Source organism: Filicampus tigris, chromosome 1 (genome assembly GCF_054856515.1).
Source record: "Filicampus tigris isolate MCC_2025a chromosome 1, RoL_Ftig_1.0, whole genome shotgun sequence".
Taxonomy (NCBI): Eukaryota; Metazoa; Chordata; class Actinopteri; order Syngnathiformes; family Syngnathidae; genus Filicampus; species Filicampus tigris.
In genome coordinates this window covers 41,541,515-41,650,838 of record NC_141217.1, presented here as the reverse complement: position 1 = coordinate 41,650,838, position 109,324 = coordinate 41,541,515, and the positions used below count along the sequence as shown (strand labels likewise).

Genomic DNA, 109,324 nt, shown 5'->3' with positions numbered 1-109,324 from the left:
TCAGCTTTGAGCAGCACACTTGCACACTGCTCCAATATCAACAATAATGCCATTAAAATAGCTTGTGCGGTTCAGGACTGTGTCAATCACGATGAAAAGCGTTTCATTTTGAATCAAATCCTTTTCTTTCATTTGATTGTTCCAGTCTACCTACTATTTGGAAGAGTGATTGTGTTTACCTAAGCTAAGTGACATACGTGGGAGGGATGAGTCTTTCAACGGAGTATCCTCACTTACTATTTCATTTTCTGTGCTTCATTATGAGAACCTTTAAGGGAATGAATGGGATTTTTTTTGGACCGGTTTTCTGATGTGGTGTTCACTGCGCATCACAACATGAAAAAGTAGAGAAACGTCCTTCAAGAGAAGTGTGAGACACTGTGCTGTCAGTTGTTTTCATTGTTGGTGCGTGCGTGCGTGTGTGCTGATGGCCTCCATCACAAATGTCAGTCCTCCTCACGCTCTTGCGGTGGCATGAAACACAAATCCTGCACAACTTGCGGCTTTTACCAATTGCTCAGACACAAAGGCCAACTTTCTCAAGTGGTTTTTGGACACATTGGTCACAGAAATAACTTGGAGAAATACTCGTACTCGAAAAAAGGATGAAAATGGCCCAATGGAAAGCAGACGTTGCTTTTGAATTGCGGTTCGGCGGAATTATTTTAAAACACAAACCTATGGACAAAAATGAGGCTACCCCTAGGAAGGGCCGACAATAATTGTGTTCCGGGCCAGATCCGTCTTCTAATTAACGTGAAGCCCGGTTCACGCGGCGGCATTTTCAAATTGTGGTCCCGCTTCCAAACTCTGAGCGACCCCACGCGCGACTAGAACAAAATCAGGCGTTTCTCTACAGTTTTGGACGTAGCGTGTGTGGTGTGGAGCCGCACGGCAAGATCAACACATCGCACGGCAACCACGTTGCTTCACAGATATTCTCACGTCAGACGGAAAATCTCGCAAAACCCCTGGAGATGAAACGAGACTTCGGAGTGAACAAACAAAGTCAGAAGGGCTCTCGGGTCGTGTCTTGACGGTGGCGCTGGTTAGCCCATTGTTTTGAGTGGAAAAAAGGGACACCAAAACAAAAGACGCGGGGCTTCGTTGCGGCATTGGTTTTGGATTCCCACCGTGCTTCGTCGCCACCCCGTCACCTGGCTTTCTTTTTTTAAATGTTTTAATTGAACTTATATTTGATGAAGGGTTTTTCTTACCAACAACAGATCATTCATACCATTTTACGCATTTCAGCAAATAAAAACAATCCTTCCCAAATACGTCCTTGCTATGCGGCAATAATCCAAATATGCCTTCAATGGGTGGCACCGCCAAACACAAACCATTATGCAACCAGAGCAGAAAAAAAACAGAAACAAGAACAACAACATATTGCCTATTCCTACATTCGTATTAAGTCCTCCGCAACATTTTCAAAATCTGGAGTTGAAGTCTCAATGAGTAAGTTATTCTTTCCATTCTCTCAGCTTTAGAATCCATGAGTCGAAGGGGGATGCTATTGTTTAAATTGTGATGAGCGGCTGCAAAAAAGATATTCACAAGGCAGTTTGCCGCTCTTCCCTGCAACCCCCGGTGGTGTGATACCAAGTACGGCCACCATGAACTCCCTGGGAATTCCCATTTTGAGAACGCGATTGATTTATTGCTTCATACGCATCGTCGCCCGGCTTTGTGATTGGCCGTACGTCACAGTTAACCGGCCGCGTGCTGGTTTGTCCTCGGGCCACAGCAAACACGGTGCCAAGTCGGGCCCCAAAAAAGTTGAATATCCCCGATTTGACACGGGACGTCCTTGCGAGCGGCCGAGATCAGGCCGAGCACGCGGCAGGATTACCTGCTCAGATGGTCTTTGGAGCCGCTGAGCCAGTCGGTCCCGACCCGCGATTGTCGGAAGGGGAGATCCGGGGCGAACGTCGGCCGATTATCCTGCCGTGTGAACCGGGCTTTTCACGCGCCTTCAAACTTGGTCAGTCGGCCCATTCGCAGGGGGACAACTAGTCAATGTGCCGTTTGGTGACACGGTGTGCACCGCACTAACCGTGGGCCGGAGGAAGCCAAGGAGAGAGTTGCCTCAGGAGATAAGAAAGAAGATCGCAGGCGAGCATGTTCAAAGGAAAGAGCCGCTCCAAGCAGCTTGGTTTTGTCAAAGTCAGGCTTTATTTCTTCTTCCGAGCAAGCAACTTATTGTCACTTTCCCCGGCCGGACGGTGTGCTCGAGGGGATGTTGTTTATCTCTGTCAGCTTGGTTCTTGTGTCGCCTTTTGTGATTGCGGGCATTGATGTGACTTAATGGAGCGCATTGAGCTTTTGGCCGGTCGTGCTGCCGCTTCTCCTCCCCGCAGTGATACCTCGATGTTTGGCCACCATCTGTTGGTGTGATGCTGAGTGGACTTCAGCAAAAGTACGTTGAAGTGATTTGGGCCATCGTCCATTCGTCAACTTTCACCTTATTTCACCTGCTTGAGTCAAGTTGCTTTTCGTGCCCGCTGGCTAGCTCCTTTGCAGCTCCAGCTCCGCATGCGCGCACATGACAGCGATCGCGTTGGCCACTATTGATTCGTGCCATTGTGAGATGACAACTTGTGTCCCACTTGGCCGCGCTCGCGCGCGAGTCGGTGGCGGCCGGCCGCCGCTTTGGGCCGCAGGGAGCGAGCGAGACAACATTGAGAAAGCGAGACGGAAGGCGATGGCTATCTGTAACGCGCGCGCATTTTCCTCTCTTTCCGAACGGTGCCATTGTATGGCTTTGTGAAAGCGCCACGAGGCAGCCGCTCCGTTTTGGAGCACTGCTGGGCCGGATTGCCGCGAATACGGCGAAGACGGAGGTGCGCGGAGGGGAGGAGGCGTCTACCGACACCATCGATCACGCCTGCGGATGTGGCCTGAAGCCGGATCGAGACGGGCCCCCGCGCGGGAATCGGCAAGGGGCAGCTCGACGCCATAACAAAACAAACACAATTGCTTTGAAGAATTGGACTTGACATTTTCTTTCTCGTGTCCTTGTTTTGGCAGACACGCCCAGGAGCCCCTTTCACTTAGCTTGCATGTGCTTATTCTTGAAGGCAGCTGACGCAAACACAACATCACACAGCGTTACGACCTGCATCAACTTTGTCTTGTTTGAGCTACGTCAGAGCCCGGTTGGCATCCATTCGCGATGCCCCCGTCACATGAGTTCCGAAATTGGTTTCTCAACACATTAGACATGATTGAAGGTCATTGCTGAAAACATGCGCAAAGACTTGAGTTCTCCTGCGCAGTGGCAGTGTGCATTTAGTGCCTAGCCCTACGCCTGCGTCTTCCCTTGGGACAGTCCGTTAGCGGGGCCGCTGTAGCCGTGAGTACGTCCGTCACGGAGCTTTGCGCTGGCGTGGCCTCCTCGGAGTGCCTCGTTGTCCAGACGCGGAAAAGCCCTGCAACCACTCGGTGGGATACATTCCACCCATCGGAGGCTTTAGGCCGATATATTTCTGCGGACAAAAGAAAAAATGCCAGATGAGTTAGCGTCCCTTTCTCCTGGACGTAGCAGTGGAATTTGATGGACAATTGACAGTTGAGCGGGGCGTGCTTTCAGCGCCTTGAGCGGACGTGCCCGCATCATTTGAGAGCTGAGACAAGGGCTTGATTTTTCACGATTTGGAAGCCTCGTTTTAGATACTTGACAAGTGTTGTCTCTTTTTTTTTTTTTGTCACCATTCAAATTTGGTGCGGTTCTTAATACCATTTCCCCAATGGTGAGTCATACGGATGGATTCTGCTCTTTTCTTCAAATACTGGATGAAGCGGTTCTGGTGTCAACCCAAGTCCATTGTAAAGTCTGCCAAGTAGGGCTACACAACCTATGGAAAAGATAGCGATGTTGCGATAATGGCCTTTGCAATATGCATAGCTCATGCAAGACATGCAATCATTTTCTTCTGGAATTGTTTGCTTCTATCTGAAATTGACCAGTAAGATGCAAACTTAAACGGTCATCGCCACCCAATGGTTGGACATTATCGAGGGCGATTACACTGAATTAGCCAAGGAAGGACACATTGCGCTTGCTTATTAATAATGTACTTCTTTCACGAGATCATAAAAATGTCATTTCCTTTAGGTCCATGTTAAACGTGGCAATCATTTGGACATGGCTAGACCCAACAATCCATCTGGCGTGTTTTTCCGATACGGTGCGGCCCTAGACTGCCGAGCCTGGCAAAAGCAAACCACGCGGCAGATGTTTGAAAAGCAGAGCGGGCGTGACATCATCTCATGACAAAAAACCAAACAAACGTCCATCCTTGCCTGCAGCTGTTTACCCACCTTTCAGTGCATGTCACTTTTCATTGTTTTCAGCTGTCTTCCTGTCTGACCCATGACGTCCTGTCTTGATGAGCTGCATGTGGATCCCTGCCACTCGGGTCCTTCTTTTTCTCAACAACACGCCATGATTCCGTGCGCACCAGTGGGAAAAGTCACGAAGCCAAATCACGTTGCCGACATCTGCGATTCCGGTTCAACGGGTCTTTCTGTCACTCCGCCGAGTCACACTTGCATTATAAAGATATCTTGAATGAAAAAAATGTCAAGGATTCCAGATGTAAACTCTATCCCCAAGTTTCCGGATAGCGAAACCGCTTTTGAGCGAGTGCCCGGATAGCAAAAGATGTTAAATCGATGTTGAATTAGGGTTAAGAAGGTTGATTTTTGGTTTTAGTGGGAGACTGGTGTTGAATCAATGTTGGTTTCAACAATATTTTGTCAGCATTGAAGTTTGTGATTCAAAGACGCTGTATTGTATTTTGCTTGAATTAAAACATTTGAAAGGTCAATTCATGTTGAATCTCTGTTATCAACGTTTGCCCTTCTCTATTTTTCTACTTCAGCGGAGGGAGGTGGGAAGGGGGCATATTCTGAGGGGGACAGGCCTTTTTCAACCGCAAAAAGTGTGTGTACTGTATCTCTCTCACGCTCTCACTCGCTCTGTATAAGTGCCAGCCCAATTACAGTATTTGAATCCCCGTTTAGATGATGGTTGGTTGAATCAACATTGATGTTGTGTGATTAGTGGTTGAAAAGCAAACGTTGACCCAACATTTCATCAACCTTGCGCTTTCTGTATAAGTTCTACTTTAGGTTTCAACGCAGATTCAACACTTAAGCCAACACTTAAACCATATTTCAACATTGAGTCACCCATATTTTGCGATCTGGTTGGTGCATGCGCTTGCCATAGAACTGCGCCTCTTTGCTTTTGTTTACGTGTCTATTGTTGCCGCTGCCCAATATTGACACATGCAGTTGCTGTCGAGAATTTTCAGCGTGTTTGAAATCAGATTTGGATCACTTGAAAATCCATCCAGACTAATGATAAGAAAATAAGCTAAAAAGCAGATCTAAGCACTAAAGTAGCATTGAGTAGAGTGTACCTCCAGCATTAGGGCCTTCTCCCGATCTCCTCCGCTCTGGAGGTCAAATTTGGGAAGAGGGAGAAGAAAGTGAAGAGCGGAAGTGGTGGCCGCTTGTCCCCCCTGTTTTGTGTCCATCAAGTGTCATGGCCGCTCTCAGCTTTCACGACGTGTTTGGCTGAGTGTCCTGCTCCCTCCAGCATCTCCGTTTCCTCACTGGAGATCGGCGTCCCTCAGAGGCAGGAGACGCTCTCTCCTCGCTATCTGCATTTCACGTCAGCTCGGCTCGGCCGGGCCCGGCTCTCGCCTCGGTGTCACGCGCTCCTCGGCGGACGCCTGCCGCCCCTGCGCGGACGGCCGCAGCTGCTTGACAGGCAGCTGTCGGTGCGCATGAAGCAGGAGAGGACGCACACTGTACTCTGAGTTAGCATCAATGCCCACGTTTTCTCACACCTTTGAAAGGGCAACTTTGGTGGTCAGCCACTTTCTCTGGAGGAACGGGGCTAACTTCAAAGGGGGAAAGCAACGTGATTTGATCAAACTTTTTGACATCTCGTCAATAGCAATCGGAACATGATCCAGTAGTTTGATTGCAAAATCAATGTTGTTGTTTTTTTTAATCACCATCTATCGAAAATATGGTGAATAATAATGAGGGATATTTCACATCTTCCTATGTATGCTGGACTCTACATTTCAGCGCAATCCACAGATTTCACATGAGCGCGCCCCCAGCAGAGCAATGACGCCACCAATTTGATTGCATGCATATGAATGACTTTGTGGCCTTTCTATCTCGTCATTGACATTTTGGCTGAAAAAAGTCCCCTATCTAGGCCAAAGGAAGCCAAAATTCCAACAAGTCAAAGGTCCCAAAAAAGTGGACACGTCTGAAGAAAAGTCAGTGTGTGGTCGTCATGCGGTTAGAATGCATCGCAAGGGGTGAAATATTCCCCAAATGTTAGTAGGAATGCTTTATATTATCGCAATGGCAACAACAACAACAACAACAAAATTGGCACACGTGCTAAAAGTTTCCGCAATTGGCAATATGGGGTGAAAAACTGCTCTCTCTAATAATGGACTTTATCAAAATACACAATAGTGCCAATTGAATAGAATGGAAACAATATCCATCCATTATCTAAAGCGCTTTATCCTGACGAGGGTCGCGGGGGTGCCGGAGTCTATCCCGGCTGTCATCGGGCAGTAGGCGGGGCACACCCTGAATCGGTTGCCAGCCAATCGCAGGGCACACAGAGACAAACAAACACACACGCTCACAATCACACCATGTAAACAATAGTTTTGCAAAATGTTTTGCATTACTTCGATGGACATTGTGCTGCTCCTTCTTATGTGCATGCCTTGGCCACCGGGGGCAGGGTAATACAGATATGCGACGATACATGGAGACAGTCACAATTAAGCTCAGTAAGCTGCAATAATACGGATCGCTCTTTGCAGATGAGAAATAATATGCCTGTGAGTTTCACATGTACACGTACTGCAGATGGAAGGGTGACAGGAAGAGCAGGAAAAATGAAAATGGGTGACTTTTTTTTCCTCGCAAACAGCTCAGAGTAGGTTCCGCAGAAAAAAAAGACACAGTTCATTTTTTTTTTTGGACATGTTATTGCTCCCAACGCTGTTGATTTCATGGGGCATCACATTAGCTTGATGTTGGCAAACCTTTGAGGCGAATGTGTAAACAGTTTGAAAACGGCGCCAAGTGAAACCTGTTTGGTTACCACGGGAAGGAAAATGTCAGTCACGGGGGCTCAAAAGAGGCCGGAGGCTGATGAAGACAAATGCGCAAACGCACGTTGGCAGAATTGCTTTTTGGCCGAGTGCGATCGGCTGCGCTCGGCAGGGCCAAAGCGCGACTTGTGTGATTTATCCCGTGCCCGCGGACCGACCGCCGCTGTCCGCCGCCGCCTCCCATGACCGCCATTACCGACCGAGGGTGTCTATTAGAATCGCTCCTCCTGCTGTCTGCCCTCCGCAGGACGAATGCGATGAGACAGGATGAGAGTGTCCGAGGGATAGTCTTGATATTCAAACGGCGTCTTCTCCACAGGCATGATATGAAGGCGGAAAGGGGCTGAAAAAGACACTGCAGATGATATGATAAAGGTCAAAAGGAACCATTGTGAAAGGTTGAGGCCTGTGAAGAGTAAGGACACAAAAGGGCTTTCTTCCCATAGGTCAAGCGTGACTTCAGCAGAATGTATGCAAGTAAAGGCAAAGTTGGATTAGCAAGAGAGTAAGACATTTTGCATTTTGAACAAGGAATTTTGCATTTCCAAAAAAAAACAAACAAACAAAAAAAAAGGCACTTGTTTAAAGCGGAAGACAAGTCCCAACTTTGAGCTTTGATGGACTCCCACTAGCCTAAACACGGTATTCCAATTAATAGGGCATTGGTGGAATATACGAATTAAGCGGAAAAATGGCCGGCCATTTCGCCACTTGCCGTCGACTGAAAATCACGTCATCGCATCACGGCGGCCGAGGGCTGAGCGTGCGGACGCCACATGACCGAACCCTGAAAACGGGTGAGCCGTCACACTCGCCACCTGAGGCCGCCCGGCACTGGCATGTCATTTACGGATGCATTCTAGCGCCTTCACACTCTGAATTGCCCCTAGGTGCGATTGTGAGCGCGGATGTTTCTTTGTCTCTGCGTGCCCTGCCATTGGCTGGCAACCAATTCGGGGTGTCCCCCGCCTACTGCCCCAAGACTGCCTGCCGGGATAGGCTCCGGCGCGCCCGCGACCCCTCGTGAGGACGAGCGGTATAGATGATGGAGTGATGGATTATAGCACCGTCCATACACAAGGCAACTCAATGTGCTTCAAAAGCAAAACCCCTAAAAGCATTTACAAACAAACAGCTCAAGAAAAGACAACACAAGTATCTTACAAAGAATGACAAAAAGAACGGACAAAACGTTGACAAACAAAACATTGAAAGGCATTTCAAAGTGAAGTAGAGAAATACAAAGTAGCTTTCTAAAATTATTATCATTTATTTGAAATGCTTGAAAGGCCTTAATGAAGTGTGTGTGTGTGTGTGTGTGAGGGGGCATTTTTAAGCTTTATTTAAAAGCATCTACACTTGGGGTAGACTTCACTTCTGTTGGCAGCATAACAGCTAAATGTCGTCGCTACATTTTCAAAGTTGCAGTTCACGGCAAAATGGCCATCAGAACAGGTGGATTTTTTTCGGCTGAATTCATATTGCATAAACACATCTTCATCTGAACAATGTGTTTAAACTAGTGGGGCCGCAGGGGACGTATTCTTGTAAAGAACATTTTGGACTTGACTTCCCCTTTCAAGCAGTCATTGTGACAGAAATATCAAGTGTGAAAACATTCAGTTGTCAAATTGTTTTGACATATTATTGCCGTATTGCAATTTGGCAAGTCCTAGTCCACCCAAACATTGTCCACCAAGATGCTGTAGTTCGCTTTGCCAGGAGTCTTCCTTGTGCTGTAGCATCTCCTAGCGGCAGACTGCCAACATGAACATTTATTTCTGGATTCAGTCAGTAGTTCCACGTAATAGCAGGCCGGCGGTTTGTACTTAAAAAAATAACCTGCGGTCGTTTGGGTGGTGCATTGCTTTGCAGTGAATCGATTATGGACCATTTTAATTGGCTTGTTACTGCCTGACAGCCCGCTGCTCTTCAACTTGCGCTGCTCTGCATTAATCTTGTTTTCTCAACAGGATGATTCAATCATTTCAGTCCTTTTTTCTTTTTTTCTTTTTTATTAGAGCTCTGAACTGGAAAATGGAAAATAAGATGCATTTAGACGATTCTTAGCAAAGGCTGATTAACAAGTGTTTTTCATTTCATCCCTATAGTAAAAAAAATATTTTTCCACTGCATTTCTCACAGTGTGAAAATGCATCCATCCATCCATCCATTATCAATACCGCTTATCCTCACCTTGGGTCGCGGGGCGTGCTGGAGCCTATCCCAGCTGTCTTCGGGCAGTAGGCGGGGGACACCCTGAACTGGTTGCCAGCCACTACAGTGAAATGCAATGCAATGTGAGAAATCTCAAAGTGTGAGATGTTTCTGACTTAACTGAAGGCATAAAGCGTGTTGCCAAAACGTAAAACATTTCATTAAGCAGTGGTTAAAGTAACGACGAAATAGTCACACATTGACCGGCATCATGTAGAAAAGATTGCACATTACACGCCACATCACGTGCTCTAAGCATATTTGGAGACGAGACAAGTTTTTGGCCAGTGTGGATGAGGACTGCTGATGACGCGGCGCGCCGATGATTGAGGTCAGCAGACAGAGGATGGCTTGTGCCATTCAACACTAATATCGCGGCTGATTAAAGAAATCATTGATCTATGTGCCCGAAAGCTCAAGTGGTGCAGGTTGAAATTGTCGATTTCTTTGGCTTATTAAGCGTATCTGACAAGGCAAAAAAAAAATGAAAAGAGGATTACTAGGAAATGGAGGTATTGATTTGGTCAAGGATTCGGGGCTTAAATTTCACATCAAGCAGGATTTCATTTGTATGCAGTGCTGGCTTGAATTGATGGGAAAATACTTGATGAGATTCACAAGTCCCCAGTCATGCTTTTTGACGACTGGAAATAATCATGAAATAGCGTCCAGTAGAAGTGACCGAGAATGAGAAGAAAACGCATTTACTGGACGAATGATGAACATATTAGTAAAAAAAACCTTCTATGGAAAATATTCTTCCTCAAGTCGTACTTGGCATCTACATAAAACCCCAAACGTGGATTCGGTCGATTCAAGTTTAATATTCAACCCATTGATTGTTATATTGTCATTTTGTTCATGAATTTGCAATAATGTGAATGAACCTCCATGTCTTCATTTTGTTAAACAGCAGGGTTTCTGTTTTGTTTTGTTTTTTTCCCCCACAAAACTTTGAACAGCAGGTGGCAGCGTCGCCTCGCGTCTGTGACGATAACCGGAAACAGGAAGTGGAGGAAATCAGCAGCTGTCAAGCTAGCTTAGCTTGGTGAGTGTTCCGCAAGCGTTCTGCTACGGTGTCGCAAATTGCATCGGCAGCATACTGCATTGTGTCGAGGGCCGATGAGAGAATGCCGTTTTGCGGGGGGACCTCGTGGACTTTTGCCGTAACAGCAGCACTGAGCGCGCTGCTGCTGCTGCTGGATGCCGCTGCTCTTGCAAATGCCAAGGTAAGACGGACGGAGAGAGGGGGCGGGGGGCGGCAGCAGTCGGGCGAATCAACCATCATACATGATCTGAACAACATTAGGTACCCCTGCACAATCCATTTGCATCACTATATCGGCAACAGAAGTGATATAACAAAATTAATATGCTTTATTTCATGCGCAGTTGGGTTTTTTTTTTTTTTTGCCAGGCAGAGCAAATAGCTGTTGATTTAACGAACTCGCGCTCTGTTGCGTTGCTTCTACTGCACTGACAGAGCTTTGAAGACGTTCGCTGCAAGTGCATCTGCCCGCCTTACAGAAACATCACTGGCCACATCTACAACAGAAATGTTTCCCAAAAGGATTGGTAAATGCAGCGCGTTTCTCCCCTTGTTCTGTCCCAACCAATTGGAGATTCGTACATCTGTTCAGTTCTGATATATGTTTGTTTGTTTGTTTGTTTGTTTGTTTGTTTGTTTGTTTGTTTGTTTTTCCCTTCCCCTAGCAACTGCCTCCATGTGGTGGATCCCATGCCGGTGCCAGGCCATGATGTGGAGGCTTACTGCCTGCTGTGTGAGTGCAAGTACGAGGAGCGGAGCAGCAACACCATCAAGGTTAGAACAAGGCTTCCGCACTCGACCTTACATCTCGTCAGTAGTGATTTGTCACCTCTGTTTGTTTGTTTTTTTGATTGTCGTTTATCAGGCCTTTGAACCTTTTTTCACCTCTGGCCCAAGTGGTCAAATTTGACACTTGATTTCCTTAAATGATGTGACATTCGTTTGATAGTCTGTAATCCACATACAGTTTCAAGTTACAGTTCAAGGTTTAAAAAAAAAAATCCAGAAAAATGGTGTGATACAATGTTATCATCACAATAACATTTATCATATTTAATCTACAGTATAGAAACCAGTGCACATATAACAGTATGGTGAGCTGGCTAACAATTTACGGAACAAAGGAGCTGCGACGACAACAAATTGAAAGTCTCAACTCGAGCCAGGTCTACTAACACAAAAATAATAAATGGTTCTATTTTGTCACAGCCAAAGTATGAGGCCTTCTAAAATAACTGCTGAAGAAAAACAAACAAATAAATAAATAATATGATCGAAAAGCAAAAGTTTCATTCCGAATTTTCTCTTCTGGGAAGGTTTTGACCTGTGTATGTATATGTATGTATATATATATATGCGTACATGTATATATATGTATGTGTATATATATGTATGTGTATATATATGTATGTATATATATATGTATGTGTATATATATATGTATGTATATATATATATGTATATATATATGTATGTATATATATATGTATGTATATATATGTATGTATATATGTATGTATGTATGTATATATATGTATATGTATGTATGTGTATAAGTATATATATGTGTATATGTATATATATATATGTGTGTGTGTGTATATATATGTATGTATATCTGTGTATATATATATGTATGTATATCTGTGTATATATATATGTGTGTATATATGTATGTATATCTGTGTATATATATATGTATGTATATCTGTGTATATGTATATGTGTATATGTATATGTGTATATATATGTGTGTATATGTATATGTGTGTATATATATATGTATATATGTATGTATGTATGTATGTGTATGTATATATGTATCTATATATATATGTATGTATATATGTATCTATGTATATATGTATGTATGTGTATGTATATATGTATGTATGTGTATGTATATATGTATCTATATATATGTATATATGTATGTATGTATGTATATATGTATGTATATATATATGTATGTATATATATATATATGTATGTATATATATATATATGTATGTATATATATATAGTTATGTATGTATATATATATAGTTATGTATGTATATATATATATATATGTATGTATATATATATACATACATATATATATATATATGTATATATATATAGTTATGTGTATGTATATAGTTATGTATATATATAGTTATGTATATATATAGTTATGTATGTATGTATGTATATATATATATATATATATATATATATATATATATACATATATATATATTTATGTATGTATATATGTATGTATGTATCTATATTTATGTATGCGCCAGTGCCAGTGCCGTGCCAGTTTCACCATCCCAGGACTCAAAGGTTGCACAAGCTAGGTTAAGAATGCCGGCCGGCTTGTGCCGCAGGTGACGATCATCATCTACCTGTCTGTCGTGGGGGCCCTGCTGCTGTACATGCTCTTCCTCCTCTTGGTGGATCCTCTCATCCGCAAGCACGACGCCTACACCCAGCCCCTGCACAACGAGGACGACTCGGAGGTACAGTATAGCGAACACTCGCCACCTGCGTCGAACTGCTCTCCAAGTCGCCGTTCCTCTTGCTCGCCTCCAATTCCAGCTTCTCCGCGCGCGCTCTTCTTTTGTGTCTGCGTGTAGGAGATGCGGCCACGGGTGGGCAGCAGCCAGGCCAGAGGAAACACAGTGCTGGAGCGGGTGGAGGGGGCGCAGCAACGCTGGAAAAAGCAGGTGCAGGAACAGCGCAAGACCGTGTTTGACCGCCACAAGATGCTTAGTTAAAGCCGGCCTCTGCGGTCCTCAGCCCGGACGGCTTTTGAGCGGGTACCTTCTCGCTCTCCAGCTGCGCTTTCTTCATTGCCCGTCCCGTCAATTTCACCGCATGGCATTCCATGACTTGACCCAAGAAATTAGCAATAGTCCTGATGATCTTGATGCTTCTCCTTGCTTATCTTTGAGGACCATGGCAGCAACCACCCTTTGGCTAACCAACTACTGCATGGAAGCCCCCACAATTTGGGGGGGATAAGAAGTAAGCCCTGCCACCGCTAATGCAAAATAATGCAAGTATTTGAGCCCCCCCCCCCCCGTCCCCAAAATGGTTTATTATTTTCCTATATTAATAGTTTAAACCAGGCGTCACCAACGTGGGCCTGTTCTAAAAATCGCTCGATTGTGATTTCCCAGGAATGTTGTTTCGTGATCGTTTGGAAATGTGAACACGGGGAGATATTTATTTATCTTGCTAATTATAACATATAATCATGACTATAGCCGAATCGATATGGATTTATTTTTTGGGTGAAATAAAATTCCGATAAACGATTATTCAACAAAACAACAAAAGACACAGAATAAATAGCTTCTTTTACGATATTAAGTACAGGCAGAACAACTGACACTCATACTATGTCCTATGGTAATTGTTCAACTTTACAACAGAGAAGAAAATCGGTCAAAATTGGCAGATTTTTCACCTACTTTGGGGGGATGTTTGTACATCGATACTGTATCGTTGTCTTTAATGCCTAAAAAAAATCCAGATTTAAAAAGAGCTACTATCAGCCGATGAAATAGGCCGGGTCCGAATAATTCCATGATAAAAGCTCGCTTGAACACGTTTCGGAAGTGCGTATCGGACTGGTCGCGTTCATCAGTTCCCAAGAAGTAGCATGCTGACCCCTGGTTCCAACCACAAATAGATGATATATTCAAAATGGCTGGTGAATGTGAAAAATGGTGTTTAAATTGATCTCCCATGGCGTCAGATCCTGCTTGCCAGCGCCAAGCTGTACCAATACACTAATAGAGCGGATTCCGTGTTTTACAATAATACTTGCGTATCATTTCATCACGTCCAGGCCTCTAGTTTCTGTCGAGACCACTTCTAACATTGCTTCCTTCACACCAGTTACTCGTAAGTACCCGTAATATTACGTTCTGCGAGCAAGAGCTTTGGCACCGTCTTGTGGCATTTTAGGGTGTTACAGAAAGCGTGCTCAAATCTGAAATAGTTGTTAGCGAGGAGTGGAGGAAAGGTTTGGCAGAAAACAACTCCGATAAGCGATCTGGCGAGGTGCTGTTGGCGGCCGTTCACTCCACACTGACGCGCTTTGCTCATTTGCAACTGGACCAGTCGCAACAGTTCTGCACACCTTTGCTACTAAATATCTTCTCAACAGTTTTACCATTTGGCTGTGCAACACATCCAAAACTTTTCTTGATGTCATAGTTTAAATCGCCTTGTGAGTTGTGAGAAATATGTGCCACTTTTTGTTAGCCATGAAGCTTGTTTTTTTTTTTTTTTTGGGAAGGTGTGAGAGAATCTTGTCAAGAACCTCAACTGTTTATTCAGAATTGATTGCTATTCATAGAAAGTGGCGTACATCGTTTGAAAGGTGCACCGTTTCACTTCCTTTGGTTCGGTGATACACGGAAGTCCAAATGTAAGTTCTTCGCTCAGTGTACGCCATTCACATCTTACAAAATATAGCTCGTAGACGATTAAGCCTGCTAGCATATGAATTCGCTTCCTTGGATTTGAAATCCCCACTGCTCCTAATGTGATGCCCCCTGACTTAGTTTTCATCAACTTCATTTGTCATGATTGTTTTATCAAGTATTTATGACTCATTTGAATGTTCTTGTTGCTATTTCTGTATTTATATTGATTTGTCTGTATATTTGCCTTGGTGCGAAATAAGAAATCACTGGTTAAGCAGTTTTGGGTGTGTTGGTGTTCCTAATTTGCACATACTGAAAACCCACGGACCACGATTTGCACAGCACATGCTGCTCGCTTCTCAAATAATCGGTTCAGTTCTGCTATTCTTGAGCATGGATGTTCACTTAAAGCTTCGCGATGCGTTATGTGTTAGCAATTTAATTTGGGTCACATTTTGATGCAATGCGGTCGATTTTTGCATCCAAACAAAGTAGAAGAAATGGAGTTGACGCTAATTTGTATGTTTTGTTGTTATTGTTTTCATTCCTGCAAAGCGATTTTGTAGTTGTCATACACCGGGCTCGATTAAAAAAAAAAAAAAAAAAAGAAAACATGGGGACCAGATGAAGACAAAAATTGCCCTCTCCTGCCCCGCCCCTCACTCGCCCCTTGATATTATCTCCTCCCTTCTTGCCGGTTGTACCCCCGAAAACCTTCTGCCCATCCCCAAGCATGGCTCGCCGCTGGTTCAGAGTCTAAAATTAAACTCCAGCAGGCAGGGCCAACTGCGCGTCCAGCCACTTGGCCGGCGACTCTTCCCGTCAGCGGTCGTCAGCCAGCCGGGAGAGGCCGGAGGGGCAAACGGGATTCTGGGCTCTGTCGGCATTAAGCGGCCATCTTTCACGGCCGTTAAGGCGCCCGCCTCGGAGTCTCCAGCATGGCGGCCAACTCGGAGGCGTCCAAGCCGGTCATCATGAACGAAGAGGAGCTGAAGAGGAAGCAGCGGGAGAAGCTGAAGAAGTTGCAGGCCACGGGCGGCAACCCGAGACCTGCCAGATCCCTTTTCTTCTTCACTCTGAAGAACCCCTTCCGCAAGGCCTGCATCAACATTGTGGAGTGGAAGTATCCTTTCCGTTGTCTCTCTCTCTCTCTCTCTCTCTCTCTCTCTCTCTCCACATTGCGACCGCTGCTTGTTGATTGTATAGGCGTGAAGATGCCTGACACAAGCCGCCTATGCTGAATAGGCTGACTATGCTGTCAAGGCCTCGGCCGGCCGGGTCTCCGTAATCTCCGTTTGTTTTGCTCGGCCGCGTGCGAAGCCGTTTGTTATCCCCTGGCAGCCCGCGTCACACGCAGCCAATGCGAGGAAGCCGTCGTGGCTTTCATGAGGAACGGCGCTCCAACGCTTCCCGTGGGCCAGCAGGTGGCCGGCCGCCCGCCCAGTGATGCCGTGCGGCCCCCGCGGGGACTTTCCTGCTTTTATTTTAGCCCCATGCCCATTCCTGGTCCACACACCTGCGAGAGCCAGAACAGAATTAGCTGACACGCGCCGCTCGCCGTATTTGCAGCCGGCAGCTGTACGACCGAGTTGAGAAGTACGGACAGACTTGTACGGGAGACGGAGAGAGGATAGCCACATGCGGCTTTTGCTACTTTCTTTGTCATTTCCACCCAAAAGATCCCTAGCTATTTTTTGCGGAAACTCTTATTTTTGACCTTAGTGAGCATTTGGGAAAGCTAAGACGGAAAGAAAAGGCCGTACATAGATTGTAAACATTGAGCCCATGATGGAAATTGCCTCCACGTTGCGGTGCCATCTGTCGCCACATGCTCACCCAAGTCACGGACACTTTTTATTGCACCAGTAGAATCACATTGGTATGGCAGCAAGTACAGCAGCGACATTGCAAAAAAAAACACACCACACACTTTATCTTTAACCCAGACGTAAGAACGCAAACTAGTGACGTGTGACAAGAAGGGGAAAAGAGCCCGGCTCATTTTCACGCGTGCCTGCGTGCGTGCGTGCGTGTGTTTCGCTGCTCGGGACATATTCTTGGGCCCTGCAGCTGTCCTGCTGCATCACGGGGGTGACACGATGCTGACCTGGCAGGCAAATTCTCTCCCTGAGCCCCCTACGGGCGGGAATGAGAAAGCCCGCAGGCCAAAAACGCCGCGTACGGCGGGGCAGGACCGCCGATGCGTGACGCCGCACAGGCTGACGCGCCAGTTCCCGCTCGTGTGTTGGAAATGCGGCTCACCTGTTGTCTCCTCGTCCGGCCGAGCGGCAAGTCGCCCGAGCTAGGTTCGGTCACAAATTGGCACCAAAAACAATCGAGGCCCACGGCGGCGGGTCTCACACTTTCCGTGCCAAATCCCACCTAAAAAAAGATTGATTCCGTTCAGTAACACCCTCATGAGAGCTTTGATGACTTCACAATACCATACAGTAAGTAATACAATGGAGGAATGACGCATTTCCTAGTGGAGGAATAGCTAGCGATTGCCACAGATAATCTCCAAGCTAACGGAGGTGCTCCCGTTCGTATGTAGCGGGGCGCTGGAAACTCTTGGCGCATTCCAAACGGTGTGACGGCGCGAAAAAAAAAAACGCTTAACACAGTAGCGCTGTGAATGAACCGGACAGGGTCTCATTGAAGTGTCGCTTTTTTTTCCTGCAGGCTTAACGGAAATGCCTTTGAGCAACTGTTTCGTTTGTCCTTCCATCAAGACAACCGAAATGCAACAGTGACCGCCACTCACATGTGCAGCCATCCATTTACCTCAAGGGGAAAGAAAAAAAAATTCGCTCTGCTGCACCGCCTGCCCTGTGGGACACCGCAATACTCATTCTTTTTTTTCACGTCTGATATACAAACGTGGGCAAGGCGGGCGGGGCGCTGAGGGCTGTCTACCCGTAGCAAATATCATCTCTTTTTATTTCCTTTGAGAGAAAGCGGAATTCCCATCGTCCACGTGTAATAATCCTGAGCATCTTCATCCAGAACCTTTGAGATCATCATCTTATTGACCATCTTTGCAAACTGCGTGGCCCTGGCCGTGTTCCTGCCCATGCCCGAAGAAGATAGCAATAACACCAATTCCAGCTTGGTAAGTAAGACCGATAGGTCGCTCGGGACTCTTTGGTGGGCTCGGCACGGGAGCCTCCAATGGAATTCAAGGTCTGCGGCGTGAATGCACGTCATTGGACTCTCATGGACATCTGTTCGCAATAGCTCCTATAATAATACGACCATACATACGTACTGTATGTATGTGGGGGGCGGGGTGGGGGGGTGTGTATGCAGTGGCTATACGGAAAGAGTTCAGACCCCTTGACATTTTTCACTTGCTGTGTCATTGCAGCCATTTGCCAAAATCAAAAGGGTTTATTTTATTTCTCATGAATGTACACTCAGCACCCCATCTTGACAGGGGAAAAAACTGAAATGCAGACATTTTGGCAAATGTATGAAAAAAGAACAACTGAAACTATATGGTCCTAGGTTTTCAGACCCTTTGCAGCGGCCTTCGTATTTAGCTCGCATGCTGTCCATTTCTTCTGAGATGGTTCTGCTCCAGCTGTGTTTAATTCAACCTGTCCAACTAAGGTCTTCCAGCTCACGGTGCATGTCAGAGCAAACGAGAATCGTGAGGTGGAAGGAACTGCCCAAGGAGATGAGAGACAGAATTGCGGCAAGGCGCGGATCTGGCCGAGGTTACAAAAGAATTTGTGCGGCACTGGCGCGGTGGCCTCCGGAATCCTCAAACGGAAGAGGTTTGGGAAGAGCACAACTCTTCCTCGACCTGGCCGTCCAGCCAAACCGAGCAATCGTGGGAGGGGGGAGAGTCTTGCTGAGAGAGCTCAAGAAGAACCCAAATGGGACCGTGGCTGAGCTCCGGACGACCGGTGGCGACGGAAGGAAAGATGAATGCGGCCAACTACAGAGAGAGATCCTCCTGGACGAAAAGCTCTTCCAGAGTGCTCAGGACCTCAGACTGGGCTAGCCCAAGGTTCGCCTTTCAACAGGACAAAGACCCCAAGCATAAAGCCAAAATAACAATGGACTTTCTTCGCGACAACTCTGAGACCCTTCTTGACTGATTGAGCATCGCTGGAGGGATCTGAAAATGGCTGCCCGCCACCGTTCACCGTCCGACCTGAGACAACTGGAGAGGATCTGCAAGGAAGAATGGCAGAGGATCCCCAGCAAGACTCGAGGCTGTACGAGCTCCAAAGGGGCCTCTACTCTATAAGATGTGGCAATACGTATCGCCGGATGACATTTGACTTTGTCTTTTTTCATCGATTCGCAAACATTGTCTACATTTCTGGGGCGGGGAGGGGGCTTCTGTCAAGATGGGGTGCTTAGTGGACATTAATGAGAAGTAAAATGAACTTTTTTCATTTTGGCAAACGGCTGCAATGGCACAGAAAGTGAACAATTTCAAGGGGCCTGAATACTTTGCCTATGTATATATATATATATATATATATATATATATATATACACGTGTGTGTGTGCGCCAAACTGCTGATTGCTGTGAAGAGAGTTGAGTTCACTGTCCATACAGAGCTCCAATACACTCCATGCACTCGTGTCACACATTTTTGCTTGCAAGTCGAAGCAAAAAAAGATGAGGCCATCAATGGCTCGTATCTCAAAAAGCCATATGTCGGGCGACTCGTATCTCAAGGCACCCTTACTTGACACCGCGGATTCTCTGGCCACTTCATGCTGCAGCCGTGTTAAGAACAGTGCTGCGCGTCCCTCTTCAAAGTCGACAGCAGCGTCCGCCGCCGTTGATGAGGCTCGGCTGGAGAGGCCGCGGCGTCCCGTGCAAAGCAGACATCCGAGCCAGCGCGGGCGAGCGAATGGATCAGAAACCACTTGAGTGTCATCTGGGCTTTTGTGACGGATTGAGCCATTTGGCCAAAGTCACGCCAGTCCTTGTTGCCCGCCGGCGTGCCGATTCCTGCCAGGTGAGGCATGCAACGAGAGCCGCTCCACCTCATGACGTGACGGCTTCTGCGTGCGCAAACCGAGATGACTCGGGAGAGCATAAAAATAGCTTCCCAGTTCCCACATACGGTCGATGTGTGCCAACCCCATTCCAAAACGCACAATAGCATTTTTTTCTTCTCCGTCTTTAGCAGACATGCCATCGGAGGATTGTAACCAAAGCTTTCTAGCTTTGGCAAAAAGGGACATCTTATCATCGTCACATTGTACACATTCAACGACCTCACGCTTCAGCGGTTCGACAACCGGGAGCCAATCAATGCGGCCGCGGTAGTAAATGAATGCAATTATTATTCATCTTACGTTAGAAGTGATGTTTTGAAGTGGAAGCTAGGCCAAACATCTTTTTGTTCAAGAATGTCTTCCCAGCAGGCCCACTAGTTGAAACACGGCCGTCGGATTCATTCTGAGCCGTTCGTTTTTAGCCATTTCTGGGGACGGCCATTTTGTCGTCTTTTGACTGAAAATGACATCGCAACGGCTCACGGCGACCAATCGCGGTTGGCCTGTTTTCCGAATCTGAGCCGCGATCGGTGGTCGCGAGCGGTTGTGATGTCATTTTCAGTCGACAGAGGTGACAAAATGGCCGTCCCCGGAGATGGCTAAAAACGAGTGCATTTTGCCTCTCAACTTATGAATCAGAATGCAAACGCGGCCGTGTTTCAACTAGCGGGCCCGCTGGCAACATATTTGTGAAAAAAAGACGTTTGGCCCGACTTCCGCTTTAAGGTCAAATACCGAAACGTATCCCTCCATTTAAAAGTCAATTCCGCCCATTCCGAATGTGAGGTTCTTTGCGGTGCCTCCGTATTTCAAGTGCGGAAGAGGAGCGGCGCACGGTTGGCTGCTCCAGGTGTGCTCCGAGGCAGCCTTCGCTCAGGGCCCGTCTCCATGGAAACCAAGGCCGGATTTGAAGGATGGAGTCGACGGGGCTCATGAATTAGGACAAGCGCGTGTCGGATCGTGGAAGTCGTTAGTTGTCCGGTCAAGCGGTACAAGAGCGCCGCGTGTTTGCTGGGGCGGAGCTAGAGTCACTCGATGGCCACGCCCCAGCCCTTGATGAGCCATCGATCCGGTCGCAGCCGCCTATGACGATTGATCACTCGGATTGGCTTTAGCGAGCCGATCCGCGCGTGAGATCGAAGTGGACTGGGCCGAGGGGCTGGCACCGAAAGACCACGCGGGTCCTCCGTGCTCGTGCCTGAACAATAATATCCGCCGAGGCTTTTCCTTCTCGACAAGTCAGAGATCCTCCGATGATGCTCCTTTGCGCAGGAGAGTCTGGAGTACATCTTCTTGATCATCTTCACCTTGGAGTGCTTTCTGAAGATCGTGGCGTATGGCTTTGTGTTCCACGAGGGTGCATATTTACGCAACTGCTGGAACATCTTGGATTTTGTCATCGTCTTCATGGGGTAAGAGGCCGGAGCGGACAGACTGCGGTCAGCGTTGTACGGGAGCGCTCAGCGCATACGGCCGATGTCCTCCTCCAGCCTGGTCACCTTCGCCTTGGACACCATCAACACGATCGCCGGTGTCCCCACGGAGAAAGGAGGCGGCTTTGACATGAAGGCGCTGAGGGCCTTCAGGGTTCTGCGTCCCTTGCGCCTCGTCTCCGGAGTCCCCAGTAGGAGCCTGCTCTCTCCTCAAAGTCCGTTACGTTCGGTTGGAAAGGAGGAGCGGCGTCTCTTTTCCTTTGTTTTGCTTTTGTTTGCATGCAGGCCTTCAGGTGGTGATGAACTCCATCCTCAAAGCCATGCTGCCTCTGCTGCACATCGCCCTGCTGGTCTTCTTGTTGGTCACCATTTATGCCATCATGGGACTGGAGCTCTTCAAGTGCAAAATGCACAAAACCTGCTACTACACGGGCACAAGTAGGAACGCGGATACGCGCGCGCGCGCAGCCGGCTAGGCAGCCGGTCTGGCGGCCGCCTAGCCGGCCGGCTAGGCTGAGCATGTCCCGTGTCGCTTCTTGCGCCCGCAGACATCTATTCAACGGCGGAGGGGGAGATGCCGGCACCCTGCGCTCAGGCCGGGAACGGACGGCGCTGCTTGATTAACGGCTCCGAGTGTCGGCCCGGCTGGGAAGGTCCCAACAACGGCATCAGCCACTTTGACAACATCGGCTTTGCCATGCTTACGGTCTACCAGTGTATCACCATGGAGGGATGGACTAAAGTGCTCTACTGGGTAGGCCATCGCTCCTATGACGTGTTGAGCCGCTACGGCGCTGTTTCCCAACATTTATTCAGCAAAGGCACATATTTTACATTTGAAAAGTACTGTGGAGCATCACCAAACAAAAATGTCACAAAATGTTAGGGACAGACCGATTATTGGCCGGGCCGATTATCGGCGCCGATAATCAGTATTTTGACAAATATTGTATCTGCCTTTTTTTTTTAAATAAGATGATTGATAATAAATTCATTTCAAACCGTGTTAACTTCAAGGAAGTATTTATTTAAATATTCGGTGAACTTTATAAGAGATTCTACTGACCCTGGGAACACTATGCACCTTTTGTTTTTATTTGAAGTCAATACAATACAATATCTCTTTTTGTTAGAATTTTACAAGATGGCCACATTGGTAAACATTTATAATAATGACTTTTTTTTTTCTTTTTGTTTTTAACGATCAACGTTTTGCAAATCTGAAAAATTGTTCAATATACATATGGTCAAAGACGATGAGACAAAGTTGAGAATTTTTAAAAATTTTGTTTTGACACCCATATTTTCCTTTTTAATGAAAATGAATAGGGCCCCCTAATATCGGTTATCGGCTTCCTTGACTACGCATGGTATCGGTATCGGCCTTGAAAACAACCTATCGGTCTATCTCTACAAAATGATGACCGAAAAATGTAGCTCTAAATATCAAAATAGTAACAAATAATTGAGAAGCACGGGCTTAAAGCCTCCGGCGGATGAAATGTATGTTCGCGAGAATTTTCCACACCGTGACGACGAGGCACTCTATCGCGCCCGAGCCGGCACGAAGCTCTGGTCACACGCTGACCGTCACATCAGACTGACTGCATTCTGTCTTCTGCCTGTCTCTCTGCGACGTGCGCGCGCAATCACAGCCGACAATGAGGCACTCTAAAGTGGAGGCCCGAGTGCGTGGCTGGGCCTGCTTTTAGCCGCGCCCTAAAAATCGGGAAAACTCAATGACAATCTGTGAAATGCTATAGCTGGAAACGTTCTCACTCTTTGCATATGTTATCAGCAACTATCTTCAGGCATGAGCAATACGTTGAGAAAACGATCTCTGGATCGATTCTTCAAAGGAATCGGCTCAGAGTCTCTCACCGCACGATAGCGTTGTCGGAAGTACTGAGCCTGTGATGTCTTTCAGATAAACGATGCCATAGGAAACGAATGGCCTTGGGTCTACTTTGTTCCTCTCATCCTTGTGGGCTCCTTCTTTGTGCTCAATTTGGTTCTGGGCGTGCTGAGCGGGTATGCTGACTCAGCACTCGGAACTGGATTGATTCCATCGTTCCGTCGGCGCGATCGCCATTGAAAAGGTTGTGCCTCTGCTCAGAGAGTTCACAAAAGAGCGGGAGAAAGCCAGGTCCCGAGGGGAGTTCCAAAAGTTGCGGGAGCGTCAGCAGCTGGATGAGGACCTGCACGGCTACATGGAGTGGATCACCCACGCCGAGGTCCTGGATGCTGACAGAGAGGGCAAAGGTCAGTGTCAAAAGACAGAAGTGCAAAGCGGGTCGAAGCACCCCTACATTCGTGCCTCACGGTTTTGTACGCGCATTGGCTTGTTCAACTTTATTCATGTATTGCCGCACTTTTCCTAATGAAAGAAAGGCACGAGGTGCCTCGCAGAACTGGCAACATTCAATTCAACTTGGAAATGATTCCAGAGGTGCCGCAAGTTCTTTCCCCGAACAACATATGACGTGCATGACTTTGTCAACTCAACGCCGGCACTGCCAGCGGAAAGCCCGTACCTCAAATCACTTCCCGTCTTGGCCGCATGCGGGCAGTCTGTTGGAGTTAGAGAAGAGTGACAGAAAGCCCGCTCATTTGCAATTTCTTTTTTCGCTGATGCCTCCGGTATTCCCATTTCTTGGGGGGGGGGGAACAATAACAATTTGCATGGCAATTATATGCATGGCCTATTTGATTGTTTTTGCAATTTGCTGGCAAGCCCAGCCTCCGTCTCCCTGCGAAGAACATGCGACCTTCTCCACAGAGGATAAAGAATATATGCTTCTGAATATTGTTCGATCCATCCCTCCATCTAATCTATGTGAACAAGGGGTAAGACTAGATCAATGTTGTACTTCTTCCTAAGCGAGTTGATCAATGATATCCACGGATGATTTTCTTTCTTCAATTTTGGGGGTTTTGTCTGATAACGCGCTTATACGTCTGTCTTTTCCTTGCCTCGGCAGGTCTCCTGCCGTTGACCGGCGGCGATTCAGACACTGACAGCCTGTACGAGCTGGAGGGCAAGAGTCGAGCGGTCTACTACTAGTGAGTGCGCCACCGACGCCCCCCGCGCCTCCCCCCCGACTGCGCGCGCAGTAACAAGCGGCGTTTCCGTCTCAAGCCACTTGGCTCGTCGTTGGAACCGCTTCTTCAGGATGAAGTGCCTGGTTTACGTGAAGAGCAGAAGCTTTTACTGGCTGGTGATGCTCCTGGTGCTGCTCAACACGCTGACCATCGCCACGGAGCACCACCACCAGCCGGCTACGCTCACCGCCATTCAAGGTTGGATCCCGTCCCCGTCTCCCGCCAATGCCGCCTCGCAGCCGGATCCATTTTGATTCGATTCTCCTTCCCCCTCGTGTCCGTCGGCAGACGTGGCAAGCCGCGTGCTCCTGCTGCTCTTTGTCATGGAGATGTTTGTGAAAATGTACGCGCTGGGCCCCAGGGCCTATTTCATGTCGCTGTTCAACCGTTTTGACTTCTTCGTGGTGCTCTGCGGCATCCTGGAGATGATCATGCTGTCGGCCGGAGAGGTGACCCCCCTGGGGTTCTCCGTCCTCAGGTGTATTCGGCTTCTGAGGATCCTCAAAGTCACAAAGTGAGTCAGGCAAAGCGCACGGTTGGACTGCCTCCGACGTATTATGCTGCTCTTTGTTTTCCAGCCATCCGTTTTCTGTGCCGCTTTTCCTCACTAGGGTTGCGGCAAGGCTGTATTTCCACACTTTTACTTTCTTGAAGTGTTTTTCTCCAAATTGTATTGCTGACAATCTTCATTTCACTTTCAAAGATGATACCGTAGGCCTTTTAGCCACATAATAGCCATTTCCAAGAGTCCATTTTTGGGCCTAAAAAGACCCAAATGATTGAAAATAGGGAAATAAACAACGATGAAGATTATCATTTCAACTCACGTTTGATCAGTATGACTTGGATATGTCAGTTTGCCAGCACTGAGTTATACGCGTGTGGTCTCTCACTCCACTTCTCCAATGTGAAGTGAAAACAAAGAAAGGAGGAAGTGGTGCTGCCAGCGTTCGGAGGAAGACTGACAATTTCGCCTTCTCCAATGTTTGAGCAATTTCATGCGACATTCTTTAAACGGTGTGTAATTGCTTACTGCACTCGAAAATGAAGAAAGGAAATGTCTATTTGAGGAAGTGGCGAAAAGACAATATTTTTGTCCCAACATTGTTCAACGATCAAGTTTCAGTGAGTCGGATCAAATGGAACGTGTTGAGGCATCGCCATAACCTTTTCAGCTTGCCCTCATTGCGGAAAAAGCACCAAAAAAAAGACAAATGAAATAGCACGACTCATCGACCGCCGCTGGTTTCGCCGATAGCTCGTGGGTGGAATTCTGCTCTGTAGTGACGAAAGTAGGTTCCAGGTTTTTTTTTTTTCAGTGGCTACCCGAGCCCCGTCGATGGTGGCGTCGCATTGTTGCGCTGTTGAGATCGGCGCAGCTTTTGAGTAGGAGAGAAAGATTCGGGTCGAATCCCGGCTCGTCGTGTCAATTGGGAGGGCAAGAAAGGTCAACGGGTCGGACCGTTGACGACTCTGGGCGCCTCCCGCTCCAAAAGAGGACGCACCCGTTCGATCTGTGCTACGAGCAATGGGCTCTTCTTGCAGGTATTGGACCTCTCTGAGTAACCTGGTAGCCTCCTTGCTCAACTCCGTCCGCTCCATCGCCTCGCTGCTCCTCCTCCTCTTCCTCTTCATCGTCATCTTCTCACTGCTCGGCATGCAAGTGTTTGGGGGGAAATTCAACTTTCCTGACCACAGGCCCAGACGAAGCAACTTTGACAACTTCCCTCAAGCGCTCATCAGCGTGTTCCAGGTGAGACCTTTGCTCGGACCCAAATGCTTCCCATGCGACCGACTGCCTCCTATAAACCGTGACCGGTCTCCCAGATCTTAACAGGAGAGGAATGGACAGCCATCATGAACAATGGCATCATGGCCTACGGCGGGCCCGTTTTCCCGGGCATCCTGGTCGCCATCTACTTCATCGTCCTCTTTGTCTGTGGAAACTGTATCCTGTCCAAAACGCCCTGCGGGCTGTTTGAGCGGCGCGGCCTCACCTTGTTTTTCCTGAGCTCGGTCGAACCAGACATCCTTCTCAACGTCTTCTTGGCCATCGCGGTCGACAACCTCGCCGAGGCCGAGAGTCTGACCTCGGCGCAGAAAGAAAAGGCAGAGGAGAAGTCGAGGAGGAAACTGCTACGGTGAATCCACCTTTGGCGCGGCCAAACGGTCCAAACGATCGGCGGCGCTCAACCTCGACCGTCACGTCCGAACTCCCCGCCCGCAGGTCCCAAATGCCCGACAAGACAGACGAGGAGAGGGAGAGGATCTCCAAGAAGCTGGCCGAGCAGAGAGCCAAGATGGAGGGCATGCCGACCACAGCCAAGGTACACCGACATACCAACGGCCACCGCTCGTTTTAACCGCGCACGTCGTACTCGTGTGTCAACATGTTCTTTCGTTTCGTCAGCTCAAGATCGATGAGTTTGAGTCCAACGTCAATGAAGTGAAGGATCCTTTCCCCCCTGCGGACTTCCCAGGTAAACTCACTCGTACTTCCATCTGATTCTTCCAAGAACACTTTGGAAGGGTGCAGCCCGTCTGAGCGGGTGGAATAAAAACAAAACAAAAAACGGACCGGAAAAGCGATTTTGGACTGAAAAAGTGCGAGCGCGCAAACTTGGAAGTGTATCGAGATGCGTATCGAAGCCTCTTCTAACGGAGAGATCTGTCTTTGGCACATTGACAGTGCGGACAAATTCATTCATTCAAAAAATCCGATACAGCCAAAGTTTCGAAGAGCATACGGAATCACCGTCTTTTGTGTGCAAGGAAACATTGTCTGGCTCTTGGCTCTGCGCGCATTCCTTTCTTCTGCGTTCAAGGTGACGATGAGGAGGAGGAGCCCCAGATCCCCATCAGCCCTCGGCCGCGGCCCATGGCCGACCTGCAGTTGAAGGAGGAAGCCGTACCGTTGCCCGAAGCCAGCTCCTTTTTCATCTTTGGCCCGCAAAACAAGTCGGTGACGGAAACGCTTGCCGGAGTCCCCCTTTGCCGTCTTGCGGCGCTCTGATTCCGTTCGCTGTCGGCCAGGTTCCGGAAACTGTGCTACAAGATCATCAACGCTTCCTCTTTCACTAACCTGATCCTGCTCTTCATCCTGCTGTCCTCCATCTCCCTGGCGGCCGAGGACCCCATCGATCCCAACTCGTATCGAAACCAGGTGCCGAGCGCTTCTCGTGTTGAACGGCTGCCTGGCCAACAAAAGCCAAGCAACGTCCCTGCTTTCTGCATCTTGGCCCACAGATCTTGGCCTATGCTGACATCGTCTTCACAACCGTGTTCACCATTGAGATTGTGCTCAAGGTAAATGGCAGAGCAAACGCAAGTAGCAAGCATGGAAGGAGGCATTCGGTCATTCAAGGGGACGGAGCGGTGGAATAAAGGAGCGGCTTCTTTGCGGACGGACGGACGGATGAATGGAAGGATAGAAAGACGGACGGATGGACGGACGGACGGACGGATGGAATGATGAAAGTTGATCGAATGGCTGCATAGATGGATGGATGAATGCAGGAATGGACTCACGGTTGAGTAAAGAACGATAAGATGCAATCATGGCCGGATGGTGGTTGGCTGGAATCCCGGATCGCAGGACGGATCCCGCATCGCGTTTTCTCATCCAACGCAAGTTTTGCGCGCTTTCATCGCCGTTTGTCTCGGCGACAGATGACCGTCTACGGAGCGTTCATGCACGAGGGCTCCTTCTGTCGCAACTCCTTCAACATCCTGGATCTGATTGTGGTCGGGGTCTCGCTGCTCTCTATGGGCATGGAGTGAGTAACCTTTTGGAATTGACACGAGACAAGTCTCGAGCGCTCTCGTTGTGGGTTTTTTTCCCCCCCAATTTGTCTTTGAGCGTCCGCTACCTTGAGCTGCGTGTGTCATTTGTGGAACTCAGATCCAGCGCTATCTCGGTGGTGAAGATTCTCAGGGTGCTCAGGGTGCTGAGGCCCCTCCGGGCCATCAATCGGGCCAAAGGCTTGAAGGTTAGCGCGAGCCCCGGCTACGAGTGGGTCGGCGTTCGGAGCTCTCGAGCCCACGCGTCTCCTTTGTCTCCGTGCGCAGCATGTGGTCCAGTGTGTGTTTGTGGCCATCAAGACCATCGGAAACATCGTCCTGGTCACCATGCTGCTCAACTTCATGTTCGCCTGCATCGGAGTGCAACTTTTCAAGGTCGGTGACGCCGCGCACTGTCGCTAACGCTAACGCTCACTTCGGCTCATCGTCCTCCCGTTCTCTTTACGATAGGGCAAGTTCTACAGCTGCACGGACCCGTCCAAAATCACAGCGGAGGAATGCCAGTAAGGCCAATAAGCTGCCGGCAATCGCTGGTCTCCGGCCAACGCTGACCGCTTGTCTGATCCCAGGGGATTCTTCATCAAGCACATGGAGAATTCTCTGCAGGACGCCGTCGTGGCCAAACGCCAATGGCTGAACAACGACTTCAACTTTGACAATGTGCTCTACGGCATGCTGGCTCTCTTTACTGTTTCCACCTTTGAGGGCTGGCCCAAGTGAGTTTTCACATGTGGTTATTGTACACCGTGAAAGCGTTTGTTTTCTTTTCCAAATTGCCGACAGCATAACTCCATATTTGACAAACGATATTGTCATTTATTTGGCGGGAACATGATCAGAATACCTCCAAAGTTCCTGTGTTACTTTGGGCTCTCATTCCCACCCAGAGCCGTACATACGCACTGCGCGTACTTTTCCAAAGTCTCTACGTTTCCTAAAGAGAGATACTGAAACGCTAACTGGGCCGTTCCGGTCCGCCAGTGCACTTTACTTGTTGTAACTCTCTCAAAAGGAACTTTCATTTCTATCTTTTTTCCCCAACTCTCAATCAGATAATGCACATATTCACATGTTTCTTGGCCCATCGCAGGCGACTTTGTTTCCGGTTATCTTTGTATTCTGCTGCGACTGCTCACTTGAGTACCGGGACAACAGGCATGTGTTTTGGGCATAAGATTAGCAAAGGCCTGCTTCCATGCTAATAGCGTGTAAAGAAATCAAATCCCAAAAGAGGTCAAAGGGCTAGTTGAGTTTGGCGGAATGGCCCAACTCCAACCGACACTTGCGCACACTTGTTCCCAGACTCTTGTATCGAGCCATAGACTCGGAGGAAGAAGACGTGGGGCCCGTCTTCAACAACCGGGTGGACGTCTCCATCTTCTTCATCGTCTACATCATCCTCATCGCCTTCTTCATGATGAACATCTTTGTGGGCTTTGTCATCGTCACCTTCCAGGAGCAAGGCGAGCAGGAGTACAAGGACTGCGAGCTGGACAAGAACCAGGTGCACCGAGACTCTTCTGGCCCACACTTGTGTGTTGAAAGCGGGGTTTTTGGTTGTTCTCGTGCAACCCCCCACCCCACCCTACCCCAGCCCACCCCAGCCCCGCCCGTGGACGGCCGCTCACTCACACCTTTCTTTCAACCCATCTGTTCCCCTCAGCGGCAGTGTGTGCAGTACGCCTTGAAGGCTCGACCGCTGAGGTGCTACATCCCCAAAAACCCGTACCAATACCGGGTTTGGTACATCGTCACCTCCTGCTACTTTGAGTACCTCATGTTCTTCCTCATTATGCTCAACACTTTGTGTCTGGGGATGCAGGTAGGTCAATTCAGTTCCTCGCGCGCCCTACAAAAACACGCATGGCAACTTGACAATCGTCGGTGTCGCTCGTTAGTAGAGGACGTGTTCTCCAGAGTGGGGCGTAGACGTCCATCTCACAGCCCGGGGACCAGATCCGGCCGGCCACATCATTTCTTGTGGCCCGCTAAAGCTAATCAAATGCATCCAGCTCACGTTTCTTGCAAACGTCCGTAGCGACGTTGCAAATGAAGGGCCTTCATCGTCGAGATTAAAATGAGCTTGTTTTCCCCTTTGAAAGCGACCGGTCCCCCTCCACATCCGATTGCAAAACAAATCATCCATACGTGCATGCGGAATAAGATGATCGGTTACATTTGTCGATATGCTTTTGCGTTCATGTTTGTGGCGCTGTCTTGCGTCAGTGGCCGCGGTGCCCGTTTCCTGTGACAACGTGCTCGTTGAGTAGTTTTGGATCTGCTCCGTGCCCTTTGCGCGACAGCACTGCGACCAGTCGGACCACGTGACCAAGCTGTCGGACATTCTCAACTTGATTTTCACCGTGCTCTTCACCGTGGAGATGATTCTCAAGCTCATGGCCTTCAAAGCAAAGGTCAGCTCGGTCGGGGGGGGGGGGGGGGGCGCCCAAGCCGGGCCGATGCGATCCGAGCCGAGCCGAGCCGGCTCGTACCGACGCTTCCTCGTGCGTCTGCGCAGGGTTACTTCGGAGACCCCTGGAATGTCTTTGACTTCATCATTGTCATCGGCAGCGTTGTTGACGTCATCCTGAGCGAAGTGGACGTGAGTACGCTAATGATTTGGGCGTCATGGCACGTGTAGTATGTTTCAGGTGTTGACCAAGCGCTCCGCAGGCAAATGTTGTCGATTGTGAAAGTGACCTCTGACCTGTATGATTTGAATGCTCCGACCCAGACACGTATAAGCGCGGCCCCGATCGGCGCCGGCACAAGTAGCTCGCAGAATATGGTCAGTGATGTCGCAACCGCCACCGCCATCCTCCAGAGAAGCTTTTCTCTCAGCGCGCCGCCAAACAATCCCATTATGCCCACGGTTCTCCTCCGTTTGGAATGCTCGTGTGTGCCTAGTCAGATGAGCACAGCGCTGATTGGGTTTTTTTGTTTTGTTTGTTTGTTTGTTTGTTTTCTGTGTCACTGTCTGTAATGTGATGTTGCACAAGGGCAATTTGTGCAGGTTGCAGATTTTCACCGCCTCCCCCCCTCACGCACCGACACGCTTTTGGCAGATTCCGACACGCCGCGCCGCCTTTTCTGCCTTTTCCTTCCTCATGTGCTCCTTTTCCGTTTGGCGGTCTTCCGTTTGGTGGCCCTGCGGCCGCCGCAAACGCGCTCCACGCCGCGCCTGACTTGTCACGTGTCTGTCGTTCACAGAGCGCCCTCGCTGCCAGTGGAGGACTGTACTGTCTCCAAGGCTGCGCCGTAAATATCCGACCGTTGCATGCGCAGCGTGCTGTGTCGCGCACGAGGTGTGGTCCTCTTCCAGCGCATGTCGGCTACTAACTCAGCGCGGTTGTGCTTCTGGATGTGGAGATTTGAAAACAAATAGCCCAAACTTACACCGAGCTCTGAGTTGAAAAGAGCTGGACTTGCAATTTACTGCGGAGTCACCGTCCCATTTGGTGGAGTATTGAGACGCGGCCACAAATGTGCTCGGGTGTTGCACGGCACGGCACAGCACGGCACGGCACGGCACGGCGCGGCACGGCGCGGCACGGCACGGGCCTTCCTGCGCTTCATTTCATTCCTTCCGTTGCAATCCGCTCTCCTCCTCCGTTTGACAGGACACGAATCCCATGCAAGAAATCGCGGTAAGCAGCCATTCTGCCGCGGTCCTCTCCTCGCCTCGCGTGTTTGTCTGCCATTTCCGCGACTGTTCACGCAAAGTCTTCTTGCTCCCAGGCATCGGAAAACGCTTCGGTTTCCATCACATTTTTCCGCCTCTTCCGTGTCATGCGCCTGGTCAAGCTGCTGAACCGCTCGGAGGGCATCCGCAACCTCCTGTGGACCTTCATCAAGTCCTTCCAGGTGCCTGTCCATGAACTTGTTTTCCAAAAAAGGCCGCGGCCTGGCCGGCGCTCGGGCTCCCGCGCTGAGCCTCGTCTTGTGTCCGCGTCTCCAGGCTCTTCCCCACGTGGCTCTGCTCATCGTCATGCTCTTCTTCATCTACGCCGTGATCGGCATGCAGGTTTGCTCCGACATCCGCCGCTAGCTTTTGCGCGCGGACACCCTGGATTTAGCGGCGTTGTAAGCAAAGCAAAAAAAACCCTTCAGATTTTCGGGAAGATCGCCTTGGTGGATGGCACCGAAATCAACCGCAACAACAACTTCCAGACGTTCCCTCAGGCGGTTCTCATGTTATTCCGGTGAGTTGCGGCTCAGCGCTTGCGCGAGGGCGGCCAGAGCGAGTCAAGGAGATCTGCCCGCGCTTGATCTGCAGATGTGCCACCGGAGAAGGTTGGGAGGAGGTGATGATGGCATCAATGTACGGGCAGAAGTGCGACCCCAAGTCTGACTTTCAGCCTGGGGAAGAGCACACCTGCGGCTCAAACTTTGCCGTCTTCTACTTTCTGAGTTTCTACTGTCTCTGCGCCTTCCTGGTCAGCCGCCCGCGATCCGTCGGCCCGCATTTGCCGCGGCCCCGTTGTTTGGCCCGACGGCCCCCGGTCAACAAACCTCGTCGCTTCGTTCCGCAGATCCTCAACCTGTTTGTCGCCGTCATCATGGACAACTTTGACTACCTGACGCGTGACTGGTCACTGCTGGGCCCGCACCACCTGGACGAGTTTAAGAAGATTTGGGCCGAATATGACCCCGAGGCCACGTAAGCCGCGTTGACCTTCCCGACTCGCTGAAAGTTACAGCTGACCTTTGCGGGGAAGCAACATGTGCAACTTGTTCATTGGGGCTTTGCTTTGGTGCCTTTGCGTTGACGGCGTCCGTGTCCTCTGACAGAGGCAGAATTAAGCATCTGGATGTGGTGACGCTGCTGAGACGCATCCAACCCCCTCTGGGCTTTGGCAAGTTCTGCCCTCATCGTGCAGCCTGCAAGGTACGCAAATGGACAACAGCCATGACGGCCAAATGAAGACCGACGGAAGGTCTTTCAAGCTGAATTCAATCCAGGATTTGCTCCAATTACGGATCGGTGCAACTGTGTTTACAATGAGTCCAACGGGTTGTCAAAGCAAGCAAAACTCGGTGACACCGTTTCAAATGGATCTCCGTGACGTAAAACTCCGATGAACTAAATCAATAGGGATAGTTGCGGATTTTGACTTGAATTAGAATCCTTAAATCTTTGCGCAATTAAGGCCGGACCTGCGCAAGTGTACCGATTGGGCGGGCGGGCGGGCGGGCGAGCGATTTGCCGCGTCCCGAGCCAGACGCCGTCTGTGGGTTTGATCCCCAGCCGTTGTGGCCACGTTGAAGTGTCCTGGAGCCAGACGCTCAACCCTCAGCAAAGCAATTCGTCGATGCAGTTGCGTTTGGCTTTGATTATAGAATTGAATGAAGTCGCTCACTTTTGAATCATGACTACAATTCAAATGGACAAGATCAAAATCGGAATGTGTTACCGAGGTATTGGACTCAAAAAATGTGATTGGGCACATGTCTGCGATCAACAATTTCCTTTTTGATGATTCGTAATGATCATTTCCGTCCGCAGCGCTTGGTTGGCATGAACATGCCACTCAACAGCGACGGCACGGTCACCTTCAACGCCACCCTCTTTTCCTTGGTCAGGACAGCCCTGAAGATCAAAACAGAAGGTGGAGCCCATCGTCACTTCACGTCGCAGTCGCAGTCGCGTGTGTTTGTGTCGACGCCGAGAACTTGTTTTCGTTTTTGTTTTTGTCTGTTTGAGCAGGAAACTTTGAGCAGGCCAACGAGGAGCTTCGAGCCATCATCAAGGCCATCTGGAAGCGCACGAGCATGAAGCTGTTGGACCAGGTCATCCCGCCCATAGGCGGTGAGTGCGCCGGGCCCGTCCCGAGGCTTTCCGGAGACTGAGGGCGCCCCGTCTTTCTTTGCAGATGACGAGGTCACCGTGGGGAAATTCTACGCCACTTTCCTACTCCAGGATCATTTACGGAAGTTCCTGAAGCGCCAGGAAGAGTACTACGGGTACCGGCCGAGCAAGAAGAGCGCCTCGGGCCCCGAGATCCAGGCAAAGAAGCCCTTGGCCTTGGAAGGGGTTGAATGGATCTGGAATCGTCATTCCCATGTCGTCTTGACTCCGCTTCTTGATCCCGCAGGCGGGTCTCAGGAGCATCGAGGATGAAGCCGCTGCAGAAATGCACAGGGCCATTTCTGGAGACCTGCAGAATGACGAGGACATGGACAGAGCCTTGCGGGAGGCGGCAGAGGAGCACATTTACCAGGTGGGAGAAAATCTGAACTTTGAAAAGTCCAATTTCAGCTAAAACGGATTCCCAGCATGACCAAAACTTCACTTGAGACCACAGTCAAGATGGAGGGCGCGCACAACATGATCATTTGTGGCCAGGAAATAGGTGTAACTTGCAGATCTGGGCATTCCGTCCCAGGGACGGATCAGTCATTTTGTGGGCGGTCGGACAGAGGATGAGAACTCTTTTAAAAAGTACGGACCGAGCAAGGACGGAGGTAGGTTTTCGTCCGTCCCTCCAATCGCCCCTAAGCGGCTCAAGTCCCGGCTGACGTGTTGTGGCTTCTTTTAAAAAGCAAGACTGCCTTGCTAAGCCTGCACAAAGCCGGACGCTGGACTGGATGTGCCTTCCCCGCATGCAGTATTGTTCTCACAGACGTAGTCTGCCCTCTAGTGGACGCCCATTTCATTGAGGAGGGAAAAAAAACAAAAAACACCGAAAGATGTGACCCGAAGTGCAAGACGTTTGTTCTCCTCTTAAAAGGACATTACCTTATTTTGCAATCATTATTTTTATTCCGAAATAACACAATACACAACAAGTGAAAACGTGCAACAAAACCCAACAGTATTGTGTTATTACGCAATCTTAAATATTCTCTTCCCTGGCTTGCTCCGGTCCGCACCTTTATCATCTTCATCATCTTCATCATCACATCATCACATCACGACGGTGGTTGCTGGCAGCTAAAAAGCTGTCTTAGTTCAACAGTTGTAAACAATTCAATTTGCTCACGATGCTCCCAGCCGATAATTGTTCGGATTTCAAAGTAGGGTTTCAATCTAGGTTCAGGATTTCAAAGTAAGCTTTTCTATTAGGGTTAGGGTTTCAAATGGGGCTAGGGTTTCAAAGTAGTGTTCTCAATTAGGGTTAGGGTTTGAAAGTAGGGTTTCGAGCTAGGGTTAGAGTTTGAAAGTAGGGTTTCCGTGGAGGGTTCGGGTTTGAACGGAGGGTTTCAAACTTTTTGCTTTCCCTTCTCATCTCCAGCGTACGCACGGCTTGTTTGGGAATCGGGTGGAGCCGTTCTGCGCTGAGAACGCCAACGCTGCGCCCCCACATATGACCAACCAGAGGCCCCTCAAATTCTTGGAGAATCAGCCCGAGTCGGCACTGCTCCCCTCCGCCGACTTCCTCCCGACGCCGGCCCCCAAAAGCAACACCAACAACAACGCCTTTGCAGAGTGAGCCGCAGCCCGTCCTCGCCCGAGACCAGTCCGGTCCAGCTGACGACAAGCTTCTCGCTGTCTCGCTGTCTCGCTGTCTCGCTGTCTCGCTGTCTCGCTGTCTCGCTGTCTTTCAGCTTGGCTTTGCCACGGCCGGCCAGCACTGAAGACTTGGACGGTCCCGGCGAGGATCCGCAGGCAGGTACGGAACTCCGACTCTGCGCTTGCTGACACTCGGTGAGCTTCTTTGACGGGACATTTCCAAGAAGTGACTTGGTCACCATATGACATGATCACGACACCTTTCAATAATTACGATGGGCAATAACTCAGACCATGGAAGAAGGATCCGTCGTCACTTACATTACACGCTATTTCATTTTGCATCACTGGATAAATAAACCACGTGCCTGAGGGTGAAAATGATTTTTTTTCATACGGGCAGTCCTCGAATTACCACGCACGCGAGCTACGTCGTTTGAACTTCACGACGCCCGCGCCTCCTCCTCCATTTTGTCCCCGGCACCAGAGCGACGACGTTTACGTGGAGTCAAAATTCTGAAACATTCTGGATCTCCCGTTTCCACGATTGAGCGCACAGAGTTGCGCCGGCATTTGAATAGGCCGCTGTGTACGGCGACGTGACTCAAATGGACGTCATTTGCGCGTGTCACTTTCAACTTTCAATAAAACACTTGATATTCACGTCACTCACCACAGGAATGAAGCAGCCGCTTTGCTCCTGGCTCCCTCCAAAAGATGCTTTTGTGCTGCGTCTCGGAGCTCGTTTACCTCTGCTTGCGTATCGGCGACGGGTTCGGCGCCAAACGGCGCACTTCCGCACTCAAGCGCTTCCTGTACTACAAAGACCAGCATTCCTTGCGGTTGAGCAATGAGCATGCGCAGAGTGTCTCGATCGTGTCTGCACGCCGGCAGTATCTTTGCGTTTTCGCCCTCCTCCATCCACCTCTCAGCAGTAATGCTAAGTGCAGCATCTTATGCTTTTTATTTGAACGTATTTTCGTTTTTTCATACAAAGTATTTCGACGTAAATCTCGACTTTAACGGTGAAATCCGACAGACGCAGAAATTCGTGTTGCCTACCAGTGTAGGAACGCAACTTGTTCATAAAAAACAGAGCTAAAATCAGTGGACGTGATTTTTTGGTTTCAAAACTGAATTCATGGAATAATCACAAGTACAGATACTGCGGGAGAAAAAAAAAAGAAAAAAAGTCGGCCTATTATTAGCCGATTGGTTGGGTTGCATTCATCATGCATGATACAAGATGGTGTGTCGATCATGTAGAGCACACGTGTCAAGCTTAAGGCCCGGGGACCAGGTACGGCCCGCCACATCATTTTATGTGGCCACGAAATCATGATCCTTGCTAAAATGTGGGCCAAAATTCCAAAAGATCCTCTGCGATATATAAGAACTGAGATTTTGCATGAAATGTTTTGTGAACCTTTTCACGTTACCTTGAACAATTACCTCAATACGAGCAAACTATCCTGGACTTTTGGTGTCAGAACTAAGAGTCATAACGGCCCTCTGGGGGAAGCCGTGACAAAAAAAGAGTTTGACAGCTCGCATGCGGACTGACAGATAACCTCACCTCCTAGCAAGCAACTGTTCGATGTTGTTGTCAAAGACAGCGTGAGACATCGCCTCACAATCGATCAATAGTCCGAAGCTTCGAGTGGAACACAGCGCCACCATCAGGTTTGAAATTGCAATCGCAAGCCACCGAAAGGCATACGAGTGCACCCGTTATGAATTTCGACATTCATCTCCTTGTTAAAAAAAAAAAAAAAAAAAAGCGAGTTGTGCATAAAAAATACTGAGGCATGTCGACTGGTTAGCACGTCCGCCTCACTAAATTGCCCCTAGGTGTGATTGTGAGTGCGGCTGTTTGTTTGTCTCTGGGTGCCCTGCGATTGGCTGGCAACCAATTCAGGGTGTCCCCCGCCTACTGCCCGAAGACAGCCGGGATAGGCTCCGGCACGCCCGCGACTCTTGTGAGGAGAAGCGGTATAGATAATGGACGGATGGATGGATGAACCGTTGGACACACATCGCAAAGTTGACGGAAGCTCCCACGTCAAGCTTGGAGCGCATTTTCCATTCATCCCGAAATGGGACTTTTGATGAGTCGCGGGAATAGACATGAAAGTTGTATTTTGACGTATTTGCCTTTTAGACAACATCCACGCGTGGGACTTCACAGTGAGGACGGACAGAACACAGGTAACGAGGGCGGCCCGTTTAGGCGACATAAAGCACATGAGCATCTGATAACCCTCTTCCTCTTTGCAGTTCCCCTACGAACCGAGGCTCAGCGACAGTCGGAATTCCGCAGAGGACGACGTAAGTGGCGAGAGGCTCATCTGCTCAATCTGTCAATCGGCCGCTTTCAGAGCTTCCGTTTTGTGCGGCAGGCCAAGAACGAGACGGCCGACGACGCGCACGCCACAATCGAGGACCTCGAGGGCGCGGCTCGCGCCATCCTCAAGAAGAAGCGGCGCGTGCCCGTGCCTCCTCGCAGCCCCGCCGAGCCGCCGCGGCAGCAATCGGAGCGGCCCGACCCGGCCGTGAGGAGGAAGAGACGTCCCGCGCCCGCCGCTCACGCTCAGCTCGGGGGCGAGCCGCCAGAGGCCCACTCCGACGTTTAGAGGCGTGACCGCAAACCAGCTCGTCGCGTGCCGTTTGCGCCATTGACGGCGGCCAGCCCGAGTGGCGGGATGAGGGAATCCGCTCGCGCTCACGTGCACGTCGATCACGTTACTTTGAGAAAATCCCACGGCCAATGGAGCGACACTGAACTGATTTCGCAAAGTTTCCACTTGCCGCTGTCGTTTGCAGCATCACCCTGCACTCGCCTCCCTGCCACCAATTAGCAACATTGGAAAGCTTCTCGTTTCAAAACATTTTCAGCATTCCTCAACTTTCTCTCTTTGGTGTGCCACCTGGCCCATCTTTTTTGGAACGTGTTGCAGCCATAATGACTGGCTCGAAACAATAAAGTTGATCAGTTTGAACACTAAATATCTTGTCATTGTCGTATATTCAATTCATTATAGCTTGAACGTGGTTTGCAAATCATTGCTTTTTGTTTTCATGTTGAACAACGCAACGTCCCAACTTCATTGGAATTGGCTTTGTACATGCACATTTCCCGAGATGGGCGTTCCGTCTGACCGACGGATCGGACCGCCTGTCCGTCACTGACGGACGCCCGTTTTGCCAGACTAAGCGGAGACGGGAGGGGATTTTTGTCCGTCTGTGTAAAGGCTTAGATAGAGCGACCCGACGTTGGCCAACTAGGAACGACGCTTCCCTTTCCTTGCTTGCCCTTTTCCTTTCTACCTTGTAGTCTTGCTTTCTTCCTTCCTGTGTTTCCCTCCTTCCTTGTTTCGCTTCTTTTTTTTTTCCCGACTTCCTTCTTTCATTGTTTCCTTGCTTCCCTTCAGCAATTTTTTACATCATTCAAGGTCATTCAACTTCATTCTATTTCATTCAGGAGCATTCCAACACATTCTGCAGGGTTCCCCCCCCCCCCCCCCCCCGCTTTCTCCGGAAATTGCATTCTCTAGTTCAGGGGTCACCAACTCCGGTCCTCGAGGGCACCTGTCCTGCAGGTTTTCCATCCCTCCCTGCTGTAACGCACCTGTTAAAATGATCAGGATCGTTATCAGGCTTCTCGAGAGCTTGCTGATGAGCCGATCATTATAACAGGTGTGTTACAGCAGGGAGGGATTGAAAACCTGCAGGACATGTGCCCTCGAGGAGCGGAGTTGGTGACCCCTGCTCTAGTTTATTGGAATGGCTCCTTTATTTCTATTTGCACAAGGACTCTGACGTATTTCTAATCCACCACGATGATTGTACCTTTGGCTTTCAAGTCAAACTTTGAAGAGTTCAAGCGGCAGCGGCAGCGGGCTCCCACTGAGCAGTTCGACAGATTAGCAAATAAATGTAGGCTGCGTGAACTGTCAAATGTATGCGAGCGTAAAGCTGTTCGAGCAGGAAGCCCACACGTACTGTACAGTTGTACTGTAGTGTATTTGAGCTAATGGGGCACCCGTAGTGTGGGGGTTTCGGGATGGCACGTCATGGGGGCGGGGTCAGGTTCCGACAGTAAAAGATTGACTCGTAGTTACTCCGAATCTGGTTCTCCTGTCGTCAAGTTATTTCACAACATGAGGCATACATTACAGTGCCTGTACAGGGTTAGTGCACTCCCTTGACCTTTTCCATCCAATTGGTCGAGGCTGCTGACGAACGACAGACCGGCAAATTTAACAATGTCAAATGCGCACCTCTGTACGTTTCAGCCTACGTTCGTTCACCTTATGACACTCACATTACGCCCTATACATGTTTTGCGCAGAAATGCAAAGTCTTTTGGTACTATTTCAAATCAGCCATTTGTGAAGGTACTGGGAAACTCCCATTTTTCGACTTTGTTTTGATTTATAGGGCTGCTATATTATTCTGGTTTTAACAATAGCACAGGGGCAGGAATCATATCCCCAACTTTATGATTCATTTTGCGCGCTGATCTTTTTTTTTTCCTGCAAGCGGAGCAAAAGTGACACATAGCAACGGGGACGAGTGGCTATTGCGAATAAAAAGGAGCACAAGTGTACGCTCCATTTGTGGCAGGGTATACCTCATTATTTGTGTCGCTAATAAATTGGCATGGCTGTGAGCTTGCTTGGACGCTGCTGCCCCCTGCAGAAGTTTCTCCTTGCAAAGTGAGCCTCTCTTGAAATAGTCTTGACTAGCGGCGCCAACTCTGCTTATGGAAAGGAATGACTGTCGTGCAGTGTGCAGCGCAAGCATTCGGGACTGTCGCGAAGCTGCTGTGCGCTTCGAGGAAGGAAAGACAATGCCAGTAAATGCTCCATTCGGAAAGTAAATGTGAGAGCATTTTAAGTCATTCCGTTTTTATTTGTAGAAAGCAAGGCGGTCGAGGAAAGACACCGGAGGGGAAACTGCCTCACTTGCAGGAAGCTTTCCATTTGCCTAACGGACGTTGAGAATTATGCTCGGGGGAATAGAAACACATCGCAGATATTAAAAAAAAAAAAAATTTAAATCCTGCGTTCTTGGTGATGACTGTTGGGCTCCACAATCCAGCACAAAGCCATAATCATATTGTAACGCCACCGTGCATATTAAGCAGCACAAACCTAAATGTAAAAGGCAAAGCTTGACATCGCACTTCCGATGACAAAAAAGTTCTGAAAACAATTGTCACTTTTACTTTGTATTCATTTCCAGGAGATTCTCAAGAGTACTAACTGAAAACAAATGTTGGAGTCATTTGTGTACATATAATCTGCTTGTAACTGTCTGAGGCACAACCAATAACTACTACTATTACAAAAAACTAACAGAAAAAGCATTTCCTAGAATAGCATATCCAAACATACATTATAAAACAGTGATGGCAAATATGATGCTACAGAGTACAGAACAAAATGAAGGAATGAACGTTTCTGGAGAGTTTCTAGTGACGGGAGAGTTCGTCCTACTCGTTGGGGTTCGGGTTGGCGTCGGGATACTGGACGAGGTCAAAGGTGAGCACTTTGCTGATGACACAGTCTCCTTGCTGTGGGCGAGAAGGGAGAAGACAAGCCGCGCAACTTTAGCTTTGGGCTAGAAAATCAGTTACGAACGGTGTTTGTTGTGTGGAATTGATTGTTATTAATGGGCGCACACCGCAGTCTACGCTCTACTTGCGGGTTCAAGGAGCAGCTGTTGGAAGGCTTACAATTACCGGAACTTTGTGTATTTTGACTGAAAAATCTGAGGGGAGGGAAGCATTTTAAAATGTAGGAGAAAAAAATTCTAAACGAGAAATACTGCCGGATTGACATCACTACAGGACGTCGAAGGAGACGTGGCTGGAAGAAAAGCTCCGCACCTCCGGATAAACCCCGATGAGCGAGTCGGCTTTGGTGTAAAACTCCTCCTTCAGGGAGATGACGATGGCCTGGAAGTTGAGCACGGACTGGTCTTTGATGTAGTTGGCCACCTTGGGAGGGGAACGGAGGATTCATTTGCAATGACGACGACAACAGCAGCAGCAGCAGCAGCAGCAATCAATGGCTACATTTACACGGACACATTTATTCGGATTCAAACGCCTGATCGCAATACAAATGCTTCATGAGCACACCCCGTTCGGAATATTCCCACCCGATCGAGCCCATTGCCGTCAAGATTTTATTCCGAACCAGAGGGGCGTTTTATGTCGATGGACAATCCCATTGGCGCGCATGAAAACATTCCTTCCGAAATTTCGGAACAAAGCCTGTTTACCGTGCATGTCTGTGAGGTCAGTGGAAATGGGGAAAAATGCGCAAAATAACGCTAATGTTTAAAGTGCAAATGGACGGAGCCATGCCGTGTTGACACGTTACGACGTCTTCCGTTTCCGCTACATTCGGTGAATCTGCACGGCAAAATGATTTGTTCCCAACAAACGTGTGATGCGCGAGCCGGCAAATCCGAATCGGATCAATTTTAGTGTCCATGGAAAGAGTGCTTCCGATCACAATTTGAATCCAAACTCCGATCGGCGTAGAGACATTCGGTCCACGTAAAGGTAGGCGGTGACTTGGGGACAGACCTTGCCAATGTTGGTGTTGTCGAGCGCGGCGTCAATCTCATCCAGCACAAAGAAGGGGGCGGGTTTGTAGCTGAGGCCAGCGGGAGAAAAGGTCAGCAGCCCATGTGGCCTCCGGGGGATATTTGGCCCGCGTTTGTCTCACCTGTGAATGGCGAAGAGCAGCGCCAGGGCCGCCACAGTCTTCTCTCCCCCAGACAGGTTATCCATGGGCCGGAAGCGCTTGCCGGGAGCCACGCAGTTGTAGTTGATGCCGTCCAAGTACGGCTCCTCGGGATTTTCCGGACCGAGGAAAGCCTGCGGAAGGAAGGCGCGCGTGCTGGTGACGGACGGGAACCGCGTCGCCTTTCGCAAAGCGCTGTAGTGAAATTGTCGCGCCTCAAGTCCGACTTGTTACGCGACGTCGGCGCGCCAACGTTTCCCACCCTTTCCTTGACGAAACAACGTTTGGTGCCAATTGGCGCTCAAATGTATATGAACAAAGCGACTACATATGCCAAAGCAATTTCTTAAGCAAACAACCTAAATCGACCTTCATACTGAGTGAGATCTTTTTTTCTCAGCTGCTCGATCCATCTTGAAGACCTTTGCATATCCTATTTGAGGATTCAGAAGAACCCGTACGGCCTTATGTGTCATCGCAGCAGTTATTGCGGGCGTTAGGCTAGTGTACTTTTGGAGCCAACCGCAAAGGCATTTCGACAACAGCAAATATCGGCGACAGACTAGGATGAGCACATATCCTCATTGGATCTCGATTTTTCGATGGGTTTACTTTGGAAGTGTGACCTCGGACGCTTCACGCGTGACGTCTGCAAGCGGCGGCGAAGGCCGAGCGAGAGCGCACACTACCTGAGCGCTGCTGTTGCGCGAGAGGGCCTTGTAGATCTCGTCGATGTTGTTGGACACCAATTCGAAGCAGGTATTGAAGCGATCAAAGCGTTCCTTCTTGATCTGCTCGAAGGCCTGCTTGGCCTTCTTGGCCCTCTTGCGAGCGGCCTCAAACTCTGCGTGCAAAAAGGCGGCGGTCGTCACACGTGGCCTCGTGGGCGGCGCTAGAAGCGGGCCTCGTGGGCGGCGCTAGAAATGGGCCTCGTGGCCGGCGCTAGAAATGGGCCTCGTGGGCGGCTCACCGTCGCTGGTCTCTTGGAACTTGTCCCTGACGCTCTCCAGCTTCTCCATGGCCTTCATGTTGGGGGCGCTGATCCTCTGCAGGATGCTCTGCTGCTCGTTCAGACGCTGCTGCAGCGTGTTGGTCTCCGCCTTGATCTCCTCTTCTGACAAGGTGTCCTGCGGGGAAACGGGGACTTCTTGCGTCGCGGGCAAAACTCTTTCAAAGGCAAGCACGCGCGACCACAGAACCGGAAGAGCTGGCAGCCATACTACCGGGGGAGCGCTAAGCTAACTGGGCAAGTTGCAGCCGCCTATTTCGCGTGTCTTTCCACGGTGCAAAGAGCTCATGGAGCTCATGGAGCTCATGGTGACCCCTCCCCTCCTCGCTTTCCAATAAGCCCCATCCCTGTCAAGTATCGCAATCTCCAAAAAGAGGAGGACGAGGAGTGAATCGCGCAAGGGGAGTCGCAGTACCCGGAAAATACCCGCGAGCACAAGCGCGGGAGGAGCGTGTCAACTCCACACGGGAAGATTTCAAGGCGAGACCTCTGAGAAGCGCAAGCGCGCACCACGAGCCCGCCGGACTGCCCCGTTATTGTTATGTAAGTGCTTTGTTGAAATGCGCCATAGAAACGAAGTCCTATTGGATGCTACTTCAAATACGTGCTCATTCCGAAGCCAAGAATGTCATCGAAGGAAGGACGGCCGAGGAGCGCGCACGCGTGTCGAGCCAGAACAAGGTCACGTGAGCCTGCTGTGCGGCGGTGGGTCTCGCCTTCAGATCTTCAGACAGGTTGCTGTAGTCGATCTCAATGAGCGCCTCTTTAGCCAGAACGCTGCTGGACGTCCTCTGGCTGCTCGACTCGTCCGTCTGCGAGCTCCCCTAAGTCAACACGGGAGGGGATGGGGGGCGGGGTGTGTTGAGGACAGGAGAGGAGCGGAGCGGAGAGGATTAGAGAGGATCGGAGAGGGGGCCGCGGCAGTCCCGCTCGACGGCGCTGCTCCGTACCTCCCCCTGGCTGATGTCGTCCATGGTGCCCGAGCGAAGGGGCAGCCTGATGTCCTGCATTTTGCAGGCCTGCAGCAGGTTGTGGCGGTCGCTGCGCTTCTGCTCCAGTTTGGTCTCGATGGCCGTCACTTCCTTCTGGAGTTGCGTCAGCTCCCTGGGAAGCACCGACAGGAGCCCTTGTAGCGGACGCCTCTCGCTCAAAGGACGAGCTGCTTGCGGCAGGCGGCTTACTTGTTGGCGCCGCCCAGTTTCTTGCGGATCTCCTCCATGTCGTGGTTCTTGTCGTTGACCTCCGACTTCTTGGTGAGGTGCTGGTTCTTCAGGTCTTGCAGCTGCGCCATCGTCTCGTCAATGATCTTCATGTGCCTGTGCTCCTCCTGACGCAAAAACAAGAGCGCGTAGGCAGAGCGGGCAGAGCGGAACGGAGAGACGAAGGAGCGTCGTCGCGCCCGTACCTTCTTCAGTCGTTCGATTTCGGCCTCGTCCTTCTTGACCGTCTGCTCCCACATCATGACCTTCTCCTGGTCCTCCTTCAGCTGGTTTTTCTCGTAGTCCACTTGTATTCCCAGGCGGGTCTTCTGGGTCTCGAACTCAAGACTGAGAAAATACTCCATCCTCACTGCATGTCACTCATACTTCCAAAGAAAACAAACGGCGGCGCCTTGCGAGATGAGCGTTTGGATTGAAGAATTGTCCGAGATGCGAGCGCTCGTCAAGGTGAATTTGAGACCGAGTATGAGACGCCGTACGGTGGCAGCCAACTCGAGTTTGGCAGGTAGTGAGCAATTCTTTATCCTCTGCAAAGAATGACACCGCAGCTCACTGAGCAGATACTGAGAGTCTCCCTGTCTGTCTGCATTATACTGCCCCCAGGTGGCCAAGGTGCGCACACCAGCAAGAGCGGCACAATGTCCAATGAAATGAAGCAGGGAATGTGGAGAAAACGGTTGGCATTGGATTCAAGGATGACATTACCGTACGTTTGAGAATATTTGACAATATTAGAAAGTGCCATTTTTCTTATTGCGACAAGAAAAGTAGGAGGCCGGAAGAGATGAATGGCATCTCCATTCATTTCCACGGGGAAAGATGAGGTGAGAAAGGAGCGCGGTGACCTTGCAAGCTTGGGCAGGAACTGATTGAAGGGGCAACATTGAAGGCAGCGCCGGCTGAACTAACTCACCGCTTCTTGGCGATCTCATTCTGCCGCTTCACCTTCTCCTCCTCAAACTCTCGGATGTTCCGCACGCCGATCTCCTTGCAGAACTCAACAAAGACCTCATCCTCCACCTGAAAAGCATTTGAGGAATCGTACGGGCCCGCTCGGCACATGACCAATTTGAAGGAAGAGCAGAGCGCATCTTTTGTGCTTCAGGCTGACCAGGTTCATGCGGTCGCGGAGGTCGGTGATCTCCCGCTCGCGCGACTGGATGATCCGCTTGATGTCGTTGATGCGAGGGCCAAAGTTTGCCAGTTCGCTCTCCAACTTGGATTTCTCCTGCAGGCCACAAAACGTGTCGAAAAGGGGCGGGACGGGGCGAGACGGGGCGGCGTAGGGCGGGGCCGGCTCAAACAAGCGGTACCTGCATGTTGAGAGAGAGGTGGCGGGTTTTGGTCTGCTCCAGGTCGCTCTGGGAATACTTGAGCCTCATCTGCAGGCCGTGTGCCTGCGACTGCACCTGACGCAGCTCCGCCTCTTTCCTCTTGGCCTTCATTTGCTCCTGTCAAACAAGAGACGTGTCTTGCTTTGCTTGATTGTTGATGATACTTTTATGGAGAACACTGCGCAGGATTTTTTTTCCTGGCTCAAATTGATCACGTTACGATTATGATCACGTGCATATGCTGAACCCCCACAAACCTTTTCGGAGTGATACCGCTCCCGTATTTTCTGAACTATAAGCCGCACCTTTATATAAGCCGCACGCACTCCATTTTTTTTCAAAAGAATGAAAAAGCAATAAGCCGCACCTATCTATGTTGAAAAATGAGATATTTACTGCATTTACAGAACGATGCTGAACTGCAAATGTACATGCACGTACCTGAAGAGATTCTTTCCTAACAGTGCCTTTGTACACGGCAGCAACTTTGCTGACTGAAGCGAGAGAAAATAACCTCCGGTATTTATTTATTACCATTTGACTTCCCGCTGCCGCCTCCAACGTCCCGCCATAGATTCACCCATGCTAAGTTTGCGTGCTTTCCTTCCTGGATAGCAACATCGATGGCCTTCGACTTCAAACTTGCATCACACCAACTCCTTCGTGTGGGTTCCATGATGGAGGGGGTGAGGATTTGAAAAGAATTAACTGTCAATTTGCTCAAGAAAAAAGTAGCGTATTCTTCTATGCATTGATTGTTTCCCCTTGGTTTTTATTCTAATTCCCGTTAGAGCGCCCCTAGTGGTGGAAGAACAATCCACACAATAGCCGCACCTTTTTATATAAGCCGCATGGTTCAAAACCATAGCCGCACCTTTTTATATAAGCCGCACGGTTCAAAACCTAGGAAAAAAGTAGCAGCTTCTGGCCCGGAAGATACGGTAAACAGAAAGCCCAAACGATGAGAACCTTGTTGGGCATGAATAAAATTTGGCTGAAATGAGATGTTAGTAGAACATTGTTGTGAGCCATTTCATGACGACCGTTCACAGCCAGAGGCAGAACACGTCGGCCTCCTGGTTTTCACCTGGCAGAATGTCTTCATGCACCCCCTTGTGGTCAGAGTAGTGCAAATGAAGGAAACCCTGAAAGTAGAGACAAGCCGACTGACCTTGAGCTCATCGGTAAGTTTCTCCTTCTTCTCTTTGAGCTTGTCCACCGCTTTCTCATCCCAGCGTCTGGCCTTAGCCTTCAGGTCGCTGGCTCCTCCCGAGATGACGCCAGATTTCTGGAAAAGGGTTCCATCCAGGGCCACGGTCTGCATGTGGGCGCACCAAGAGAGGTTGGGAGGAAAGGGCCATTAGCCCCTCACTTCTCCTCCAAAGCGGCGTGAGCACAAAGTTTGGTGACAACCACCACCACAAGCATACACGAGCGCGTCCTTTGGCGGAACGTCCCAAAGGTTGCACATTGGCCAAGGAAGAATTTTTTTGTCCCGGATCCCCTCTGATCATGTGCAAGTGTACTACCTAAGTGTTCCGCGGAGAAGCGTTTGTCAACGCGGCGAGTACCTTGTGCCTGTACGGGCCTCCGAAAGCAATCCTCCTGGCGTCCTCCACATTATCGCACACCAGCGCATTGCCGCATGCGTACTGCAGCGCTTTCTTGATGTGAGGAGGCTCGTAGCGGATCACGTCAATCACCAGCTTGGCCCCTCGCAGCTCTCGAAGCTTCTCATCCGTTGGCTTCACCTGTGATGAGACAAGACGGCGCGCGGTCAAAATAAAGTCAAGCAAAAATGATCTTTGGATATCTTGCATGAAGGGAAGTGGGTTTGGAATGAGCAAATGATCAACAACACCACAGTAACACGGTCATATTTAAACCAGGCTCATACTGTACTTGCAAACCTGTTCTGTGCCCTGCACCCCAAGAAGGCTTTTGAGCTACTTTATCCTCGGCGCCGTTGGGCGCAATCTTCCTGCCAATTCGATATGCATTGAGGGGAAATTAAAAAACAAAGCCAATCAATTCATCTCTTGACTAATGGTTAAGATCGCAGTTGAACAGGCAGCCACGAATTTGGATGGACTGAGGCGCTTCCTTCTTCAGCAAAGCATTACAGTTATCCATTTTGAACAAGACTTTTGCACTTTGGCAAATGTATCTCTCTTAGCTAATTTCACTCATTATTGTTTACAAAACATGCATACGGTACTTCCAATCTTGAGGTGACATAATGCCGCATGGCTTCCGTGGAGTGAGAAAGAGGCGGAGTGCAACCACACTTCCCCGATAGTGGAAGTGTTCAAAAGACTTGGTGGATTTGTTGTCTTGCTATTTGGAAGACTTTAAATTGGTTAATAATGTGTCAAAAAAAAAAAAAACAGACCAGTAGTATCAATTTGTGGAAAAAATGTGAAAGTGAGCATATTTGGACAAACAGTGTCCAACAGCGACGACGTGATCTTCCATCTCCCTACATTTGGAGATTTTTTTTCTCGTAGTGGCAAACCTCAAATGTCTTCGATTGCATCCCGGTGAATAAGTGAGGTCAAGTAAATCAAGAGGTGTTTTGCTCCAATTATGGGGTGCCTGGTATGTCTGCACTTGCATTTTTGGGGGGGCGATTATTGGGCCATGAGAGGGCCAATCCAATCCCATCGCCGCATTATTGGTGAGAAACACAACAATTGCTGCGCCTTTCACCTCCAGGTAGTCGAGAGGCAGGAAGGTCTCGGGCTCTCCTCTCTGCTCCTTGATGTACTGGATACAATCTCTGCCCGTCTTCTCGGAATCAACAATGATGGCGTCCATGTTCTTCCCCAAAACTTTGGTCACAGCAATCTGGTACTTCTTCTGCGTGGGCTGGCACAAGTCAATCAAGCGGCCGTACTGCAGAAAGAGTAAGCGGGCAGGCCGTGTGTGGCGTGAGAGGAATTTGCGCGGAAGACAGGAGAGGAGCGAAAGGGGAGCGCTCACCACTGAGCCGGGGTACAGCCGTTTGATGCTCTCCATGATTTCAGCCTTGCGTTGCTGTCGACTGTTCTCCTGCCTGTCGATCCTGGCGTCGCCGAGCTGCTCCATGACCTTGGAGCAAAACACGGCGACACGCTAACGATGACGTCGGAACCAGGGAAAGAGCGGTTATCGGCCGGGCCGATCTTGACGGATATCGGCATCCGCCTTTTTTTTTTAAAAAAACTCTTGGCCGATAATAAACCAATTTAAAAGTGTGTTGAAATCAAAACAAAGACATGTGAAAGTTAAAACTTTTGTCATTTTGAAATTTTGGAGGACTTCATTTACTGTAAATATACTTTGACTTTTAAAGACATGCTGACGACCTTGGGTGCTCCCTGAACTTTTTGTTAGAATTTGATAAAGATGTCGATTGTCCAAAATGTAGAGTCATAATAATCATAATAAAAGCCAACATTATGCAAATGTGAAAAATTGTTCAACAAACGTATTCTTGAAGACGTTTCAACAGAGTTAAGAATGCATTTTTTGGGGGCCAATATTTTCTTTTTTGACAGAAATGAAAATCGGCCCCAAATATGGGTTCGCGGCCTAATAACCGGTACGGGCCCTGAAAAAAACATATGGGTCTATCTGTAGTCGGGGCACGCAAGGACTGCGCCGACCTGGTTGAGCTCCATGTTGATCTCGTCAATCCTCCTCTTGGCCATTTCCACTTCCTCAGTCAGCTCCTCCTCCATGCGTTTCTGCTCGTCCAGGGACTGCCTGCGTAAGCGAGGGTGGAGGTGTGAGCTCAGCCTACTCCACCAGCTTTTCACAGGGCAGTGTAGCAGACCTGCTGGTGGTGATGTAATCCTCCAACTTCTCAATGCGCTTCTGGTTCTCCTCAATCTCGCGAATCTTCTGTTTGATTTTGGCCTGAAAAAGCGGGGGATTTAGGCCATTGCATGTGGCAATGTGGCACGGGCTCCAGCGGTGCCTCGATTACCTCCGTCTCCACTTTCTTCCTCTCCTCCAAGTCAAGGCGGTCCTGGTCAGCTTTCTGGTCACGGTTGAACTTCTCCAACTCCTGAGCCAGGGTGGCCGCACGCTTGCTGGCCTCCTCCTTCAGCCGGTGGTACTGCTTGACCTGCAAGCGAAACACACACGGACGGTGGTTGCAAGTCTTTCACGCTGGGGCTGTCCAATTTCGAGGGATGCCCCTATCACATTTCTTAGGCGCTCCCATCTGTCGATGCGATGCCATCGTTCCGTGGGTACAGACCTTTCGTGCCGTATATTTCCAATGTAAAAGACGCGCCTTGGCTCAATAATGCCAAACCCGAGGCGATGGTACCTGGTTCTCCTCCAGCGTGAGGTCCTGGCCCTGGCTCTGCGCTTCCTCCTCCATGCGCTCCTCAAAATCTTGCTTGGCAAGCTCCACCGCTTTCATCTCCTTGTCGAGCTCGTCCATGTCCGCCTTGCGTTTCTTGTACATCTTTTGGGCATTCTGCAACGATTTGCGGGCCGCCTCCAGCTTCTTGATCTTGTGCGAAGTGTTCTCTTTTGCCTTGATGTACTGCGGCCTTTTCTGGTTGAGCTCAGAGTCCTTCTCTCTGCGGACAGAAGCCGAGCCATCGGCAAGAGGAAAGCCAAGCGCCAAACCTCCATCGAGACAGCGGTAACTCACTTGATCTCTTTCTCAATGGTCTGCTGCTCCCTCATCAGCCTCCCGAGCTCCTTCTTCTTGTCTTTCAGCTCCTCCTCCACGTGGTCCATCCTCTTGCGGTCCTTGTCGATCTCCTTGTTGCGCTGAGCCAGCTCTTTGTTCAGCTTCTCGATCTCCGTCTCGTTGTGGTAGAGCTTGAAGAGCTGCAACTGAACGCTGGCCCTCGCCACTTCGTCCTTCAGTCGCTGGTAGCGCTCGGCCTGGATCAAAGATGGAGGGCAGACACAAAGGTGGCAGGTTCGTTTGATGTGCTTTAACCCTTGTGTGTGGTGCTCCTAGTTTCCTTTCAATGCTATCCTTTTCTGTGAATACTCAACAGATATTTACTACATCCCAATTGCAAGTCATACGAACATTGTTAGTGTTTGCCCTTTACCTTTGTTAGGTCACATTTATGAATTCATGGGCTACTACTTTTTCCCTAATAAAAAGGAATTAAAAAATATATATATAAATAAATAAATAAAAAGAATAACAATGTGTTATCACCATGAAGAGAAGATATGCCTCAGGTCTTTTTTTTTTTTTTTTTTTTAATAAAAACCCACTAACACCATAGAAGGGTTAAAGGAGAAGAAAAAAAAGACATATGTGAGGTACATCGGGATTTTCCCCCACTACCATTAAAGTTAATACAATGTTTAGAGAGTATTAAATTGTTTCGAAATCATATTTTAATGGTTTCTAACCGCTGGTGAAGTTAGATCTTTATGCTTGTGTGACAAATACATTAAATGTATGTTACTCAAAACCATGCCTTTTATGAACGTATTGTTCCAGATTTATTTGGTCTCAATGGGAAATTTAGTCGTGCAACTGTAAATATTGGCGTCAAACCCTTTCTTCAACCAGACCGGGACTTCTAAAAGCCCAAAGTCCAAATACAAGCAGGGTACGCAGCACATGAATGTACTGCACAAATATGGATTGAGTTCAACGGATTCACCTCCTCTTTCTCCTGCTTGGCCTCTTTGCGCTCGGCTGCAATGTTCTTCTTGCGATGGTAGTTGAACTGTGTGTCCTCCTCTGCTTTCACCATCTCCTTCTTCCTCCGGTCATACTCCTGGGCCAGCTCCCCTGAGCGCGAGATCTCCTCGAACAGCGCCGTGCGCTCCTTTGGGTTCTTCATTGCAATAGATTCCACGGCTCCCTAGAGAAACAATAACAAAACCACCACACCATGTGTAAAAAGCACATTCATTTATTTGAATGACCACTCTCTTTACAAATAAATCTCTTCTTTCCCACACGGCAGTTATGCAATTCTCTGACAGCCCAATACTGTGATGGTATTCCGAGCCATTTGGAAGGACACAAAAATGATTCTCGTAAGTATTCTGGCTCACCTGGAAAACCAAGAAGTTTCGAGCCTTGATGAGGATGCCAAGTTTTTCCAGCTGCTCGCTGTAATCGGGCAAGCCCACCACTTTGTTGTTGATGCGGTATTCAGAGGAGGAACCTGCCCACATAATTAGTCAATAGATCAAACGTTCGGAGAACGCAAGATTATGTCGGATGGCTGCAAGTTTGTGTCAACCTGCTCAAGAAAATTCAAAAACTAGTCTCAGACAAAACTGAAGACCATCAAGTGTGACCATCAAAGTAGGTTCCTACCGATGATCATCCTGGTGAAGGAGCGTTCCTCTCCATTATCCTCCTGATAGACCATACTGACAAGAGCTCTGTTGGCAGCTGGCTTCCCAACAGGTGCCCCGTGGATCAGATCCTTCAGAGTCTTCACACGCAAGTTACTGGTCTTCTCCGCCAATACAAAGCTGATGGCATCCATAAGATTTGACTTTCCTGCAGACACGGTAGATTGTCAAGTTGTGAGGTGTTGGCAAGTAGCATTTTTTTTTTTACACACATAGACAACTGTAGATGAAAAAAAAAAACAGGATCGTATTATCATTAAGTTGAGCAATTGTTTCTAATTGAATATGTAAGAAGTGTACAGCAGAGACGCGGCCACGACATGCCAACTATTGATGCAGAATATATATTATCATATGAATAAACGAAACGAAACTATATACGACCTCAATTCGATGCATTTGCTGTGCTGTAGTTGCAGCGATTGCGAGCACTTTGCATTAGCAAACATACCAGATCCGTTGGGGCCGATGATCGCCGTGAATTTATGAAAGGGTCCGATGATTTGCCGACCTTTGTATGACTTGAAGTTTTCGATCTCTATGAGTTTTAGGTAACCCATTGTAGGGGTAGTTCAGTCGCCGCAAATGATGCGGCTCACCTGAAGAAAAAAAAAACAATAAAATCAGGCTAGTTTTAGCTAATGCTAGCTAGCGATGTCAGCTGCCTGGAAGAGCTCTCACAACAAAAGCATGCACGCAAGCAAACAAGCGTCTCTGCTCAGTCTGATGCCAGACGATACGACCAACTCATCGTGGCGTGCATCTAGTCGTAAAGCTTTGCAATTCAGTCATAATCTTGACTACTCGGACACGATGCAGCGGTGACAACAATGCGCCATTTTACGATCCAACAGGAAAAGCTTTGAGCGCGAGAGTTGTAAACTCGCAGTTTCTCGCGAGATCCAAGATGCTGCGTTTTCTCTTGACTTTTTTTTCTTCTCGGAAATATAATGCAGTCGAAGTGATAATGATAAGTAAGTAAATACTGGTATTGTTTTGTATATAATCAAGTTGACCACATAACCAAAACATTGGATTTTTTTTAATTTAACGAACCTTTTAGGCGTTACCATGGATACAGACGGCCACAAACACAGCGGAGTGGTGTTACGCAAGCGACTGCCTTGATTTTGAAACAAATTTCATCTTACAGGGTGAGTGCCGTTCTCAATACAACGGCATTGCTGATTCAGTGTAGCTTTACTGGGAAATTTGAACAGGTGCACAATAATGGATAAACTGACTACGCATCGTCATTTGGTAAATGTTGGGCGATTAAACCACTTTCATGTGCAGGACACGCAACAAACTATAGCGTCCTTTCCCTTGCATTTCTGTACATGTGTCCCAGTAATGATCTCTTTTTCTTCGTCTTTTTTGTGTTATGCTCCTACTGGATCAACAAAAGTCTAATGTGCTGCTTGACTATGAACACGATCTTGCACAATCAAATAAGATTGTAGTTTAAAGAGAGAGCTCTTTATAATATATATATTAATTAACTAGTTATAGCTACATGATAAATATTTTAAATGCAGTTCACTTCTACACAACAAATATTGTCATATTGTAAAGGCATTATTTAAAGGTATACACTATCCATCCATCCATTATCGATAGCGCCTCTCCTCACAAGGGTCGCGGGGCGGGCGTGCCGGAGCCTATCCCAGCCGTCTTCGGGCAGTAGGCGGGGGACACCCTGAATTGGTCGCCAGCCAATCGCAGGGCACACAGAGACAAACATCCGCACTCACAATCACACCTAGGGGCAATTTAGAGAGTCCAATCATTCTTACCATGCATGATTTTGGAATGTGGGAGGAAACCGGAGTACCCGGAGAAAAGCCACGCAGGCAGGCACGAGGTATACACTTGAATTGTGAATACTTTTTTATCCATCCATTATCCAATCCACTTATTTAAAAAAATGTTGTTTTCTTTTTACTTTTAAACGCTATACTACTACTACTATACTATACTTTGCTATACATCAATTAGATTGTGCAGATGCACCAAAATACGGCCTGTGGCTTCATGAATGATTTTCCCAAATGCATACGCTATAAACAATTGCAATGCTGTGACCCCTCCTTGCAGATTTAAAAAAAAAAAAGAAAAAATGTACAAAGTCAAATTCCCTCTTGATCAATCGATTGAGATGGCTGCGGAGCGGAGACGGGCTGCCGAGGCTGGACGCAAGGCTCGAATTTTCAATACAAGGCTGCGTGTGATGGGCCTTGACCTGGATGCACTCAACAAACAGACCCAGGAGAAAACGCGCTCTTGCCAGGCGAAAACGCGCTCTTGCTCTTGCAGGGAGACAGCGAGGAAAGGAAAGCGCGAGAAGCTGTGCACGCTGGCCTGGCTCAGCATCGGAACATCGGGCAGCATGCGCAAGACTCCCGTGATGTCGGTCTCAAGTGCGGCCCGAGGGGGGGGATTCGGGATCACTGTCCCAGAGGCCGAACTGGGGCCTTCCAGCATGCGGCTCTTTCGGGTAGGCTGTGCCTGATGGCCGGAAACAACGACTATGACTCATAAAGCCTCGAACGTATTTGTGCGTTCCGTAGGGCGAAGATACTGTGGAGGCGAAACGGAAGAGGGAACAAATGAAACAAAGTGAAAGAGATCTGCTGGCACAAAGACTCCAACAGGAGAGACGCTGCTTAGAGGACAAGCGCAGAGGCGAGTAGAAAGTTCAACCCAAGGTGCAATTATTATTATTCTGACAGCAAGACACATTCATTTCACAGCATCCGCACCATACAGTGAGAAAACAGGCGTTGTATTCCCCTCTAAGGTCACCTGGGCGCTGGGCGCTGGGCGCCGGCCGCACACACCCACGTTAATGGCAAATGAGCGTCATTCTTTCTTGGACATACGACCGCTCGGTCTCACAGCCAGCCCTGGTTGCCCGGTCAAGGGAGCCAGCCGCTATGTACGTGCGAGCGAGTGAACAGGTGTTGATTTGCAACACGCGCATGTGTCGCAGAGATGCTGGCGGAGGAACAAGTGTTGCAGCTGGACCTCAAATGGAGACGGCGGCACCATGCTGAGGAGAAAGGCGGAAAAGCTGCCCGGGTTGCTTTGGACCGCTACAATCAAGCTCTGGTACAATACGCACACACGCGTGTTGAGCATTTGTTTCAACTCCTTCCAAGTGCGTCTGACACCTTTTTAAGCAGCCGTTTGCCTGAATGCGCTCAGCTGAATCCTCCAGCGCCGTTGTTACATCTCCCTCTCTCGTTTTTGTTGTATTTTTCATGGCCGCCGGCATGGAACCAGCCGGTGGTTCCTCTAACGACCACTGCTGCGCACGGTGCAAAAGTAAGCAAACGTAACGAATTGAGGGAGTTTTTCAGGAGAACGTGCTAACGAACTGTGCATCATATACTGTCACTAGGGTGTCAACAAACTAGGGATGCTTAGATGCCAAGCTCCTGGCGTCATGGGGATGCCAATCCCAATGTTACATTGAACACAACAAAGAAATTGAATGACGACTTCCAGACAACTCGCTAATTCCTAACTAGTTGGACCTGCACGATGGAGCATTTGGCTGCCATCAAACGTCCCGATTGACGTGCGGAAGGACGCTGCTGCTGAGTCATCAAATAAGCGCAAAAATGCATTCGTACGAGCTACATGAGCGTCAGAGTGATTCGAGTGCCGGCAGAGGAGTGGCCGGCCGCACGCCGGCCTCAGCTACCACGCCAGCGATTGCGGTGCAAGATCTGTTGCGTGTTTACTCAATCATCGGTCTCGATGACCGATATCTCACGCGTTCAAACAAAGAAAAGAAAAGAAGAGAATGCGTGCTCATTCCCACTCTTAGCAACGGTGCCTAAAAGGCTCTCGAGATGTCAACGCCAATGTGGCAATTGAAATTCATCAGGGAAGTCCACGAGCGGTCAGGGCCGACAGCCTGATTCGGCTGCTCCGTGCAGGCGACGGAGCAGGCCGAGCGACTGAAGGAGGCACGTCGGCGAGAGGAGAGGGAGAATCTTGCCGAAAAGTGGCACACGTTGACAGAGGGTTGGCACGCGGCCGTCAACCAGCTGCAGGGAGGAAAGCCCGCCGGTTGGAAGGGCGTGTGCCCCGAGCAGCTGAGCGCCATCTACAGGCAAAGGGAGGCGCAGTGCGTTGAAAGACAGGTAGGCCACGCTAGCGGAACTTCCACTGAGCCACGACATTTGCAAACACGCTTATGCGGACATTTGAACGTCCTTTGAACCGCGCAAGGTGTTTTTGGGGGGCCGAGACAATGCCATGATGCGGTCTGCTTGTCCGTGTTCAGCGATGGCTGGTGGAGTCTTGTAGCCAGGCCGTGGACAGGACATGGCTGAGAAAGTTTCTTACTTCTTGCTGGCCGCCAGCCAATCAAAGAGCACGGACAAAGAACGACTCAATTACGAATTGAGCGTGTGTTGAGATTTGGGAGGATGCAAGCTTGAGACGTTCCAACGCACATCTCCCGATCGATTGCGAGGCAGATCTGGTAACCACTAAATGCCGCGCTGCCGCTTGCAGTCCACAAAGATGAGTCGATGCAATGGCCAGTAGAATTGCCATTGAGGGGCCACTCAAATGTCTCACCCAACTGCTGACTGATTGATGGACAAAGCCGTGCCTCAAGGCAGCGGTGCTCTAACAGCCATTTCTTTGTCATCACTGATAAGAGACGGCGTGATCTTGAGAAGAAGCGGGATGCCGCCTGGGACTCCCAGCTCCTCAAAGCGTCCAGCGAAGGCCGGCAAGAGGAAAGGAGAACGTCACAAGTCAGGAGAGCAAAGCGGATCCAGGCCGACCAGTTCAACGAGCAGCTGGCCAAAGAGCAGCGAGCGCAGTGAGCGGCCGGCGAGCGCAAACGGCCGGAGAATCCTTTCCAGGCTGCCTGTGCAAAATGATACTTAGCGCTTCTTCCTTTTGTGTCTTTCTCTCTCTTCTCTCGCATTCAGTCAGCAGTATTTGCGCGAGCAGCTGTACACCAACAAACCCACTCGGGAATACTTCGGCCAATTTAACAGCAGCTCTCGCTGATGCCGACGTGGGACGCACGTGTGACACGCTCATACGTACAAAGTCATCCACTGATCATTTTTTCTCAGGCACGTCAAAACTCTCTGCTGACAAATAAAGCACGGCGTCGATTCTTCCACATACTTTATTGTCCGCTCATATATCCCGGCCGGCCGTTACGTCGCGGCGATGAGGCAATTACACTTAAATTGGCCCCATGGAGAATTGGATGTGGGGCAGCCACTCCGCGTAACTCTCTCCAAAAAGGCTCTTCTGCAAACTAATATTTTATTGGTTCTTGTTGTGGAACTATAAAAAGGAGGGAAGGGCGCTCAACATAAGAACAACGGCCCTCCCCATTGACACATGAAAAGCACACGAATTGGCAGTCAAGTCAACGAGTGCGTGCGTGCGTACAGAAACTAACCAAGAAGAAGATGCGTGAACGGCATCCCTTGACATGTCAGGTGTCCACTGCTGCCGCGCTGCCAGTTGACAGGAAACCGAGCATTCATTGCAATGTAAATCTTAACAGACAAACAGTTTACGATTTTCCATCAAATTTGCAAACATCTACAGCCAATGCTTTTCCCATTTTTATTTTTTATTTGACTTTTTTTTCAGTTTGCTGAACAGCCACATTATACTGCAGTAATATGCCAAGAAGAAAAGCAGCGGTACCAACAAGAAAAGTGACAGTTTGCTTTCAGATGACACTCAGAAGTGTTCAACCTTCAGATTTTTAAAGCGCTCGTGGTCAGGCTCATCATAACATTATTTCCTTCCAGGGATGTACGTATTTACACTTTTCAAGGGAGAAAAAAGGTTCTGCTCAATTCATTAGCTCCAACAAACTCCTGTACCCAGTGTAGCTTAGCTGGCATAGGTCCAGCCTTGGCCTTCACAACATCTCAGGTGAGGAACCAGCTGAAGAAGATGAAGGCGAGGAAGGCAGCGGGTCCAGATGGCATCAGCCCCCAGCTCCTCAAATCCTGCGCAGACCAGCTGTGTGGAATTGTCCAGCACATGTTCAACCTGAGCCTGAAGCTGGGCAGGGTCCCCCAGCTATGGAAAACATCCTGCCTGGTCCCGGTGCCAAAGACCCCCCACCCGAAGGAGCTCAACAGCTTCAGACCGGTGGCGCTGACGTCTCACCTGATGAAGACCCTGGAGAGACTGGTCCTTGTCCACCTGCGCCCCCTGGTGAGCTCCTCAATGGACCCACTCCAGTTCGCATACCAGCCTGGCATCAGTGTGGATGATGCCATCATCTACCTCCTCCACACTTCACTCTCCCACCTGGAGAAGGCGGGGAGCACTGTGAGGATCATGTTCTTTGATTTCTCCAGTGCTTTCAACACCATCCAGCCCACCCTACTGGGAGACAAGCTGGAGCGGGCGGGGGTGGCGCACCACCTCACCACATGGATCCAGGACTACCTCACAAACCGGCCACAGTATGTGAGGACACAGGACTGTGTGTCTGACGTGCTCCTCTGCAGCACGGGGGCCCCACAGGGAACTGTCTTGGCTCCCTTCCTGTTCACCCTCTACACCTCGGACTTCAACTACAACACCCCTACCTGTCACCTGCAGAAGTTCTCTGACGACTCTGCGATTGTCGGCCTCATCACAGGCGGAGATGATCGGGAGTACAGAGAACTTACTCAGGGTTTTGTGGATTGGTGCCAGCAGAACCGCCTCCTGATCAATGCGGGGAAATCCAAAGAAATGGTGGTGGATTTCGGTAGGCGCCAGCACTCTTCACCTGCACCAGTGAATATCCGGGGAACAGATGTTGAGAGAGTCTCAACTTACAAGTACCTGGGTGTTCATCTGAACAATAAACTGGACTGGTGCGACAACACAGACGCCCTCTATAGGAAGAGTCAGAGCAGACTCTTCCTACTCAGGAGACTGAGGTCTTTTGGGGTTCAGGGGACACTCCTCAGGAACTTTTATGACTCGGTGGTTGCATCGGTCATCTTCCAGGGAGCGGTCACCTGGGCAGGCGGCGTCTCGGCCCGGGACAAGAAGCGGCTGGACAAACTGGTCAAGAGGGCCGGCTCTGTCCTGGGCTGCTCCCTGGACTCTGTGGACTCGGTGGGGGACAGGAGGATGTTGGCCAAGCTGTCATCAATGCTGGGCAACCCGGACCACCCCCTCCAGGGCACCCTAACAGCACTCCACAGCACCTTCAGTGACAGACTGTTACACCCTCGCTGTGCAAAGGAGAGATTCCGCCGTTCCTTCTTGCCTGCTGCTGTCAGACTCTTTAACAAGAACATTGTGTAGTCTCTACAAACTGGCGGTCATTAGTGCAATTGTGCAGTCCTGCACCTGAGCTCGTATCGTGCAATACCCAATATTCCCCACTACTGTAATACCGTGCAATACTCAACATTCCCCACTACTGTTAGTCTAGTTTTATTTTTATCCAATGCTGTTCCTTACATTTCACTACAGCACTGCAGCACTGTCACTTAGAGTATTTTTTCCTCTGTACTATGTACAGGCCGAAATGAGTGTTCCTCATATTTTTTATGTAGATGTAGGTTGGTGTGTATACACATGTGTATATACACATGTTACTGCGTATATCTACATAGGTTTGATTCTAAATGTTTGCCGTCAATGTTATACATTAATGGCCACATTATGCCGCCGCCCCTGTGTGACCTATATCTTTGCTACTGTAACAATGAAAATTTCCCCACTGTGGGATCAATAAAGGCATTCTTATTCTTATTCTTATTCTTAAAACCCAAGCTTATTCATACCCTGGCCAAATTTTGAATTGAAGTACACTTTTGTTTCTTGAATGGCTGCGGATTATTATTTTTATTGACTATTTTAAACATACATATGACAGACGGATTCGGACTAGTTCTGAATTTAGAACAATAGATGTGCCTGTATTGAGAAAAAAAACTACACCATATTAATTATTGGGGATTTTTGTAAAAATTTAGAAAGACCATTTAAAAAAAAAAATTCCAACTCTGCTTTTTTTTTTTTTTTACAGTTTTTTGACACTTAACGTGTCGTTCCATTTAAAATTCTCACCAAATTCTAAATAACGTTTACTGAAAATGTTGTTGTTGTTGTAATGTAAGGACTGAAATGAAATCATAATGTCAGCACTAAAAAAAATACATTCTCTGAATGCGGTGTAAATGCCAACTATTTGCCTTTATTATATTCAGATTGCCAGTCATTTCACCTTTGTGCAATCTTGAACTGCATTAATGAGTGCATGGCGTTTACCCGCAAGGCTCCACCCCTTTTATCTGCCAGCGCAGCACCCCCAAACAAAAGAAGGAGCTTGTGACTGTGTCGAGAAAGAGACAATTAGATACAGAAAGCAACACATAGCTCTTGACACAAAATGTACAATATCATCTCCAATCTTTACATTGCACGCAATGACGGAGTTATGACATCAATCTGGTGCTCGATGCAAACCCAGCAGGCACAGGAACTTGTAAGGACCGGGAGCTAGATAATACTGCAATATGGCTAAATAGATACATGGAGATGCAAATATATATAGCGTGTACACCAGATGCTACTCACAGCAAGCTCCCCTTGACGCAGTGTTAGTGTGTTAGTTATGCCATGAAATGCTATGAAGCCTCACTTTGATGCTCTGTGCCAAAACATCTCAAATCCGTCAAATATGTCAACAAAGAGAAGATGCAACAGACACTACCAGTCAAAGGTTTGGACATACACTACTGTTCAAAAGTTTGGGGTCACCAAGAAATGTCCTTATTTTTGAAACACCGTTTGTAGGATCATCATCAGTTTCTTGGCAATTTCTAAGAACAAGAACCAACTGTTGAGTATCACATGTAAATTCTTTTTTTTTTCCGGCCATTTTGAGCTTTTAATCGACCCCACAAATGTGATGCTGCAGATAGTCTACCGACTCAAAGGAAGGTCCGTTTTATAGCTTCTCTAGTGCTAATGATGATTGCACAAGGGTTTTCTAATATTCTTCTGACGCAATGGCCAAACACCTTGTACCTTTAGAACACTGGCGTCATAGTTGCTGGAAATGGGCCTCTATGCACCTATGTAGATATTGCACCAAAAACCAGACATTTGCAGCTAAAATTGTCATTTACCACGTTGATAATGTATAGAGTGTATTCCTGATTAGTTTAAAGTTATCTTCATTGAAAAACAACTTCTTTTCTTTCAAGAATAAAGCCATTTCTTGGTGACCCCAAACTTTTGAACACTAGTGTAGTTGCTCATTCAATAGCACTAGAAAGTTTCTCGAAACTTTTGACCCATAGTGTACATTTCGATATATTAGGGGTGTCCCAAACGGGGTTTCATGCCGCCAATTCCGATCATCCGTGAGAGGGATCGGACGATTCCGATCAGATGACTTAGCTGCACATTTTTCAAGTTCAGAGTTACTAACTAACGATCATTTTCATGTATATATATATATATATATATATATATATATATATATATATATATATATATATATATATGTATCTTTTTTAATCATTGTATCCAAATTTCCATCCCTCTTTCATACAAACACAGGACATTATTTCAAATTGACAGGTCAGAAAATGCACAAACATATATTAGGATTCCGTTGCAGGTTTGGTCTGTAATGTACAGTGTAAAGGAAAGGACGCTACACTGCACACAGGCTGGTCCCCAGTTGAAAGGCGTGAAAGCAATGAAAGGCATTGATCGACTTACGCCGATCACGTACTTTTCCGGCGGATCCATCGGAGCACTGCTAATATGGGAATATACATATTATATGGAAACGTGATTAGCTCATAGAAATGGTATGCAACATTAAGATTACACAGTTCTAAAAAAAATCAGTGGCACTTAAATTGTGTGAAATCATTAAAAAAAAAAACAACAAAAAAAAGAAACCCAACAACGCATGATTTAAATTCCAAAGATGCGGCAGAGCAGCTGTGTCCCATCACGTTTGCCTTTCAGTCTGCAGCTGCTCTGCATGCAGGCCCTTTGATCATTTCTTCTTCACAACATTCATTTTTTTTTTTTGAGGCAAGAAATAAAGACGATAGATGAAAGTTAATCATTTACGTTCTACACTACACAGATGAAGAGAGATCAGGCAGAGTTAAAGGATTTCTCCATGTCTGGGTTAGTCAGATTTACTGTATGTCACATTGCCCAATACTTTGGACATGCCTTTGGTCAAAACAAACAGTCCCGTCCATCCGATGACACCCACCAGCATCTGAATTGGCCATACAATGATTGTGTCTTGGTCATCAAACTACTCAGCAGGGAACAGGGGCGTACGGGCACGTATGCGTTGACATGTTTTGGTCAGACGGTCCTCCGCGGATGCGCGGAGGTTAATCGAGGATGGCGACTTGGTTGGGCGGGGCGCTGGCGGCCGGGTTAAGCGGGGAGTTACCCGGCACCTCCGGGCCCTCGCTGGGCCGACTGAGCTGGCTGGCCAGCGACTCGTCCAGGTTGATCTCGGTGGTCAGCAAGCTGCTGCCGTTGAAGTTCAGGTTGTCCTCGCTGCACAGCTTGCTCTCCTCGCACAAGGATGGCTGGCTGGCGGTGCGCTTCTCCTCCAGGTCGCTGCGAGTGGGACGAGAGCAATGACTGGGGGACTTTTCTCAAAGAAAATAGCACGAGCGACACGCGAGCCGAAGCGGTCAAAGAAAAGGTTGCAGATAGGCCAATAGGGTATTTGGGGTTGGGATTAGAAACCACAGCATACCTTTCAAGAGATCTGCAAAGCAGGAGCAGGCATCAGGAAGAAAAGAGGGCGACAAGCCGGAAGTTGAACAGTGCGGAGGGAATCGGGATGGAATGCCAAATCCACAACACGACGATCAACAGACGCACGCGTAACATGACCAACCTGTACTCTCCAAAGGTCTCGTCCTTCATTGGCCGGGCTTCCGAGTCCATCGGCCCTTCCTCTTTGTCTTTCACTAAGGGGAAGAGAAATGGTTGGACTTGAGTATCGGCTTGACGCTCTCTCCTCAGGATTGATTCAATCAATCAATCACATTTTATTTATATAGCACTTTTCATACATAAAAATGCAACTCAAAGTGCTTTAAAACATTCAAAGCAAAACATAGAATTATCTTCAATCAAAAGAAAAGATAAATTATTTAAAAGTTGTTGAAAGCCAAACTAAAAAGGTGTGTCTTGAGCTTCCTCTTAAAAATATCAACAGTCTCTGCAGACCTGACGTCCTCTGGCAGGCTATTCCAAAGGTGAGGACCAAAACGGCTGAATGCAGCCTCGCCATGCATTTTGGTCCTCACCCTTGGAATAAATAAAAGGCCGGCGCCAGAGGACCTCAGGATCCGCGAGGGCTGGTATGATAAAAGCAAATCAGATAAATAAATTTATAAACTAATAAAACTAATAAAAGTACTTTAAAATCGATCCTGAAACACACAGGGAGCCAATGCAGCAATTTCAAAACTGGCGTAATGTGCTCCCGCCCTCTGGTTCTCGTCAGCACCCGAGCGGCTGAATTCTGCAGTAGTTGCAGTGGTGAAATGCTCTTTTTCGGGAGGCCAGAGAGCAGGGCATTACAGTAATCTAAACGACAGGAAATAAAGGCATGCATCAGCACTTCCGTGTTAGCCTGAGAGAGAAACGGGCGGACTCTGGCGATATTCTTAAGGTGATAAAAACCAATCTTGGTTACATTTTCAATATGAGGAATAAAACTGAGCTCAGAGTCAAAAATGACGGCAAGGTTCTTCACACAATGTGAGGGATTAAAAATGTGTAGTTTTGGTAAAAGCTTCTCTCTCTGACCTTCGGGACCGATAATTAAAACCTCAGTCTTGTCCTGATTGAGCTGTAGGAAATTATCTGCCATCCATGACTTGATATCTAAAATGCAATTTAAAAGGGTATCAATGGGTCCTGTGTCATCAGGAGACACGGCAATATTCAGATTCAGGGCCCATTCGCAACAAGAGTGGTCTGGAGGCACGGGAGTTTCAGTCAAGGCTGTTTTTTTCCGCCCACTGCCACTCCCTGCGCGCTGCTGCCGTCAGACAGCGTTGCAATACAGTGCAGATCCGGAACCACGCATCGCACACGTTGCAGGTAAACGGAGGGAGTTCCACGTAATCCAAGCACTTTGCCGACAGAGGGAAAGGTAAAACTTCCCCTGATATAGGACGAATCCTCAAACAAAGCAAAGGCACGGAGCGCGGCGGCAATCTGCCTGGGCTAGTTGGCTTGAGATGGAGATGGAGAGAGACAGACAGAGGAGAGAGCATGGAGAGAAAAGGGATAGGTTGTGCTTGGTGGGCTGAGGAAACAGCAGCTGTATCGAATACAGTAAGAATGCTACGGTGATGAGCGATAAGATGGCGGATCTCATTTTCACTGCTAAGAGGGGGGCCGGATAGGGCGTCGGTGATCAGGTTGGCGTACAAACTTGCTTAAAAGTCCAAAGCCTTTACTTGTTATGGACCAGAGGCGGCACGGGCATTTGGCACCTTCTGTGGGGGATTCACCCGACTGAATCCACCTCTTAATGCCGCCGCCATCGAAACCGTCAGTATAAACGCAAACGGCAACTTAACGACATGCAACGGTACATCATTTGGAGCACTTCATCTCAATTCAGTACGTATGTAATAGTATGAAAAAAAATGAAAACATTCAAAGAAACAAATCCATGGACTCGATGCTCTGAGAATGTAAATGTCGAGGGTACAAAAAAAGGAGCTTTGAGGTCACCAGCACAATAGCTATCGCAATATTCCAAGAATAGGATAAGATTGCCAACACTCGCCTGAATACTTGCCCCCTTTGTTCCTCCGGACAAAGCAGAGGATGAGCAGTATGAGCAGGAGCAGCACGATGGCGCTTACCAGGCCAATGAACCAGCCCTGCGTGGCGATGCTGGGCTGCACCTCAGTCACTCCTTGAAAGCAGATGGATGTTTGTTAGAACACGGACGGCAAACACAGGGAGAGGGAACGCCACGTCCAAACCAGACAGCGTATCTATCCTCCTTTCTGACACCTCTCTGGCATCTCACCGGGGAAGTGAAAATTGCACCAAACAAATGGTAAATGGGCTGTCACTTATACAGCCCTTTTCTACCTTGGGTGGTACTCAAAGCGCTTCGCACTGGACCTCATCTACCTACTGATGACGCAGCATCAGGAGCGACAAGGGCTTCGGTATCTTGCTCAAGGATACTTGGACATGGTCCCAATGGCCGGGGATCGATCCCGCAACCTCCGGCTTGGGAAACGACCACTCCGCCACTGAGCCGTGCCGCCCCAAACAAAAGAAGGCGAACACTTGAAATGAAAGCGCTTCGAAAGCGACGCGGGCAACTACGAGGACGAGGAGTTCTCGGAGGCATCAATTTGACCTTTCGACACAGGCGAGCCAGAGGAGCGGCAGATGAGACGAAAGAAGGGACTCTAATGCCGTACCTGTTCCGTCTGTGTCAATCTCTGTCTGAAAGAAGGTAACGTTGCTGTGGACGAAGTGCAGATGGTAATGAGAAGCAGGTCTTAGACCCTGCAGCTGGTAGAAGGACTGGGAGGAGTCCACCTTCTCCGTCCTCTTCCATTTATCAGCATCTGTGCGGACATGACAAACCACGGTCAGATATGGCCGCAGAAGGTCGTTGTTTTGAAACCACAATGAGGTGAGGTGGACTGGCTGATGAGATGCTCTACCATTCTTCTTGAAGTACTGGATCTGGAATGGAACATTCCTGTGCCTCTTCTTGGCCAGCCAGCTTATGTTAACAAAGTTCTCTCCAGGAGACACGCTGATGTTGACGGGGGGCACTGAGAAACATTCAGGCAAATAGATTGAATTTGGGCTGCCGAGCCACTGACGCGGGGATGCGCCGTCATCCGCGCGAGGGCAAAGAAGCTGCCTACCTCCATCCAGAGTGGTGGCACCTTCCCTGACGATGGCTTCTCCATCTCCGGCGGCGGTGCGCCCCCTCAGGTAGAAGCGGTAGTGGCTCTGGCGATCCAGGCCCCTGAGGGTGAGGTGGCTGATTGAGGGATCATCTATTTTCTCCACCTGCATGGGGCTGTCGTCACTGTCCACGACTGAGTGCGGATGAGAAGACACGTCATCAGTGTCAGGGTGACTTGAGATTGACTGGCGATGCCTTGAAACGATTGTTATTTTACTACAAATTGAGAAGATTGGGGTTAGGTATAGGCGCGCGTTTCACCAAGGCCGTCGACCTGGCTGGCCGGGCCATTGGTGGCTTTTTCTGTTCGGGCTCAAGAGTAAGCCGGCGCCTGTGCCAGCTGGCGCCGGAAGAAAAAATTCAAAAACATATTACAGCGAATAGGAATGACGCTCACTTTGTTGGTACTGCAAGTGGTACCCAATAAGAATCCCATTGGGCTGACTTGGCGGTGTCCATCGCAGCGTCATTTCCGTCTCAGATGGACTGTCCAACGCCAGAGACGTTGGCGGATGTGGAACTAGTCAAAGACACACACACACGTGATCAAACGGGCTGTGAAGAGGCACTCAAGAGTCACACATTTTCCCCGGAGACTTTTTTCAGTTATATATTGTACACCGTTTCCATTGCGTTGGGTTCACCCTTGTCGTCTACCCCCACCCCCACCCCTCTCCCGCCCCCACATCTACCTCCAGCGAGTGTTCCGGCCCAACTGATTCCCCCAGCATTCCAGCCAATGTGGCTCCTCCTTTTCTCACCTCCCTCATCGGTCATGAAGGGCACCATCTCGGATGGCGGCCCGTCTCCTTTGCTGTTGAACACACTGACAGACAAGGAGTAGTGGGAGTAGGGTCGGAGCTGGCCAATCGCCTTCCTCTCCTCGTTGGCTCCGGTCTCCACGACAACGGTGGTCGTTGGCTCCCTTGTCCTTCGAGCTCTGTGGTGACCGCGAGGCCCGAACCTCGTCAGGTGAATCTGGAGCCAGAAAACCTTTTTTTAAACATGCATTTCCAAAGACTTTTCAATCCATCCATTTCTTGCAACCAGTGTGACCAAAACTTCTCTGCCGCAGGCCACCTTTTCCAGTTGCGCCAAGCGGACACCGATACGTTCCGAGGTCAGTTGAGGGAGTGACCGAGACCTGTCTTGGGGCCACGGCTCACGAGGGCTCGACTCGTGCTCGACTCGCGCTCGTGATCTTGCCCGCTCACTCATTAGCCAAAGCTTGTAAGCAACTGTAAGTGATTCTCAGAACGTGGATGAAACCAAAGTCTTGCAGCAATAAAATTGCTACCCCGATCCATCTGTCGATCTCTTGATCAATCCTCGTTTGTGAACAAGACCCCAAGTTATTTCACCTCCTTCCTCAACATCTGAAGCGACGCATTGGTCCCATACCATGACACCTGATTTGACTGTCCAAGTGAGAGGCAAAGAGCGATAGATTTCTTCCGCTAATGTTCATTTCTAACCCGCAAAGATTCGATGGGTACCTTGTAGCCGAGCAGATGTCCTCTGACGGTCTCTCTGTCTATTGCGGCCCAGGTCACCCTGATGGCGGTGCTGTTGAGTATGACGATGCCCACGTTCATGGGGGCCTCCAGTGGAACTAAGGCGCAAAGGCAAAATGGTTGGGCACAAGGCAAGGTACAAAGGTTGCGGCTTGGACAAATGACTTACAATTCTCGCCCGAGTAGCCAATGACAGGATCGGGCTCAGGTCCCTCCCCCTTTTCGTTGACAGCCTGCACTTTGATCTCGAACGCGGAGAAGTTGCCGATCTTCCTGACGACAAACGGCGGCGCGGTTGTGTAGTTGCGGTGCCAGTCGGGCCCGCTCCCCACCACCCGCCTCCACAGGACGCGGTACTTGAAGTCGGGGCCATTAAAGTCCCGTTTGTCCATTTCCTGTCACAAGAGGAACGCTAACCTTGGCGACATCCAAACCTTTGAAAAACAGTCGATGCGGCTTCACGCGATTGCACGTGCGGTACCTCCCAGGCGATGACGAGCGCATCCGGGTCAGCGGACTCGCTTCGGACGTCTTCGGGGTTATGGTCCGGCGCTGCGGTCAAAAAGTTGTCGGCTGAACCGCGGCAATACAAAGGTGTGCCCATCAACGCGACAAACAGCTCTTACCCTCGGCAGCCGTATTGTGGATTTCCGACGGCTTGCTGGGCGCACTCTTGCCCACCTCGTTGATGGCAATGACGCGGAAACGGTACGACATGTAGGGCCGCAGAGAGAGACTGGCACTGGTGTCGCCTGACACTCTGCTCAACTCTTCCCAAGCTGGCTGGTTCGAGACCTGATCCTCGAACTCAATCACGTAGTCTGCAGAGACGCACGTTACGGAGAAAGAGTCGGGCTTTGGCGGAACACCCAGGAAGTGGATGAGGTCTTCGCAAAAGGTCAATCATCTCAACAGGCGCGCGTCAAGACCGACCTGTCACGGGGCTGTTGTGGTCATCTCCCGGCCTCCAACTGAGGGCGACTGTGCGCCTTTGAGCTTGTGTCAGCGGCAGAAGAGCAGGAGGGTCCGGACGATCTGAAGATTAGAGAATGCGTCGGCACGGCGCGACTGGAGTGCTTTGCTCTTGTCCGGTTTTCCAACAGCATTGCCTGTTCATGGGGTGGAGCGGCGCGGCGCTGAGCTCACCATGTAGCGCCAGTGTGCCAGTTGCCTCGGCCATGTCCAGATTGGTGATAACCTGGCACGTGTAGTTTCCTTCGTCTTCGGCTTCGCTATTAGAGATAATCAAGTCCGGTCCTTCCAATGCGTATCTGCCGGAAGGAAAGCGAGGAATTCACATGAAGCCGTCACCCGCACTTGTATGTGCAGTCGACAGACAGGTCAATATCTTAGCCTAGACTATCCCGGGTGTTTGTCTTCCGCGCTCGCGTCCGCATGTACGGTATTGAGTAGTCCGGTACGGTTGCCTCATATGCTCTCGCCGATGCTTTTGACTTGCACGGGTGAAACAATGAATTTTAGTTGAGCCATGTCTAACTTGAGATCGTTGCCAGATGCAAACAGCTTGTGCTCATTCTTTCTCCACTGAATCAACGGAGAAGCCAGTTTGGGGTCCACAAGAGAGCGACAGGTGAAGACGGCAGTCTGTCCGGGCTGCACCTTCAGAGCCTGCGGCGGTGACAGGATCACTGTTCTGTCTGCGGGAGGAAAAAAAGGAGATGTGCGGGCGTGCTACTTGCGCGCATGCGAGCGTTTGTGTGTGTGTGTGTGTGGGGGGGGGGGTGCGTGCGTGCGCGCGCCACTCACTGAGCACCTCCAGCTGCGCACTGATGGACAGGTTGGTGTTCTGCACAGAGCACGTGTAGAAGCCCTCATCGTCATGCGTGACATTGAAGATTTCCAGACCTCCGGTGGTAAGAGGGTTCATTCTGGAATCAGCCAGAAGGGAGGAGGCACTGCCGCTGTGCCTGGAAAACAACAAAAAAACACACGGCCACACACAAGTTTTGACAATATGATATACTTCTACAACGTTTGTTGCGGTTCGCCCTGTCGCAAGATGTAAAGGTTGGGACGAAGGTTAGCAAACTGACCAGCCCTGAGCATGGCATGTGTGGGTAACTGCTTGCAGAGGCACCTAAAATCCATTGCTCTTGGTGGACAAACAATTGCCACTTCCTTGAAAAAGTACCAACGGCATAGAGGGACGAAGAGAAAGAGAAATCATGGGAACATTGACGGCGACACGTCCATTTAGAGGTGAGCGCATCCGTCTCGCGCTCGTGCTCTTGGACTCTCCGATGGACTTTGCATGTTCTCCCCACGCTTGCATGGGGTGTCTTCAGGAACTGGTTGAGCGGAGACTCTTCAATTGCCTGCAGGTGTCAATGTCACTGGTGATTTGTAGATGCGTCCTGTGATTGGCTGGGAGCCGGCCCAGGGCGCGCCACGTCTCTCGGCCAAAGTCCGCCGGCTTAGGCTCCAGCTCACCCGGATGAGCACAAGGGGTACAGAAAATGGACGGACGGACGGATGAATTGGAACGAGGCTTAGCGATCTGGGAAGAGCGCCGGCATGAATCACACTCCAGATGCAACAGTGTTTGGCTGCTAATGAAATGCATCTTCCGCTGCCAAATGGCCAAATGAGAAATGTGAGATGGGGGGGGGGCGGTGGGGGGGGGGGCAAAAAAAAAAAAAAAAAAAAAGAAGAAGCCAACAAGTCCAACAGCGCAATTGGTGGCTTGGTTGTCTCACCATGTGACTTTTGGTTTTGGAGATCCGAAGCTGTCACACTCCAGCAAAACTTTTTGGCCTTCAGTCACTGTGTAAGTGTTGCCATCCTCAGTCAGCATCTGCGGCGGCAGCTCTGAAACAACAACGCCAGAGTCAAACGTGGACAAAAGATCGGAAGTGCACCGCTTGCTCCGGTCATCAATCAGGCCGCGCTTTCGCCGGACTGGTGAGTCGCCACACAAGGCTGCCTTCATCTCAAGCCAGTTTAGACGAGGCTAAAAGTCGGGGAAAGCCCTTTTTTCGGGTCCCGGTGGGGCAAGAGAGACTTTGATCACGTGCAAGAACTGGATGAGAGCCTCCGGGCCAAGCTCGGCCAACAGGTGTGGAAGGCACACGGGTCGGGGTCCCGGTGGGATCCCATCGGGACTTGCGACCTCACAGATGCGGCTGTCCCGAATACGTTTGCCAATGCCGTGCGGCGCATTGTCGTGTGGAGGTGGGTGTAATCGGATGCGTCGGGGAGGGCAAGTCCCCACAAACACTTCCTACCTAGTTGTACTTTTGCCACCTGCGCTATTAGTAGGAGTGTAAAATGGGAAAGCTTTACCGATGACATAAACGTTGGTGTTTGAGAGGATGGCGCCGTGCTTGTTGGAGGCCTTGCACTGGTAGATGGCCGTGTCTCCAAAGTTGACGTCCTTTAGGATAAGGGAGCCGCTCGTTGTCAGCGTGCGTCTGGACTCTTTGTCGGTCGCTGTTTGGAACAAAACACACGCACACCGGCGCTCAGCACGCAACCATGTGCGAGGCGCTGAACGCGTACCTGCGCGCATTTGTTGGCGTACTGACATGAGAGAGGGATCCCGTTGATGGCCCAAGTGATGATCGGAGTAGGGATGCCCTCGGCCTGGCAGTCGAGGCGGACATTCTCGCCGGGAGCGTATAACATACTGAGCGGCTCTTTGGTCCAGTAGGGGGCCGCTAGCCAAACAAACAATCATCACCTAGTTGCTTTTTCTCTCCACAACATATCGTGGAAAAGAATAAACGTGATTGAAAGTAGCAAAGCTCAATAAACCGGGGCTTGCCTTCAAAATGCTCCGATGGTGCGTTCGACACGCGCCAAACACGACAACACTAAATGATCTACACAGTGCACTACACGTTTGCATCACTGGCTTCCTCGACAAAAACACATTGTCCTATTTGTCAAAACTGTCAGCGTGACCTGACGGAAGTACATTAGCAAAGCGATGTGTGAAAAAGTAGTCATCCGTCTCTGTCCCGTCGACTTTGGTTCACAAACCATCGCAGCGCCCGACGAAAGCGATCGGTGACAGAAGGTGTCAAACATTTACCGCGCCGCTGCGGCCTTGCGCTAACCTTGCGCGTCAGGCGCGTTGCTGAAACTATGGTGGAATATCCACATTGGACGAGTAAAATCCATTAGGGAAGAGCCAAGTGAGGCTCCATTGAAATCAGTTGTAAACTCCACCTTTACCTGTTCAAAGTGTCAATTCAACGGTTCCATTTTGTTTGCTCTTGCACTGATCGGCTTTTCGTGATGAAATCGTCATTCATCGTGACTATTTGTAGAGTGTGCGGGACGAGCGAGGTGTGTCATCTCTGTCCGGATGTTAAGGGGGGTGCATATTGATGTACTGCTGGCTGCGCGGGTGTGTGCGTGCGTGTGTGTGTGTGTGTGTGTGTGTGCGTGACATACCTTCCACTGCCAGAGTGTAAGTGTGTATGGTCTTCCCTTGGGAATTCTCAGCAAGACACTGATACTCGCCGGCATCGCTTTGCGAGATGTTGGTGAAGCGCAGGCGGCGGTCAAACATTTCTTTGGCCGTCCGCGTTTCCGACAGCTCGCCGTCCTTCCTCACCCACAGCACCTTGGGAGTTGGACTGCGGGCAAAGGGCGCACGGGTGATTCGAAACGAGAGGACGTGGAAGGAGACGCGCGGAGGAGTGCAAAAGCAAAGGCAAAGGAAAAGTGGACGTGAAGAAGGTGGATTAGATTGAAAGCCGCGTCTGCGGGCTTCATCTGACTTGTCACTTAAGACACTCACTAGCCTTGGACGATGCACTCCAGCTCGATGGTCTGGCCCCTGAGCGCGTGGTAAGAGCTGTGGCTTCCAGCAGGTCTCATCATGTGGGGCCTTCGGTTCCGCAGCACCGAGTTGGCTGAAGCACAAACAGGCGCGCGCAACGCAGCCAAAGCGTCATTGGCAAAGCGGGAAGCGCGGCAAGGACGTCGAGTCCGTGTGCGCCGCCGCCGCGCGCGCACACGCACACACCCACACACACACGCACACACACCCCCACCCACCCCCACACACACACACCCACACACACACACCGGGAATCGTCACCTGTGAGACTCAGACTGAGGAGGCGTTGTGTCTTCTAGGTTGCGTTCGCTCATTTGGGCCACTAAAATGGGCTCAATGACAACGCTTTGGGATTGAGTGCGTCGTGCACACAGTGGAAAGGGCGCGAGCGTTGTGCGCAAGAGTTGTTGAACGACAACACGTTTTGCCGCGCGACGCTAAATTTCAACTGTGAGTCAAAGTTGATTCGTCCATGACGTCACAGATATTTCAACGGACAAAAAGACATGGCAATGGAACGGCAGACAAGCAAAGACAAATGATTGATTAACTCTCACCCTAAAGTTGAATGTGGTTGTTGGAATTATAGCGGAGCGTGTTGTAACGCATGTTATCTTATGTTATCTTATGCTAGCTTATGCTATGTTAACAATCACAACACTGCACACATCCCTTGAAAATTGTAAACGCAATTCAGAGTACAGTGGACAATATAAACCAGTCTACAGTGTCCCCTTGCTAATTTGCGGTTTGATGATCGCGCATTCGCGATCACAGATCTTCCTTTGTGACCATAACTTCCTCTAATGCAGTTTTACAAGTCGGACCGGTCGAAAATCGAAAAGTCTTTTTTTTTTTTTTCAGGGTGAATTTTGTTTTACAAAAACCAGACTGTGAAAATGAGACAGCTGGTGTCCTATAATCAGCAACTCAGTATTTTACATTCTGCATTTTAAGAATTACATTTAGTAAATGTAACAAGTGGTTAGAAAGGTGGAAACTGTGTGGGGGTGTGTGTGTGTGTGTGTGATGGCGGTCATAATGGCTTAATAGAGGCATAAAATCCCCCGAATGAAAAAGTCAGGCTCTACGTTGCGGAAATTGACTCCTTGCGGGGTGCTGGGAAGGTCTCGCTCTCGAAAAGTGAGGCAACGACGTACGACATCGTCGCGGGTCCTTGCGCTCGGCGGCCGCTTGGGTTTTATTTGGCCGTGATTGGAGAAAGCGCGTTTGTCAACTTGAGTGAAACTTACAGGGGTTGACGGTCAGCGTGACAGGTTCCTTTGCCAGAATGGTGCGAGTTGCCAGATACTGGACATTGCAGGTGTAGTCATCCCTGCTGTCGGTGGTCTTCAGGTGGGCGAAGTACAGGTTGCCATCTTTGCCCACCACTACCCGCTCACTCAGTTGGATGTGATGGAGCTCTGCAAGGAGACGCGAGAGCATGCACCATAGGATTGAGTGGAGACCAATGTTTGCTTTTGCCTCGCTTTGCCATTTGTTGCACGACAGCACATGAGTGACTTGAGCTCGACTGTTCTATCGCTCGCTTTGCCATTTGTTGCCACCCGTCGACCAGTTGAAAGCCGTTAAGACCGCGCTCATTTACGGGACGGTTGCTGTTGTCGGGGGCCATGGCACACACTCCACCAGCGCAACATCCTTGCCGAATAGCCCCGCGAGCGTCGAGAGAAGAAGAAAATGGAGCTAATGAAGGGGCGGCATACTCACTCCAGTCCATCCAGTGAATGATGGGCTCCATGGAGCTCTGCGGGGGGTTGCACTTCAGAACAATACTGCTTCCCTCTTCAGACTTCACGTGGACTTTTTTCTCTTTCTGCTGGGACGGCGGGGCTGAATAGAAGAAGTTGACAACCACATTTGCTGCGTGTATAAGCCGGTGCCTTGACACGAGAGTTGAATTTGTTCTGTGACCTTGTTTGTAGCTCAAAGCATTTGCATCTCTAATCATCTTGCTCCACCCAAAAGAACGGAAATGCCATTCATCCGTTCCAGCCTCCCGGATAGAAAAAACGAGTTTTTGTATGAAGCTAAAGTGACTTGACTAAGGTAATGCGATGTGGACACGAAGTGGAACTGAATTTGTTTGATGTTGACTTTGGCAGCAAACTGGCCAAACAGCCAAAGAGCTTGACGCCCCCCCTCGCCTTCCTTAGCCGTCAAATTGTCGGTTGCGCTGACGTGAGCCGAGTTCAGCGCCGCCATCCAGCACTTCTATTTCACATTTTTGCTCACGTCAAGGCAACAAAATTGCCCCAAAGACAAAGCCGCTTCTTGAGAAACCCGTCAGCTGACCAGTACCTGTAGGCACAAGTGTCACCTCGGCAACGAGACTCGACGCTCGTCATTTACAAGGAGGGTGGGCGGAGTAGGCCGAAGCAGCCCTTTTGTCTGGGGGAAGTGGAGCAATGTGATTTGGGAGTTGTCTATTTGCTTGGCGCCTCCCCTCTGCCGGTGGCGCACGCAGAACCCCGCGGGAGCCGCCGAGGAGGGCTTCGCGTGACATCATCAGCTCACCAGTGTTTCTGGGGAAACGGTTGTCAGGGAAACTGTGAGCGTGAAGGAGGTCGCCCCGGAGACAGCCAGCCGCGTACGTGCGCGGATGGATGCACAAAGGTGTGCTCTCGGCATCGCACTTGTCTGGGGCCTTGCGTAGGCGTAGGCGTAGGCGTAGGCGTAGGCGTAGGCGTGTGCGTGTGCGCGGGCGCGTTTGCCGCTGCTGATGATCGCGTTCTGGCATGGGATCAGGTTCTAGGTGGCGGTGTCCCGGTCCGAGTCTTCATTTCCCGACAAATGAGCTCTTGAGACGGCAGGACAAGTCTACATCTGCCCGCTCTGCTATCGCCTCCAAACAGACGATTAGCTTGCGTGAGCTCATTCACGCCAGCGCTCGGGCATCTCTGATGCATTTCAAATAGATCAGCCTCTGATGTGTTGGACTCATTGAAAATATTCGTTGAAAAATAACAACAACGAAAAAACACTTTGGCCTTTATGCTGCTCATGTGTGTCCACTTCACTTTTTGGTGCTTGGTGAATGCCAATGGAATGAAACTCCCAACCTCAGATCTTGACATATACTATCATATCTATAATCGACGATATCGTATCGACAACAACACATTTTGGCATTATCGTGGCCGATTACATTTTTGAACACTGCCCAACGGTCTCATTTAGACTCCAAGTCTGAAGAGGTTTTGTTTTCTGACGGAAGACATCATCCAATTTTGGACAAGGGTGCATTTAAAAAGTTGACCTTGTTGCCCCCAATCTGGACGTGGAGCAAACAAATTAGAATTTGAAGGGAAAACATACAAATGAATGTATAGGCCTACTTTCTATTAATGACAATGAATGAATGTTAAAAAAAAACCCAAAAACTTTACACAGTAAAAGAAGCTCATTTCAAATGTTAAATAATATGTCTGGACATGACAAGAATGGCCATGAACAAGCTGAAAGTTGTCATGAAAATCCAACAAGTCCTGATGGTTATTTGCATTCGCACGAGTTAAGCCATCCACGGCGCTACTTTTCACTTGCGGCTTTAACATGATGGCCTGTTAATACAGAGCCGCTCGTAGCATGAAATGAAAAGTGCGAGGTTGCGTTGTGTTGTCCGCTTCTAAATAAAGCGCTACTCGACATGTTCGCGCCTGTGATGGATCCAAGCAATATCATAGATGCCTCCCCTCCCGTCCATCATTCAACAGTCCTGATGTTACCTTTACTGGCTTTACAGCGGCTCACCATTAGCTGGACAGTCGATTTGAAAATGTGACCGCTGCTCTCTAAATCGCTGAACGGTTTGGGTCCCGAACACGTTGGCAAAATGCCGACTGAAAATACTGTAGGGCTCTGGGTCAATTAGCGGAGCCCAGAGTCCAAAGTAAACGTGGTGAAGCTGCATTTAGCACTTATGCCGCACGCAAATGGAATAAGCTGCCAACAAAAGTAAGTTCAGCCCCAAGTGTAAATGCTTTTAGGTCCGGGTTCAAAACTTGTGCTTTTTTCTCATGCCTCTGATTAAGGTCTTCTAAACAAGTCTTTGCGCGTGCGCGTGCGCATTTTGCGATGGCCGGACGTCGGGCGTCTCCTCACCATCGGTGTTGAGCGTGGCCTCGTTGGAGACGGCCGTGCCGAGCTGGTTGGACGCGTAGCACGCGTACTTGCCCTGGTACTGCTTCAGGGAGTCCACCGTGTTGCTGAGGGTGTAGAAGGCGAATGAACCCGAGCGCTCGGTCACCTTCAGCTCGGGGTCGGTGCCCGGGTCGAACTCCTCCCCGTCCTTGGTCCATCGGAAGCTGCGACGGAATCAAAAGACGCCCCCCGCCCCAAAAATGCACTTCAATCACAGCGTGTCCTAACGCGACTGCCTTTGAGGACGCAAATCAATCGGCGCTCCGAGGGGACCGCACAGCTTCTCAAGTCTCAACGGGATTTTCAGCCTTGACTTGGCAACCGCTTCGGTCTTCCACTTGGAAAGATTGTTTCCGCACATTCGTCCTTTGTTGATGACAGAATTGCGACAGAGAGCTGCGTTCCTCTCATGGTGGACTAATCAAAACGGGGACTCAAAGTCACCCTGAAAGTTGAAATCGCTGTGTGTGTGTGTGTGTGTGTGTGTGTGTGTGGGTGTGTGTGTGTGTGTGTGTGTGTGTGTGGGTGTGTGTGCGTGTGTGTGTCTGCAAGAAAGAGAGAAAGCCAGTGAGAGACAGAGCAGAGCGTGAGAGTGGGTGGGAGACAATCAGCAAATGAGAGAGTGTCACACTGGCAGTGTGAGCGAGAGACAGTGGGAATCAGAGTGAGACAGAGAGTACGAGAGGGAGCCTGAGAATGAGTTAGTGTGAGAGCATGAGTGTCAACGAGAAGGAGTAAGCAAGTGAACGAGAGAGAGAGAGTTAGTGTGAGAATCAGAGTGAGATAGAAAGTGAGAGAGTGCCCGCCTTAGTGAATGAGAGACTGAGCAGGTGAGATTGTAATAGTGAGTGAGATAATTAGTTCGTGTGAGAGTTACAGTGAGATAGAGAGTAAGAGATTGAGTCAGTGAGATGGTGAGTCAGTGAGATGGTGAGTCAGTGAGATGGTGAGTGAGTGAGTGAGTGAGTGAGTGGGTGAGTGAGTGAGTGAGCGAGCGAGCGAGCGAGCGAGCGAGCGAGCGAGTGCGTGAGTGCGTGCGTGCGCAGGCATACGAACATGGGCGGCGGGTTTCCCGAGGCTTCGCAGGTCATGACGAGATCTTCCACACTGAAGACGGTGACGGACTCCGGCTGCGTGACGATAACAGGAGGCCTCTTGACTGAAAAAAAAACCCCACACATCGTCGTAACGTTGGGGAAGGACGCAGCGGAACATTTAAAGGTGCCGAACAGTAGTGCCTCGAAATACAAGTTGAACCCTTAGGTGACCATGCTCGTAACTCCAAACACGTCTCTCTGAAATCGTCTTTCCTCATCCAAATGAATTGAAATGCCATTCATCTGTTCCAGTCCCTCCAAAAACGCATTTTTTGCAAAGTGTTTTTTTTTCAATTAAAAAAATCGCACTCTATAATATTGTATTTCAAAAAAAATTGTCATAAAAGTTGGTGAATCACATTGAATTCGGGTGTTTGTGACTCAGCCACCAGAGGGCAGTATGACAGTCGTGCAGACAGAAAGAAGAAGTTGACCACTGCTGAAGGTGATTCTGCAGTGAAACAGAAGACACAGTAAGCTCTGAGTATTTGTTACACATTATGTTTTGAACTTTAGGTTAATCTTCTTACGTGAAGTATGGAGGTAACTTAACTTATTCCAGTTAACGGGATTTAAAAAGGAACCATTGTTATTATGACCCGTTTCTCAACCCTTTATCAAGGTGCCATTTTTGTGTGGCAGCGCTGCAGTATTTGCATTAACTAGTGCTTTGACGCATATCACCCCAGAGTAATGTAGACATCCATATGACCGGAATCCTTTTTAGGCCAGCAGCTGCTAAGAACAATGTTAGATTCCATTCGCTCAATGGGATGAGGAAAGAGTCCCAAGAGAAGAAGTTGTCACGTAGGCGGAGGAGCAAATGAAATTGGTTGATGAAGAATCATTCAAGGGGCCAATTTAGAGGCGCGTCATCTTTGCCTGTTACCATCTTTGCCTTGACTAAGAACGTTCAAAGAAAAAAAAGTCTACACACCCTTGTTCAAATGCTATCTGAGAGGAAGAGCAAACATTTCAAAACCTTTTCAGCTCTGTGACTTAAAACCGGTACGGTTGAAAATCTTTTTTTTTTTTTTTTTTTGGGATGAATTGAACTCATGTTAAATGGGAGTCAGCACATACCGGCCACCATTTAAAGTGTTCTAGTTGTAGTATTTAAAGCGTTCCAGCTGCTCTAGTAGGCTTTTTCTGTCATGTTTTCTTTCTAGAATTAGCCTGAAGTTTTTGTGCCAACACTGAGTACTATCGGAAGTGTTCTTTATTCCCTCCACCTTGACTAATGTCCAAATTCAGATGAAGAGCCCCAAAGTCGATGCTGCCGCCACCACGCGTCACTCAAGTGATGCTTTCTTTTTTGGCTGATGAGCAGTTAAGCTTTCGTGGCCAGCATTTGTAAATATGACCCCCCCCCCATTTCTGTTATCTGATGATTGTCCTTGCAAATGCTTGGATGCTGATTGGATTGTGCAGGTGTAGCTATTGAAGAGGCCAGTGGCTGAATAATTGAGTCCTTGACTGGAACGGGCTTCGAAGAAGTGACTCGCCATGCGGCGAGAGCGATTTTAAGTCAGGTAAAGGAGAGCGGGATATCGGGGGAAAAGGGGCAGCCGTTGCGGCGGCAGCCGAGGAGGAGGCCGCGCGGCGGAGATGCGGCGGACACAGAAAATGGACAAAAGGTTCGGCAGAGAGTGAGGGAATGCGACGAAAGCTAATAAGCCCCTTCCGGATCGCATTCAAGTTCAGGCTTGGGGCTGGCGCTTCCATTAGCCCGCGCTGCCCATGTGAGTACGGAGAGGCTCGCACACACACAAACGGGGAAAAAGACACGACATGCACACATGCAAGGACACCGAAACAGATGCACACGCGGCAAATGCCGCGTTGATGAAAGTGCAGCACAGTGTCAACCCTCCCCGCCCTCTTAGCTTTCCTTTGACTGTGCGCCGGATGGAAAATAACCGCAGCGGCGTAACAAAAGTGTTTACATTGCCAAAGCTTGGTCAGTAACATGAAAAGCACTTACGGTCACTGATGTGGTCTTTTGTGGTCCACAGTGGAGGCGAGGGAGCAGGCGTGAGGGAAAAATTGGACTTTAGTTACAGTACTCAAGAAAGACTTCAAGATTAGAAAGACGGCGGTCATTCCACATGCTGTATTGGCAGTCAGTAAAAAGAAGAAGAAACAAAGATAGGAAAAGATGCAAACGCAAAGGCGGCTTACTGGCCAATCACAGCATAGCACAGGTCTGGACAGGACAGGACAGGACAATTTTGCACCACTGAATTCAAGGTTATTGCATTTGAAGCAACTTAAGAGTTAGCGAGTGTTTGTTTCACTCTGAACATGACTTGCGTTCAAATTGATCCAAATTGCAAAATTGAGTGGCGCCTTGAGATGCATCAACAACGCCAATGCTATTTGGTAGCCCATTTGTTAGCGTGACGCTAAAGTGACTTGGTTGTTTGAAATACACATACGTACTCCTCATTTAGCGTCTACTTTGGCAAGAGACTTGACCTGGGAGTGGCAATAACCGGCTTGAAGCTGCTTTTGGGCAGAATTGTCCGAACGATGACGCCGCCGCCACATATGGCGAAAAACGGCATTGCGATGCGGGTCGCTCGGATCTCAAAGCAGCGCCGGAGTTCGCTTTGTCACGGCTGCAAATGAAATGCGACCCGGTGTCACTCGACAGACTTTGACGTTCAGTGTACGCCGGCTAAAAGAGGCTTAGTAAAAAATGAATGTCGATCGCGTGACAGCACTCGTTGTCACGCGATGGACATTTTTCAACTCACTCATCACGCAACATTCCACAATTATTTGCGATAAATGCCGGCTTCTATTTTTCCTTGTACTGTATTTTCTGTGTAGCTTGAAAAAAAAGATTTGGGCTCGAGTCAAATTTTGGCTTTCGTGACTTCAAAGGTTTGCCAAAGGCTTGGCATAGAGGAAGAGAATGAGCGTGGTGGGCTGAGAGGGGGCAAAACTGCTGCCGTTGTTTTTTTCCTCAAATAATCGCATCGCTGATTAAATGAGTCCTCAATCCGATTCCGGTTTGCTCAGAGGAACCGGATCAATAGTGGGAGTAATCAATGCTCCGCGACAGGATCAATTAGCAAGTCATTAGACGCACAATTGGATGAGGAAGAGAGAGGAGCTCCAATTTTGAGCGGGATAATCCAGCCCGGAAGACGAACGCGCTCAAGCTGCTCGTCGCTGTAGCCAATCGCGGTCAAAAGGAATCGTCGGCACGCTTTGACGCAACGGAACGGGCACGGCAATTTGGTGAACGCCGAAGCCTCCGTCTTGCAAGATGGCATGGAGGTGTACTCACAGCTGGAGGGAATGTGGATGGTTGCTTGGCCGGGCTGGACCGCGAGGGAGAGGAGGGAGAGGAAGAAGGGGGGGGCGAGGAGGAGGGGGCCCGAGCGCCGCCCCCTACTGCCAACCTGCTGTCGCTGCACGTGAGCCATTGCTCACTGTCCCATCCGAGTGCTCGCGCGCACACGCAAGCGGAGGCCTCGTCGTCCGGCTGCTCTTTGCGGCCCTCCCGCTGCTCTTCTTTCTGCCACATAAAAGAGAATGGAGGTCAGGTGGGGGGGGTGGGGGCGGGGAATGGGGGGGGGGGGTTCCGGTCAAGCAAGGGCCATGTGTCACAATGGGACAAACATGAGCGCGCACCATGTGGACCAGCGGACTGAGACACGGAGTTAATACACCAATGAGAGTGAAGTGGGAAAATAGAGCAACAACGAGTGGCTCGCCATTTGCTTACGCTAATTAGCACTACCGTCCCATCTGGACGTGCCGGACAGATGGACAAAACAAATAGCACAACGACAAGAGGCCAAGAGACGGACAGATGTGTGATGAAGTGAACGATTCACAATCATTAAAGAAACATGAGCCCTTTCGGAGGGGGTTGGGGGGCGTCCGCGGGGGCTGTGTGGGCTGTTGCAAAGTCGCAAGGACGCATTGTTGCTGGTGAGTGTCCGGCAAAATGAAACCTCATGATTCGATTAGTATTTGATTGAATTTTTTTCATGTTGGATCGCATTTGTGCACCTGATGAAGTGCCCACCCGGTGAGTGTATGCCGCGGGCGAATTCATCGAAAGGTTCAAGAGTGGTCACGTCTCCAACGTGAGCGGAATATTCAGTCAACATCACCAAATTTAAATCAAGTTTCAACTCGGACCTGAAGGACGAGTACAAACAAACTTTGCATTCACACTTTTGCTGTTTAAATGTTTTGGAGCAGGATCGTCCCATGAGTGAAAAATAATGAGAGTCCTAATAAAGTGAATTCTGGAATTTGCTTCAGCAAAGTATCCATGTTTGAAGATAATTCCGAAAGAAAAAAAGTGCAAAGACTGAGAACTTCCACCGTGAGAAGATGGGGTTGACCGCCACTTTTCGCCACTTTAGTCAAACTTGACGTGATTGTGTGAACAACACTCGCCTCTCAAATGGACATGACGAGTGTATTTTTTCTTGAAAAGGACTTTAAGGAAGCATGAAGAAAAAGGCTGCAATGTGATCACTTTTGAGTTCATTCTTTGTTAGGCAGCTAGTTTACTTTGTTTTGTTTTTTTGAAGGGGGGATACTCAACAACATTTGTCGGTAATCCGCGTTTCTGTTGAATTTCGTTTTTGGTTTTTTCTCCATGTCGTCTTTTTTCTCGATGTCCCTCGTTCGTGTCTTGTCCGCTCGCTAGGTTTCGGTCTCCGGTTGCTCTCGTCGGCCCCGTTTCCCATGACGACCAATTCCCTCCCTCCCTCCAGCCACTCGCGTCACGTCCAGGCGTGCCTCGTCGTCTCGTCAATTTGTTTGTATTTCGCACCCCGGTTTTGTGGTTTCTTTCAATGTAGCCTTTGTCACATTCACACATTTGCTAACACGAGGCCTACCGGGACTTTGAAACTATGAGAAGTGCAGCAGTCGTTTTGACGGATTGCGCTGTGTTGCGCTCTGGCCATGACGTCCATCCATCCATCCATTATCTGTACCGCTTCTCCTCACAAGGGTCGCGGGGCGTGCTGGAGCCTATCCCAGCCGTCTTTGGGCAGTAGGCGGGGGACACCCTGAACTGGTTGCCAGCCAATCGCAGGGCACACAGAGACAAACAACCGCATTCACAATCACAGCTAGGGGCAATTTAGAGTATCCAATCAACTTACCGTGCATGTTTTTGGAATGTGGGAGGAAACCGGAGTGCCCGGAGAAAACCCACGCAGGCAGGCACGGGGAGAACATGCAAACTCCACACAGGGAGGCCGGAGCCGGGATCGAACCCACCACCTCCGAACTGTGAGGCGGACGTGCTAACCAGTCGACCGCCGTGCCGCACCGGCCATGACGTCATCCACTAAAATCATGATTACTTGCTGTCTAAGAAAGGTCTATAGTTGATGCGCATTCGGTCGTGGGTATGTTTTAACGTAACTTATGTCACAATGGAGTGAGAAACAGTTGGCGGAGCGCCTACGTTGTCCCGCGCAGCTCTGGCGTTGCGCGCGGGTCAGCTGCTCTGAAATGTATTGGTTTGCTGGCGAAAGAAAGGAGACTGTGGTGTCAGATAGCCGTCAAAATGGCAAAAGCCTCATTAACGATTCGTATCCGTAATAGCAATCATTTGTGTTTGAACTATTTCCCCGTGAGTACAAATCAAAATCGTGAGGCTTTGAATTATTTAGTCACAAGAAAACAATTGGAAGGCTCACTTATGCCTTTTTGACAGCCGTCTTACTCCATGGGAGACGCATGTGGCAAAAGCCTCGACTGCGTCCCGATCGCAGCCCGCAGCTCTTTTTTTCCATGAGGTAATGATGTCCACAAGCACCATAAAGGGCTCATTGTTTGATGGATTTCGGCTGTCCGGCACCTACTACCCACAACGTCCGGACTATCACATCTAAGGGCCGATTTTACCACGCGCGACACGGCTCCTCTTGGCTGCGAAAGGGGACTTTTTTACTGCGCGTCGGCCGAGGGATTCATCGTCAGGCTCGACAATATTTTGAAGCAGATGTAACGCCTCCTCGACTCCAGAAGATTTTTTAAAAAACATTTGTAGATGACGGTGACCTGCGGCGTTGCCCGATGCAGTCGCTGGTTGCTATAGAAACCCGGCGGCGCAGGCCCAGCGCAACGGGCCCAAGATGAAGTAGAGCCATCGAGTCGACTGGCACGCCGCCGAGTAATGCTCGTAACTATTTCTATATAGTTTAATACCATAGAATTGCACCATGGTCATGAAATATAGACAGAGGGAGGACGTGTCAGGAGCATCGTATATCTATATACGCAGACTAATAGCACATGCGTCTTTGGAAACAGTCAAAACGCCTGCTCTCGTAGTCCTAGTGTTAATTGAGTATTTTCGTGCTGCCATGTGGCTTGTTTACATTTTGCGAGTAAAGACTTTTTGGGGGATTCTCCCTGTGCCCCTGCATTTGGGTGTCACAATTTGGGGCATGACAAAAGGCCCCAAATTGTGACGGGCCACGAGCACGACGACAACCAGCAACATGATCCGTTTGTGATAAAAGTGCTGCCATGTCAGCCTACTGCTTGATAGCTCTCACACACACACACACACACACACCTGCGACCTCCACTCCCAAAGACGCTGCAAATAAACCACGGGATGTGACTTGTGTCGACCATAAAAGCTAATCAGCTTCTGCACCGCTCCCCGAAAATCATCTAGTCTTCCATTTGAGGAAAGGGTCTGGGTCCGGATCCAGTCCGGGGTCCGGAATCTCCTGAATTTGATGGCTTCCTGTGTGGCAAAGCACCCCCGCTATATCCATCTACTCTCCATCTGTGCCCTCGGAGCCGGTCCTGGCCCTATCCCCCCCCTGCCGCCATCGTGGCACTGGCACCGCGAGGGGCAGCCCGCTGATTGTTTGCACCGCTCCGTATCACGCACAGAGAGCTGTTAGCACGCGCCATCATTAGCACCTTCAAAAGGAAGAGACAAAAGAAAGCCGCAATGAGAGCGCAAGGGCGCTAATTTGGCAGTCGCGCAGTCGTCGCCGTTGGAGTTCCTGGCGCCGCCGCTGGTTGGCAAGAGAGCGCTCCGTGACCTTGGCGAGTGGGGGAGGGTCGCTTAGGAGAGGCGTGGAAAAGGATGGGGAGGACTGCGGGATGTTTCCCAAGCGATGGGCCGATTACAGTTCTTCAATGGGAAGATTTCAGCGTCAGGCAGCGGAGGTGGGCCGGGGCGGGCCGGGTCGGACCGGATCGTCAACATCGGCGGAGCTGAATGAGGTGAAATGGACGACCGGACAAGAGCCGAGGCCTTCGCGGGCCCGTTTGAACTCGCAGCATCGGGAGTCAATGAGCCATCGAAGTGGCTGGCCTGCCTTGTCCGAGGATGCGGCATTTTCATTGTTACAGCAGCAAAGATCACAGAGGTCACACAGGGACACAGGCGGCATAATGTAGCCGTTAATGTATAACGTTGACGGTAAACATTCGGGATCAAACCTATGTAAATATACGCAGTAACATGTGTACATACGCATGTATATACACACCAACATACATCTACATAAAGAGTATGAGGAACACTCATTTTAGCCTGTACATAGTACAGAGGAAAAATACTCTTAAGTAAGTGACAGTGCTGCAGTGCTGCCGTGAAATGTAAGGAACAGCATTGGATACAAATAAAACGAGACTAACAGTAGCGGGGAATGTTGAGTATTGCACGCTATTACGGCCGTGGGGAATATTGGGTGTTGCACGATATGAGCTCAGGTGCAGGACTGCACAATTGCACTAATGTCCGCCAGTTTGTAGAGACTACACAATGTTCTTATTTATTGAACGCCAAGTGAAAACAAGGGGCGCTTAGCCCGGTTTTAAAAACGGACGGTGAAGGGGCGTGTCTGCTGCGCACCGCGTGATGAATATTTTTTTTCTTAGTAGTAGTAGATTGTTTATTCTGTCTTCAGTCATCATTACGATCCATAACGTATGCACAACATAACAGTTAGAATCTGTTACATCCAAAGTGTCCCATGACAGAATGGCACAGGCAGGAGCTAAAGCCTATTTAAGCCTGGCCTTTTCCCCCCCGTACAACTGCATTTACCTATTTACATTTTATGCAAACACAAGACAAAACAAAATAGCAATAAATAAATCATCATCGAAATCGTTCTCTGCAACTTTCCAAACTAGCTTTGCGAACACGTTTTTAAAAAAACAAAAGGGATGTATATTTGGATCATTCCAATATTGATTATATTCATCATTTTCAATAGAAACACATCTTCTTTTAATTCCCTTAAGTGCTGTTCGCACAATGAACTTACAACTCCCGGATTTCAAAGAGCTTTTGTATGGAGTGAGGAAGAGATTGAGTTTTTGCTTTGAACATTATTTGCATGATTTTATAACAATACACGTCTTTTAACTTCAGAATGTTTGATTTGAAAAAGAGTGGGTCTGTATGTGCATAATAGCGAGTCTTATTAATCATTCGTATCGCTCTCTTTTGCACAACTACAATTGCGTTTACTGTAGTTTTGTGTGTAGATCCCCACAATTCTACGCCGCAAGTCCAATAGGGAAGTATCAAAGAATAATAAATTAGATGTAAGGCTTTATGATTTAGAAGACTCTTGTCTTGACTTATATAATATTGCTCTTGTTTTACAAATGTTTCCTTTTATATAGTTAATATGTTGTTTCCATGTTCATTTATCGTCTATCATAACTCCAAGGAATTTTGTTTCGAAAACCCGTTCAATGTTAACATGACACATTTTTAACATAATATTCCCTTTTATTTTTTTCTGATTTCCGAAAAGCATGAATTTGGTTTTCTTGATATTCAGAGATAATTCATTCACATCAAACCATGACTTTGATGATATTGTCAAACTCTCTTCCAACTTTGCACAAAAGCTCTTTTAGATTTGTCCCCGAACATAGTGTCATCAGCAAAAATGACATATTTGAAAAAAAATCTCTCACTCTACTCATTTCATTGATATATTCCTATATTTCCTTCATATATTTATTAGATTGCGCTTGTGGAAGATGATTTGAGCAGCGAAATCCCCCAAGCCTTTTTAGCCTTCTCGCCATTTTGCCACTTTCCGTCCACTGAAAACGACGTCACGGTCGGTTGCTCGGGTAACGACCAAGCACAGCTCACCTGTTTTCGGAAGCTGAGCCGCGATTGGCGGTCACCTGAGCAACGGTGACGTCATTTTCAGTCGACAGAAGTGACAAAAAAAAAAGGGATGCACTTTACTGCTTAACTCATATTGTATATACTCGAAACAGAAAGGTCAAACGGGGAGATTCGATTTGGATTTGAGTTGAGCCAAGAAGACACCGTGAAAAGCTCGACTTGCAACGCAAAGGAGCTCATGTCGGGAACTCGACAGGCACATGCCCGACTTTGACTGCTTGGCCGGCCGTCTTGTGCGCAGGTGACGTGACGAGCGAGCGACGCGGTGAGTCATCAAAATCCATTCCGAAAAGCATTGTGATCCACTGCGCACGCGCGCGTCAGCCCACACGTGTGCTGCCATGCCTCCCGCTCAATTTTAATCAGCTCAAACTGCAAAGGTGTGTGCAAGGAGACGATGCGCAAGGGAAGAGCGATGAATGCAAGTCTCATCTTCTCGCGTCCGTCGAGAGCAACGTCGCGGACACCAGCTGGCAGGTGCACATTTGCACGTAAACAAAGACGTTCCTCACCCCCTAAATGGAGCGTTGCGTCACGGGGCCCTGAGATTAGAAGGGTCAGTGCATAGTAAAAGCGAGCGTGAGGAACAAGGTGATGCCGGCGGGTGGGGCGGGGCGGGGCGGGGCGGCGTGATGGACAGCCCCCGCTCGAGCGAATCGTTCATCTAAATGCGCTTCCTGGAACACAATTTGCCCCAAATTCATAATTCATCCGCACCCCTGGCTGGCCATGCGCGTTCGCTTTGGTCCCAGACCGATACCTGGCATTTTCTCCCCTTGACCCCGGCCGGCCGGCCCCTCCCCCTCCCCCTCCCTCCCTTTTCCTCTCCCTGGCAGGGTCATACTTAATGCATGAGCCTGTTGCAGTGAGACGAGCGTGAGTGCAGGCGACGGCAGGAAAATACCACAGATGACTTTGAATAAGACCGGCTTCCTGCTTCCGTTGTTTTACTCCTCCTTTGCGTCTGCGGTCATTTGCCGTGTTGAAGACGATGCCCCGCGGGACTCTTTTGAACGTTTCGTCAAAGCGTTTCCAGCAGGCAGCCACGCGAGCCGTCGCGAGCGACGAGGATCCGTTTTCCTGTCGGACTTTGATCCATTTTTCTTCTACTCGCCTCTCGCGTGGCGACACTAAAAGCTTTCTTCTCTTCCCTTCCCTTCCCTTCTCTCTGCCAATTGCGTAACTTGCTGGAGAAGCACTCTGGTGAGGCCAATGGGCAATCCGGAGCATGAATTTGATATCTGCAACTTGAGTGGGAAACAGCGGGAATGCAATCACTCCCTCGCGCTTACTCGATTGTGTTTCAAGGCTAATGATCCACGCTCGACGCCTAAGGGGATTTTAGCGGCCGCAAATAAAAAATCATGCTCATCGGGCGTCTACAGTAGATGGAAACATTCGTCAATACTGCTGCTATTAGCATATTAGCGCAGGAGCTGGCAAGGCCTCAATGCGCACATCATATTGGCGACAGTCCCAGTCCCCGTAACGTGAAAAGAAACGTCTTTGAAATTTCACACACACACCGCAGAGAGGAGTGTTGGTCGTAAAAAAAAAAAAAGACAAATGAAATCACCATGTCGATAGAATTCAAAGTCATACATCAAGCCTCTGCCTCCACTCCCAAATGCTTTGGGCACCTTCGCAACGCACGGAAACCACGCCCTGATCAGCAGTCGTCCACCATCAATCTAAGAGCAGGAAAATGGATGCTACTCTCTCTTATGCTATCATCAAAGATTTTCTACTGCAAAAAATAGATCATCTTAGAGCTGGCAGGCAATACATCCCAGTGGTTAGTCTCAGGGGCTTTTTCACACTGCGACAACGAGGCGCTCTAAAGCGCACTTCCGAAGGGAAGACGCATTTTCGGGGTGGAGGCATAGCTAGCTAGCTGAGTGCATGTTGCAACCGCACAGAATAATCGCCGGCGCGAATGAGTTCGTACGCGGAAAAGGGAACTGGCGGAAAAGAGTTTGACGCTGTACATCGCCGACTGTATAGTCTTAGCACATGTTGTGTGCAATCATGGATCGGTAAACATGTCTGAGAAAGTCATTTTTGAATTGACTTGACAGGGTTTGTCAAGGCCCCGCCCCGACGCACGCAATTCACTGAGGCCTAGCGGTAAAGAAAGAAAACAAGGTTGTCGGAGGAGCCGCAAGGGCAAACGCCTACTCTGGCTGTATGGCGGTTTCCATGACAACACCCGTCTCCGTGCAACATCCCTCCAACGCCGCCTCTCCGTCCTCCCGATCGGCAATTCAAACAGGGACGCCGGCAGGGTTGCGCTATCGCTTACATATGCGCACGCGCGCACCTTCACCTGCTCAGTCGTTTGTTGCGGACGCGGACAGGCTGTCGCGCGCGCGCGCGCACGAGACAAATGCAGGAGGCCTGCATACGAACGGCACAGCGGGAAGAGCAAACCAAAAGACGCGGCAGCAGGTATTGAAGCTAATCCAAAATGTATCAACTCTTTTTTGGACTCATCCAAGCAAACACGAGCAAATGTGATCTCCAACTGTCAAAAGAAGACTGCCAGATGTGATTTATTTACAGACGGTTTGTCCCCTAACGGGAGAGTGGTGGAATAAAAGAGGAGGTGAATAATTGAAGGAGAGCGGAGTGGGCTCATAAACACATGCACCAAGATGGAGATCCAGAGGCTGAAATGGAGAGACTGAGCGATGGGGGGGGGAAACAGCCCAGACAAAAGGAAGGCGGCACCAGCAGCAATGGGAAACTGATAAACAACAAAACATCTGAAAAATTCATAGGTGGAGAAAAACCAGATACGAAGAAAGAAGCGGTCCGCTAATCGCTGCCCAGTACAAGCTGCGGGGCGTCATTGCGTGAGCGTGCGTGTGCGTTTGTGGGCTGGATCAACAAAGATCGGCACCTTGATGCGTCAGCAGCCGCCTCCCCCCGGGGGCCGGTGGGCCGAGCTCCCCGTCCGGCCCGTGGTCCCGCTTGGGCTCGTCGAGGCCAGCCGCCGCCCGGCGCAGCCGCCGCCCGGCGCAGCCGCCGCCCGGCGCAGCCCCCGCGCGGCGCAGCCCCCGCCCGGCGCAGCCCCCGAGTGGGAAGCTCACGCGGGTGAGCGTTTTCACGCGCATCCCACGTTCCACAAGTCACCTCTCGGCTTTCTGTGCTTTCGTGAGCGTCGACGCGGCCGGTCGTTTGCCGCAATCGATGCGCCGCCCGACTCAGCCCATCCCAAGCGTTTGCGCCAAAAAGGAAAAAAAGGCTTCCTCGGAGGGCAAGCGACGTTCCTCCGCGCAAGCAATTGAAGGCCACCCCGCAGCCTCGGCAACGACGCCGTCGCGCTTCCCGTCGGGCCTTTTCAAATCAAAGCATGCCAGCGTTTCGCCACATCGGTACAGTAGCTTATGCGTGCGCTTCGCTAGCAGCCGGCCGCGCTCAATAAAGCGGCACGCGATTGTTGTTGAGTGACTCTGACTCCTCCGTTGAAGGACGGACGGGCTCGGAGAAAACACCTCGATGGCCGTTTGAAGGAGGCCACTTTGGATAATGGCGTTTCGCATCGTGCCCTTGCTCCACACCCCATCGCCATGGTGATGAAAGCCCGCTGCGGGCGCCGGCCCGTTTGCACGCCGTGACAAAAGAGGCTCCTTCCTTTCGACAAACAAATGTTGATTTCGGGGGCGCGCCGCAGCGCGTCGCAAACATGCTTTTAGGAAGACGGCTCCAAACGTGAACGCTCCGACACTTTCTGTCTTCCTCTTCGCGTTCGAACGGATGACTTCCGGGATCGAGACCATCGACGTACAGGTCCTCAAAGTAGCGCGCTTTGATTTGCGCCCCATGACCAACCAGCAGGAAGTCCGCTTGCTCGCATTTGTGCACAAAAGAGGAGCACGTAAGGCCAGTGTGTCGCGTCTGCGGCTGCTGTGAAAATCCATCGTTGAAAACAAAGCAAAGGTTAAGGGGGAAGTCGACGCAAACATTTTTCTTTCAAGAATTTGTTCCATGCAAGCCCACTCGTTGACACGCGGCATTCCGATTCATTTCGCCTTTGCGGAATACGAGTTAATCCACCCGTTTTGGCTGGGGGCGGCCATTTTGTCTTCCGTCGACCGAAAAGGACATCACAACTGCTCGCCACCACCAATCGCGGCTCAGATTCAGGCAACGGGTCAGGCGCCATTGGTCATCGTGAGCAGTTGTCATGTCCTTTTCGGTCGACGGAAGACAAAATGGCCGCCCCCGGAGATGGAGAAAAATGTGTGGATTTTGCTGCCTAATTTATATTCCACAAGCGCAAAATGAATCAGAATGTCGCGTTTCAACTGGTGGGCCTGCTGGGAACATATTCTTGAAAAAAAGATGTTTGGCTTGACTCCCCCTTTAAGGGGGAAAAGGTTGCTCACAAGAATTACATGCAATTCTTTTGAAGATGTGTCAAATGTCGGTGCGTATACGACGCGCTGACTACTTTTCGTTGTGATTTTGCAACCGGACCACGTGCCTTGTTCATACGCTCGACGGTCCTGTGACAAAGACTTTTTTCTTTTGACGTGAATTGCCTTTCCGTGTGGCAGACATGCACATGATTTGTTGTGCTTTGGATGACAAAATTGAACATACGCGTTTTCCGCAGGACAGCGCTGACATGTTTTCATGTGAGGTCGGGTGAGTCAAGGAAACACCGAGAGCAAAGTTTGTACGACTGCCGCCATGCATGACGTCCACGTTGCGTGCAACAAAACAACACTGGATTGTCGTTTCGGGGGTGCGTGCATCCCATTTGGGCTTCCGTTGTTGGCGCGCGTGGCCGTCCGTGGCTTCATTAGCGGCAACAACGCCACTCTGGGTTTGGCACAAAGCTAATGACGTGCCACGCCCGCGGGGACACCCCCGCCCTCTTGACTGCGCACATCCTCGCATTATCATTCACAGCAGGGACGTGCGACGACGAGGACGCCAGGAGGAGGAGCTAAGCACAGCACAGCACAGCACAGCACAAGTCACCTTCTCCTGCTGCGGCCGACAATCGCGTCTCTCTCGTCACTCGGCTGATGTCGAACACTGGACGCTGGTTTGGCCGCGTTGCCCGTCGCAATTCGCCGCGAGGGGCGCAAAGGTTTTGGATTACTGCAGCAATCGTTGTGACTGAAAGAAGCGGGCGTTGCACGAACGTCGGCTTGAAAGTGGCCGGGTGGAGGCTCAACGGAAACAGCTACGCTCTCGAGAGAGGCTGCATGCGTGCATGCGCGCATGGGGGAGGGCTGCAGGTGCTGGCAGCCAGACAAGAAGAGGAGGGAGGGGTCCCCGGAGCCGCGTGATAAGTGGCCCGCGTGGCGCTGGAGGACAGCTCACGTGACATGCAAGGACATGTCGCCGCCTCCCTGGGGACGACTGGCTCGTCAAATAAGCGGGGAGGAGCGCGGGTGCGACCCCCGCCCCCACCCCCTGACCCCCGAAACAACAGGTAGCGAGCGAGTCCCCTCTCGCGGGTGCCGGGGCGCACATAATCCCTCTTGTTGTCTCGATTTCTTTGTAAGCGCCGGCACACTCGGAAAACCAACATTGTAAGCAAAGCAGTCCTCCCTAACTTCGCTGGAGGCTCATTCAAAGCTCCGACATGATCGGCCGTCGCATCGGTCTGTCAATAAAAAGGGGCCTCATATCAAAGGGGCTCATTATAGGAAGAAAGTCAAGAACAAACAGCACATTTTTCTGTACGTACGCACTTGTATATTTTTGTTGTAGCAAATAAAGAGGCCTTTTGACAAAATATTCCGAGAATAAAGTGGTATTGAAAGAATTCACGTGGTAAGATATGAAGTTGTTCTCCAGTAGTCCAATTTTATCTTGAGGGGGGAAGTTTGCTTTTGTAACATGATGACTTTTCCCAGGAATAAGAAAGATTTGATTGCTCTGCTAGTGATGTTGAATTGGAACAAAATCATAGCGTACATTTGTCTCGGCGTCCACAACGCAGTCAACAAGGTATGGACAGAAATATTGGGTCACTCACCCAACTACGGAGCCCGCAGTGTCAACAATTGGTCCCGCGCGGGAACGTGCGTGTCGCTCCAGGCTCGGTGCCGCACTGGATTCAGCCAAATGAGCTGCTGCTAGCGCAAGGTCAGGCACGGCGCTACTTTCCAACGCATTTGCATCGGCCAGCCCCGGTGGCCAAACGGCTCCCTGGCCCCCGGAAGGGGGGGGGGGTGTTCTTCGCGGTCAGACACGGGGAGGAGGAAAGAAAGCGCATGAACGCCAAAAGCAGGCGCTGCTTTGGCTAGTCAAAGGAACAAATGCGACAACAACAGCAAGCAAAGAGGACGCGCAGGCCTGCGCTGATTTCAATTTGCTAACCGATGACGCAAGTCAGACAGACGGCAGCGGAGCTCGGCAATCCCGTTCGTTTCCTGCAAAAGTGCGGCTGCAGCAATTCCCTTTAAGTGCACCTCGGCTAATGAAAGGCAGGACGGGAAGGGCCCATCACAGGCAGGGCCGGAGCGCCGCCTTTTGCCTAACAAGCATCCAGAGGGCGCCGGCGGGCAACTCCGGAGCGGCAAAACCGCAGAGGGAGTGAAGACAAAACAAGACGCCTGCAGCATTTCCAAAGCACGCCCGCCCGGCCGCCCACCCGTTTTCAAAGGAGCTTCCTTTCCCCACTTTTCATTTGAAAACCTCCCGAGACATTTCGTCCGAGCGGTTGGCTTCAAATGTGTGGCCGGCATTATCGTGACTAGACGCAGCAACCCTTTCGTACACTCGTCGTGCTATACGATGTTGCTATTATTGCGTTTGCGCTCTATACGTACAACAACTGACAAAGGGACTGGTGTACACAGGAAGAAGCATTTGTATGCATTTCTTAACAATGATTATTTTGCTATCTTGCCAAAATCACAGCAAGGCGGAGGAGACTTCCAACCCGACTTTTTGGGGGGACTGTGTCGCATCTTTTCAATGTCATTTTATGTGAGGAAACAAAGAAAATTCAACAATGTCATTTTCACATGTTCAAATTCCTTCAATCACGTTGGCTTGAGCAATATTAGCCTTTAGCATGAAAGAGGCAAGAGCAAAGATTAGCGTAGCAAAAGATTCGCATCACCGGCTCCAACTATGATGCCACTGAAACTGAAATGCTTTGGCCTCTTTGGGCGTTTCTTCTACTTTTGGGGTTGGCTAGTGAGGGGCGGCGGCGGCGGTGGCGGCTGTGGCGGCGGTGGCGGCGGAGGCCTGGACGCGCCCGCGCTTGTGCGAAAACCTGTCGGAGCGCCCGTGCAAGGTGTCCTGGCCCCTCCCCCCTTGGTCTCCCCCTGCTGTCACCATGACAACCTCAGCCTACCTTCCTGCTGCTCAATCTCTCTCCTTTCTCTCCCCTCCCCCTTCCACATTTCTCGCTCTGTCGCTCTGTCGCTCGCTCTCCCGCACCTTCATCTCCTGTCTCCATCCGCGAGGCAGGTCTCCCCGGTGCTCGAAAGACGCTCCGCTTCCCGCGAGTCGCTTTCCCCGCAACGGCTTCCTTTTTATTCTCCGCGTTTTGTTCTCCGCGCCATCTCCCGAGAAAATGAGCTCAACTTTGCCGCTATTCTTGACTGACTTTCCTTGTCCTGCTAATTTGGGGCAAAGGCTTTGTTTTTATTCTCTTCTGTTCTCAAAGGATTTGAAGCGCCGCTCGAAGTCGATTTCTCTCAGGCAGAGGCGCTTCCCAACGTGGACGACATTCCGCCTTGCGGATGAAACGTAGCCTTCCTGTCAAGTTCCATCTCGCAATCGGGGGAAAGGCTCCAGGGGAATCTGCAGCCTCGGAGCCCTAAGTGGCTTCCTAACTCCCATCGCATCTGTTGTCATTATCATCAGGAGCCCAATTTGGAGTCTGCAAATAAATCCAATTATCACCAAAGGAGTCCGCAGCCGGTTTGGTCTGGAAGGCGGTCGGGCCGGGCATGAAAGGCTGCGGTGTTATCGGAGGCACGCAACGGAGCCCCGTCACCACTGCGGACCCCGTCTTGAGAAGGACCACAGACGGGGGAATCCCCCTTGCGGGATGATCGGGCTGCAATGGATGCCCAGCGGGCGGAGAATTTTTGGCCGGCTTTGTTCGTGGGCTTGCTGCCCGACCCCCCCCGGCGGACGGAGGCGCGAACTACACACAGGCCTGCGCGCGGCGCCGCTTTCGACGCGTAAGGTGGATTTCACGACCGGAGTCATCTCGGGGCAGCTCACCCCTGTGCCCCTCCAATGCAATTTCAGTCACAGAAAAAAATATGCCACAACTTATTGAAGATTTTCTTCTTCCTGTGCTATCAAAGTAGATTTGAAATGAACGGATTGACCGATCGTTCGGACGGATGAAAGTGAGGTCGACTTGCATCGGAATGACGACGAGAGAAAATTGTGGCGCGGGCGAAGAACGGCCGCCGATCCAAAGCGTTCCACATCATGGCGCGCAACGATGGCGTGGACAACGTTAGGGCGCAGGCACGTACGGCCCCAAGGGCAAAAGCAAAGTCACTCCGTACGAAATGGTGACAGGACCACGGCAAACGCCTCCAGGCTGCAAGTTTTGGTTTGGAGCCGACGAGCGCTCGGCTCGATGGTCGCTGCTGTCAAGATCTTCTTTCGACACTGACTGGTGCCGCGCCCCGAACGCGTGTCAAAGTGTCAAGGCCTCGCCGCAGGGCAGCAACGTGTCAATGTGCTCCTCTTTGTCTTGACACCGCCCCCCCCCCCCCCCCCCCCCGCCCCCAATCAATGGGGTTCACCCTCTTGTTGATCCGCCCTTTCCTCTTGGGGATGCCACCTTTCATCTTTTGCTCACATTAACAAGGAGCCCCGCCTCGCCCCTCCCCGCCCCGCCTCGCCCCTCCCTGCGCCCGCAGCGTCAATCGGAAGAAATGATCAGCAAGCTCCGGCTTGCAGGGAGGCACGGGCGCTTTTCCGGCTCGACTACTAAATATAGTAACGATGTACCGATGCAGCTCGGGCTGGGGGCGGGCCTCCATCTCGTGCCAGACGGGCCGGGCTACAAGACAACACGCGCATTTGAACACACAAACAAGAGCCGAGCGTGGCGGAGAGGCGGCAATAAGTGAAAGCGATCCGAGAGAGGAACTTTCCTAAAGCAGAGCTATGAGGGTTTTTTGCTTTTGCTTAATGCGTATTATTATCCTTATTCATCCTTAGCAAAAAAACAATCAATGTATTTAGTCATTAGTAACATTCAGCAATGGCATACGTTCAGCGCAATGATCGAGGATTATTTCTCTTCTGAAAAACGAGTATTTGTGTCTACAAATACAGACAAATGCCTAAAGAAAAAACAACAACACTAGTGCGAGTAGGACGGTGTTCTCAAGCAGCTGGCGAAGAAGAAGAAGAAGAAGAAGAAGAAGAAGAAGAAGAAGAAGAAGAAGAAGAAGAAGGAGAAGAACCGTTTAGAGGCGATTACTATTTGGTCCGCCAGACAAAATGGCAGATAAAGGTTACCCCAGCTGCAGGCGAGAAAGGGACCGCAAATTCTTACTCAAATATACGTGGGTGTGTGTGTCTCCCCATTGGCCTGCAGACAAGCGGTCGAGTCAGGCCAGCATTTGCATGATTAGCAGTGAGTGAGCAGGCTAGCCAGCTAGCAATCAATGTTAGCAAACTTACCTTGCAAGTTGCTGCGGTGCAACGACGCGTCCGCCCTTTTCAAGCGTACTCTGCCAAGCCAAGTTGCCCTGCGGGGTGACACAATTCTTCAGAAATCCTTGGCAGCAACCGTCGGTAATTCCAGCAGACAGCGCCGACTGGAAACGCGCTTGGCGCTCAAGGTCACCAAACGCGGAACGGCGCCCAATCAGATCTCGAATGCTGCTGCTGCTGCCTCTTGGACTGAAGAGGAACCGGTGCGCAGCGCCGTTACTTTTCACAACAATCTGCTCCGTTCAAGACTTGACTGCCATCATGGCCTCTAAAATAATCACCATGTCGATTGGGGACGGGGGGTAAACGATTATTGATCCTCCTGGATGATTGGTGGGCAGCTCCCTTTCTAGAGCAGCCCAGGCTGGCTTTTCAGGGAGCGTCAATCAACGCTGAGCATTCTCCTCTTGATCACAGCTTTTGTGTCGGAGTTCGTGAAGCACAAGCGTGGCATCGCATCAACAAATTCAACATTTTTGGACTTGCGCTGAGACATTTGCGTCCTTCCTTTGCATCTGAATCCTGCTGCGTTTGTCTGTCTGCGTGCCGCCAATGTGGGAGTGGGCGGGGTGTGTAATGCGATGGCACGGCGGCCCAGATTAAATTAGGCCCGTGTATGGGGGATTACGAGCCACTCAAAGCCCCATCGCCCGCCTCCCGCCGTCTGTAATCCAAGCCTAATGAATGCACCGCGTCTGACAGAAAGCGTACTCGAGGACGCCAAGTCAGCTAATGTGCGGCGCGCCAAAGGACGGGGGCTGTTAGGCAGAGGCGAGAGCTCAGATGGCCATTGCACTAAAAATCGGCCGTCCGCTTATCCACCATTTTGTCCGGCTGGAAAAAATAGTAGCTGCCTATGGGCCGCTCCCCCTCCGAGTTGAAACGGGCCTCCGTTAGCGCTTCCGACCGCGAGCAACCGCGGTCAGCAATTTTTTGCAAGCCTCGCCACGGAGGCCACGTTGACTCTTTCCATTCCAATATCGCTCAGCGGGGCTGGGGGGGTGCGAGCGGAAAAAGAAGGCCGGCCGCATTTCAAGGAGACGTCGATGTGACGGTGAGCCTCTCCCTCCGTCTCAGGGGATGTTTGGCCCGCGCCAAAATAGACCATTACATAGACGGAAAAACACGTCTGTGCTTCGTTTTTGATATTTTGGGAGGTTTCCCGTTTTTGGCCTCCAAAACGGGCATCCGTCACTGGCGCATAGGCGGAGCGGCCCGTCACACACAGTAGGCGCCCGGGAATGCCCAGCTCTGCTAGTGGCTAGCAAACCGCCGCTTGTGGTCAAGTGAGTGAGTTGACTTGGGTGCCACCGTCCGGCGCTTGTATTTTGCTTGCAAGTCAAAGCGGAAACCGGGCTGCCCTTGAGCAAGTCGGTGGACAGCGCCCCTCCTCACCGTCTCCAATCGAGTTGTGCATTTAGGAGAATACAAAAAACGATAGAACTATACAAATATATATACACATCCATCCATCCATTATCCAAAGCGCTTGTCCTGACGAGGGTCGCGGGCGTGCTGGAGCCTCTCCCAGCTGCCTTGGGCCAGTAGGCGGGAGACACGCCCAACCGGTTGCCAGCCAAACGCAGGGCACACACACACAGACAAACAAACAGATATATATATATATATATATATATATGTAGGTTTAATAAAAGCACTTCACCTGTAATGGTCGGAGCGCCTCTCTGCAAAGTAGAATTTGGCCAACGCTGGGAGAGAAGAACCCAAAAAAAAACAAGGTCACGACATTTCATTAGAATGAAGTATGAGAGTAAAATGTAAGGGAAAAAAAGACAAGTGAAAAGAAAAATGATGCTTTATGTCCTGATTTGCATGTACGGTATTCTTTATTTTCTCTCTGCAAAGGGATGGAAAACGCAATGTACTTCACTCAATTTCTCTATTTCAATGTGCGTCACGTCACAATGTTGTTTTTGGAATGCAATATTATGACGATCCTTGCAGTACAAGTCATGAAATGGATGGAATGATTCTGTAACTGCAAGTTGTTGAGTACTCTTTTGTACTTCCTACGAGTTCAGCGAGTACGGAGAAATGTTTTTAGTACATTTATCCGTCAGTGTCAATGAACGGTGACGTGGCCTAACGGCTCTCGCAAGGCGCCAGCCACGCCGCGTGCGCGCGACGTCCCAAATGCTCCTTTTGTTGTTCTAGTTGCTTCGTTCTTACCGTAATACTCGAGTGGCTCTCGAAACAGCTTCCTTGTCTTTTGACATTGCGCACTCGGACCATAAAGCGGGTTCTGATTGCGACCGTCAAAACTGCGACCGGGGCAAGACGGGCTGCATCGGGCGCGGCTCCCGGATCGCGACGCGAGCGGCCGACAACGGCGCCGACGTCCGCGCTGGTGTCATTCCAAGGCTCATGAAAAATGCAGCAACGGATCAATACGCCCCGAAACCAACCTCACCGCATCCCATTAATAAACAGTCTCAGCGACATAATCGGGTCGGAGGGCGCATTCCCTCACCGTCCTTTACAAAACATCAGTCAAGATGACGCGATTGCTATTCGAGCAAAACAGGAAGTCCGAACTGGCGGCGCTGTAAGAATCTTGATGAGCGATTAAACAGTCTTCTGGATTTCTTTTACATTAAGTATAGTTCAAAGAAAACAAACACTTGATAGCATACTAACAGCATGTTCGATGAATGAATGAATGCCGGAAGGTACAAAGACCAAAGGCACGCATTGACGCTTGAAAGCTTTTTGACATCTTCATGTCCATTCAGTGCTTCCACATCAACACCAAATGGATGGACTCAAATAGGCACAGACAATCTTCAACAAGATCATCGGTTCGCAAAAAACTGCGGGGTAACCTTTCTGCCCAGCCAACGGGAATGGAACAAAAACAGGACGTAGCAACCTAGCGCAACTCCAAACAAGACGAGCGAGCGGCTGAAGCGAGGACGGCGCTGAAACACTCGCCGGCGCTGGCGCCAAACTAGGAACCAGGAAGTCTTTTGGCCGTACGCTAACTTACAAACAAAGGATATTCTGGTATTCAAGTGTTTGGATTTTGGTTTTTTTTTTAAATCTGCCAAGAAAATGTGCTTTTTATGGCGCGTGCCAACCTGGCCACCCACCAAGTCGGGCAAATCACGTCACACGCCGACTAAGCGTTGTGGGTTTGCCGTTTCATCGGCGAGGGGGAAAAGTCAGAGACGATCACGAGACTGGAGTAGGACCATTCAAAAGATGACAAATGTTAAAGGCCTCCATCACAAAAGAGTCACGGCAATGCCTGCGCAAGGGAAAGGCCAGTCATCCCTCCCAAAATGGTCCAGTGGAAACAAAAGGCACGCTTGACTATTTTGCCTTATGAAACCATCATGTCGTGACATCAAAGAACGGAATGTAAAGAATGCAAGCGTTTTGGCTTCCGTTCAGTGGCCATCGTGCTGCTCCTTCTGGTGTGCACACCGTGGCCACTTGGGGGCGCAGTCGCCCGGATGCCTCCATGGAGTTGTCCAGGTCGGGTTGAAGGAATGTCGCTTGAAAGTCAAAGTTGGCGCCGGCACCGCCGGCACCGCCGGCGCTCGGCCTCGACGGACGACGAGGCCGGACGGAGGCCGGACGGAGGCCGGACGGAGGCCGGACGGAGGCCGTCAGGAAAGGCAGCAAACACGAGCTCACGTTTGGTGGCCCGTCCGCCTCAGTGACGCCGGCAACAAGGCGTCTTTCATGCCGCTGCCGATGAAGATGCGCCGCCGGGGATTTTCTGACACTCGCACAAAGACGCTTTTGTCACGCGGACCAAAATAAACCACGCCGGCAAAAAGGTCATTCCTGGGCTCCCGAGCACTTTGCATGCATGCAATTTGAATCTTGATTTTCCACACATTCGGGAAATCTCCTTTGGAAAGTTTGGGATTTTCTCCTCGGATTCTTCGGGACAACTTTGCGATTTGCAAATATTCGCAGTTGATTCACAATCGCATCACGCTGAATTGTCGTCAGACTTTTCTCCCAATCCGTTACAGTAACATTAGAGACTCCTGGTCCATAAACTTCCACTTGATCCAAGTACAGAATATAAGAGATGAAACCGTTACTCGCATTGCCCCGTCGTTGGGTTCAAATTGAATACGAGACACCCGTGCTAGCTGTTAGCATGACGCTAAATGGACTTTAGTTAAGGCAACGCTCCGCGGTTGTTGAAAATACATAGCAGGTCATGTATGTCGTGCTCGTAATTCAAAGCCAGAAAATGTCAAGACTTGGCGCAAGACTTGGCGCAAGACTTGCAAGTCGGCTCAGTCCTATTTCAAGGTCTCCTCGTGGGCGTGTGCGAGTGGGACAAGATGGACGCCGCGCTGTCCAACAGCGGCAAGAGCTTTGAGCACGCTTTCACCCCCGTGCTGACTTTTCAATCGATCCTTCCCGTGGCCCCTCCCCCTCACTGCCAATTGCTTTGTCCTCGTCCGCAGGCCTCCCCGCCTCCCTCCCTCCTCCTCAAAGCCGCTCTATAATCTTTGTCGGGCCTGTCGACGCAGCTCACCTCGGGCTCCCTAAATCACCGCAACGGCTTCCCTTGCAAAGCCCCTGACAGGATGTCAACAGCCCCCCGCGCCACGGGGGGGAGCAAACGGCAGTCGCTTTGGGCGGCCCGCCGGAGGTGCGCGCGTGCGCCGTGACAAAGGCCACGAGCGGGGGGGCGTGCCCACTGGGAATCATCCGGGGAGGGGGAGCCTCAAAGTGGCATTTGGGTTGCCGCTGAGCAGCCGAACGCCAGCCGCTTGCACGGGCAACTTGTTCACCTCAGATGGTTATGCCCCCAGATGATTGTTTACCCAGTTTGTCGCAGCGCTTTGCGACTACTTTGGAAAGTTTCCCAAACGTCTTTTGGGGACATCTGAACACCAACGCGGGCAGAACTTGTTGAATATCGGCCGCGTGCTGGCTTAAGCGGCAGGACACTGCGAGTTGCAAATTCAGTTGAGAAAAAAGCTTCGCAGTGGAACGTGTTGCTTGCAAACAGTCTTCCATTCCAATCAGTTCCCATCACAAAGTCACTTTTGTCTTTGCTGATGCTCAATAAAGAAGACGTATGAAGACGATGACGTACGATGAAGTCAAGGGCGAGCCTTTTCCTCCACGCCGACCGTCATCATGTGAACGTGGCGACGCTCGCGACGACGCCGGCGGCGGCCGCCTGGCTCGCGCATCGACACGCCGGCTTGCCTGCTCAGGCAGCAGTCGGCCCCCTTAAAGGCCAGCGCGCATACGGCGGGAGGCCCGAAAATATACGTCGCATGGGAATTGAAAGGCAAAGCCAGTTTGCGATGTGAAGAGTGCGGAGGATTTTGCGGTCACTCGTCGCTAGTGCTGTTGTTTGCGGAGCGCAAGTCCGCCCGTGCAGCTCGAGTGGAGGAGAAAGTGTCCCGAGGCTGAAACAGGTGGAAACAAAGCGCTCCTTCCTCCTACACACTTAGTGGAAGAGCAAAAAAAAGCCTTTGGACCGACGCCAGCCTCCGCCTGACATTTGCACCGCATCAACATTCCGGCAAAGAAAAGTTGCTCTTGTCGTCCGACCGAAAGCCGCGCGCGCTCGCTCGCTCTCTCTCTCTCTCTCTCTCTCTCGCTCTCTCGCTCTCTCGCTCTCTCGCTCTCTCGCTCGCTCGCTCTCTCGCTCTCTCGCTTTGTTTGAGGTTGACTTTGACAATGCACCACTGCACTCTCCGATTTGCTTGTTTGTGAATGAGCCTCAAGACATTTTGGGCTTCCGGATGAGTCGAATGCTCATCAAAGACGACAATTGGAATCATCAACAGCAGTTCAAATGACACGATGACGTGATCCCGCCAAACATGGGGGCCCGATCATTGGAAACTATCGCGTTGCTCTTCTGCAAAGCAAAAACAAAAAGATAAAAAGCCATAAGGATAACAAACGCTGAGGCCTTGGCAGAAGTCAAATATTTTGATTTTCTTATTCCTACTCTATTTCAACGCGCTAACCGCACTCAAGGATCACATTTCTTCCCGTTCTGTTTTCTGTTCTTTCTATGACAATTCTTTTCTGCTAACATACGTCCAGTAAAGCCATCGATCAGTATTGAGAGCTTGGCCTCTGGCCAGGGGCGGAGCCGCGGGTGGGCCTTGGGTGTGCGCAGGCCCATCCAATTTGACAGGCTGCCCGCGCAGTGAGAGTCATGGAAAAAAGACGTATTTTGACAGTATTTTTCAATTGGCGTTTAATTGTGGTTTTTATTTATTTTTTTTTGGGGGGGGGTTGAATATCAACAGTGGCATAATTGTGGTTTTCAAAGGAAGATCTGAAGTTGATATTACGATTGTGTCGGTACGATGTGTCGGGACAGGAGGGTTGCGCCCGGTGAGAGAAATATTCAGGCCCACCCTGATTTTTCCAGGCCAGGCCATGAGCCGCGTTCTGGCTCCGCCCCTGGCTGAGCCTTTGCGCCACCGCCAAAGTACTTCCCCGCCCGTAGTTGAGGAGATCCATGCTTTGGCTTTCAAACTAGTTTGGATTCGGGTTTTGTAGCGCCGCAACGATGAATCGACAACTAATTGATCATCAAATTCATTGGTAATGAATTGATGGCTTGGATAGCCTTTTTAATTGAAGCTTCTCCACAGTAAATGTTGTCCGCTTTCTATAGTCCTCCATGAAAGCTGACTGATTCTCGTTGGTGTTGAATCAAAATAAAGCGTTTGCTTTACTTTGGAAAAGAATGATCAACATTTGGACATTTTACGGCACAAAGCAGTAAGACAATCACAATTGGGCATTTTCTGTCCTGTCAATTTGAAATCATTTCCTGTTTCGGTATAGAGGGATATACATTGAAACATTTTTTTTTGATGTGATTCATCAATGACTTGACAAAATAATCAACAGATTAATTGATTATTGAAATAATCGTTAGTTCCTGGTGTTTTTATGTGCGCATGATACATGTGTAAATATTGATTGAAACTTTTTTTTTTCCCAAAAATGTATCGTAATGAACAGGAAACAATGGATGGAATTACTGTGTAGTTAAGTGGCGCATTGGGACAGGAGATTTTGGGTTAGGTGCCCCCACTTGTAACCCCCATATTTCAAATGATCTTTCCTAATTGAAATGAATGTAAATCTAGTCAGCCAATCCTCCATCAAGCGTCTCCAGTTGGTCCAAAATGCTGCCGCTCGCACAGACAGTAAGTAACTCCTACCCTTGCTTGAGAAATACACTTGAGTTGAGTTGAGTTGGGACATAAAAATAGAGGCGGCGGAGACGGTCACAATGCTTCAGTAAGCTGCAGTAATATGTTTCACAGAGGCTAAAGAATACATGCCCGGTAAGATTGTTTGACTTGTTGCTGCTGAAGCAATCGTGCCGTGTAGCACCGATGCTATTCATTAGCCCGTCGGCAGTGTTTTACATTGTCGATGTGGCGGACATTGTTAAGCTAAGCAGACTTTGCCGCTTTGCGGTTGTTTCGAAATACACGAATTCTCTGAGTTGGATGTTTGACGATTATGGAGAAAGCCATTTTTTATGAGACACGTCTGTAAAATGGGGGCAAATTCTTGCCGCTTAAGCCACGGCAAGCAGAAGAAAGTGACCTGCCCTGCCGGCAGGCACGTCGACACGAGGCCAGGTGAGTGCCCGATTTTCATGCGCGCGCGCGCGCACACACGCACACGCGCACACGCACGCACACGCACACCCCCACGCACACACGCACACGCACACGCACACGCACACGCACACACACTTCCAGGCGGACGTCAGCGCTGGCTGCCCCACCCAGATTTTCACGCACACGCGCCGCGCCTCTCTCTTTCCTTCTGCGTGCAGCTCGGCGGCCAGCTCAGATTTGAATCTCCACAGCTTTGGTGCGCGTCGTTCCCGGGAGCTGCCGTCATCGAGCATAAAGCTTCATCCGAATGGAAACTGTTGCGGCACGTTGCAATGAGGGATCGTGCGTATCAACAAACTGCGCAGCTATTAGCTGGGGGTGGGGAAACATTTCCATTAAAGTCGCCAAGCAAACCCTTCGGCGGAGAAATCGCCCACAGATTTTTGTTTTTCTTTTCCCGCCGGGCTTCGATGTCAAAAGTGTAATGAGGTTGGCAAAATGCAACGGCATCTTTCCAAAAGCAAAACATGCGCAAATGCAAAATGGCAGCCTGACCAGCCTGCGTGACGAATGTCAGGTGAGACCCTGTTGCGTGCAAACAACATGGAAGAAGAAGAAGAAGAAAAAAAAGCCACAGAAGAGGAGCCACAGGTCCCCAAGACGCAAAGCATTTGGGAGGCATATTACCGTCGTCATCATCATCACCATAAAAACCTCAGCGGATGTGCATCTGTCTTCTAACACTCGAGCGTGTTGACATGGCACCGACCGTCATTCAACTCACAATGACGGACGGCGTTGCTCCACAGAAGGCAATTCCGCGCATCACATTGGACACAGCAACAAAGGTGTGATGCCACCTCTGCAGACCCCCCTCCTCCCCCCGCCCAACCTTGTAAGTGAAAATCTGCTCCTACCTGCTTCTTTCCTGTCTTACGAGTCCCCGCCTCGGGTCTGGTGTGGTGTGGTGTGGTCTGGTCTGGTGTGGTGTGGTGTGGTGTGGTCTGGTCTGGTCTGGTCTGGTCTGGTCTGTGCGCACGTCGCTGCTGCGCTGCTGCGCTGCTGCTGCAGTGACAGAAAAACAGCACAGGCTCCTGCGGCCGCGCGCGCGCGCGCTCGCTCGCTCGCTCGCTCGCTCCCAACCTCCCAACCTCCCAGCCTCCCAGCCTCCCAGCCTCGTCCTCATTGGCTGCCTCTCGGAGGTGACATCACCCCTTCGCCTGAGCCTCCGCCTGGCTTCACCCCATCAACCCCCCGCTGAAAAAACGAGCACACTCCCTCTCCTCCTGTAGCTCAGCGCGAGCTAATACTTCATCAGGCCTTCAAAAAGGGAAGAAAAGTTGGAAAGCGACCCCTACACTCTGCTTCACAAGCTCTCGCGTTGCTCTCGACGTGTCTTTTGGGGTCTTCCGGTACAATGGCAGAAAGTCACATCGGACAATGAATGTTACGCAACAGCACCGAATGAAAACGTGAGAGGGACAAATGTGCCGCCTGGCATCTGAGCGAGAGAGACGAGCAGATTTTTCCAATCCTGACGGATGGCGGCGGTCTTCAACCGGCGCAAGCGGAAGCCCGCACCCGCCGCAGCCAATCGGGCTCAAAAGCGTCAAAGGCGGGCGATTGAAGAGCACGTAACGGACGCTAAGGCCGCACTCGCCCCAAATTGACAGCACCGCCCATGACCGAATCCCTTTTGTTGTTGGATTTTGTATCCCGTGCACACGTTCCGTCCCAACAAAGGACACGGCCGCTCATGGATCGACATTCCATTTCCTCATGTAATAAGTCTGTCCGTTTTAGTGCAATACTATCTCGTGCTATTTATCTTTTGAAAAATGTGTGTTACAAAACATATTGATTTTTTGGGGCGAGAGTCAACTCATTTGTGCTCCAAAAAAAATGTTAAAAACCCCACCAAGAGCTCAATGAACGCACTTGCCCATGCTGGACGCCTTTTTTTGGTCTTGTTTTGTTTTGAATGACAGATGGGCGTGCGTTGAATGAAACGAGGCCACTTAACCGACGACGACGACAAGCGAACCGCAAAGTGAGAACAACTGCCGCAAATAAGCGCTGCGCAACAAAGGGATGGCACACGTTTATCCAATCGCGTCGAGTTCGTCAACATCGGGAAGTGGAGGAAGTCGTCCAGATTTGCCAGGGAGTCGTTTCATGTGATCAGAGAAAACAAAAGCAGCGATAGTTAACGGGCAGCTGCAAATGTGGCATCGTGCGCGCAAAGATCGAGGGAAAATATTGGCGGCCAGCCCCGGGCTGAAAACGCACGCGAGAGGAGACATTTTGACATTCTTCCTCCGCGGCCAGCCCCGGGCTGAAAACGCACGCGAGAGGAGACATTTTGACATTCTTCCTCAGCGGCAACCTTTTAGCCGGCCTTCGGTCAGTGGCCTCGCCAAAGCGCTCCGCTCGTTCCCTTCTTTCAACCGTCCTGCGCGGGCCGGACGAGGGGAAGGCAGCCGACGAGCAAGTTGGAGCCGGGAGGCCGAGGAGAATCCGACCCGGTCGGCGAAAGGCGGACGGAGCCAATTCCATCGGCGTAAAAGCCTGAGGGGCGGGGCCCATCGACTCGATGGCGGCGGTGCGGAGTGGGAGAGCGCCGAGTGACGAGAGGTTGTTTGCGCAAAGGCGCGCGCGCGCGCCGGGTAGGTACGCTTGGGCCGACGCAAAAACATTGGCGTGCCAATGGATGCCAGCGTCCTGTGCAGAGCGTCAGCGAAGGAGACCGCCGGATCCAACCGCGGCAACTTCTAATCGGACGAGCGGCATTCAACCTTTCCGGGCAAATTCAAACCGTCAACGCACTTGGGGCTCAAACAAAAGCCCCAAATGGCGCAGAATAATCAATCAATCAATCAATCACATTTTATTTATATAGCACTTTTCATACATAAAAATGCAACTCAAAGTCAAATGACAAACGATCAAATCAAAGAGGATGACCGCTTTGGACCTGAGAGCGCAAATTGGAGATACGAGCGCTCGAGGGCGACAGTGAGCGAGCGCAAGTCACCGAAAGTCACAGCAAGCGGCGGCTTGGCAGAGAGTCAGCAGAAAAACGTCTCCGAGCTGCTTCGTGCCACTCGCACGTGAAGATGACAAGATGGCAAACTAAAGGTCAAATACAAGAAGATGATATTAGATTTGGATTGAAAACAGCCACAGACCTTTGGAAAGTTGGTTGTGCTAACATGCGCTTAATGCTAACAAAACATGAGGATCAATGCTTATTGTCATTGACATGAAACATTGCAAAACGCAAGAGACGTGCTCGTGAATAGCATCGGCGTCCGTCGCGCTGTTTTCATAAGCCGCGGGCATTTGCGGAGCGGAGCAACACGTGTAGACCGACACATAAGGCGCTCTGTGCTGCCCTCGCGCGCCGCTGAGGGTGCGGAATAGAATGCCCCCGAAATTAAAAAAAATCACAATACTAAAAAGTCACCCTCTACTTTGCATTTTCGCTGAATGTTTGCCCTTAATGTTATACGTTCGCGGCTACATTATGCCGCCGTCTCTGTGCGACCTCTGTGTTATCTTTGCTGCAGTAACACTGAAAATGGATCAATAAAGGCCTTCATATTCTTATTCTCACCCTTCGCTCCGGTCCCCATTAAGCGCAATTAACGAGGGATTACTGTACTACGTAAAAAAATCAAATAAAAAAAAGATGGTATATGTATCGATATATATTGTACTTATGCAGATTTCCCCATTGAATATAAATGACAAACATTGCAATACTGTACGTACACAAAATGAGCAAATGCCTAAAGAGAAGAAGAAGAAGAAGAAGAAAAAAGTCAAATTCTTATTGACTGAAGTCCACTAATCCATCGGACGACGAAAATAGACAAACATTTAAGGCTCTACTAGGTTTTCCGATGTTCTAAAATGGGTTTCCATACGTTGTAAAACTTTTGGGCATTGGCTGATATTTCATACCTTAACCTTTCTATATGCAGCACTCCTATAAATTCCCGAAGCCAGGTTTCAAACATCTGATTTCCATCATTTTAAAAGCAACCACACGAGTCACATCATGACCCAATTTGTGCAAAACGTCCGAAAACCCTTTCAATATTGAAAACCAAAGAACCAAATTGATGTGCCAAAGTACCATCCGTTATCTTACATCTTTCACATAGAGGTGATGTTTGTGGGAGCATTTTCTTTCACCTCACTTTTGAATAGTGGAACCTGAAAACAACTTGATACCGAATCAATGGAAGCCTCGCCTTGACAGAACATTGATGAATGTCATTCAGTGCTGCTCTCCATATATCATCTCTGATTATCATATCAAGAACCTCTTCCCATTGTTTGTTTTCATCAATAATGTAGAACTATTCCAATGACTAAGAAAGACAAAATCAGGCTTTTACATTCTGGATTCCCCACTAACATTTGAGAGAAATGGCTTTCTAAAGGGAGGAAATGAAATGAGGGAATGCTGTGTCTAACGTCATTCCTTAACTGCAGAGCTGGGCCGTCCGCCGTCCCTGGGCCGGAACGGCCGGATGCCCATTTTTGGGGCGGAGAGGTGGGGGGGTGACACATTTTTTCAAAACGGCTGGACTAAGCACGGCCGGAAGTTGATTTTAGTCCGGCCCACTAATCGGCCCTCGTGCGTGTGACGTGCTCGCGAGGCGGCCTAAAGAGAAGAAGAAGAAGAAGAAGAAAAAAGTCAAATTCTTATTTACTGAAGTCCACTAATCCATCGGACGACGAAAATAGACAAACATTTTAATTGTATCTATTCTACCTATCATCGATAGAGGTGATGTTGTCCACTTTTCTGCGTTCTCCTTCAAATCATTTCATCTTTCGGTAAAGTCCTACTTGAATTTGGATTTTTTTGTGACTCCGATACCCAAATATGTAACTGTATCTGAGCTTTTAAACTGAGTTGAAGCTACAA

General features: G+C 49.7%; 5 protein-coding genes across 10 annotated transcripts; 3 read left to right on the top strand and 2 right to left on the bottom strand.

Annotated features, from left to right (window-relative positions):
- Window positions 1-10,361: 10,361 nt before the first annotated feature.
- Window positions 10,362-15,141, top strand: tmem9 (transmembrane protein 9). Its single transcript, XM_086042314.1, has 5 exons — window positions 10,362-10,618; window positions 10,873-10,964; window positions 11,103-11,211; window positions 12,813-12,944; window positions 13,062-15,141. Exons 1-5 carry the CDS (start codon window positions 10,520-10,522, stop codon window positions 13,200-13,202), a joined length of 573 nt encoding a protein of 190 aa, XP_085898440.1. The 5' UTR covers window positions 10,362-10,519; the 3' UTR covers window positions 13,203-15,141.
- Window positions 15,142-15,532: 391 nt separating this feature from the next.
- On the top strand, window positions 15,533-38,681 carry LOC147154151 (dihydropyridine-sensitive L-type skeletal muscle calcium channel subunit alpha-1-like). Of its 2 annotated transcripts, XM_086042292.1 has the most exons (46): window positions 15,533-15,987; window positions 17,871-17,976; window positions 21,165-21,304; window positions 21,383-21,516; window positions 21,611-21,763; window positions 21,874-22,079; window positions 23,253-23,356; window positions 23,442-23,587; window positions 24,307-24,388; window positions 24,465-24,625; window positions 24,716-24,941; window positions 25,973-26,180; window positions 26,255-26,375; window positions 26,454-26,568; window positions 26,655-26,754; window positions 26,838-26,907; window positions 27,253-27,385; window positions 27,461-27,590; window positions 27,674-27,733; window positions 28,097-28,203; window positions 28,329-28,416; window positions 28,496-28,603; window positions 28,679-28,731; window positions 28,798-28,944; window positions 29,531-29,732; window positions 29,892-30,050; window positions 30,532-30,642; window positions 30,747-30,830; window positions 30,963-31,016; window positions 31,439-31,486; window positions 31,849-31,875; window positions 31,967-32,092; window positions 32,187-32,252; window positions 32,339-32,430; window positions 32,505-32,664; window positions 32,761-32,888; window positions 33,020-33,116; window positions 33,735-33,837; window positions 33,936-34,037; window positions 34,102-34,235; window positions 34,324-34,449; window positions 35,464-35,657; window positions 35,777-35,841; window positions 37,843-37,889; window positions 37,959-38,009; window positions 38,081-38,681. In XM_086042292.1, the coding sequence occupies exons 1-46, from the start codon at window positions 15,803-15,805 to the stop codon at window positions 38,312-38,314; spliced, it is 5,493 nt and encodes a 1,830-aa protein (XP_085898418.1). In that variant the 5' UTR covers window positions 15,533-15,802; the 3' UTR covers window positions 38,315-38,681. The 2 variants fall into 2 exon arrangements, with proteins under 2 accessions (XP_085898418.1, XP_085898426.1); XM_086042300.1 differs by lacking the exon at window positions 30,963-31,016.
- A 1,893-nt stretch (window positions 38,682-40,574) lies between these two features.
- smc1a (structural maintenance of chromosomes 1A) lies at window positions 40,575-53,223 on the bottom strand. The gene is made up of 26 exons (XM_086042267.1): window positions 52,802-53,223; window positions 52,310-52,498; window positions 52,042-52,154; window positions 51,642-51,845; window positions 50,657-50,895; window positions 50,324-50,582; window positions 49,976-50,116; window positions 49,823-49,905; window positions 49,653-49,752; window positions 48,988-49,095; window positions 48,715-48,900; window positions 47,577-47,756; window positions 47,177-47,323; window positions 45,985-46,122; window positions 45,783-45,899; window positions 45,585-45,691; window positions 44,857-44,998; window positions 44,633-44,778; window positions 44,402-44,555; window positions 44,168-44,275; window positions 43,413-43,569; window positions 43,132-43,286; window positions 42,425-42,576; window positions 42,283-42,352; window positions 41,575-41,685; window positions 40,575-41,259 (listed from the first exon to the last, which is right to left on the bottom strand). Exons 1-26 carry the CDS (start codon window positions 52,908-52,910, stop codon window positions 41,179-41,181), a joined length of 3,696 nt encoding a protein of 1,231 aa, XP_085898393.1. The 5' UTR covers window positions 52,911-53,223; the 3' UTR covers window positions 40,575-41,178.
- A 1,080-nt stretch (window positions 53,224-54,303) lies between these two features.
- ribc1 (RIB43A domain with coiled-coils 1) lies at window positions 54,304-57,512 on the top strand. The gene is given in 8 exon segments (XM_086042278.1): window positions 54,304-54,653; window positions 54,656-54,795; window positions 54,797-54,847; window positions 54,921-55,035; window positions 55,343-55,461; window positions 56,298-56,504; window positions 57,030-57,196; window positions 57,309-57,512. Coding segments are annotated over 8 exon segments (1,146 nt in total). The 5' UTR covers window positions 54,304-54,388; the 3' UTR covers window positions 57,391-57,512.
- A 3,030-nt stretch (window positions 57,513-60,542) lies between these two features.
- l1cama (L1 cell adhesion molecule, paralog a) lies at window positions 60,543-105,440 on the bottom strand. 5 transcript variants are annotated; one of them, XM_086042250.1, is made up of 29 exons: window positions 96,737-96,804; window positions 81,218-81,448; window positions 79,904-79,918; window positions 77,879-77,981; window positions 76,784-76,986; window positions 74,390-74,512; window positions 73,912-74,082; window positions 72,617-72,731; window positions 72,268-72,452; window positions 71,394-71,525; window positions 71,152-71,298; window positions 70,566-70,677; window positions 69,616-69,776; window positions 69,347-69,506; window positions 68,995-69,119; window positions 68,782-68,883; window positions 68,475-68,669; window positions 68,330-68,400; window positions 68,018-68,243; window positions 67,831-67,946; window positions 67,096-67,312; window positions 66,732-66,854; window positions 66,291-66,467; window positions 66,081-66,194; window positions 65,832-65,981; window positions 65,177-65,308; window positions 63,263-63,335; window positions 63,119-63,130; window positions 60,543-62,976 (listed from the first exon to the last, which is right to left on the bottom strand). In XM_086042250.1, exons 2-29 carry the CDS (start codon window positions 81,354-81,356, stop codon window positions 62,742-62,744), a joined length of 3,834 nt encoding a protein of 1,277 aa, XP_085898376.1. In that variant the 5' UTR covers window positions 81,357-81,448; window positions 96,737-96,804; the 3' UTR covers window positions 60,543-62,741. The 5 variants fall into 5 exon arrangements, with proteins under 5 accessions (XP_085898376.1, XP_085898359.1, XP_085898367.1 ...); XM_086042233.1 differs by lacking the exon at window positions 96,737-96,804 and adding an exon at window positions 105,300-105,440 and having other exon boundaries at window positions 60,543-63,130; XM_086042241.1 differs by lacking the exon at window positions 96,737-96,804 and adding an exon at window positions 98,433-98,465 and having other exon boundaries at window positions 60,543-63,130.
- Window positions 105,441-109,324: the final 3,884 nt, after the last annotated feature.

Coding starts and splice junctions, on each gene's coding strand:
- tmem9 (XM_086042314.1), top strand. CDS start 10,520: ATGCCGTTTTGCGGGGGGACCTCGTGGACTTTTGCCGTAACAGCAGCA. Junction 10,965..11,102: donor AATGTTTCCCAAAAGGATTG/GTAAATGCAGCG, acceptor CCCTTCCCCTAG/CAACTGCCTCCATGTGGTGG. Junction 11,212..12,812: donor GGAGCAGCAACACCATCAAG/GTTAGAACAAGG, acceptor CTTGTGCCGCAG/GTGACGATCATCATCTACCT.
- LOC147154151 (XM_086042292.1), top strand. CDS start 15,803: ATGGCGGCCAACTCGGAGGCGTCCAAGCCGGTCATCATGAACGAAGAG. Junction 26,376..26,453: donor CCTCTTTGTCTGTGGAAACT/GTATCCTGTCCA, acceptor CGGTCGAACCAG/ACATCCTTCTCAACGTCTTC. Junction 27,386..27,460: donor ATCTTTGGCCCGCAAAACAA/GTCGGTGACGGA, acceptor GCTGTCGGCCAG/GTTCCGGAAACTGTGCTACA.
- smc1a (XM_086042267.1), bottom strand. CDS start 52,910: ATGGGTTACCTAAAACTCATAGAGATCGAAAACTTCAAGTCATACAAA. Junction 49,096..49,652: donor TCAACATGGAGCTCAACCAG/GTCGGCGCAGTC, acceptor TTTTGCTCCAAG/GTCATGGAGCAGCTCGGCGA. Junction 44,779..44,856: donor AAATCGAACGACTGAAGAAG/GTACGGGCGCGA, acceptor TTTTTGCGTCAG/GAGGAGCACAGGCACATGAA.
- l1cama (XM_086042233.1), bottom strand. CDS start 81,356: ATGGCTCACGTGCAGCGACAGCAGGTTGGCAGTAGGGGGCGGCGCTCG. Junction 71,526..72,267: donor TTACACTCTGGCAGTGGAAG/GTATGTCACGCA, acceptor TTGTTTGGCTAG/CGGCCCCCTACTGGACCAAA. Junction 66,195..66,290: donor TGCCACCACTCTGGATGGAG/GTAGGCAGCTTC, acceptor AATGTTTCTCAG/TGCCCCCCGTCAACATCAGC.